The sequence below is a fragment of the Vidua chalybeata genome, chromosome 19, assembly GCF_026979565.1.
Source record: "Vidua chalybeata isolate OUT-0048 chromosome 19, bVidCha1 merged haplotype, whole genome shotgun sequence".
Lineage (NCBI taxonomy): Eukaryota > Metazoa > Chordata > Aves > Passeriformes > Viduidae > Vidua > Vidua chalybeata.
In genome coordinates, this window is record NC_071548.1 from 4,400,667 (window position 1) to 4,532,110 (window position 131,444).

Below are 131,444 nucleotides of genomic sequence, written 5' to 3' on the forward strand. Positions count from 1 at the left end.
CAGAGGGGTTGGAGCGCTCACCTGCACCCGAGCGCGGAGCCCTCAGCCCGGCGGACGGAGCCCGGCTGCAGCCCCGGGGCTCCGAGCGGAGCTGCTGCCCCTGGGGAGCCACGGGCCGGTGCCACCCTCTCCCCCCGCCAGAGCAGAGCCGCCGGGAGGCGACAGCCCACGAGGTGGCACCAGAGCCCCGCCGCAGCCCGGCACCGGCACCGAGAGGACACCGCGGGACCCCGTGAGCACCTGCCGGCCTCGGGCACCCTCCGGGCATCCCCCGTGGACATCCCAGCACCCAGCGGTCATTCCAGTCCCTGTGGGCATCCCAGAGCCTGGCAGACATCCCCAACACCCAGCAGACATCCTGGTACCCTGCTGGCATCCTTGGCGCCTGCCACGCCTCCTTGCATCCTGTGGGGATCTCCAGCACCTGGCAGCCCCCCTCAGCAGCCTCTGGGCACCCCAGCACCTGCCCCTTAAACCCTGAGCAAAGAGGCCCTGAGAGAACCAAGGAGGAAGGACAGGGCTTGCTTTTCACCAGTATCTCTACAGGGAGATAAAGGGTATCCCGGGTGTCCCAGCACCTGCTGGGCATCTTGGCACCCTCTGGGCATTCTGGCACCCTCCGGGCATTCTGACACGCCCTCTGGGCAGCAGTATCTCAGCAGGGAGACGCTGGTGATCTAACCTAAGTGCCATAAGGTGGTTAGATCACAGGGACAGCTCGGTTCCAGGGAGGATGTTCTCCTGCGGAGTAAAGGCCGTCCCTTCCCAAAACAGCCTTACCAGCAAGAATTGTCCCCAAACTGGGCAGGGAGGCTGCTTGGCATGTGCCACTTTGCACAAGTCCTGCGTGTTTTGCTGGGTGGTGTGGACTTGCAGAGGTGACTCAGTAGACATCTGAATAGTGACTTAAATAGGAGAGGCTCATTTTGACATCCAGGCACTGTAATATCTGCAGGCCGTCAATATTGTGACAGCCAAGGCCCTGGGCTGTTGTGTCCTAAAAAAGCAATCAGTCCTCCTTCAGTGCCACTTCCTGATGGAAGCATATCAGAGCTCCAGCAGGGATCAGAGTGCAAAAACACACCCAGCTCAACTCCTGCTAACGAGCAAACAGCCCTGACTTGTCCCCATTATAATCCCCCTGCCGTGAGCCTGGTCAGGGGTATAATGTGATTGTTTTCATGGCTATTTGTGGCTACCTGAAACCCCATCACTGCTCTTCAGCACATAATAGCCCTGAAGAGGGACAGTTTCTATCTCCACATATGATTGTGCCCATTACTGTATCTATATTTTATTAGTGGTTGTTGCAATGTACATTAAGGAGATGTACATTTATCACTGCGCTGCATAAAGCTCTGCTTTGAAACCCCGAGAAGACATGGCATCAGATTAAAAGAAGTCAAAGGGCACCTTCTGCCTTTCTCAAAGGCCTGATTCTACTTCCACAAAGGCACAATTCTCCCTGGCTACAGAGAGAGAGGGGTTGGTACCTTGTCCACAGCTCCAGGTGGGCTGGAGGAACGCCCTGGGGAGATGTGTCATACTCCCCCCTCCAGCACAGCAATGGTCAGAGGGTGAAATCCTCATGGTCTATAAGTTCTGAATGCTGCCTATCAACTCTACAGCTTGTCCACAGAGGTCAGGGCATGTGGATGCAGGTCTGAATTCCCAGGAGCACATCCCTAGAAACAGCTATAAATACACAGTGGCACTGACTGGGTATTTAAACTGCTTTTCCCTGTGGAGCATGCTGCTATTTAGCCACCCAATGGTCCCTTTCAGCTCTATTCTGTTTCTTATCCCTGGGGTTGAAGCCAACAATGCTCCAGCAAGGAATCACATTAAAACACTGCCTTTCTGATTAGCGGGATGCTGTGGGGAGAGATTGGGGTGGAGGCTGGCTTGGCCTGGGAGCAGACAGGGGCTAAAGGGCTTCACTGCCTGCAGCTCCCTGATTTGGAGACAGGACAGGGATAGTTTGCATTTCTTTATCCCTCCGAGCATCCTGCTGCCCTGCCACCCACACCCAGGGGTAGTGAGGAGATGGGCAGAGCTCCCAGTGCACCCATCACCCACACACTGCCTGCCCCACATCTTCTCAGCTGCTTCCCAGGGCTTTAGGGCAATTTGCAAGATTGGAAAATCCCAATCTTGAGGAGCGGGTTCCAGAATGTAGGAGGCGAGCACAGGCAGACCTTTATCCTGGTTGCTTTTCCTAAAAGGAGAAACCTTGGAAGGTGGACTGAAAGCCAGTTGGTTGATCCAGCCAAGGCAGAGCAGTCTGGGAGGGAGAGGACAAGAGGGAAAACACTGCTCTGCTGCTCCTGGGGTCTTTTCTGCAAGAGAACAAATTAGGCTGAGGATTTCAGGCATTTTCTTGATATTCAAGCCAGTGCTGCACAGGCAGGAAGGTCTAGGGAGAGAAGAGGCAGAATGTGTTGTGGTAAAAGATAGGCAGTGAAGGCTATTTTGGATTCCTTTAGTCCTTTGCCTGCCAGAGCAGCAGGACTTGCTCAAAAAAACTTTTCTGTTTACAAAATCTCTGCAGACAGAGGGGAAAAATCCTTAGAGTCAATGAAGCCAAATATTCTGCTCATTTGCACACCCTAATGAGGGCTTCTAGGAGCCATGAAAAGCAAGACCAGGCTTTGATGTCAGCTGGAGAGCAGCTCCCAGCATGGAGCAGTGCCCAGTGCCAGGATGGACCCCCACCCGTGCCCAGGCAGAGGGGTCTCTAAACAGCACAGCCCCCATCACTGGGGAGCGGGAGGTGCTGCAGGGCAGCCCTCAGTGACTGAGAACTGGGGGAGGATGCAGTGCAGTGTCCCCCCGTCACTGGGGCTCGGGGACAACGCAGTGCAGCCCCCCCATCTCCGGGGACCAGGGGATGATGCAGCGCAGGATCCTCCATCCCTGGGGACGATGCAATGCAGCCTCCCCTCCCAATCCCTGGAGCTCGTGGGATGATGCAGTGTAGCCCCCCCATCCTCAGGGATCAGAGAACGATGCAGTGCAGCCCCCCATCCCTGGGGATGATGATGCAGCTCCCCCCCCATCCTTGGGGATGATGCAGAGCAGCCCCACGCCCCTGAGGGTCAGAGGAGGATGCAGCCCCCCGATCCCTGGGGGCGATGATGCAATCCCCCCGTTCCCGGGATCAGCAGACGAAGCAGCCCCCCCGCCCCAGCGGTAACGCAGCGCAGCCCGGCCCGCCCCGGCCCCGCCCTCCCATCCCGCCCCCGTGGGCGTGGCCTGTGGCCGCTGTGGGCGTGTCCCCTCTGGCCCCGCCCCTGGGCCGTTACTTGCCGCCCCTCCCCTGCCCTCCCCCTCCTGCCGGCCGCGCGCTCCCGCTCACCGGCGCCATGGCGGACCAGCCCGAGGAGGGGGCACCGGCACCGCCGGCACCGGCACCCCCGGCTCCCCCCGCCGCGCTGCCCCTCTCCGCCCCGCCGGGCGGCTCTCAGCGCCTCCTATTCTCCCACGACCTGGTGTCGGGCCGCTACCGCGGCTCCGTGCGCTTCGGCCTGGTGCGCCTCATCCACGGCGAGGACTCGGAGGAGGACTCTGAGGAGGGCGGGCGCGGGACCACGGCCGGCGGCGCCGCCAGCTCGGGCGGCTCCGAGTCGGGAGGCCCCGGGGCCGGCGGCGGGGAGGAGGGCCGCGCCAGCCCGCTGCGGCGGGGCTACGTGCGGGTGCAGTGGTACCCGGAGGGCATCAAGCAGCACGTCAAGGAGACCAAGGTAACCGGGGCGGGGGGCGGCCCGCGGCCTGCACGGGCCCGGTCCCTCCCCGGGGGGCTGGCGTCGGTTGCAAGACCGGGGCGCCGCCTTGGAGGCCTCCCGGGGCAGGGCCTGCACGGCCTGCGGGGCTGCGGGGTCGGGTGCGTTGGAGGCTCCCGAGCGGGAGGTTGCTGCTCCGTTTCCCCCGTGGCGCCCGTCCTTGCCCGCCCGTGCGGCGAGCAGCCGGAGCGGGGAAGGGGGACGGTGTTCTCCAGAGTGTGAAATCCCCTTCCCTCCCTTCATCACGCTCCCTCTGGCAGCCCAGCATGGATGCTGCTGCTGCCTTGCGCTGATGGCAGAGCGCGACTGCTCTGCTGAGGCAGTGGGGCTTGCTGGCGTAAGGAGAAGCGGGCCTGTGAAGGTGATTTGAGCGAACTTCCAGACAGCTCTTACTTGCTGGAGTTGTAGGCCAGTGTCTCAGCCTTTATTGAACGGTGTCGTCACCGCCTGTACTAGGGGAGTCAGCAGTCGAGCAGGGAAACCACCCCTGGATAAAGATTTCAGCAGGAAGCAAACACGGTTTGGATCTGCCCTTGTTTACGTGAGCATTTACCCCTTGCTAATGAGTTGCACGTAAGTCTGTGGCATCTTAATTATATCTGACGAGCCACATGGTGTAGGTCTGCCTTGGAATATTCCCACTTCCCAAAGTTGGTCTGGCCTGGGGTTTTCGCCCAGGCTGACTGACAGTTCAGAGACAAAAGCAGGCGAGGGGGGCACTGTAATAGAGCACAAAGGGGCTGCCAGGGATGGGCGTTGCACTGAGCAGAACGGGTGGCTGCACTGTCCCTGCAGGCTCCCCCTGCTCCTCTGGGCTGGCAGTGGAAAGCAGGAGGCTTCTGGAGAACCGTCTGCTTTGCTGTTCCAGAAACAGCCCCACACGCTGCAGGAGAGAGGGGAGACTGAGAGGAAGAAAGGTGTGTTGTAGTCTTAAAGGCATCGCTAGGATTGCCAGCGCTACAGAATGAGCTAAATTTAGGTGGTAGTGTCATTAGACACGTGACTGCTTGGAGATAAGGAAAATGAAAACAGGTATTCTGAAAAGATACTGCCACATGATGTATTTCTACCTCAAAAAAAAAAAAAAACCCCACACCTATTTTCTCTAGAAAAACTCCATAATTCAATCACTGCAGCCTTCCAGTAAAATCTTCATGTGTTGTTGCAGCAAAAATGTGTCCCAAGTTGAGTTTGGTTTTCAGCATTTACACAAAGCCACCTCCATTTGGGTGAGTAACCATGGATTTAGTTGGTGCTGTTGGGTTCCTAAATCCAGAAGTGTTAGCTCTGACTTCAGTCACTTGGTAACTGCACCAACTGCAGTGTTAGAAAAAGGTGGACTGAGGAGGATCAGAAATCAAAGACACTTATGTAAATAAACAGTCTGTCTGTTTTCCCTTTTAGTGCTGCTGCCCTGGCGTAGGTGCCTTTACCACTCGGGTAATGGACCCTGGGGAGAAGTTTCCTGAGTGCTAGAGAAATTTAGGTGTACTTCTATTGATTTTTTTTTTTTTTTGGAAAGCTGCCCACTAACCAAATTGAGAGGCATTGTGTACAGTCTGCACTGCAGTTTGGGGTTGCTGAAAACAAACTTGATGCCACTGGAAACATGCAGTGGGACTGATCATGGTTTTGTGGTTATAATTGGGGTTTTTAGCTGTTTGCTGACCCAGTCTCTTTTGGGTTCCACTGATGTGTGAGAACCAGCCTGGTAAGCCTGACAAGCTTGTCATTGTCCATGCTGGTACAAACCATTACATGGTTTTCCTGGGTCTAAAGTTTGTTGGCTTTTTGGTGCTGTTGTCTACAGGTTCATCTTTTAGCTGTGCCTGACTCTCTAGCATTTTTGGCTGTGAGAGTCTTATTTGATGTTCTTAAAGCATTAACCTGTCCTGGTGACAGCTCAACCCTGGACTCCAGAGGATGCTTGTTGCACTCTTTTATTTCCCTTAAATCTGGAATGGGCAGAGGGTGAAGGTACTCTTGGGGTCAGGGCTTTCATGTGTCTATTTAGAGTATCAGATCCTGATTCCACACAAAAGGCTGGCTGCCTGCCTACCTCCTGTTTGTCAGGTGCTTCAGGATCTGGGAATCATGGTGTGTATATTAGAACAAGTGCTGTAACTGAGGGAGAAATAAAGTTGTTGGAAATTTTGAGCCAGTGAAACAGCACCTTTGGCTTCCAGTGCAAAGGTCAAAAGCAGCTTTCTGTACCCAATTAATCCTTCAGCTTTCCTGTCTTTTCTTCGACAGTTTGGGGTTTTTTTTGATGTAGGTTGTCCAGTAATTTTTGCTGTTGGTTCTGGTTCAACACTTGCTGTTGCTTTTTCCTGTTGGGAATAGTAGGCAGAATTCCACTTAAACCCAGGCACACAATTACTGATATTAGTCAGTAATAGAAACTTTCTCTTGAGATAGAGCTTAGCAGTTGGTGCAAAGCCCCACCAGCTCCTCCAAGAATTGTATATGTGAGCACATTCCTGCCTTTGGTTGCCCTCTTGATAGTCATTAGCAGCATAACAATGATGAGAATAAAAAGAGACAGGATTTCTTTCTCTCTGGCTTCAAGTGCTCCTTTCCTGCTTTCCATGGCCATATCACCCATTTAAGACACTGGGAAATCACTGTTGCTGAGTATTGTAAAACCAAAGCAGACCTGGAAGGAGAAAGCTTCCCTTTCCAAATATATTTGCCATCCATGTCTTGTCTGACCCAACAAATCTGCAGAGCAGTTCCTCTGGCTGGCTAAAGCCATATCTCTGGAGGTAATTTGGAAGGCAGGTTTGGAAGTACTATGAACTGCTGTGAAAACCTGATGCTTTTTTAAAATAAATTATCAGGAATTCTTGGGACCCAGCTGAATTTTAATTTCAGGATCTCTCTGCTGTACTTCAGCATTCCTACTGCACACTTGAGCTGCCTTTGGGAAGTTTATGGGAATGCTTGAAAATACTAGGTATTAGTCAGGCTCTGAGGACTTGAGAATGCTGCTGCCCTTCCTCCTGCCTCTCCCCTGAAAGCCTCAGAGCTCCCTGCAACCTTTCATTTTCACAAAGCCGGGGCAAGGCAGATAGGCCTCTTGTGCAGCTGGGGGAAATGGAAAGTGCAGGTGTTGTGTTTCAGCACCTTATCTGAAGGCCTTCAGCCAGCCAGGCCTCCTGAGTTCCCTGTGCCTGCCTCTGGGAGTGAGGGCTTGGCATGATGCTGTGATACACAGCCAAGTCTGGCTGATGTATATGTAGGGGCCATTGCAGGAGCCCAGGTTTGCTCTAAGAGTCCAGGTACAATTTTTAAAAAAGTTTTTCGCAGCCTATTTTGTAAGGTCTGAATATGATTTAGTTTGGATGACTCTGTTACCTCATCCAACTTTGCTTTGGAAACAGATTCAAACTATCGGGACTTCTCAGGCATAAGCTGGTGGCTGATAAACTCATTACCTGGAAATTATCTGATGTTATCTCCAAAAGGCTCTCCGTGAATTCATCTCTGCTTCATCCCACACAGACCTTGTGCTCTTTTCCACCCTTCACTCCTGACCTCAGATTTCCTGACCTCAGATATTGGGTGATGGATCTAATACAAGGTCACAGGAGGACTTCCTGAAGAAACTCAAGGTCTGTGTTTTCCCTCTGTCCATTCACAGCCACTCTGAGCCCTCACTGCTGGGATCCCAGCCCACCAGCATGTCCCCTTCAGATGTTAATCCTAGCTAGTGACTCTGCAACTTATTTACAACTAAGGCATGAAAACAGCCTTAAAAATCTTCCATCTTCAAACCTGGTGAGATGTTGGCCATCTGGAAGCGCAGTGTGGGCACATTTGGCAAGTGAAGAGGGATAGCAGGATCCTTTTTGGGGCTGTGAGGAAATGCTGGCCATAGAGCCAAACTCTGGTTCTGTTGCAGCATACAAATCCCATGCCCATAAACTATTAATAGTGGGTTTTACTGCGTGAGGAAGCTGTATCTAACCCTCTTCTTGCATCTGACATTTCAGTTAGTTTCCCAGGGGGCTTCTTTGAAACCACCTGATGTTTGTAGCTGTTAGAGACAGAAGAGAAAAGGCTTACTGGAATTTTTGCAGTTCTGCATAATATAGAACCAATTAATGTGTGACCTTTCCATCCTGTGGGTATCCATTGCAAGGTTAGGTACCCTTGGGTCAATTCCCCATTTTACTTTGATTTGTTTGGCTCTTGTGATATAGACTTGGGGATCATCATTAATATTTTACTGTAAAAGTGGAATCCAGCGCAATTCACAGTGTGGAAGTCTCAGGAGTACTAAGTATTGTACACTGTTACTGCTTTGTGTACTGTGTGCAGAGTGAATTGGTAATTCAGGAGTTGAAAGTGGCCATCTGGGCTAAGCCATTTATTATAATTATTCCAAATGGAGACAGGAGTGTTATTTCTAAAATGAATGAAGCCTGTCCTCAAGCAAGCAGTGTTTGTGATGTGCTCTTTTCCAAGGTGTGCTCCCTTTCAGTGTGCTGCTGTAGCTTAAAAAAACCCCAAACTAAATTAGTAATGCTTTTAGGACTAGTAAACAAACTAATGTGCACTAAAAGCTTTAGAGGGAATCAATCGATGCCCGTGACAGGCTCTGAAATACCTGTGTGGGTGAGACATTTTGCTGCAGCTTTCTCATACAAATTGATTTGCTGATGCGATGCAGCTCCAGTGCAGACTTTGGCAAAAAAAAGGACTTTAGACAATTTTATGAAGTTTCTTTTTTGGCTGAAGGTTCTTTATTGAAGTTAAATAGCAGCAGCTTTGACAAATGCTGTTTGGGACAAGGTCTTGATTGCCTATGGCAGCTGTCCTCAGCTCCTCTCCTCTCTTCAGAGGAAAGACATTTTTAATGTTCAGCATCTGTGTTGGTGTGGGAAATAATTGGTGTTTGGAAAGCTAAAAGCCTCTTCTCCTTTGACTGTTTAATTGCTTGGGGGATTTCAAAGGCTCAGAGGTGATGACACCTTCCTAAATGCTACTTAGGAAAACCCTGCCTCATTTTTTCCATTCTGCTATTACCTCCCACCATGTGCAGGGTCTTTGCCCAAAGGGACCTGTGTTTAGGTCATCCCAAGTAGAGGAGCTGATCATTTGAGCTGAAATCCTTGTGCTTCCTTTTGAGGTTGGCAGTCCTGACTTTCCTGGAACTGAGATGTGAGATGATGGCTCAGCTTCTGCGTTTTACATAGTTCTCCAGATTACTTGACCTGTAACTCAGCTCAGGCTCCACCTTGTGTAGCTGGTGTGTCCCATTCCTGAGACCTTTAAACCTGTGGCAAGGTATGAGAATGCTAACTCCTAGGGGAAAAAAAACTGAAGGGAGGCTCCATGGTAATGTTTGGGCTTTCTTCCATTTGCTTTTAGGCTGCTAAATAGAAAGGTGCATGTTTATGTCTGAATCAAAAATATTCTGCTAACTTGAATTTATGAAGTTAAGCAAAATTGAGTTGCTATTAATGACAATATCCTGGGGCTGGGATAGGGTTTTTTTCTTTCTGAATGTTAAATGTTTCTGTGAAGGGAGCAGGAAACTTTGAGGGGTAATGATTGTTAGGGGTGATTAAATACTATGAACAGCATACAGTTTTGACAGCAAAGATGCTAGGGATTGCTGATTACTGTAATAGCTGCAGCACTTTCAGACGTGCCTGAGTTTCAAGTTGACAGGTGTCTTTTTAGCTTTAGTGCTGTCTGTGGTCTGTGCTGACTGAATTTCAGAAGATCTGTGCCTGTGGTGGTACAGAGTACACACAGCCCAGCTTGGTGCAGTTGGAGACTTACAGACTTGGATGCAATTCTGGATAGAAAGCATCTCTTCGTGGGTGTTTCAGGGTTATTGTGTTTGACTGCACACCTGGCCAAAAGAAAGGGATGGAGTCATGTGTCTGCTGTGCTTTCTGCCCCGTGTTTGGGAGCACTTGGACCAGGCCTTGGAAGAGACACAAATGGAAATTGTGAACATTTACTGGGCTCAGATCTTCACGTGTGGTGTAGATGGAAACAAATATGGTGGTGCTGGATGTGGATTTGATAACTGTGTTGGATATGTGCGTGTGCAGGAGAGGTAAGGGGAAGGACAGGTGATGTTATCTTTGTTTTCTGCCCTTAATTGCATTAGGGTTTAGAGCACCTTAATGGAGAGACAGATCCAATAAGTACCTGCAGATGGAATTTCTTCCCCTCCCAGAATGGCCTGTAGATCAAGGGCAAAACCACGGGTTGGGAGTGGGCAGATTAGAAGACTAAGAAATCTGTACCTCTGTACATTTTTTTTTTTTGATTGCTTTTTAAAGAAATGGCATCACTTTTATGCTTTCTTCAGCCTTTTCCATCAGTCAGGTGCAGGTTGTACCAGAGAAGCTCTGACTGCAGGGAGCTGCAGTTCAGTTCAGGTTACTGGGAAGACTTAAGCTAAATAGCATTGATGCTTCTATGCTGTTAGATAAGAGTGTGCACCATGGACCTGCTGGTCTAAAATTTAACAAATGAAAAGTTAATGTGTAGAAGTGATGTCTTAGACCAGTATCTTGGTGAACCTCTGTAGTTTTGGTGAGTTTTTTGATTTGCTTGCTGTGTTAGCTGCTGGCATGGTATATGAGGTTGCTTGGATATACAAAGTGGAAGCCAAGATACAAAATGCTTTTTATGCACATATGCTGAGGTCTTGAAAGTGGGACACATCAAGCTACACCATAAATAATCTGTCCAGTTTTTCAAAGGGTTTGAACAACCAGCTCCCTTATGATATATGTTGGATGCTCTAGCTAGGTAGACTTCTTTGTGATTGCAGAGCTGGGTTTTTTTCCATGCTTTTGCCATTGTGTTTAAAATCATGACTGCTGTTTTTTTCCTCAACAGCTGGTGCTGCTGCTCTCTGTGTGAAAGAATGGGCAGTGTGGAGGCTGTTGGCAGGAGGTGAGACCAAGGACTGGCAGCAGGGCAAGCCAGGAGAGGACAGGAGCACTTGGTGTCTTACTGTAGCTTCCAGGCCAGGAAAAATTAAATTCACAGGAGTACATTAGGAACAAGGAAACCATGCTCAGCTTGCATTTGCAGTGGTATCACTTCACAGCCTCTGGTTACAGCCTCTTGAGTTGAAGAGAAACTGCACAGCCATACCCTTGGTCCATTAAGCAGGATTGGTTTTGTACAATGAAACTGCAGCAGTGGTACCGTGTGGTTCTGTATTCAGCACACATCAGACACAGTCTCAGTGGTTTGCTCTTACTGCTGCCTGTAAAACCTTTAGCTTTTCTGCTTGTGAGGGAAGGGTTTGGAGACAGACAAGTGAAGAGGGCTATTTAATCACAATCTGAAAAGATGAGAGGCTTAAGGTTTTTAACTATTTTTCTTAGCCTGGAGCTGGGAGTTCTGGTATCTTATTCCTGTGGAAGTGACTGGGTACAGTTGTCATTTGTCAGTGGATGATGAATCTTCTGCTCAGTAAAATACACTAATACAGTGAGCTGGAATTAGTTCCATCATGACTGATTTATTTTTTACCTACTTTTGAAAGAATATAACTTCTTTGAGAATAAAAGAACTTTATGTATTAATAATTTGGGTGTAAGAAACAGTGCTGCTTTTCTGCTGATAAAGGATACTTAGCAAATAAGTAGCACTTTTCATCTTCAAAGCATTTCCTGGGCTCTGATGTGTCAGTGGGTGTTGGAAAGGTGACAAAAACTCTCCCCTCAGGTGACTCTGGGAAAGACAGCCAGCATTAGTGCTGCCAGGTGGTGTTTTCCTGGTGTGTGCTTAGTGTTTTCTCTATTTGACCATTTCCAGGGATCAAGAGCATGAGCTGGCTGCTCAGTGGAAAAATGTTTTGACATTCCTCAGTGCAGTTACAGCTAGAGATTTGTTTGGGAAAATTACTCTCAGGCAGAGCCACAATACATTGGTTATTTGGTGTATGTGTGAAATGGGATGCTTGGGAACTCACCATTTAGCATTGAGTAACTCAAGTTTGATTTGCTTTCACTTATGTGAAGAGCTACACTGAGTAACCCAGTGTTTTAAAAGTTAGTTTAGGTGTAAATCTACTGAGCTGGGGGTTTTGCAAGGCTGGATGAAAAGAGTAGTCAGTGAAGAACGGCTGAGATTAACTCTGAAGTTAGTTCCTAGTGGTGTTTCTAGAATCGAGTGGGTTTCATACTTCTTGGCTCAAGATCTGTTGTTAGAGAGCTGGTCCTAGATCTCAGTCCTCAGTGAAATTGTTGGCAGCAGCTATACAGAAACAGGTGGAGCTTGAGTAGCACTGATCACCAAGGAACCTTTGTATTTTCCTTTACCCTCATGGCACTAAAATGGCTATCCTGTTTTACCTGCTGCTGGACAGGGGTTGGAGGTGTCAGCAGTGTGAGGGGCTGCTGCCCATCCCAAGTGTTCAGTGCTGCCTCTGCTCTCTGCCCTCACATCTTTGCTTTTCAGTATTTGGCGTGAGTGTGCACGGAGCACTGCTTAATATTTTTGTTGAGAGATGATGGCATTTCCAGCAAGGCCCTGCTTGTCCTTTGCCCTTCTGCTGCTTTTGAAGATTAAAGTTGGGTTTTTTTTCCTCTTGGAAGGTGGGTTATGTATCTAATCCAAATTAATAAATCTCATGAGTATTGCAAGTAATATTTATGCTTCTGTTCAGCCTCTGTGTCCAAGTTCCTTGAAACAACTTTAGTCTTGAGACAAAATAGCCACATTTTCTAAACTTAGAGTTACTACACAGTTGGATAACTGACTGGAAATGATACATCATAAGCCTCCTCTTCAGATTTGTTTTGTCCTTAGCATATGTGACTTCTGTCAGAAGTCTTTTCTCTGTCCTTGTGCTGCAGGTTGTTGGAAGTTTTTTTTGATTTCCCAAGCTGTGGTACAGCTTTGTCTTAGTGAACTGTCCATGGGTTCAATTTAAAGCAGAAAGTGGGAGCAGGGAAGAAGGAGGAATCTCCATCCTTTGTTTAAAACTTGCTTTTGTGTTTTTTGTTTCTTAAAGTCTGCAGATGTGGATGATTCATTTGCTTCCTGTAAGGGATGGTCTGGCCAACATTTCAAGTGTATTCCAAAGAGCTTGGGAAGCTCTTCCTTGTTGTAGTAGTACATAATCACAGAACTTCCTCGACTGTGCATCTCTGTACATTCCTGAAATACAAGAAAGAAGAGAGCACCCTGTGGAATGCCCCAGCAGGGAAGGTGACACTGTACAGGAAACACCAGCATTCCTGGCTGCTTAGTTTAGGAAAAAACTTCACAATGGCTTTCTTAATTCATTAACTGATATTTTTGTCACCCTCATGTCATTGTTGTGAGATCTCACTTTGTGTTAAAATTGGACAAGCAGATCCAGAGTGTGTCATCGGCTCAGTAACTACTTTTTCACCCACAACATCTGACTTGCACAGCTGATTCGGCTTTTTGGTGCTTTTGACTCTGGGGCCAGAAACTTCCTCTGTTTTGTTTTCTGTGGTGGTGGGGATTGTGCTGGTGCGTGATGGAGAAAAATGCCATTTGGTTCACAAATGAAATCTGCCTTGTAATGATAAAGCAAAGTGCGGGGTGACTTTATTGTAACAAAATGTGTGCTGGCTCCCTGTTAGCACTCTGGGCTGGTGCTGCTGAGGGCATCACTGCAGGAGCAGCTTGCTCTGTCTCTCAGAAGTTCTGTTAAAGAGTTAACTCTTTGCTTCGATTCCTTGAATTAGGAACCTGTGTCAGTCTGGATGAGAAAAGCTGTAATTTCTAGCATAAACATGCAAACAGCTTACACCCATCTCCTCTAGTAAAAAGCAAATCTAACTCCTAAATAGCTGCCTGTCTTTATAAATGTGCTATTATGTGCTGAAGCACAATTATTTTCTCCCTTTTCACCCTCAGACTGTACATCACTGACTTCCTTTCTGGCGAGGCTTTTTCCCCACTATTCCTACAACCCTTGCCCACACTTACTCCAGTTCACACCGTGCTTTCTTCATCTGAGTTCGCTCTGGCTGCCCTGATCAGCCTCAAGTGCCTTGTTGAATGCTGTTAGTGTTTCTTTCCTGAGCCCGTGTTAGATGAAAACAGTTCCCATATCAGGCACTCTTTGTATTTCACAGGAATATTATGTGATCTGCTCTCGTGTTTCTTGTTCTGTTGTGGAGCTTAGAGAAAATTTAATTTATTGAAAATCAATATCACCAATATGGTAATTGCTCTGGTTACTTCAATGAATGTGTAAACTCTTTAGTCAGAAGAGTGTTTCTGTTTTTTTTTTCAGTGTTGACACTCTGAACTTTGGAAGAAATCCAGGCTGAATTCCTGGCTTCCTCTTAATAGTGCTGTGTTCTTTTTTCTATTCTCAGTAACATAATTTAGTACCAAATTGCCATGTGTAGGTATTAGTTACCATTTGAAATCTATCTACTTGTGTACAATGGTTAAAATAATTGTGATTTGAATTTCCTCTTATTTTAATGTGTGAATGCAGCCCGAGTGTGTTGCACTAATTCGTGTACTCTGCTGCTTAATTGGCACTGGGTGCAAACACAGCACGTGTGTTCACACCTCATGTCTCCCTCACAGGGATGCTTTGGTTTTTTGTGTTAGTGCCCCACGAAGTTGCTTTCTCTTGAGCTCCAGCAGTCTCTGATTAGCATATGTACAGCCATGCAGGGCAGCTCTGGAGGAAATGCTCTTATCTGAGAGCTCCTAAAGTGGAGCTGCAAAAGCAATTTTTTTCCCTTTTAGTGGTTGTGCCAGATTGGAAATTGGTAGTGCTGGAAACCCGGCCTGTTGGATTTAACAGTGTTTGACTTTGGCCATGGTCATTCGGGTAGAGAGGTCTCGTTACCCACATTACCTCTGATAGTAACCATTGAGTGCACTTTCCTGTCTTAGTGTCTGAAAGAACCTTAACTTTCTCTTGTGATAATCTCTTCTAATCTGGCAGTGATAAGTGCTTGCTGTCAGGAGAGTGTGATGAGAAATGAAAAGACTGAAAAATCAGCTTTGAAGGTGGTGTTTGTAGGGCAGATTCCTATCTCTGTGCTCCTGTGTCTCTGAGTGAATGTTGTGCTCTGGTACTGCTGAGAGGGCAGCAAACTCAGGGTGGAGAGTTCTTTTCCAGAACTGGGATCTTTGTGGCTGCTTGGTACTGTTTGGGATAGCCATTCTATAAAAGCATTTATGAGCAATCTTAGAACTCTGCTGTGTGTCTCCTTTCTGCTTCTTGGTGCTGGAGGAATTGTGATAGTGGCAGCAAACTGAACACCCCAGGAGCTGAGGAGTCCATGATACTTGTTTTGGAAAGCAGCCTAAGGAATCTTTATGAAGTGCCAGTTGTTCTTGTTAGTGCTGCTAACTTAGCCCAGCTTTAGCACAGTTCAGGTTGCCTGCCTCTCATCTGCCGTGCTGGCAATGCTTAAATAAAGCCTTGAATAAAGCCTAAAACAAAAGATCAAGGATTAGAGGCAAAATTATATTCAGAAGATCACTGTCCAACCTGTGTACTCAACTGAGCATGGTAGACAAGACACCAAATTGCAAACTGTTGCTAGGGATAATGGCAGGACAAAGCACCTAATCTAAAACACTTAAATAATTGTTAAGTTGGTCCCAATATTTCAACTATAAGCTTTGACATTTTTCTCTGAAGCAATAAACTCACACTAAGCAGAAGTAGGTAACACATGGAATTAGTAGCACATGAGAGATAGGATGGTGATTTAGAACAATGCATCATCAATTCTCTGAATATTATACCATCACACAGAGTCTGTAACAGCTAGCAAGCCTCCTTTCACAGTGAGGACCATTCCTGGGCAAGGTCTCCAAGTTCACTTCAAAAGGGTTCTTCAGTATTTGCTAGCTGGGCTCTTGGGTCAGCTGGTTCCTGCTGTGCTTGTAAGAGGATCAGGTACTGCTGCCGTACACAAAAGTTTGTTGTTGTAGCAGGTTGTTTTTTCATAACTCTTTCTTTGATTTTGATACCATTTGGCTGCTTCAGAGCTCCTGAAGCATTCTTCCTTTTGATTAGGTTTAGTTTTCTCTCCACACCTGGAGAGGCTCAAAGACCCTTTCTCTTCACATCTCTTATATTTGCTATTTTCATTGTTCTCTGAGAATTAAGTTATTCAGGGCAATAGCATGTTCATTGCTCTTGAGAGCAGTCCCTACCCTGCTCTGGACGGCTGGCAGGGCATCCATTTGCTCTCTTAATTTTCCAGTTTCATCAGAAGAAGATCTGTAGATAGTCTCAAAATGCTTAACTGGTAATTATGGCTTTCTAGCCTGGGAGTGTTGCGTCTGCACTGAGGAGTGATGTTGAGCTGAGCTTTTAGGTTTTCCTGCTAGTGAACAAGACACGTGAGCTAAAATAACATTTCCCCTTCCCACCCCCCCCCCCAATTGCTTTAGGGCGTATAAAATGAAACAGGATTATCTGTGTTCTGAAGAAGAATAAAACAAAGGCTGTTTCTTCTGTTCTCATGGAAATGAGGCTCTGGGAGGAACATTACAAGGTTAGTACGTGCTGTGTGATTACCTAGTGCAGCTACTTAAGCTTAGTCTCATCCAAACAGTGCCTTTGAGTTTATCTCCTGCTCTCAAGAAAACCAGGCACCTGCCACATTCAGCTACAGTGTGATTTAACAAAGTGGCAGATCTTCATTAGAGACCAGGAAGAGCTTTTAATCAGAAATGACAACATGCAGCCTGTGATTTACACCCAGGCCTCAAGTGATGGGAGAAATCACCCTTCTCAACACCCACCTTGCTATAAATAGCTGTTTTCACTGGGGGCAGGTGCTACTGAAATGTCACTTGGGTGAAATCTGAGTGACATGTTGAGTGTGTGTCTCAGAGCCAAGAGAGGCATTGTCTTTGTCGGATATATTGAAACGTGCAGTGTCTCTGCCAAGAGATGTTGTAATGGTGAGATAGATATCGATCAGAGCTTACTCTTGAAGTGTTTTGAAACTCTAATACTTCCTTGAATCATCTCAGTGCTCCATTCACAAAAGTTGCTGTTGTTAAAATGTTACACTGTTAGGTTTGTCTTGGTTTTATCCCACCATATTCCGCCACCATAAGGGATATTTTTTCAGGAAACTCTATATTTTTCAATTCCCTACTTCTGTGCACATCTCAAGGGGTTAATTTCTCCCCTTTTTGTTATGAAAAGAAGTGTTGTTTGAGTGCCCAGACAGTTGGTAACATCTGGCAGTCTGCTTTTTGGTGGAGTGTTAAGTATCTTCACAGTCCTGTTTTTATAATTGTCCTCTGAAAGAGTGAACCATGGTGACTCTCCCAATGGAATATTTATCCGTGACATGCTGTCTCTTCAGTGTTTTGTGGGACTGTACTTCTGACACTGATAGTTCCTGCAAGAGGAAAATTAGTTTATCTTGATCCATCCATTCAGCCCTGGAGTGTTTCTTGAACTTTGTGGAAGGGCCTGAGATGGGTACATATGATAGAAGAAACGTTGGATTCAATTGCAAATTGCCATTATTACAATCACTTTTCAAGATGAACTCTACCAATCATCACTTGCTCTTGAGATGAGATCAGCAGCTTCTTTTTAAACTTCATTGATGTCTTTTTTTAAAAGCTACTTTATGGAAAACATCTTTGCTAGATGAAATAGATTTGGGACTTTTGAATTACAGACTTTGATTTTAAGCAGACATCAGATCTTTGGGCTGTTCCAGTTCTAAAGGTGTGTGACACTTCAGTGCTTTAACACTGAGGCTTCTCAGCACCTGTCTGGAGAACTTGGACACCCAAAGCCCATGGAAGTTATCCCTGTGTTGCCCTGCTTTTGACTGTCAAGGAGGATTTTAGTGCAGAAGCCTGTGGGTATTGGCATTGTGATGTCAATGTAGTCCTGAAAGGATCTGGAGCACAGCTGTGGTGGCAGACTCAAGCACTGATGGGCAAGAGTGTACCACACCTCTGTATAAGTGATTCTTAGTAATTCCTATTTTTGTCTTACCATCTATCTCAGCCTGGTCTGCTGACCAGACTGAAAGCTATGAAGAGCTCTGAATCTGGGGCTGAAGCAGCATGTATGTTGTATAGAGTGAGGGTGCCTGCTTGCACACAGCTGGGTTTGGGAGATTTGTTTCATTTCTCCAAGGCTGGCACACAGGATGGAGAAGTTTGAGTAGATGAGATGCTGAACAGCACCAGGAACCTGAGACGTGCTGGTGCTGCAGTGAGGGGGTGGATGTCGTAGAAATGGTGTCTGTGGTGCTGAGTCCTGCTGCAGAGAGACTCAGGTTTGTCCTGCCTTAGGGAACCTGGATTTGGATGTGGTCTGGCTGCCAGACTTGCCTGACCACTGTCTTAGTGCAAAGTTCTTTTCACTGACATTTCCCAGCCAGGGTATCAGAAGAGCTGCCTGAAAAAAGGAAGGAGTTTATTCCATGAAAAAGGAGAGGATGTGCTTGTTTCCTTCCAATTACAGGGAACTTTAAGCCTGATCTCTCCTTAGTTTGTTCTGTTTGGAGTGATATGAACCAGAGGAAAAATCATGGGATTTTCTTCATCTGTGATTTTCTTACCCCGCCCCTGGTGATCTCATATCTGTTTAAATCTGAGACCTACTTCTGTGCAACATAATCCTTGTTGTTTTGTGACAGCTTATTGTATGCACATTCTATATGCATCTGCTGCTCTTAACTGCTAAGTGTGTAGCAAAGCAGGAGTTATTTTTACTGCTGTCAGTGGTGTTGAGCTTTGCAGCACTGGGCGTATCCTGTTCTGCATCCACAAAGCAAGCAGCCTTCAGAGGGATCAGGGACTTGTACTGCTGCTGGTGATGGAGAGAGCAGAAAATGATGAGGTTCAGCCTGTAAAAACTGTTGGGTTTCTGAATGTCTAAAATTGATATGGGATTGAAAATCATACCTGAACAAATTCCAATGGGGCGAATGCACTGCTCAAATGTGTGTTTTCCAAAGGCTGTGGTAGTGAGGTGTGTTATTCTGTCAGTGCTTTTTCTGCCTTTTCTCAGTTCCTATTGCATTCTGATGGCCTCAGTGTGAGTTGTTGTCCCTGATGCCCTGCTGACAGACTGTGTCCATGTCCCTGGTGTGCCATGGGGAAGCTCTGAGCAGCTCAGGCTGCAGCTCTGAGGGATGGGCCTGGCTTCCTGGATATGCTGCCCCAGAGCAGCTTTACACAAATTCTCTTTACACAAGTTCTCTTTTGAACTTTCTGTGTTTCATTTTTGGTTTCTTGGGGATTTTCTTAGGGTGAGTTGGGTGTGTGTGTTTTGAGGGGGTTGGGTTTTGCTAGCTCTTCATTAGTAGAGGCTGGATCTTGATAGCAGTTTGAATTTCCCAGAACTTTTTGAACACAAGAGTTAGGTATAATCCTTACATGTGAATTTCTGCACATTTGTTTGTTTGTTTTTGTTGTTGTTTTTTGTTTTTAATTTCCATGCAGCCCATGAGTCTGCTTGTCTTTCTTTGTTGCCTTCACTAATGGCTCACAGGCTCATTTTCTGTGGAGACAAGAGTTGAGCTTTCTGAGTGCCCCAAAGCCACCTCCTGAATTTGTCTTCCTACTCAAATCTGATCTTGACTGCAGTTTCTCCAGGGGATAAGCTCTTGTCCAACAAGGTAAAGCAGCTGGCCAGGCTCACTGAGGGCATGTGGAGGCTTTGGTGTTGATCCATCCCAATGGTCTCTGGAGCAGAGAGTGCCCATCAGGCCAGGTTGCAAGTACTGCCTGCCATTATTTGAACCTGGTGGCTTTTTTACCACTCTCTCGTGGAGCTTCTGTGAGCTGTGTTATCTGAAGAGACATAAGGCCATTCCATCCATCCCTGGTGAACCCTGAAAAAATGCTGAAGATGATTAAAGAGCACATTCCCTCTAGAAATGGGGCTCCTTTGAGCAAAAGAATGTAGGTTATGGTTAAGTATATAAAATGAAAAGCTACTCCATTGTAGTGGCAGCATTTCACCACAATAATCCAGTAAAGTCCTTGCACTAATAGAAAACCTGGTTTATATATATGCTATTTAATATGACTCATTAAGCAAGCCTAATTAAACAGCAGCTGCAGCCTTACTGAATGACATGGCACTTAAAATCCTTAAGGCTTTAGTGTTGGCATCCTGACCAGTCCATGCTCCTGTGTGCCATGTTTTCCCTGTCCAAATCATAGTTCTCTGGTGTCAGAGCCCAAGGCCAGGGTAGAGGGGAGCAGTGAGTTTTGAGACCCCGTTAAGTGTTGGATAGGATAAAGGTAACAGTGCATCTATGGCAGTCTGAGCCAGGCACTGAGCTCTGGGGTAATGAGAGATTAATCCAAATGCAGGAATTAAGTGGGATGGAAGCTGGCTGTGTGGGGAGAAGGAGGTACTCTGCTCACTGCTTGACTCTGTTGCAAAGGTATGTGTTGTAACATGCAGGGGACCACCTAATGCACACCTGGTAGGGGATGTATCACCCAAAACATTCTGACAGGAAGATGGTGAATGCCTGTCAGCAGCAAGCCTCAGGCTGGTGGTTGTTATGCAGATGTTCATGGTTGAAGACTTTTCAGTAAAGATTCTACTGCATCAGGTGCTTTCTGTATTTTGTGGGTCATTTCATATTCCTAGCAAAAATGTCCCTTTTGTGTTTTTTTTCTGTATACTTGACATACTTTTTAATCTTGACAGTATCTTGAGTACATGAGTGGATACTTGAGTATATGCCGAGTGTTCACCTTTGTGAGAAGTGCCATTTTCTTGGTGTGTTATTGTCCCCAGTGTAATGGTGCACCTGCTTTTTCGTAGGAACCATGTTCAACCCCAGTGCTGCTGCATTTCAGTAGCTGATGGCACGGTAGCCTGCTTACACCTGCAAAGCTGAGCAACCTTTTAAAAGTAAAAGTCACTGCTGTAAGCACAGGAGTGTCCTGGCAGTGCCTCATGTGACTTGGCTGGAGTTGCTGCTGGGGGTTACATCTCTGGTTCAGGAGCCTGCCACATCTGAGTAGTGTAGAGTGGCAATTAATGAGCAGGGGCAGTTTTAAGGAGGAACTTAGTTTATGTGTTCAATTAGGAATGACAGGCCATATAATGCAGCCTGAGGCTTATCAACCCGTGGATCCTTCCCAGAACATGGCTGGGGCTCAGCACCTCAGAGCAGTTCTGCTTACTGTTGTGCTAATGCTGTTCAGTTCATGCCATGTGACTCTTCAGCAACTCTGAAATCTGCTGTCCAGTCATTCCTTTCCTCGGTCACAGGCCTGCAGCTTTGTCCCTGTTTCAAGGCTTTTCAGAACAGTCCTCACTGTGGCATTTTGTCTGTGCTGGGTAAAGGCAGATTCAGTTAACCTCAATTTTTCAGAAGAGGAAGAGGCAGAGCACTCTTCCAGCTGTCAGGGGAGCAGAGCCCTCTCAGTCATCTTGCAAGGGTATTTTTATAGTGTTTGCAAATCTGCTCTACCTGTGTTTATGGCTCATTGTTTCACTGGGGTTGTGATGAGCTGAAATCCCTCTCTTACAGCTGAAGTCATTAAAGCAAAGAACATATTATGTATGTACAGTACATAACAGAATCTGGTGTTAAAGCAAAATACCCGCTTACCTGCTGTATATGTGCATAGCAATATATCCTCAAAAAAGGTAGATTTAGGAAGTAGGCATCAACTGAATCACAGTTCCAGGAAATATGGGGCTCTCTGTCAAGGATAACAGGCTTGGCTTAAGAAGGTAAAATTTATTTTGCAGAGGAGACTATTGATTAGTTGTTCACCAGACTGTTTTTATTGTTTGATGCGTAGATGCAAAGGCATCCAGATGTACAAAGCATGCACTTGGAGTCAAGCCACTGCCAGGACAGGGATCAGTGCCTTTGTAATGGATTAGCTTTATCATTTGTCCTTAGTATTTTTTCTTCTTGGTTAAGATATTTGCTGTTAGCACAGGTACAGTGCAAGACTCTGTATTGCATCTGTGCTAGGACCTGGTACCTCCCTGCTCTGAAAGATGCTCTGGATGCTCTTTTTAGAGGGGAAAAAACAGCCTCTCACTGCCTGGCCATGTGGCCATTTGGAGGCAGAACTGCTGACTTTGGGCAACAGGCTTTGACTGCTTTTTGCCTGTGCTGTCTGGAGTGAGCACTTATTCCTCTAAGGTCATCTCAGTAGAGCTGCTTACATCCAGTTAGGTTACACCTGAGAGAGTCCACAGAGGCACTGAAGGTGCTTTAGATGAAAGACCTTGGCTCATCTCAGACATTAGGCTGAGCTGTCACATCTGAAGGAGGGGTGGGAAAGGCAGGAGGGGAACAAATTCACTTTGTAAATATGAAACATTTGAGAGTTTCCAAGTCAAACATGACATCTCTCACTGCTATTTTAGCATCTTATCTAACCAGCTCTGCATTGAAATACCTTACAGGTGATGTTACTGTGTGGTGTTTGTGACATTGGGCCAAGAAGGCACTAAAGAAATTTTCCTGCTAGGAGCAGCTTCCTGATCTGTATGCAAGGTGAAAGATACAGCAAAGCATCCCTTAAAACAGTTTTAAACTCCAGTTTGGAAAATTCTGTGCCTTTAGTCTTTGACGTTTATGGGGAAATAGTCAGCTCTGAGGTGGGTTCTGCTAACAATCAATCTCACCTTGCTTGCCTGGAAGAGGTAAAATGTTTTTAGTGAAGGGGCAGTTCCAGGTCTCTTGGAAACGCTCCTCTTGTTAAAACTGGAATATTTCACAGCTTCCTGGCTGGTCTAGAAGTATGTTACTCTTCTGGGGACTCTTCACATGCTGGGTCTCCTAAACACTGTATGCCTTCCTTGAAAACTGGATTTGAGTATCCCGGGAGATACTTTTCCCCAGTAATTTGTGATTGCTCTATAGCTGTTGGGCTGTAGAGCCTGTGCAGAGCAGAGGAGCATAAAGATGTATTCCTACAGGAATTTTGTAGCTGTCTGTATGTTATGTCCAGAGGAAAACTACACTGGCAAGGATTAATGCACATAGAAAGGATTTTGTCTTAAAAGATGTGTAGAGGAGAACTTAATAATCTACCTTTGAGCAGGTTTAGAATGGGAACTGTGTGTACATTGTACAAAACCAGGGAACATCTGGCTTGATTACTCCTGTGCCATTGCTGTAAGTGTTTACTTACACCAGGGGCTGGGTGAGTTCTGTGAGCCATCTCTAGATGTGCTGCTTGGTTGCTTAGTTCCCAAGGAAGAGATGGGGAGAAAAGAAGATTCCCCAAGCTATAAGCTTGAATTATTGCCACATCAAATATGCTGCTGAATACCTGAACCTGCAGAGTAGTGTGGAGAGGAGAGTGGTATTTCCATGAGGATGTTATGCTGGGCAAATGCTCTGTTGTCTCAGGCTGCTGGCAGAATCTGGAGAGCTTACAGTAAATGGTTTAGAAGTCAGCCAAGAAAACACCCGAAGGCAAAATGATACAGGGGTGTTGTTATGATGACATTGATGAGTTTTAAATATGGTATTGAAAGCTTTGTGCTCTGGCTGAGATGGGAAGGAAGAAAAAGTCAGTCCAGTAGACTTACCTGTGTAAGAGGGGAGAAACAAGGCTTTGTTCCAGGGGTATTAAGTCAAACTCTGCAGGACTTTTATATTTCTGTCTCTATTGTATCATAACTGTTACCAGTTCTTGTTGAGATTTTTCTCAGATTTATTGAAAGAAATTGAATGTTGGTTGCTTTTGTATTATGAAGTGGATAAGCAGAAAGCAGTGAATTAAACCTGCTGTGGCTGGGAGATGTTTTAGTCTTCCCCCAGCCATTCTGCAGGTGGTGGATCCACCCCTCACAGAAATGGATGTCACAGTGCAGGGGTTGCAGAAATCCAGTTGTTAAATATCTGGGCTTCTGTACCTTGGTGTATATATTCAGTAGGGGCTGTTCCTCCTTTTTGTAATGGCCAATACAACATTTATGTATGTGGGGGATAACTGATACTCTTTCAGTGAATAGAAAATGCAGCTGAGGTTTTTTGGGCAATGATGCAATTGTGCTGCATTGTCCCAGTAGCATTCACATACTCTTCTGCAGTGTGAGCTGGGGGAGTGGCTTTGCTGTTTATCAGAAATAAATGCATGCACGGGGTACCCACACTGTCACTGAATTTGGGGTGGATTCTCTCTAACATTCCAGAGGTTGCTTCAGCTGAATGTAAAGGCATTGATTATTTTTTTAAAGGAATGTATGACTTAATTGTGGATACAGCTGGCTCAGAAGGAGTATTATTTAACAGGAAGCCTTTGCAGAACGCTTGCTCTGCCTTGGAGCAAGTATTGGCCATTTTACCTCTTAAAGCAGTGCCTTTACTCTGTGCCAGGAGGGAGTGAGGTGACCCAGACCTCTGCACTGGCTGTGTCCCCATAAGGGGACAGTACCACTGGTTTACTTGTCAGCTAAATTTGAGTGTCCCCAGAGTGCTCTTAATCACTAGCTGTGGGAACTGCCCCTAAGGCCAGCCTGAGCATCCTGTATTTCTTAGCTAAGCTAGCCAGGTCCTCATCTGCCTCTGGAATCCACTGCCTTCCCTCTTCTCCTGGGGCTGCAGGCAGCCTGTCTGTCCATGCAGGGTTCCTCCTATGTAACAGAGCACTGAGGCACTGCAGTGTGTTTGGGGAGTGTGTTCTGCATGTGAGATCAACCGGGAATATTTCTCCAGGGGGATGCTCTGATTCCAGAGCAGGCATGAACCTCAGAGAAGGTACAGGGGAAGCTGGGCAGCTTCATGCACTGGCTGCCTGGGATTGACTTGGGGATGTGGCATGACACAGCATTTGCTGTGCTTTCAGCTACAGCTATTTATACATTGCTTTTCAGGGTTATTTTGTCTCCTCTAGGAGATTCTGTACTTGATAAAATATTCTTGCTCAAGTTTATTAAATTTGCTGAAGTTACTAGACCTATTTGAGTATTTTGGCTCTGTGGCAGTGCTCTAGCTCTGGATCCAAACAGAGCTGAATGTGAGGGAATTTTTTCTTTAAGATAAGTCTGGATTCAGTCCCCTGAAGTAATTTGACCTGCAGACTGGACTTGCATTGGGTCTCATATGTGAACTAAAACAGGCACACTAGGGATTTAAGGATAACACACTATCTTCCCTCTTTCCTAGGAGAGAAGACTGCAGTAATTGTGGGGGGAAGGGACTCCTGTGAGGGTGGTAGTGGAGGCTCTGGGTGAAAGAAAGGGAAAGGAGAGTGGGCTGTATTACACTAACCATCCTGTGTCAACCTCCTACGTTTGGGTGTTGCATGGCTGACATCCTATCAAAGAGCTCTGGCTGTGTCCAGAATTTTAAGCAGCTTTATAAATAGTGTTGCTCAAACTGCCTGTGTGTGCAGAGACTGTGAACGACGGGGGTAGACCAAAATATTATTGGTTTAATTTTTGAACCAGTCCAAAAATGGGAGCAAGAAAGAGTAGAAACCTGGAGTGTAGGAACACCCATGGATTATCTCTTTCTGCAATGCCAAGGATACATCTGGGGGGTCTGTGAGAGAGGCAGCATTGCTGGAGATGGCAGGCTGTGAGACTTGCAAGGCATGAATATGTGAATCTTGTCAAGGCATCTGAAACCATTCTTTCTCTCCTACTAGCCTGACGTCTTCCTGCTTGCAGGTTATGCTGTGTCTGAATAATTGTGAACAATTAGAAGCTAATTTAAATGGCTGGTTTGTATTCACAGCAGCAGCAAATGAGCTAACCAGCTGGAAAGCAGACACGGTGATTTTCTGTTGGTATGTCTCCCTCTTGTTGTTCCCTGGCAGTTTTTGCAAGGTGGATTTTTTGCTTTGGGCTAATAAGGAGTTTCTCCTGCACACTGCTGACCTGATTGCAAAGGGGAAGGAGGATGCTTTGAGCTTTATCACAGAGTTACAACCAACCCAACAGAGTCCAGTTTAGCTCAGCAAAAGAGCCCATTCTGCTTTGCTCCAGGAATGTGGAGCAAAGGAATATTTTTCATGGATACACTCTTTACTTCTCTCAAAGATGTAGAAAGGTGAGGTACACTGTTGTGCCTCAGGAGTGAATTGGCCAGCAAGAGTCACACAGATTTCTTCACAGCATCCTTTTAATCCTCTGAAAGGCAGATGGAGATCTGAGCAGCCCCACTCTTTCCTCCAGAGCTGCCGTATGCCCCAAATGCAGCTCAGAGTGGCCAGTGACTAATTTCTGTGCTGCTGTTGCTGTCCAGATGGAATCCAAATCCATCCAGGTCCAGCAGGAACCTGGGAAACCTGTTGCATAACTGCCATCTCCTTCCCAAGGCAACAATTTGAAGAATTCTTTTGCTTCAGGTAAATGGAAGAGCTGCTGGACAGACTATTTTTGCACACAAGGAGGAACACAGCTTAACTGGCAAGTTAAAACAGTGGGCTGGTGGGAATCCTGGGAATCCAGACTGAAATGGGAATCTCTTCCTATGATACTGGATGGTGTCAGCATCCCTGTGAGCTCCTCAGGGGAGTTTCTTCTAGCAGTCAAATGCATCTCCCTTAGAGCTTATCAGATACTGCCAGAAGAGCTGCACAGCCATTGCTTTCACCTGTATGATCAGATGTTCACCAGGGTCTCTGCAGACATTCCTTAGGTCCTGCTGGAACCAGGCATCTCTTGACACACTGGGCTTGGGCTCTGTGGAGCTGCTGGGTTCCTCACAGCAGTTTCTTCCTGGGGATTGCTGCCTCTGATCTGTACTTTGGGTGAGGCTTTACTGCAGGAGGGTTGAGGCAGCCTGTGTGAGCAGTGTTGGCTGATGTAGAGGCAAAATGTTGTCCACTTTCCAGCTTACTGCTCTCAACCAGCTTCTCCCGTGCCTGTAACTCTGCTCTCCTGTGGTTTTCCTCAGGTAACAGTGCCATCTGGTGCTGGAGCACTGCTCTTGGTCAAGCTTTCCTCAAGTACTCAGGCAGAGGCGATAGGAGAGCAGTATTGCTTTTGCTCAGCCATCTTACTGTAAGAAGATGGGAGGAGGTGTCCTGTAATAACCTGTGCTTTGGGGACATTGCATCTGGAGATGATCCTTTTGTCTTTTCTGTTTAACAGTTGATGTTCCCAGAACTGCTGTACCAAGAAGACTGAGTACTTGAGGCAAGAACTGTAAACACTGAGAAGGGAGATAATTTTTTACTGTAAACTGCTGCTACGAACTAAAATCCAACATTTAGATTAAATCCTGTAGCTAGGGACATTTTTGAAAGATTCCCTGTAGGACTCTAAGTGACTTCCTAGTCACTAAATGTTCTCTTGAAAGATCTTTACATATTTTCTAGTCATAGCCATTTACTTTTAAACTTTACCCTTCTATATCTTTATGCTGAGCATTATTATGTTCAGGCTTTCTGAATTATTTTTATTTTATTATTTTTATTTCCTCTAAAGTTTTGCAAACCTTTTTGCAGATACAGGGTTTGATTGTGTTCCCAGATGAAAGTCCTGGTTATTGGTTAATGGAAGTGAGTATGGGATGTACTGTTTGAACAAACAGCACTTGATGACAAGGTTGGCAAAATTCAAACTCTTCTGGTTTTTTTTTTGTTTTGTTTTGTTTTGTTTTGTTTTTTTTTTTTTTTGTTTTTTTTTTTGTTTTTTTTTTGGGGTTTTTTTTTGGGTTTTTTTTGTTTTTTTTTTTTTTCTTTAGATACCAGGTTGTCTTTGCTGCTTTACCCTTTTTTCAGGTATCCAACCCAGGCTGGCACATGGGGATGTGTGGTGATGTTGAGCATTTACACACCAGATAGAAAAGTGAGGCTGAGGATACTGAAAAGCTGAGAGTGGCTGTTGTTTATGCAGCTTTGCTTGTGTACTTCCAGGATCCTCCTCTCTCCCAACCACATTCTCTCTTCTGGGAAATGCTCCCAAACCTGCTTATTTTCCTTTAAATAATAACAACCCAGTAACCTTCCTGTTGTCTTATCTTCCTTCCCTTGAACTACTGCCTTGTACTTCTTTTTAAGAGTGGTGCATTCACTGGGCCGGGGAATCTTGTTGTAGTGTTTTCCAAAATTTCATGTGAATATGCAGAACCACAGAAGTGATTTGTTGTCAGTAAAATAAATGTACTTCTTGGACAAAGGAAATCCATGTAGAAGGTTTACTTTTGCTTAGCAAAAGATTTCTGTTAAAGCCAAATTTTTCTGCTCCAAGGCACAGCATTTACCCTCATTACAATCACAGTGAAATTTTGTTTCATCCAGTGACTTACTCAGACTTTTTAACTAAATTCTATCTCTTGGCAAAGGAAAGTAGAATATTTCAGTGTCTTTCTGCCAGGAGGCTCAAAGGTGATATTTGTTGGGAGGAGGGGAAGATCCTGCATTGTTTGGCTGTGACTGAAAGACCAGAACTTTTGCTGTGGAAAGAGTTTTATACTTTATTACCCAAAAATAAAAATAGGTGGTGTGGTCAGAAATATGATCAGGAACAAAAATAGCTACAAGTCCATTGCAGATCAATGTGAAAATAGGGGAGACTCAGGAAGCTTCAGCCTGCAGTTGGAAAGGACTCAGCTGAGTGGCTTCAGGTTTCTGTGTCTCCATAATATGTCATAAAGACAAATTACAGAGCTGTCACTTTGTCTTATGAGAGCTGCAGGTCCCCAGGGAGGCTTCACAGCGTTGGGAGATTATCAGAACTAATGACACAGCTGGATTTTGAAGCTGCTGTGTTACAAGGCTCCCTGCACCTCTGGCAGTGTCAAAAGGGAATAGTGATGTGGAGGCAGTGATCTGGTTCTCATTTTTCAGATTGCCTGGTCTCCTGTGGGTGTCAGAGACTTCTCTTTGCTGCCTGCCACGAACTCACTTGTTGTTTACTCAGTCACTCTGCATGATGGCAGGTGCTGCCTGGCCCTGGCAGCCCTGGATACAGTTTGTGTGTAATTAGATAAAAAATCATGTTCCCTTGGTGCAGGGGGCTTGGAGATTTGTAGACATTCAGGTGGTGACAGGCAAGTGTGTTTTAGAGCAGTGTGTACTGGCCTGGGGCTGGAAACTGCTGTGTTCATCCCTACCACTGATGGAATCTTCATGAGCTAATTAGGAAATTCTGCTTTAGGCCATGCCTTTTTCTTGTTTTCTGAAAAAAATGTTATGTTCAAACTGTACAATCAATCCACAGTAGTTTGCAGGTAACAGGCAGTACTTGGGGTTGGCTTAGTGGTGAATCTCAGCTTGTGCTGCTGTGGATGTGCTGAATGTTGGGTGATTGGCAGATTCAGAGCTGCTGGTTGCATGAACAAAAGAATTGTAATCTGTGATCAGGTGACTGCCTGCAGGTAGAGCTGCTGCGATGCAAAGCTGTCTTGGTTTCATCTTAGCCTTTGTGAAGTGTTCTAAAACATCTATTTCAGATCAGGGGAGCATTTTAGCACCCCTGCTGCCTACCCCTGTGCTGTCCTTCTGTACCTGAAGTTAATCATCAACCTGACCTTCCACAGAGGGATGTTTTGCACTGCCCAAAGCAGCCTCATGAACAAGCTTTTGGACTCTTGTACAGAATACAGGAAACAAAGATCCTGCTCACTGTCCTTCCCCTGCTTTGACCAAACCAAATGGAACTGTGTGTTCCTGAGTCACTCAAGGCTCTTCAGAGTTAGTTCAGTTGTTCATATTTGAAGAAATTTTTAATGTCCTGATGCAATTCCTAAGTAACTTAAATATTTTCTCCTTTTGTTATTCTTTGAGTGCTTTCAGATGACAAACAATATCATGATATTATGAAAATGCAGAGTGATGTTAAAGTAAAATGGGTGAAAATCTCCACTTGTCTACAGGTTGCCCAGAGAAGCTGTGGCTGCCCCATCTCTGGAAGTGTTTATGGCCAGGCTGGACGGGGCTTGGAGCACCCTGGGATAGTGGAAAGTGTCCCTGCCCATGGCAGGGGGTGGAACAAGATGGTTTTAAAGTCCCTTCCAGCCCAAACTATCCTGTGAATTAAAGGTATGAGTTCTATGGCAGAGCAGTGACCAGCTCAATTCTGTGCTGGTGTAGGAAGCCACATACTACTCTGACATTTAATACTTGTGCAGGTGAAAGTTTAGACCTTGCCCCAGAAGGGTATAGTTCTTCTGTAAGTAATGCAGGAGTCTCCACAGCCTCCTGAGACTTTGAATTTTTTGTCTGGAAGAGCCACAGACTACTTGTGCTTGCCATGTAGGAGTAGCCAGGAGGTGTCATAGGCAGAACTTTTGTACCAATCAGTGCAAAAGATGTATTTTCCTATTTTTGCAGCTGCATCCCTGAAGGGTTGTTTCTAAAACCTTCTGTTTTGTGTAGCTCATTGTTCAGCTGCTCTGGGTAGTAGAATTTTAGTTCTCAGGAGTCTTAAGTTTCTAGTAGCCTGTCTTCTGTCCCATTTGCCCATCTTTCTTTCCCATAAAAACCCAGCGTGGCTGGAAAACTCCAGTTAAAAGTGAAGCAACATGTGCCACTTTAAATGTCACACTGTGAGTCAACTCTGAGCTTCCAGGGGATTCTCTGCTGTTGCTTTTTCTTCTCTCCTTGCTTTTTACAACTGCTCATGTGCAATGCAATCTGATCAATGTAACACAAGTCTTTCACGGGAGGTGAACTTTGGATATGGAACATATTTTTCCAAGAGTAGTATGTGATACCATTGGTAACGTGTTGATACTGAAAAGATATTAAAATATCTTGGCTTCAGATCTTCTGGGTTATTGAATTTCTGAACTTTTGTCATCTAACTTGGTGTATCCATGCTATATTTGGACAGCTGACTTTTTTAGACACCTCATCTAGATTTAAAATAAAAACAGCTTGTGTTGAGTTGATTGCTACACTGCTGTTTTAGCTGAGGTGAATTTGAGTGTATAATCAGACCTTAGAGTTATAAAAATAAGATCTAGGGGATGCTGAGTTGAGTTGGCTGCTGCCAGTTGTGGTCCCTCCTGCCCATTTCCATGAGCACCCACCCCACAGCCCTTCCAGTGCCAAGGCAGCTCTGGAGCTGTTTTGTTTTCTCCTGGTGCCTGGGGCTGGGGATTGGTGGCCAGGGGCTGCTTCATGTAGTAAGGAGGCTTCCTCTTAACCTCCAGTAGGAGCCTGGAAGTGATCCCGGTCACAAACCATTGTTATCTGGTGGAGGTTTCCAAGCCACAGCTTCAGGACTGGAGGGGAAAAGGATTTATTTGCTTTTGGGTTTAGAAACCAGGCATGGGGACTGTGGTACATCATGTGCTGTTTCAGGTGCTGAGAGGCTGTCCAGGTCTTTCAAAATACCTCCAAGGAGCCTGCCTGTCAGCTCAGTGAAGCAAGGTTTTACCTTTTCCCAGCAAGGTTTTACAATTTTCCAGCTTTAACTGGTTATGGAGTGTGGTACTGAGGTTTGGAGAGGTCTGTCATGCCTTGTTACCTTTTGCTGCAGTAGTTGCTTTCCCTGTGGTTTGCTCTTAACCTGTGGGTTTTCTTCATCTTCTGAGCATTGATGTTACAAGTTTCCATGGTAACTTCCAAGCTCTCAAGTAGGTGCTGTCCATTCAAAACAGAATGCTAATGTGGGGTTTATAGGACAGTGACAGTCCTGGTGGCCCTGGAGGAATGTCCCAGGGAATGGATTAATTTTTAACTCCAGAACATTTCAGATATTGACTTGACAGGAGAACTCTCCAGTGCAGCTTAAAAAAACCTCCATCTGTGTGAGTCTAAAGTTCTACCTATTGATGTTGAACAGAAATCAAGTACCTAGTTCATATCTTCTTCATCACAATGTTTGTCCATTGTCACAAAAAGACAAGTGTGACATGTCTTATATGGATAAAACCTTGGCTTCACTAAAAAGGAGGCCAGAAAATTATAATACATCTAAAAAAGGCATTATTATTTTTCCCCTCACACTTTCTCTAGTCCCATTGAGAGAATTCAAAATAGGCTTCACAAAATTGCAAGTAATTTCTTCTTTTTTTACTATTTTTGTTTACAGTTGTAGGTGCAGAGCCTGGAAGCAGTTCTTGAATTAAATCAGTTACACAAAATGTGCAAGGGGAGGGTTGGGACCTGTGAGATGGGCAAGTAGCCCAGACTGAGTGGAAGTGACAGGTCTGTGCAAGTCACAGCCTGGCCTCTCTGCCCTTGTTGGTGGCCACTGCTGTCCAAGTCCTTGTTGAAGTCAAGAGGCAGAAGCATCTTACATAACAGATAATTCACTTCTGAGTCAGCTGGATAAATATCTCAACCATAATACATCAGTTCAGGTCAACTTACAGCGTTTCATATCCAGCATTGTGTTTTCCTCCTTTTTTTTTTGTGGTACCTTATATTCTCATTTTTATAAGCAGATACCCACGTGTGTGTGCTGCTTTTTCTCCTCCATCTGTACGAGCTTATTTCCAGAGCTCTTGTTTTGGAGGATGAAATTCAGAAAGTGATGTTGTCACCACAGTGATTGCGTTGGAGGTAGAGGCTGTGGGATCACGCTGTCACCCTTGAGCAAATCTAATTCTTTATTGGTCAGACACTGCAGTTCTTTAGGTTGGAAAAGACTTTTGAGTTCAACCATTAACTCAGCCCTGCCAAACCCACCACCAAATGATGTCCCCAAGAGTTACAGCTGCACATCTTCTAAATCCCTGCAGGGATGGTGACTCTGCCACTTCCCTGGGCAGCCTGTGCCAGTGCTTGACAGCCCTTTTGATGGAGACATTTTTCCTAATATCCAGTCTAAAGCTCACCTGGCACAATGTGAGGCTGCTTCCTCTTGTCTTGTTACTTGGGAGAAGAGGCTGACCCCCACTTGGCTACAGCTTCTATCAGGGAGTTGCAGAGAAGGAAAAGTTCCCCCTCGAGCCTGCTTTTCTCAAGGCTGAGCCTCCCCAGCTCCCTCAGCTGCTCCAGAATCTGCGACAGCACTGGCCAAGCATGAACTTCAACACAGGCAGCTGGCACTGGCAGGCATTATACTGCATCAGGTGCCCTCTCCCACAGCCAGGGTGCTCTCTGTTGCTGGGCAGCTGAGCAGAAATGCAGCTGTAAACTCAGGATTGATCGAGGTGGAAGGTGTGCTCCCACATCTGTGTGTAGCTGAGTGTTCAGTCACAGTGCCAGGGTCTCCTGTCCTTCCTGGTGTCCCAGTGTGGGATGAACCTGCATTGCAGCTCAGCAGTCAGCCCCTCTGAAGGAAGGTATGTCCTGGCATGTTTGAGACTGAGCAACCAAGGACTGTGTGTTGATGCATTCAGGTTCCTGTCTGTGTTTAAACTTGTCCCTAGCATCTCTTCTTGGGATGTTTGGAGCAGGGGACAGTTTTTTCATCCCTACCTCCTGTGTCAATATTGTTTACCTGGAGTGCAGTGTGGCAGTAGCAAACCAAAATGCTATTTGCAGGCAGAATTACCACCTTCTGTTTCTCCTAAAGTGAAATTCCAAGCCTCCTGCCCCATGCAGAAAAGAATCTGTATGGGAATAGGAAAGGAAGGGATGTGCTGGCAGTGTGAATGAGTTGTCCTTTCTCCTCTGTTGGATAAAACATTCTGAGGGAGGGTGACACTGGTAGTGGGAGTGGTTTTGTCCACTGTTGGGCACCAAGGATGTTACAAGCAAACCTAAATTGCTAATTAGTGAATTAAGCTCTGCCTAAGTTACGCAGAGAGACACCAGGGATTTATGGCACTACTGAGTATCTCCAATGCTCAGTTTGTTTGGATTCACACCACCCAGGGCTGCTTGTCCCTATATCAGTCCCAGCAACTCCCATATTATTTACCACTGAACTTCCGAAGTGATTGTTACTTATTTACCTGACACAGTATTTGGCATCTGTGGCTAGTCCAGATCATCAAAGTAAATTGTTCTGGTTTTGAGCTCTTGTCAGCAGGGAGTTGTTGGAGAGGCAAATTGGCACCATATCTTGCATTTGCTCAAGGGAGTTGAGAGATTAAACCCAGAGTTACAATGGGAGTTTAGCCCACCCCTGCCTGGGGATGTTTGCACCTCACTGCCAAATTGTTTGCTAAAGTGGGAATTCAGTTTTCTGTCAGACATCTCTCTCAACCTCTGCTGTTAGTTTAAACAAACAAAGCCCAAACCACAAAGATTTTGTTTCAAATAACAAGTTTGTAATAAAAAATTAGGCAAGTGGATGAAAGCAGAAAGCTCCCAAGGCTTAATAAGCTAATGCTCAGTGGAAGTGTCTGTCCTCTCCCAGTCTGCCCAGTTCCAGGTGTGAACCCTGATGGCTCCCTTATTTCATTTGAGGTGAGATGACTCAGCTGAGAAGGTGAATGTGATCCTGTTGGTGCTTGTTCTCTATGCAGAAAATCAGATTTTGTGTATTCCTCCTGCTGTGTGTGGTTTGAGAGCATCATCAGCCCTGCTAAAGTATCAGGTGTTCTCCAGATTGCAGCTGCTGCCTTTTGATGAGTAAATTTGCTGTGGAGCTCAGGCACTGATTCAGTGCTGAGCACCAAGAGAGCATCTGAATAGCAAAGGAAATAAATGGGGGCCAGAGCTGTTCTGCCACTTCTCTTTGCAGTTAAGGCCCTAAGGAACATAACTGACCCCAGGCTGGGTGTGTCATCGCTCTTCACCAGGGTAAAATGTGTGTATAGTGATGAGTGTCTTTGGTTTGCCTTATTTAACATTTGTAATAGTGAATTTATTTTTTAAAAAGCAACACAAACACATCTTGCATTTGAGGAGGGAGCTCAGCTTGGCATACAGGAGCATAGGATTCCTTAGAGCATCTCTGGGAAACTGCTGTTTCTCATTCTTGGGGCTATTACTGAGGCACGTGGCTAGAACAGAAACCCAGCTGTGTTAATACTGACTTTCTTAGAGGTAAATATAGCAACTGTGAGGACCTATTTTAAAAGTGCTTCTGCAACAGAATTCCCTCAGTGCTGGGGGAGGGAGGCTGTCCACTGGTTGATGATCACATTGCTCTGGGTGTGACAGAGGACAGGAGGAATCACTGAACTGTTGTGTTCATCAGCAGCCATTCCAGCTCACTCTGGTTGGGTTGCTCGTGGATTTTGAGTCTTTTTGACATGACAGACCTGTGAAGTATTTATTGTTGATGATGGCATTCTGCCTGCTCCTTGGCTTGCTTTTTCTTGCTGCTGAGACAGGTGGGTCTGGCACATGAAGCTGAAAATAGTGCTACCTTTAAAAGCCAAGAGAATTGAAAATAGGTTAAATATAGTCCCCCTGTAGAGGAAGTTTTATGCTTTGCTTTGGGAAGAATTGGTATGATTTATATTCCTGAGGAAGGATCACAAAATGGGAATGCTGCTGATTTACAGCTTCTGTGATTTACCAGCATTGACCTAACCCAAAGATATTGCTGCTGCTGGGTAACATAGAATCATCTTAATGATCTGAGTTCTTCAGAGGCTGCATCATAGGGAACAGTATGGCTGAGTTCTGTGTTGAAACATTATGCATCAATTTAAGCCCTAATGCATTTTGAAATGAAAGTATCCTCATACACTTGGAGCTATGCAGCAAGAATACTTCAGTTACAGTACCCAAACTGCTCCTCATGCTTGACTACTTACTGGAATGTAAATGTTGCAGCCTGATTCTGGATTTTAAAAGGCCGCCTATACAGTACTTACTTTAACAAATAATTTTAGAAAACTTTATAAAAATTGATATCTATCCATATACCACAGTGGGATGTGGGAGGCAGTGAAAGCAATTCTACAATCTGGAAATGTGCTGTGGGCTTCAGGTTTCCCACTCTGGTGTGGTTCTGACTCCAGAAGTTGGGTCTAAAAGCCTGCCTGGCTGGGTCTCTTCCTCTCTTACTGAAACACACAGTCAAGAAGATGATAAATACTCAGGTCCTTTGGTTTAATTCCAGATCTTGTCTTTGAATTATAGATTTGTCTAATTTAGTAAAGGAGGCTGTAAGCCAGGGAGTGCGTTAGGATGAAATGCTGACAGAGCACAGTGGAGTTCAGGCTGGGATGAACAAGGAAAAGCTGGGAATGCAGCAGCAGTGGCATGGCTGGTTCTGAAAGTGACATGTGAGAGATGCTCTGTCCCTGATGGTGCGTTCATGTGGCCATTCCCAGAGCACGGGGTGTGTAATGAGTGTGTTTGCAGGGCTCAGTGATTAACCAATGCAAATAACTTCTGGACCACTGAAATGCAGATGATGTTTCTCCCTGTTCAGCAGAGGGAGATTTTAGCTGAGTTACTGGGAGGCTGAGCAAGCCTGAAATTGGAGTTCAGTCTTGTGGCCTCTCAAAGGACATCATCCCTCGTGTAGCATTCCAGTGTATTCAATGGCAGCTGCATTTTGTAGTTTTAAGCTTGTTTAACACTTAATGAAATAGCCTGCAGGTAGTCTTGAGGTCACTGAAACAGCTGGATGAAGGGCCACTTTTGGAAGGACATCACTTGGTTAATCACTGAAGATTCATCAAGTGATGCATTCCCTTTCCAGTAGCACTCCTGGTGTTCACAGGTCTGTGTGAGCTGCTGTAGGGTGCATAAAGATGGTTTAACCACATCCTTTGTTGCCAGAACAAGCTCTTTGCCAGCAAGTGTTTTAGCAGGAGCTGGAGTAAGCAGTGCTTTGACTTTATCCATGGCCTTATTGATGTTTTGTTACCTGCGTGTACCTGAGAGCTTCTAAGTGCAGAAACAGCTATTTCTTTTCCTTTTTTTTTCAAGACAAGTGCTTGCTGCAGTGGATTTGTCAACTATTCCCCTGCCAGCCAAGACTTCTTACGGTACAGGACCTTGCTTTATGTGTCCCAAGCCAAACAGGCTTTCCACAGATATTTGGGAGTATCTTGGATAAAAAGTGTGCAGGATGAGACACAGAGCTGTGGTGTGATGTGCTGCTTCATGTGTCTTCTGTCTTCTCTACTACATAGACTGGATGTGGGTAGGAAATGATGCGTGGTGCAGGCAGAGGAAGAGGAGAGGGAGACTTGAGGGGATGAATGAGTCAATGTCTGCACCTTTTTTGATGTGTCTGCTGACTTAGAGCACAATCATGGATGGATCCCCAGATCTGTCAACTGGATTTTGCAAGTGTGCCAATGGGATTAACTCTGTGTATGGAAGTGCCTCAGCATCCTCCGCTGCAATCCTCCTCAGTCTGGAGGATTGGGATACTGTGCATTTGTATTTGTCATGTTATTTCTGACTGAGTATCATCTGGGGTCATCACTAAAGCCAATCTCTCTCTCTCTCTCTCTCCTTAGCTGAAGCTTGAAGATCGCTCAGTGGTCCCTCGAGATGTGGTCAGACACATGAGCTCCAGTGTAAGTGCTTTTTTTCCTTCGTCCCTTTTTTGATTGTGATACTGCTGCATAGGTTTCTAGGACTGGCCAAATTGCTTGAATGGAGCTGGACAGTAACGCTTTGAGGATGTTCTATTTTTCATGTGTTTGATAGTCTTAGCTGCCTCCAGTGAAAATGGAATTCTGCTAAGGCTGCCTCTCTGCAGTTGCATAGCTGCAAAGGTCTCCTGAGCAAGCAATCCTGGACATGGTCAGGGAAGGAGACAAGAAGCCTGTCTACCCTGCCATTCTTAGTTTTGCATTAATTCATTCTGAGATGTGGGGACTGTGGACCTATTCTCCCAGACCTAACAGGGAGGTTGGAGTGGGGGCAGATCCCAGTTCCCCCACTTGCCTTTGTCTCTTTGTGTTCTCTGGTAGAGAATTTGGAGGGAGTATTTTCAGACACACCTTTCAATCTACAGTAAGCAGCATCTTTTCCAGCTTTTCCCAGAAATTCAGCAAACCCAGCACTGCTGGAGCATCCAACACAGCTGGGTTGACAGAAAGAAGCTGGTTCTTAAACAGCAGCTGATAATTGTTCCCTTTGCTCTTTCTGGATGCTGTTCTATGTCCCAGCCCCTCTGTTCTAGTTGTATGGCACTTGTGCCTATCAGAGATGTATGAATTTGGGTTTTGTATAGGGAATACTGGGGAGACTGTTGAGTATTGATGATTAGATGGGATGTGCACTCCTTAGGAGCTCAGCAAGGTTGGCAGTTTCTTGCTGTGGCTCAGAGCTAACCTCTAACCCTGAGCCATATGGCCCTGCCATGTGCTTGCCTCTATCTTCTCTTGACTTGCTTCCAGCAATGTGGGTACCAAGGCTGTGATGAAGGAAGCAGCTGGCCACTAACTGCTGCAGTTGGACCACATGGTGTGCAGCCTGGTGCAGGGATAGAGAAGGCTATTCTCTGACCTGTCTGGCTTGTTTGGGTTTTTGTTATTTTTAAATAAAGCCTTTTTTTGTCAATTAATAAAAGTAAACCCACTCCCTTTTTCACAGCATATTACAAAGGAAAAAAAAAAGGAATGAGAAGCTTGAATAATAATTTAAAAATTGCTGAAGCAAAGTATTTCCTTAAGAAATTTAATGGTTGTTTGAAATGGAAATTTGAAGTCAACATATTTTTCTAAAACTGCAGCTTTATGAAAGAGTTCTCATCCAAAACAATGAACAGGTAGAAACTGGAATTATAGGCTGTTCACAATGTTGTACCTGGCACAGCTGGAGCTGTCAGAATGTTCTTTCCACTCAGGGGCATGCTTTGAGTCCTGTCCCTCAACTGTTTGTTATCCAGTGCTTCTTAAAGTAATTTTAAGCTTTCAGGACAGCAGGTTGTTCTCCTCTTGGCAAACATGGATGTGCTGCTTTTGTTTGCAATTTCCATTCTCATTTGAGCAGAAATTGGCTCCCCTGGCTTGCTGCACATGCTTTGGTAGATATGTACCCAGCAGTTGTCTTGCACATTCATTAGTGTTGGTTTACATGTTTAAATAATGGTATTTGCTTGACCCTTGTGCCCAGTAACTTCATTTTTTTAATTGATGGGATGGTGAGATTATAGCTTAATTTCTTCTCTATTAAAAAGCGTAACAAATCTGAGGATGACTTCCATGTCCTCACCCTCAAATATTTCTATGTGTTAGTGGGGGTGAATTAAACAATAAACCCCCTTTATCCCAAAGAAAACCTTCACTTGCTAACAGATATATTCCAAAAATTACAGGAGCATTTAAAATAGAAAACATGCAAGTGTCAGCCTGCCAAATTCAGGATGTGGGATGGTTGCCCTGCGCCAGTTGGCCTGGCAAATGGAGAATGTGGAACTTATTCTGTATTCCACACACTCTTAGGGCTTGTTTTTAACCTTGAGCCAGAAGAACTCGAAATCCTCTGTTCCTCAAGAGAGGAGAGCTGACTCAAAATCCATGTGCTTCTCATTGAGCACTGAGTGTGGGAAAAGACTGCTTCAGGGGGAAAGGCATAAAATGAAATTATTTTCACTGAATGCAGTTGGGCCTGAAAGTCTAATTCAGCTGGATGAGAAGCAAAAGTGGCAGAGGTAATTTTTCCAGATGATATGCTAATTTGGGGAAAAGGTAAGAAGTAGGTCTGTAATCTGTCAGACAACTGGATTTTGTTGTTTCAGAGGATTCTGGCTATGCTGTCCCTTTTAAACAAAGGAATAAAGGTGGTGTAAAGATCCTCTTATTAGAAAAGAGAATGCTGAGGGAAAGAGTAGAAGGATGGGAGGTGGAAGATATGGGATTGATGGCTGTGTTTCCAGGGCTGCTGCAGTCTTGGATAGGAGTTTGCTGGTCTGCCTTAAAGCCTTGTCTCTGAAGGGGAAGGAATCCATTCATTGCTTAAATACTCAGTATCTCCAGTGTGGTGCATGATGTCAGGGTACCTGAAGAAGCAGGAGCAAGATCTAGGGAGTGCACTCAATTGTGGAGTTGAGTGAGGCTTGAACCTCACTCAGTTCAGTCTCCTCCCTTTTCCAGTTCTGCTGTTGGAATTGATGGGAATGGATTTTTGTAACGGACCTGTGAAATATCAGCTCGTTTCATTTGGCCCCTCCTTTAATGGGATCAGCTAACGAAAGGATAGGTGTGTTTGAGCTGTGCTCAGCTGAGGACCTGCCCTGGAGATGAGACAAGTCGGCAATGTCTCTTTCTGGGACTGCACTGCTGAGCATTGCTATAAACTCAGTGATTCAGCAGAACCCCTCAGCCTGCAAATCTGCATTCTCTGTCGCAGGCTAACGTTTCATGTGACAGGGAAATAAGTAAACTCATAATAAAGGAGGGTTCGGGGCCAGGTGAGGGAGGAGAATTGTGATTTGACAGCCCTGTAAGTCCTGGGGCTGCTCACAACATTGATCTCTGCTTTCTTAACCACAGACAGGGCTCTGCACTTGCTCAAGCATTTTATAACTGGAAGGAGAAGCAGGCTGATCTAAACCTGTTGCTCTTGGCCATGACTAATAGGACCCAGCTGTGTTAGGTGGGAGGCACCTTTAGGATGGTGCAGGTACCTTCTCTTAGAGAACAGGCAGAAGGGTGCTGGAGCACATCAGTCACTGCAGTCCTGGTTTTATTGCTTGCTGTGCTTTCACCATCCATTAAATGGGTTTTAGACAAGGAGACAATATGATCCACAGAAATCACAGGTGTTGGATTGTATCATGTCTCAGAGCTGCTGTTGTGTTGGCTGCTGATAAAGGAAAAATTAATTTTGAAATGCAGAGTGTAGGACAAGGCACTTGTTTCTGGAGGGTTTTTTGGTTCTGACTAACAAAAAACAGTCTAAAACACAGGGCCTGAACTGCAAAGCACAGCCAGAGGATGGTATGGGTATACTTGTTTTAGCTGACTCTGGAGGAAAAGCAGGGCAGGTGGCTGTGCTGTAGCCTGCAGAAGCTGTGGGTTTGTTGAGCAGGTGCCACTTCTGAGCAGGCCTCGCTCATCCCACAGCTCGAATCGTGCTGGCAGCAGCTGTTGTGAAGCCAAAGTAGTTCTGGCCAACCATTTTCAGGTGAGAGTGATGGTACAGCTCTGCTAGGCTCTTTCCTGGCAGCCTGTGCAGGCAACAAGCTTAGCTGCAGTCTGTTGTAATGGAGCTGAAGCTGGGAAAGGCTCCCTTTGCTTCCCAGCCCTTCTGGAAAGGCATGGGAGTGATATGTGGAGCAGTGGCGGGAATGAGCCCCTGCTGCTTTGGGGTCTGCCAGCCTGGCTCTCCCAGCCCTCCTGGGCATGCTGGCACAGCTCTGCCTGGGGCAGGCCCCACTCTCCTGATCCCATTGCCTTGGGAGCCTCGGGGCTGCAGGGCACTGGGCTGGGGTGAGGAGAGAACTAGCAGCAGGCAGGCAGGTGGAAAGCAAGCCAGCCAAAAAGGCTGAGCAGTCTGTCCAGGAATTACCCTGGACTGTCTTTGCTCCAACTGCCAGTCCTCAAGATGAAACTGAATGAGTTGAGCACCAGCAAACTCCTGAACTCCCACAAGGGCTGCCCAGGGCTCTGAGTGAAAGCCTTGACTAAACATTTCCCGTGGTTGAAAGAACAGAACTGAGCAAACAAATCCACTCCTTGCAGGGTATAAGCCCTTTGAGTGTTGTGCTTGAGTCCTGCTGGAGCAGAGACCTTGATGTTTGAGATAAGGACAGCTCATACCAGGGCATTTGTGATGCTGGCCCTCAGTCAGCTTTGATAATGGACTTGTGGTCTTTAATAAATAAGACTATCGATTGTCCCAGCTGTCAGGAGGCCAGGGCAGCTGCTGCCTTTGACAGTATTTGGGTTAGCAGTCCTTCCTTGCAGGCCCCCACCATATGTGTGAGCAACGTGTACATTGTGTGCTCCCTGCCAAGCTGCCCCCAGAAGGCTCCTGACAGCATGTCTTCTTTTCTTGGGGACAAAAAAGATTAAAACTTTGTTAAAAAGTGAGGGAGATAATGACAGACCATCTTATAATTAGACCAACTGTGAATTATCTGGCTGCAAACCTTGATATTTGACCACAGGTGCCAGATTTTTTTTCAGTATGACACAAAATAGAGACTATTTATAATGTCCTTCAAAATTGTGTGTTAAAGTCACAACAGCTTTAAAGAATTTCTGTTTTGTTGCTGATCTGCCCCTGCCTTTGCTGACTCAAGGCAGTACCTGCACAGTGGTCCTGTGGAGCTGGGAGCCAGGCAATTTTAAAGCAAGTAAATCTCTTGCTTTAAAGCAAATAAATCATTTATCACCTCATACACTATGGTCTTATTTGACCAGGTGTAGGAGTCTCTGCTTTAGCAGCTATTTCAGATTCTAACTGTGAAGAAAACATTATAGGTCTTTAATAGTGATCTCACCTTCTGAGCTCTTAATAGTGTTGTATGAAATGCCCCTGCAGAACAAGGACCTGAAGGATAATAGGGGGTTTAGTCTTGAAGTTTGTCTCTGAACTTATGACTTGTACACAAAACACATACATTTGTGTGTAGGACCTTCCCTAGGTAACAAACCTTTTTTCCCTTTTGTGTTTTCAGGACAGTCAGTGTGGAACCGTAATTGACGTCAACATCGAGTGTGCTGTGAAGCTGGTGGGAACCAACTGCATCCTTTACCCTGTCAACAGCAAAGACCTGCAGCATATCTGGGTGAGAACACAGCCAAAATACACGTGGGAGCCAGGGCCTGGTGGTTTGGAGGGATGCTGCTGTACTTCAAGTCTTTCTTGAAGGCGAAGCATCCATGTTGTGCAAGATGCATCTGCGGTTTGGTTTTATTTTAAAAACCTCCCTAGCAGATGATGATGCAGCATCTCCTCATCTCCCCATCTGTTCTGTGTTTCTCATCACATTGCTGAGACCAAATTGTCTTGAAGAGCTAGACTGACATCAAATTATGTGAGAACTCCTGCACTGAGTGTGGAAAGCTGGTGTGGCAACCTGACCAGGGCAGCCCGTGGCCCAGAGCTGCTGAGCTGCGACACCACTGCTGCTTAAACAGGCTATAAAAATGCTGAGATGAGTCAAGCATGTTTCTGTTGAGCTGGAACAGTCTCAAACATATCTGTTTCTCTCTTTGAGTGGATAGTTGGTTTCCAGGGACCAGGTGGAAACCAACTGGTTGGTTTCATTGTTCTTTCATTGTTCTTTTTCCTCTGAGATAAAGATAATTTGGAAGTGAAGAGCAGGAATGTCATGATACATCCCAAGTCACAGCCTGCAGCAAGAGACAGTAGGATATGAGCTCCTCTGGGATGAAAAATTAGTCTTAGTGATAAAATTGGCTCCAGCTACAACAATTATTTTTAAAGTTTTGTTTCCTGTTTTCATCACAGCCTTTCATGTATGGTGACTACATAGCCTATGACTGCTGGCTGGGCAAGGTCTATGACTTGAAGAACCAGGTCATCCTCAAGCTCTCCAATGGAGCCAGGTACTTCTCTCCTTCGTGTAGAAAACTGTCCCCCCGGTTTTCACAATCCTGATCTGTTTTATAAGAACAAGAAACAGTTTGGGCTTCATTTACATAGTGATAAGTTATCTGCTTGCATGATCTTCTGATGTAGAGCAAGAGAATACTTCTTTCTCTGAAAACATTGAGATTCATTGACAACCCTCTGGAAAAGCTATAGTCTGAAAAGTGACAGTTTTTTCCAATCCCAGCAGATCAGTGCTCCAGAAATAAAGCATGTTGGTCTTTAAACTGTTTCTCCTCTGCAAAAGTAGCTGTTTAAGATGGGTGGTTGTTCCAGACTATTTCTCAGTAGGAGAGCATAACTTTACCGAGATTCAGGGAGAATTCTTACCTTAAAAAAGGGTCTGTGAAATGGTGGAAATTTGCAGGCTAGTGGTTTCTATCGAAGATGAAAAAGCTACCCAAGATAGAACAGCTTTCTTTTTCACTGAATTTTTTATAAATGAAAACACAATCCAAAGCCTAGAGAAAGATTTAACCAGAGATATTGAAAGAAAAATATGGGGAAATTTCTGCAAAACCAGCAGAAGGATCTGAATTCTGTTTCTCTTGCATATGAGACAGTGACTTGCATGCTAACCCTTACAGATTTACTATATTCTCTGTTACTGAGGCCTGTCTTATCCAACAAACTCTTGATGCAAGGCAAGGAAGGAACCAGTGGAGGGCCAAGAGGCGTATGGGCCTGGCAGCTGGGGAGTAGCCCATCTGTCTTGTAAATTGAGTGTTGACATTGATGTTTAAAACACAACAATCAAATCCCCAATCCTGCAGCCAGCTCTGAGTCTAAGAGAAGTGACTAATGTGGGAGCTGTAGCAGATGATTGGTGGATGCATCTGAGAGTTTGACTGTGTTACTGTGCAGTTAACCCAGGCTGGAAGGTTCTTAAAACTGCATTAAACTAGGAGAGAAAAATAGCCACACATCTATCTGTAATGCCTGCAGTTACTGGTGCAATTTAAAACGTTGCTTGGAATCTTGTACCGGCTCCTGCACAGCTGTGTAAAGTGAAGTACTGCTTGCAAAACCTCTTCCTAATGAATCATTTCAAATGCCACCAGAACTTACTCTGGAAATGAAGCTATCACTAAAGAAAATATGCCCAAATTGCCTTTAGGTCCCAGCATGGTGTGAGTAACAGATGGGACCTCTGCAGCCGACAGATCTTGTCCAGCACCCAGCCTGTTACTTAGCTTGGTTTTTCACATGTTGAATGGGACCTTTAGATACCTTTAATGCTTTTACAGCCTGTCTATAACCAGTGCCCATAAAAGCTCAGTGATACACTGCTGGGTGTATGGCCAGACCTGCTCAGGCAGTGTCAGTTCCTTGGGTGCTGTTTGCTTTTGGGGTGGATGGCTCTGGAAATGTGACCATGTGTCTCCTGTCTGTTTCCAGGTGTTCCATGAGCACAGAAGATGGAGCCAAGCTGTATGATGTTTGTCCCCACGTCAGTGACTCGGTGAGCTGCCGGCTCTCCTGAGAGTCCTTTGATCAACTTTGTCTTGGAAACTTTTTATGCAGGAGGGAGGGAGAAGGCAAAATTCATAGGCATTTATTAGTCCTGAAACTTTATCACTTACAGTAACAGTTTAAAGCTGAAGTTAGTCATGAGCAAGGTTTGAGGAGATATTACAATTGATACATCCAACTGGTTTCTTTGTAAACAACTTGTGTAACACTGTCAGCTGGCTGGTGTCAAGGCAGTTCACTCACTGCTCCTTCTATCTGCATGTGCTTCTAAAGGCTCTTACTCAATTTACTGCTTTTAAAAACTATTCCTCTTCTGGAAAAAGGTGTTTTGTTTAATAGGTGTTCTGCTAGAAGCAGGTTTTCAGGTCATGTAAGAGAATGTCTCTTGTTACTGCAGTCCGTGGAGTTTTTTGAACTGAGACATGCCACCATACTGGCATTTTCCAAATCATGTGGCAGGGAAGGTTTTGCTTGCTTTTGGGTAAAACAGTTTGCTGTGTGATGGGATCTAACCTCTCTCACCTTCAAAGGCTGATGACAGCTTGCTTGTTCTTCCTAAGGGCCTTGCTGCACTGCTGGCAGCAGTGATGGGAGATGGCAGAGGATGACGTGTGATTCTTAGGAACTAGCAAAGCACTGAGCTCTTATCCTTCCCAGCCTTCAAAGCAAAGGTCCCTTTGATCTAAAACTGCACTTCTGCTAAAACTTGATGCCAGCTTGTTGAAGAGTAAATGGAATATCAGTTCAATAGGATGTGCTGCTGTGGTTTTCTGGTTCTGTACAGAAAAGGAGTGGTCTGTCACTCGATATTCTCCAATACCTCAGTCTCTGCTACTTTGGGTTGTGCAGTGTGTTTTCTGCTCACTAAATGGATGTTGTAGCAACATTTAGCTTCTGGTTACCCAATTTAGAGATGGCTTGTTTTGAGTCAGGCTGCCTTTAAAGTGTACAGAGTCCTCTGGGGAATCGCAGTTTGGGCTGAATCACAGGCTGTCTCCAGTGTTACTCTTGATCCTGTGCTCAGAATTGCTGTGTGTTAGATGGTTACCTGACTTAGATCTTGTCACACTGCTCTTATCCCCTCTGACAAATTACAAGACTCAATGCAGTTTTATGCTCAGTATTTTATCTACCCTAAACTGCTCTGTCCGCCCCCACACTCTGAATCTCAGTATCAGTGGGAAGGAGCTCTAGGAAAGCAATTGTTGTGTTTACTGTCCTGTTTTTGTTTTCAAAGAACTGTCGTATTAACTAATCCACCTGAGACAAGAATAATACTTACACATTAAATTTGACAAGCAGAGGAGTGAAGGCACACATCCTTTGCCTCTGAAAGATACAGGTGCTTGAATTAGAGCATGGAAAAGAGAGAGATGTCCTTGCCCTGCTGACCTTGGCTACCTTGTTACTGAGAACCTCTGTGTGGAAATATGCATCTTTTGTTTCTTGCAAGTACCTTTGCTTCTCCTGCACCAAGTCCTGGTCCTGTTTGGATGTATGACAGAGCAGGTTGCTATAGGAACTGCTGGCTTGCCTTCAGGAGAGGACAAGATACAGGAGATGGGCATCTTGCAGACTTTACCTTTATAGTTAATTGTACAGATCACAAAAGGTGGAAGGGAAATGCTGGGATATTAAATCTTAGAGTCCTTTATGCTGTTTTTCTCCCCTCCATTACTCCCACAGGGTCTCTTCTTTGATGATTCATATGGCTTTTATCCTGGACAAGTCCTCATCGGGCCATCTAAAGTGTTCTCCAGCGTGCAGTGGCTCTCGGGTGTGAAGCCTGTTCTGAGCACAAAGAGCAAGTTCAGAGTGGTGGTGGAAGAGGTAAGGACTGATACCCTGACACATGGCCACCTTCTGCCTTGCATGGTCCCTGGCTGGCTGTTTGGAGCAGAGTCAGCTTGCCATGGTAACCTCCCAAGAGCAAATGTGCTGTGGCTGTGGTGTTCTGAGGTGACAAATTTCTCACTGGGGACTGGCAGGACTTTTTAGCATCCTAGCGAGGGTCCCTGCTGGCACCTTGTAAAGTAATCATGTGTCAGCACACTCAGAGGGCAGTACTGCTGATCATTAGGGCAATAGGAGCACATCTTCTATTGAAACTTAATGTTGCATGCTGTCCAAAAAGGGAGAAATATTGCTGATTCTTTGCTTAAAGAAGGAGCAGCTCCAAGTCCATTAGCATATCTCTTTGTGACATTGGACTGCTGATTTACATGTACCATAGCTTCCTTCCCAAGTCACTTGTCTTTCCTTGAAGATAAAAGCTGTAGAATCTGTTGTCAGGGGTCAGGCTATGGGGGCACTGTGATTGTCCTGGATGTGGTGAAACTTCACTTGCCCATATTAAATGATGAAAGCAGGTTTACACTTTCCTGTACATAAACTTTCAGATCTGAGACACTGGTCTGGGAAAGTCTCTGAAATGTGTAATTGCCTTTTCTGTCACTACATTGTAGGTACAGGTGGTAGAACTAAAGGTTACTTGGATCACTAAAAGCTTCTGTCCTGGAGGTACTGACAGTGTGAGCCCTCCTCCCTCAATAATCAGCCAGGAGAAGCTGTCCAGGTGAGATCCCTTGAAAACCTTTTTTCACTCCCAGCACTCAGGCCCTGGAGACTGTGGGTGACAGGCCTACCAAGTGAAGAGACACAATGCTGCTGTTTCCAGCGGGATTTTTTTTTCCACATTGCATGCCTGCATATCCCAGAGCTTCAAAAATATGAAAGAGCAACTTCCAAATTAGTTTAGCAGACACTTGAGTTACCAGCACGAGGACAAGCATCCTGCTAATGCCAAGTTCTCTCCAGCTGGTAGGTCAACAGAGAGGTGTCTGGCAGCAGCTTCCTTCTTCTCCTATCCTTCCACTCCTGCCTGGAGCAGGCTGCAGCTCCGTGTGTGTCAGGGGTGGGGCTCAGGGGTGCGGCTGCAGCCCGGGCTGGTGCTCAGGCAGTAACTGGTGCCCTCTGCAGGCTGCAGCTGCTGGAATGGGCTGGGAAAGCTCAAAAGACAAGTCAGATGAGCAGCAGCACTGTCAGTGTGGGTTCTGCCTGGAGCTCCTGCACTGGAGGGGAGCAACTCTCAAATTACAGCAAAAAACCCCAAATGTCTCTTGGCAGCTCTTTCTGGGGGGAAGGGGGGAGCTACAGGGAGAGGAGTGCTTTGTGTCCCACCCAAACCCTTTGTATCCCCACCCAGTCCCTGGTGAGATTCCCCCTTCTCCTTTAGAATTGTGTGCCTGGAAATGATTTGGTGTGGTGCTCTGCCACCCCTGCAGCAGCACTGTTGGTGTGAGGCCACGCCAGCCCTGTGAAGGCTCTGGGCACTGCTGGGTTCTGTTACTGTTCTGTGCTCACGGCTCTCCTGTTCTGCCAGGGTAAAGCGTCTGGGGTGCTTTGACCATGCCCAAAGGCAGCTTGGGGAAAGGTGCCTCTACGTGTTCCCCGACAAAGTGGAACCTGCAAAAATCACCTGTGAATGTCCAGAGAGGAACTGTGTCCTGGGTGAAGGATCAGTAGCCAAAAAGGTGAGTTGAGGGGTTGAGGGAGGCGTTGACTTCTCTAAGCTTTTGTGGTCACTGTTGCTTTTAAAGCAGAGATCTTCCTGGTAGTCATGTGGTCTGAAATGTGACACCTGAAGTGGTTGTGAAGAGTAATGGCTTGTTGTTGCCAGCAGGGAAGTCACCTTGTGGAGCAGTCTGACTGCTCCAGGTGAAGCATGCAGCTAACACCTTGAGAGAACATGAACAGGGCCTCAACACAGAAGTGTCACCTTGCAGGGGTCAAGTGTGCTGTGACAGCTGGGACTTAAAAACATGTTGTTTTCCTTAGCATTTTCATGGAGCTGAAATGTTCCGTTAAATCCTTGCTACAGTGAAACAGGGAAGTTGTTTTTGCTTCCTAGGCCAGTTGAGTCATGCTGTGGTCTCTACCTGCTGGCTGTAGAGCCATGATGTTCCTAGAATAACAGGATGTCATCGGTGTGTAGATGGTGACCTCTCTGCATGTCTTTGCATGTTACATGGACTTAATTGGGCAGCTTCTTGTGACCTTCCATAACAAAAAAGTTCAATACATGGTTAAAATAAGCTGAAGGAGCAAAGCTCACTTTACTTGGGCTAGTGCAGTGCTGCTCCTAAGCAGAGCACTGTGAGATGCTGGTTTGCAGAGTAGTCTGGTGCAGGTGAAATTTGCAGAGCCCCATAGGTGCTGTTTTTCCTGCACAAAGCTGAGCATTCCCCAGGCTGGCTGGCAGCCTGATGAGTGTCCAGGCACAGGTCTGACCCATGTCTGCTCTCTTCAGGTGAGACGGCTGCTGAAGAAGCAGATCGTGAAGATCATGTCCTGCTCCCCGGAGTCTCAGGGCACCAGTGAAGCCCCTGAAAAAGAGTCTGCTGCAGCTGCTGACCAAAAATCAGAAGAGCTTAAGCCTGAATCCAAGTGTGATCTGGATGACTCTTCCAACAGTGCACCAAGTCCTGGGGAGAGAAAGGAGGAGCAGCCTGAAGAAACAGGGAAGGAGAAAGGGGGAACAGCAGCACGGCAGCAGCAGCCTCCCTTTCTCCTGAAGGAGGAAGGGCTGCCTGACTACCGGCTGCAGTCCATGGAGCAGGATGCTGACGATGAGGCAGCTGATGACACTGATGACACCAGTTCTGTCACCTCTTCTGCTAGCTCCACTGCCTCGTCCCAGAGTGGCAGTGGCACCTGCCGCAAGAAGAGCATCCCTCTTTCCATCAAAAACTTGAAGCGGAAGCACAAGAAGAAGAAGACCAAGGTTTCACGAGAGTTTAAGCCGGGAGACAGGTGAGCTGGATTTCTACACCCCTGTGTAATTGCCAAAATCTCCCTTCCCAAGTGCTCAGCTGTAAAGCACCACCTGAACTCAGGTGCAGGATGATGGGGAGTTTGGGCACCAGTTGGTAGTAACTGACAGCAATTATCTTGTGATGACTGTGCAGTGGCCTGTGTGGAATCAGCCTGGTCTCAGTCCAGCCTCTGATGAAACTGGGGCCATGTGACCTGACACTGATGCTATTCCATTTCAGCTGTGCCTCGGGGCATCGACAGCATATCTGTGCTCTGCTAGACTCTGTGTGCAGGGAAAGAGGTGAATAAAGATCACACAGCTTAAACATGACACTAATTGGTTACCTTATTGGCAGCTTCTGCAGAAACCATGCTAGGAATGGACAGCTTATCCTAGAGAGCTGTCTCCAGAGCAGCATGGAGCTCTGAGCTGGCAGGTGGTAGTACTGCCATGGTCTCTCTTATCCTGGCCCTGCTCTGCAGAGATCTGCAATTTTTGCCAGCAGTATACTTCTTAATACTAGGATTTTTTAATTAATAAATTGCACTCACTCCTTGAGAGCCTTGGAGGAATTGATTTCAGTAGCTTGGGGGAGGGAGCACTGCATGTATCTGCCCATTTCTAGATAAAACTGGATCTCAGCAGTTTTGGCCTTTAACTTAGGAATGTTTAAACTGTTTTCATGGGATGCAAGGACATCTGACAAGTGGTCTGCCTGTCTTCAGGCTTCACTGAGCTGCTTAGTTGTGTACAGATTCTGCATCAATTGGTGCAAGAGAACATGAGAATTCTCCCAGGAAAGTGACATTATCAGAGATTATTCAGGAGATCCACTAGTTTGAGAATGTCATGAACTTCATTTGCATTTTTTGTAGGTATTTAGCCTTGCCTGTGAGTGATTCTTGTAGTCCTTGTAAGTTCTGGAGAAATTAGATTTGAAGGTCACAAAGCCCAGCAGAGCTCCAAGTGTGAGAAAAAATGGGAGTGTGTGATAGAGTTCCTGGGAGCGGATTCTCGGTTCACTCTTCATGTCTCACTCCCCCGCTGAGCGTCTCTGTTTTACTGAAGGTTTTGCTAAGGAGAGCTAGCTGGGGCACCTGGTGACTCCCTGTACCATACAGGCAGTGGGGAGAAATCCCTGTGCCAGCCCCAAGAAATTCCAGTGCTGGATCAGGGCAGCTCCATACAAGGAGATGCAGAGATAACCATGACACAGAGTAGGGGTTAGAGGCTTTTTCAGCACAGACTGAGAGCCCCCAGCTGATGCTGTGAAGGGTACTGTGGCAGCTGGGCACAGCTCAGTGTGAGGGGCCAGTGCTGTTGAATATTCCTCTGGGGTGCTGAGGAATCAGATGTTTCTCTGGTCATCAGAGATGTTCTGCCAGGCACTGCTGAGAAATGCCGAGTGCTTGGGCTGCCTGCACTTGGTCGCCACATGTGATGTGTCAGTTCCTGGGCAGCCTGGCTGCAGGGGCCAGCTCAGCATGTGGCTTTGCCATCAGTGAGTGACCTGCTGCAGCTCTCTGTGCAGCACACAGACCGCTGGATATCTTTTAGTGAGGGTATTACAGGGATTTTTATTAACATCAAGTTTTGATTTTTGTTTGAAGCCACTGCTGCAGACAAGAGAGCCTCATTTCTTTGCACGGCCTTTCCACTCCCATCCTCAGCAGCACATGTCCTATGTCCACCAGACATGTCCTATGTCCCCCAGAAACCATCTTGTTGTGGATCACGCACACACGTGGCCTGTTACAGACCCTTCTCTGATAATTTCTACTGTTGAGTGCTGGCCCTGCTAAAAACTTCATCTTGTTTCCATTTAAAAATATTTATCTGACATTAATAAAAACAGGGCTGGGGGCAAACAGCTGTATTTGCCTATTGTATCTTCTTTCTGATTTGGTTCTGAAACCAACATAAATCCAGCACTTCTGTTATTCTGGAAGGCCTGGCCAGCAAAGTAGAGGAAAGATTTAAAGCCAGTGTGGGATTTGGTTTGTTCTGTTCTGTAGGATTTGGTTTGTTATGTGCTGTAGGAGGGATGAAATTAGTGGAGGGCTCATTAGAAGAGTGTCCAGCTAGGCTGTCTCTCCTGCCCAAGCACTTTGCCTCCTCAAGCCCCACAGCAGAGAACCAGCATGTGGTCAATTGTGGCGTGTTTGGATTTAATTTCTGTGCTGCAGAGACACATATATGTTTGAACAGCTGGGAAGGACATTTTTCCCTTTTAGAAAAAATCCTTTTGCTTTACCCACATTCAGTGTGTAGCCTCTTTTCTTTTTATTTTGTTTTTTTTTCTCTCTGGAAGGGCTGTGATAATTTATCTTTCCAGTCATGTGTTCTTCTAATTTCAAAGACTCCTCAGAGCTGGAAGGTGCTCCAGTGGAGAAGATCTCAAGCTTCAAACTATTTGAAGCTCCTGTCATGCTTCTGTCAGGGGCAGAAAGTGGGTCCTAGTAGATGTTAATTTGCCTCCATAGGAATAAAAGTGAACTCAGCAGGAGCTCCCTGAAAAGTCAGTCCTCCTTCAGCAATGTAACACCTGCAGGGGTTGAGAACCCATCAAAACAAAGCCTGCTGTGTAGCTGTGTCCATGTGTTCTACACGGGGTTTCCTGACTTGCTTCCCAGCCTGCTGATCTGTGTACCTTTGTGGTGCTGAGGTCCATCTTGATCCCTGATGTTCCCTTTGGCAACTCATTGCCTTTGTGTGCTGCCAGGGTTGCTGTGGAAGTGGTGACCACGATGACTTCAGCTGACGTGATGTGGCAGGATGGCACCGTGGAGACAAACATCCGCTCCAATGAGCTGATCCCTGTCCATCACCTGGACAACAATGAGTTCTGCCCCGGCGATTTTGTGGTGGACAAAAGAGGTATTGGATGTCAGAACAATGCTCTTAATTGCACAGTATGGCTCAGTTTGGATTCCCCTAATTTGCCCTGTAGCTGTTAGTGCTCACTTGGGGTGGGCACCTGACAGGGACAGCAGTGATTCAGCTGTCTTGGTGGGAATGGCAGCAGAGAACCATTATTTACATAACAAAGGTGAAGTATGACAACAGGAAGGATGTGGAAAGAATAAATACCAAGGATCCAAACTAGGATTTTCAGTATTCCTGCTGAGCAGGAGTTGCCAACCTTGAAAGTGCCAACAGCTCTGAGCTCGGTCCCAGAGTGAGGGGAGAAACAAACAGCTTACCTCAGGCTGTTTTCTCTGTATGGTTGATTTACCATGACCCTCATGTTTTTTTCATTGAGAGTTTTGGGGTCCAGAGGCCTCTTCTTGAATCCCTTTTCTTCACCGAAACAATTGGTGATGCTAGTGAGGGCCACAGGACAAGTTCAAGGAGACTTACAGTTTTTTGGATATGAAATATTGATGATGCCATTTGGCTCTCAGCTCCTTTTCTAGCAAGGATAGACCCTCAGCAGTGGGGACCAGAAGACACTCAGGCTGGGAAGCAGGAAAGCTGGCTTAGCATAAAGAGAGGCTGTTTTATGTGGCCATTTCTGATGAGTAATGTCTGACTGGTCTTCTGGGTTACACGTAGTCTGTGGAAACTAAAGTTACCCGTCAGTTCCAGCTCTACCATTCTAGTTTGGCAACAATTCTCACTGTGTAGGAAGAAGTGTTTTTCCTCATGCCATTCACAAGTGGAAGGCTTTAGCCATGAGAGCCCAGGAGCTGACAGCCTCAGTCACTGAGCAAAGTCTGTGCTCCTTTGCCTGATTTGTCTGTTTTATTCCCTACCATTGTGACCAATAGCTCAGAGCTCCCAGGATCCTGGGTTGTATGGAGTGGTGCAGTCTGGGGACCACATCGGTCGTACCTGTGTGGTGAAGTGGTTCAAGCTGAAACCCAGTGGAGATGATGTGGAGGTAAGTGCAGGACCCAGTGCCTGCTGCAACCAGTGAAGAGAAAGCAGCCACAAAATAACACAAACCTCACAGATAAGCCTGGAAATCAGCTCCGCATTGATTGTGTGTCCTTGAGGAAGGGAGCAGTGCTTATGGGCATGGGAGACTTAGCTAGAGGTGATGTCACTTCATACTTGTAGATGCCTGTGAGGTGGCAAAGACCAGGTAGATAATTTACATCCTGTGGTATCATCAGGTTCTGGTATGGATAAATATTTTTGCTAAAGTAGTCACAGACAATTGATTATTGAGTTCACTATAAGAATTTTTCCTCCCCATGTCTTTGCATGGTTCATAGAAAGAGGATCAATCTATTGCACCTTGTTGTGCTTGCCTCTGCCAGGTACTATTGCCCGTAGTTACCCTAATGCCTTTTTCTTGGGATTTATAGGAATGCTCTATTTTCCAGAGTCTTGATAGACTGCAGTCTAGTTGGAGCTGAGAGGGGGCCTCGACACTGCTTTGTCTTAGCCTGCCAGGCCACATTGTCATAATTGAGCAGGGCCCTTCATATGCAGAAGCAGAACACGTGTCTGGCCTGGGGTTGTGCTTCACTTATTACTCATAATTCATGAGCTCCTAGCTCTCTTTCTCCAGGAGAAATCAAAGGAAATATGTTTCCCATTAAATGACAAGGTTTTTTGTCATATACTCCCTGTTGCATTGGATAATTTCAAAAGTAAGCTCTTGCCCTTTGGGCCCCAGTGAACTGCTTTGAGAAATCTGGGTGTTCAGAAGGGAATAAAACACTGTGGTTGCACATCTCCTCATCATGGTGACATGGACCCTGAGGTAAAAGTGAGGGTGAGCAGATGAGACAGAATATCTGCTTCCTTCTGTTGTGCCTTGATCCACATGTGACTGGATGAGGTGACAAAGAGGGACAGCAGCAGCCCCTTGCAGGCTGTTGGAGCAGCTGAAAAGGGATCAAATAAAACACAAAGTGCTTTGGAGGGCTGAAGGTGTGTTCTGGGGGTCAGTGCAGCCTCGTGGGGCTGACATGTTGCACTGTGTCTCCGTGCAGCTGATCGGGGAGGAGGAGGATGTGAGCGTGTACGACATTGCCGATCACCCCGACTTTCGCTTCCGCACCACCGACATCGTCATCCGCATCGGCAACTCGGACGGAGCCGCGGCCAAGGAGGACGAGGTGGGTCCTGGGCACGGTGACCACAGGCCCCACACGGGCATCCTAAATAAACTCCCTAGCTTCCTGGTTTTGTATTGGTGTCCCCTGCTGTCATGAGTAACACATCAGAGCTCTGTCTGGTGGAGATGCAACCTTGAAATCCTTTGACCTTGATGACAGTCTGCAGCAGAGCAAGAGTGAAGCTGAGACAAGAACTGAACATATGCCTGAGGGCTTTTCATAGAGCTCTTGCTTAGGATTTCAGAGTTACTTGTAATAAAAGGATATTCTGTGGGCTCCTGAGCAACCATGAGGTGGTTTTGTCATGAAACCGGTTTCACTTGGCAGCAGAAGACTGGAGTTCAGCTATGGCAACTGAGCTGTGTTCATGTTAATTTTGTTGAGCTGATTGATTTCCTTGAGGGAAGAAGGAACAACTTATATTGTAGAGGAAACACCCCTGGAGGTACCTCCAGCTTTTGAGCCTACTGCCCTAAAAAAGTGTTAAAAGGTGTAGTGTGGCTCTTACAGCATGAAACACATCCCAGCCTGCTCAGCTGACCTAAATAACCTGCTGCAGGGCAAGGTGCTCCTTGCCTGCACACCCTGCAAGACTGTGGCTTGTTTGTTCATGCCTATGCTCTCTGAGGAGCCCCTGGTGCTGGGTGTTGGGGGGGCTGAGGGCACCCCACTAGAGGGCACCCCCATTCCACAGAAGACCTGTCCCTTGCTGGCACTGAAAGGCCACTGCTCCTGTCAAAGATCAGGATCTCCTGCCAGACCAGCACCCCCACTCCTTGTGGAGAACAGTTCTCCCCACCTCCATGGCATGTGGTTTCTGTACGTAGGATGCAGGTGTTGCTCTAGGTGGTTCTCCAGCTGGGGAATATGTTTCTCAAATCCTTTCTGCTCTGCACTGAAGTGCCTGGGGAAGAAAAGGGACTGACAAACCACTCTTGTCTCCACAGCCTTCGGTCGGACAGGTGGCTCGTGTGGATGTCAGCAGCAAGGTGGAAGTGGTGTGGGCTGACAATTCCAAGACTATCATTCTGCCTCAGGTGAGGTCCTGTTCCAGCTCCCAATATCGCTGTAATTCTTAGCTGAGTGACAAGATGTGGGTTTAAATCCTGTGTGCAGAGAGATTCACTGGGTGAGGGACTCTTGCTCTGTTGATTGGTGCAGTCCCATATGGTAGGGTGGCTTTCCAGTTCTGTTACCACAGGCAAATCCTTTTGTCAGGAGGTCTGGGCAACTAGTTGGTCATAACTACTCTCTAATCTAGTGATTAGGAAAGCCTGGATAGGTTCTCTTTGCATTAACAAGTGTCTCCCAGCTCTGCCCACAGCCCTGCTCCTGGCCTGCAGCACCTGGTGCTTTGCAGAGCTCAGGGATCATCGGTTCTGTCTGGAGCCCGGGTTAGTGCATTGCCCAACCAGGGCACTGCCAAAAGATGATTGCATGTTCTGTCTCTCTTGTGAAATGCCACCATAGTGGGGTTTTTGCTAAAGAAGCTCCTCCAGAAGCTGGGCCAGATCCACAAATTGTCACCTTAGCTAACCTAGGGATCAGACTCAAATCTTATCCCAGGGCAGGGAGGGAAAGGGTTGAGTGCAAGCTGAAAAATACAGATGCAGCCACACTGCTAATCCACTGCACCCTGCCTGTTTGTCTGGGGTTCTTTTAAGGCTTTTGTTGTAATTTCTTGTACTCATGCTTGCTACTTCTCATAGAGTTTCATCCCATGTCTTCTCTCCTTGTTGCCTGGAATGAAGGCAGACAGCCTAAAGATACAAAACAACCTACAGCTGTAGAGTCCCATTCTGTCACTGACAGAGCAACCACTGCCTCCACTGCAGAGATGCCTTAGCAAGTACAATGTACTTGAGCAAGATTCCTTTTTAAACCAAGCAGCTCTGCATTAATTACAGTAGAATAGTCAATGCCTGCACTGTGGCAGTGGACTGGGGCGTACAAAGCAGGCTGCTGTCTCCCTTCCCCTTTGTCACATGTGCTTGGATCACAGGCACAATCAGAGGTCTGATGCGTGCTCCACAAAGGGCTGTTCTCACACTGCAGTGCCAGGGCTCTGCAGCAGCTCCTGCTGTGTCACGCCAGTCCCTTCGATTCTGCTCCTCTGCATAATTATGGGAGTTAGAGAAATGTCAGAAGCATGAATTATCAGTTGGTAAAACCATGATTTATCAATGCCTGACCATGTGCCCAGGGACGAGCTGTCTGGGTGCTTTTTCACAGCTCTAAAAATAAAGATGGCATAACAGGCTAATTAACTTTCCAACTCAGATTTGGATTAGCTTTGAGGGGAGTGAGTTTTGATGGCTTTTCATGCCTGCAGTCACTTGTGTTGAACCCAGCTAACCTCTGCTAGCTGCCTGTCTCAGGGTGGCACAGGACTGGCTCAACAGTGCTGGTTCACTTGAAGGCTTTGACAAGATGACTGAGGGTCCCAGTGCTTTAGCCTCTGGGGTCATATCTTGCAAGATTAAGAGGATTCTTGGGCTGTCACTCAAGTATCAGAAGCTTGTGGATACAATGCTCCCATCTTGTCACTGCAAACACAGCCCTGTAAAGGTGTTCTTGCTCCCCTGGTTCTGTGTTGGTGCTTAAAGCTGGAGGAGGTCTGTAAACCTCTGCAGAGGGACCTCCTGAGATGCAGCATGTGCAAAAGCAAGTTGTAGGAGGTGAGGCTGGATGGAGTGGGGATGTGTTCAGCCTCCAGTAGTGAGAGGGAAGAGAGCATTTTATGTAAGAGCTTATTCAGCAACTTGGGTGAGGCTCCATTGTCCCAGCTGAATTTTAAGCAGTAGCCACATATAACAGCTAAAGCAGCCTAGCAAGGCTCTGTTGGCAAGTAGTGCGTGCCACGGGAGAGGAGAGCTGCTATGGGAATGTGTTCCTGGTTCCAGCATTGTCTCTGTGGAAGGACAGAGTGTGGAGGCAGCCAAACCAGGGCTCTGTGCCAACACAGTTGCTGGTGCAGAAGCAGGACCAGAAATACCAATTCCTCACATGATACCAAATACCTTCTGAGCTCTGTGTTCTGAAACCCTGGGGCATCCAGATAGCTGTGGGGCACCTGCCTGCTCTCCAGGGCTGGATCCCAGGCACTGGAAGGACTGCAGCCCATCTAGAGATTGCCCTAGTTTTACCCCCAATGCCATAGTTGGAAAAGTGGAGGATGGGACTGTGTGGTTTCATAATCTGTGCCAGTATAGATGGAATGGGTTTAAACAGCCCAACCAATTCCAAATGGAAACTCCTTTTTCATTACTTACTTTTAAAAACAACTAAAACTGTGCTTCAGCCTAAGTCTCGTGTAATTCTGCTCTCCTTTAGCACTTGTACAATATTGAATCAGAAATTGAGGAGTCAGACTATGATTCTGTTGACGGCAGCACCAGCGGGGCATCCTCAGAGTGGGAGGATGAAAGTGACAGCTGGGAGACAGATAATGGCCTCATGGAAGATGACCACCCAAAAATTGAGGACTTTGAGCCTGAGGAACCAGCAGCAGAGGAGGTGAAAAAAGTAGAACAAGAAGTCCAGGGAGCTGTGGCTATGGCAGTTGCAGATCTTGCTACAGAGAAAGCTGGCAAGGATGGAGCCCCAAAGAGCTTCCGGGAACTAAAGGAGGCCATCAAGATCTTGGAAAGCCTGAAAAATATGACTGTGGAGCAGCTGCTGACTGGCTCTCCCACCTCCCCAACTGTGGAACTGGAAAAACCCACTCGAGAGAAGAAGTTCTTGGATGATATTAAAAAGCTGCAGGAAAATCTAAAGAAGACCTTGGATAATGTGGCTATTGCTGAGGAGGAAAAGATGGAAGCCATGGTAGAGACAGAGAAGAAGGAAGAAAAAGCAGAGGCACAGACACCAGTGAGGTCAGAGTGGCCCAGTGAGACACCAGTGCTCTGCCAGCAGAGTGGAGGGAAGCCTGGAGTCACCTTCACCAGTGCCAAGGGAGAAGTGTTCTCTGTGTTGGAGTATGCTCCAGGTGAGTGTGGGATACTCAGTCCTTCTCTGCTGTCCTGCAGTGTTTCTTTATCCAAAACCTATGCCTCAAACCTTTTGGATTCTGTGTTCTCTCTTCTTCTTAGTCCTTTTCATAGCTCATTAACTAGAGAAGAGAAATTAAGCCAACTTCTGTAGCACAGTGTGTTCTGGGACCTAAGCATGGCTTTTAGATAGCATCTCTAGGCACTCTTGCACCTTTCCAAGCCCCAAAAGCGTGCTTCCCTCTTTCCCAGGGTGGTGACTAACAGTGGAGGGCTGCAGACATCAGTTGCTTTCCACTGCAGACATTTCCTTGCAAGTTGCAGGGTTTGTTCAGGCTTTTTTTTTTTTTTTTTCAAGGCTGAATTGGTTGAGGAGCAGAGCAAAAACAGCTGGTGTCCTTGTTCTGGGTGTCCTCAGTGAGTGGGTTTCCTTATTCACTGTCACCAGTGTTAGTGGCCAGAGATAAAAAAGAGCATCTGGCTGTATGGAACATTGGTGACAGTAGAGCCCAAGGTGCTCCAACCAGGCCAGACCTGGGTGGGAAAGGTGGCCAGACTGTTGTGAAGCTGCGGGTGTGGGCAAGGGAAAGTGGGGAGCTGTGCTTAGGTTTGGCAGGGAAAGGGCCATTGCTCTGTGGGATTGTCCCAGCTGTGGGACAAGTTTCCTTGCTGGGCCACAGGGGACAGTGTTGTGTGAGACAGTGAGAACAGGAGATGCAGGTTGTGGTTGCTGTACTGTGTGGGAAATAATCTCTCCTGCCTCCTGGCTCAGCACCAAAGCAAGTTAACTCCTCTCTTGCACATGATTCATATTACACATGCGTAGATTTGCCTTCACGAGGAACCTGTGGCAGTTTTCAAAGGCAAGCTGTAATTCTGTTGTCTTCCTTGTCCCACAGATTCCCATGCCTTCAAGAAAATGGAGTTCCAGCCCCCAGAAGCCAAGAAGTTCTTTAGCACCGTGCGGAAGGAGATGGCTCTGCTAGCCACCTCCCTGCCCGATGGCATCATGGTGAAAACCTTCGAGGATCGAATGGCAAGTGCCTGCTCTCAGATGCCTCTGTGGTAGTGCTGGGCTCAGCATCCAGATCCCTGTCTTTGGAATTCCCTGCTTAGCCCTAATCCTTTGCATTAGAGCTGCAGGAATGTGTGCACCATGTGAAACAGGGCTGTAATTACCCAAAATGGCTGCTTTTGCTGCTTTTGCATTCCCTGAGTCAGGGTGGCAAAAAAGGAGCTGCTGATTGCAGGGAGCCTGTTCTGGGTGTTGAGTGGGAAGACAGGTGGGCAGCCAGGAAGGGGCTGTGTCAGCAGAGAGTAAATTTGGGATTTTTGGCCCTCCTCGAAGCCCTGTTCCAGTTGCAAAGGTTCACTTTGCTCTCAGGGTGCAACTTCTGGCGGGGGAAGGTGCCCTGAGATGTGTTGCTTGAGCTGACACTTGAAAGGGCCAAGTTAATCACATCCCCAGTCTCCCTGCGTGTAAATACAGCTCTGCCAGGGTAAGACGGTGTTTCCCAGTGCCTGACCTCCTGCCTCTCCCCACAGGATCTCTTCTCAGCACTTATCAAAGGGCCCACACGCACACCCTACGAAGATGGCCTCTTCCTCTTCGACATCCAGCTCCCCAACATCTACCCCGCTGTGCCACCTCTCTTCCGCTACCTCTCCCAGTGCAGTGGGAGACTGAATCCCAACCTGTACGACAATGGCAAAGTGTGTGTCAGCCTCCTGGGGACCTGGATAGGCAAGGTAATGCTGTCCTCCACCTGTCCCTGGGGAGCAGGGGTTGTGCTGGGCTGCTTTTGGAACAAGTCACTTCCTACCAGACCTGGGTGACTTCTCTCTTGGGTGGTGCTTGAGCTGGGGTGGCTTGGGCTTTGGGCACTGGTTGAGGTGTCTGGAGCAGATAACTGGTGTAGTTTGGCTTTTTCTGGGTCTGTATTTGGCTCAACTGTCTCTCCTCAATGAGAAGTCTGTGGTCAGTCCAGCCATAGCAGAGATGCCAACACCAGCATGGGGTGTGCTTATGGGTTAGGGCTCTGTCTTCCACACTGTGGACAAAGCATGTAGCATGGTACTAAGTCCAGCTGGAGACTTGGAATAAGCAGAGCCAGGGAAATAGGTTTTGAGCAGGACAGGGCAGCTGGGAAGGGCTTGAAATTGATGGCTGGTGTGTAAGGTTACACAGTTCCAGACAGAACTGGCCTGAGGGGATGTGGTGCGGGTAAAAAAATAACGGAGAGATGTGTTGTTGAGATGGGACACCAGCACATCACGTGCTCCTGGAGTCAGTTCCTTGTTCCTGCCGTGAGCCACAGGATGTCGGCAACAGGAATGCAGAACTGGGGCCTCACTTCATGTGACAATAGTCACAGAGCAAACTGATGGTGCTTCAGCCCTTTAACATATTTGTGTTTGCATTTCAGGGGACAGAAAGGTGGACCAGTAAATCCAGTCTCCTTCAAGTACTCATCTCCATCCAAGGTAAATGCTCCTGCCAAGCCTGTGGGGCAAGAAAAGGCAGAGGGAGGAAGGAATGCTGGTTTGTGGGGGGCACACAATTGGAATCTGCCACCCCAGTTGGATTAGTGCTGCCTTTTGTTCTCACCTTGCTGGACAAAGCAGTGTCCTTATCTCTCTGCTTGAGCAGTGGAAGCAGGTGCCAGCTTTTCTCATGCCCAGAGTTCTGGCTGCATCCCAGGGCTCTGACACAATGCTTTCCCTTCTTCTCACTGCAGCACAGAGTTGTCTGCTTGTTACTCTGAGCTGACAGAGGTGAACCACTGTGTCCTCAGCCTGTTACCAAAGTTAGTTGAAGTTGCTAAACTGGGCCTCATTTGCAGGACTTTTTTTTATCCCCACTGAGTCACCCGCCCATCCTACCTGGGACATGTTTTGCACATGATGCTGGTGTTTATGCTCCTACCAAAGCAGAGAATAATCAGGGGTGTGCCTAGATGAGCTCCAGGGCTTCCTGCCATGGGGCTTTGCTCTGCCCTATCCAGTTTGGGAGCAGACAGACTAAATCACATAACTTCCTCATGGGTGACTTTCTGTGCAGGGAGCTCACGCATGTGATGAGAAACCTTTGACACAGAGCAAAGGTTCCTGCTGACTGGAGGCAACTCCTGCTCCTCTGAGCTCCACAGTCCACCTGAATCCTCCTGTGGGGGAAGGACAGCACAATAAAAGCCTTTTCTCGTTTCCAAAGCCAAGGATCTGAATTTAGAAAATGAAATACTAAATGTTTTACTGGAGCGACTTGGTGTTAGGGGAAAATCTCCTCTCCTGCTGTCTGGGTTTTGAGAGACACATGATCTCCCCAGCTCTAATGCAACTTGTGGCAGGCTGCCAGCAGCCTGGCAGTGCTGGGGCTGTTGCTACATACCTGTAATTTCATTAGACCAGAAGTAAGCAGGAGAAATCTTGGTAAAGGTGACTTGTCAAAGTCTTCTGTGTCTCAGAACTGCACTGTCTGATGGGACTCTGCTGGATAGAGTGAGCAGAACTTTGAGCAGAACTTGGCTAGCTCAAAGCCTGTTGCTGCAGTCTGGCCTTTGTTCTGATTAAGAGGAGGAGGAAAATAAAAGCTTTTGTTGTGTTTGTGGGGTTTTTTGCAGGAGGGAAGTGAAAGGAGCTGTGAAACCTCTCCCTTCCTGCCCTTTTGACCTGCTCTGCTGTTGTGTGCCCTCTGCATTGTGCTGGCAGAGGGCCGTTCTTGCCAGCCAAGGAACGTGGATGCCACTTGCCGCAGAGTCTGAGGTCCCTACCATGTCACACTGTGCTCCCCTTGCAACCCCAGTCCTTTGCATCCTGCACCTTCTGGGGGTTCAGCCTGGCCTGTGCTTGCCCCTTGATCTTGACCCTCTTGCAGGAGTGGACTGGCAGGGGATGGCACTTCCTGGCGTTCCTGCCTTAACCCCTCGGTGTCCCGTTCTGCCGGCAGGTCTCATCCTGGTGAACGAGCCCTACTACAACGAGGCGGGCTTCGACAGCGACCGGGGGCTGCAGGAGGGCTACGAGAACAGCCGCTGCTACAACGAGATGACGCTGATCCGCGTGGTGCAGTCCATGATGCAGCTGCTGCGCCGGCCCGTGGAGGTCTTCGAGCACGAGATCCGGGAGCATTTCCGCTGCAACGGCTGGCGCCTGGTGTCCCGCATCGAGTCCTGGCTGGAGACCAACGAGCTGGTGGAGCGCAGCCACGAACAGGCCAACGGGGCGGATTCTGCCTCCCTCCTGTGCGCCGACGGCAGCCTGGCCGAGAGCCCCGGGGACACGGCGGGGGCGCTGGCAGAGTGCGGCTCGGAGCAGGGGCTGGCCGCCGAACTGTCCGACTCGGCGCTGGACGCGAAGGAGGAGCTGGACGAGTCGGAGTTCCCGACCACAACGCCCAACACCGGCGACCTCCAACAGTACTCAGACTCGGAGAGCACAGGCCAAGCCAGGGGGGACCTGGCCAGAGACCGAACGGACGAGGGGAAGGCTGCCCAGGACTCTGCCTCGCAGCCCAGCGTGAAACCAAAGAAAAGGAGAAAGAGCTACAGGAGTTTCCTGCCGGAGAAGAGCGGTTACCCTGATATTGGGTTTCCCCTCTTCCCTTTGTCCAAGGGGTTCATTAAAAGCATCCGCGGTGTCTTGCAGCAGTACCGGGCTGCCTTAGCAGGGGCCAACATCCCAGAGTGGACAGAGGACAAATAAACCATCAGGTTAGGGACAGGCAGGTGCAGGGGAGAAGGGAAAGCAGCAGAAAGTAAATTGGCAAATGCTGTTATCAGTCAACTGTCTTCTCCTTCCAGCTTTTCTTCCTCAGCTTGGTTTGTTCCAAAGAAGGTGGTAGGCCTGACTGCTCCTCTGAGGAAAGGTTGTTTAAGCATGAATAACTCTTTGCCCCCAACCCCTCTTCCTTCCCCCTGTCCCATGTACATGCTCTTCTTGCAAGTTTGACCCTGCAATGGTAAGATTTGAGACCTGCACAGAAGCAGTCTTGCAGCCACGTTCCCTCTGCACTTTCATCTTGGGGCACCTTTCCACACAAGGACTCTTCCCACCCAGCACTACACCCAGCAGTTTGTTCTGATGGGGTTCCAGCCAGGAGAAGGGATTGCTGTAGTTTCTGGAAATGAAGGGTGCAATGCCCTCCCAGTCTTTATTTTTCTCGGCGTTCCCATGGGTTCTATGAAGTCTACCCCAGCTTATCTGTACTTAGACATTGGATTGTGTTTGCATTGGAGTTGTCTATGCCATACGGAGTTGCTCTAGTCTTAGTTGTTCACCCATAGCTACAAGGCTCTTCCAGTTGGGATTGGTAGGCAGGGCCAGAGCTCTGCTCTGGCACTTGTGCTACCCTGGGAGTGCTGCAGACTTTCCATCCAGTTCTGCAACTTCCAGGTCAGTCTCCTGGAGGCAAGTCTAGCCATCCCCACTTGTTTTTCTCCAGAGTGAGGCAAACTTCCCTTTCCCCACCATGCATGCCTGTCTTCTAGAAGTACATGGGATTCAGGGTTCTTCCCTTGTTACTTGCTTAGGTATCCATATCTTTTGTTCCCAGCCATCCCGGCTGTCACACAGCACTACACCCACCCTGGATCCCTGCCTCACCCGGGCAGGCAGCAGCGAGTGATCCTGGGGCCTGTTGTGGATCTGGTTGAGCCTGGTGTGACTGCTGCTCCCTCATCCAGCTGTACACGGGTGTTCAGGAGCCGTGGGAGCCAGGGTCACCCCGGGGAAGCCGTGTCATGGCGAGGCCCTGTTGTGGCAGCACCAGTTTGTGCGGGTTCCTGTGCTGTTACAGCAGTGCTGTTTTGGGCTGTTTTCAGCTCCTTCCCTTGTCAGCTGTTTCCCACGGTGGCCTGGTTGTGGCCACCAGCACTGTGGGCACAGCACTTCCCATCCCTACTCCCTGCCATGGTGCTGCTGGACACTCTGGGAAAGGCCTGGTGAGGGCAGCCTGAGCTGGTGACCGTGAGCACTTTGAGGCAGTGACTTGCCAGAGTCCCCTGGTCAAGTCCCCCTTCCTGAGGCCTCTGGTCCTGTATGCACACACCTTCACTTGGAGCTGGGTGGTCACACTCCAGCCCTGCTGCCTTTGCCCAGTGCTCAGGCCCCAGAGAGGCACCCACTAGCATCCATGGGGAGCACAGTCTATTGGGGAGAGTCCTTCCAGCTGCACAGCGAGGCAGTGGTGCCAGGCTTCCCAGGGAGGAGTTGGGCTGAGCAGATGGCTCTGCCAGAGGTAAGGATGGAGCCAGAGCTCTCCTTTGCTCTTGCTCAGTGTGGCTGCAGTTATAAATGGAGAACAGTGGGAGAATCCCAGCACGTTGGTGCAATGCTTTTTGCTCCCAGAAACATTGAGGGCTGCACCCACCAGCACAAATCCACCCCCCCCTCCACCCCCACCCTCCCCAGCTCCCTGTTCTTTCCTACTGCCCCCATGATGCTCCTGAGCCAGGGGCTGGCTGCACAAAGCCCTTCTCATGTCGCCATCCACCATTGGGATTTTGGAAGACACGTCCTTCTCCTGGTGCTCCGGAGGATGCAGGGCTTGGCTGTGATGAAGACCTGGGCTGCAGAGGTCTCCAGACACTGCTCTGTGGGTGCATCATCTGCAGCAGCTCCAGCCCTGCTCCAGGAGCCCTCCCTGCCTGGCAGGTGGGAGGGAAGGCAGGCAGGTGCCGATTTGGGGTGCAGAGAGGTGCTGGGAGCCGTGGGCGGGGCAGGCTGGAGCTGTAAGCACAGCCACGTTCGGGAGTGAATGGATCCCTTTGAGTGGAGCGCGGGAGTGTCTGGGAGGGCTGGGGGCAAGAGGTGAGGCCACTGCTCCAGGGCAGGGGAAGAACAGGCAGAGGCTGATTCCAGGCACTGACACCCTCTGTCCCCAGAGCCAGGCTGTGGCTGCCCCATCACCCACAGGACCAGGGATGGAAGAAGGGAGAAACCCACTGGGGATGGAGGAGCTGTTGAGTTCCCCTTTTCCCCTCCTTTACTCTGCAGCTCTCATCTCACAGGGCAGGCACCACGTCCTTCCCTTTGCCCAGAAAGTCTCTGATCCTACACAAGAGCTTTTGCACAGGCTGGGCTCCCTCTGAGGAGGTGGATGTTGGCCTTCTGGAAGGGGACACTGCTCCCCCCAGCACTGCTTGCTCTCTGCAGCTGTCCCAAACCCAGCGTGCACAGAGGTTTACAAATTTTCTAAAGCTTTTGATAATGTGAAGCTCCTGGGTGATGAGGTTGGTGGTGAGCACACTGCAGCTATGTAATTTTTTGTGTATGTATGTAATATTTAAGGGTAACAAAATTTAAAAGGCTAAAACCATAAAAAAAAATTAAAAACACAAAAAAAGCCAAAGCATGATGCATATTGTTAGCCTTAAAACTGGCTACATGACTGTGTGATGTACAAATGAGAGCAGCCTGTAACTGTTTTAAGTGCTGGGGAGGGGGAAGAAACATTACAAAATCAGTTTGTAGCCTTGATTCTGTACAGTATTTAATGAATAAAAAAACAAACCTGACTATTGAGGCCATGCTTAGAGGTGTGTTGTTCACGTGCAGATGTGGATGCTTGGTTGCTTATGATATATGTATAAAGTGCTGTGTGACCATTAAAACCTTTTTTACCTGCAGATTTTTTTTTGTTTGGCTAACCAAGGTGTAGTAAAGGAGGGAAGATGACTTGCCATTAAATTTTGCCTCTGTGAGTAGATCTGTGAGTTGTCTCTTTCTTTTCCCCACCACCCCCACCCCTCTTCTGGCACTTGCTCCTCTCCAGTGCATCCCTGCGCCAGCCTCGGGGCTGCACAGGGTCCTGCTGGCTGAAGCTGAGGCCGGTGAGTCTAGAGGGATCCAGGCCGGCCTGGAAGGAGGGGCTGCCTCTGTGGCTCTCTGTGAACTCTTCCCCAGGACCCTGATGTACAGAGGGCTTCTGTCAGCCTGGGCTTTTTTGTTTTCTGTGCTCCTTGCTGGCACCTGGTGCTTGCAGGTGGCTCAGTGCGTGCCCCAGCACAGCTTCTAGTGGCCCCGGTGCTCGTGGCCAGACTCAGGCAAAAAAAAAAAAAACCTTTTGCAGCCCCCCAGCCTGGTAGGCCCCTGAGAGCTCTGCCCTGCCCCTCACCTCAGCACACAGGTAAGTGTGTGATGGATGGGGCTGCACGCAGCCGTGTCCGAGCTGCTGGAATCTGGAGCAGTGATGTGGAGTCGGGTGTCCTGACTTATGTTTTGTCCCCCTGGGGGCCCTCCCTGCTCGCCCTAAGCCTGCGGGAGCAGCTCGAGGTGCCAGTGCACGACAGGGGCAGTGTCTCGGTGTGCTGGAGTTGTTCGCAGCACCCTCTGCCCCCTCCCTCGGTCCGGGGAGCGAGGGGCTGTGCGGGAGAGGGCCGGGGGCTCCCACCAAGAGCCCGTTGCTGCCGTCCAGCAGGCTTTGGAAGCAGATGGGTGATGGCAGAGCTGTGCAGCGAAACCCAGGAAAGGGAGGGCAATGGCGATCCCGGCCAACCTGCTGCTGGGAGCCCACAGGATTCCGGGAGGAGCCTGCAGGGAGCCTTTCAGGCGCTGTGAGCCTGAACGGCTCCGCTCTGCTGCTGATCTGTGTGCGGTGACAGACAGCGAGAGCTCTGAGCGCATCCCCTGCCATGGGCTCTCCCTCCAGCAGCTCAGCAGGGTTAGAGAGTTATTGCTCAGCCTGTTTTTACACCTGGCCCGGTGCCACGGGGGAAATAACTTTATTTTGGGAGGTGGTTCCCAGCTGCTGCCTGCCCTGCTGGCTCAGGAACAGGGCTCCTCTCCATGAGCAAGTGAGGCCATGGGGGGAGGACAATCGTGCTCTTCTTTCCCGGATCTGCCATCCTAATTGCATAGTTTGCAGTTGAATAAATGCAAATAGCCACCACTGTTTACTCTTCTGCTTTGTACTTGAGCCCTGAAAATGAGGTTTAATTACTGCAATTTTATATCAAAGAGGCTGAGTAATCCCCTCCAGGCAAACCCCAGGGCAGGGACCTGTAGCAGGGCTCCAGCTGGCCCCGGGCAGCCCGAGAAAAGGGATGCAAGGGTCCCCTGAAAGTTCCCTGCTGCAGGCAGAAAGCCAAACCCCTCAGCTCCAACGACCCCTCCTTGAACCTCTTCCATGAATCCTTCCCTGCTGAAGGAAGAAATCCAGGCAGCGAACTTTCCCCATGATGTCCCCAAGTGTACTGCAGGGCTGAGCTCCCTGGATACGATCAGCCCCAGCATGAGGCTGAGCAGGGAGGCATCGCTGCACCCCAAAAATGGGAGTGGGTGGTGGCAGCGTTGCCCTGTGTCCTGCATCCTCAGCACCTCCCCTGGGAGCATCTCCAGGGCCCCTCACTCCACACAGGGCTGCGGTGCTGAGCTAAACCTGTCCCGCCGTCCGTGTGCCATGGGTGAGCCCAACCCCTGACAGCAGCCGTGAGCTCGGATTCAAAACCCAGAAAGGATTTTTTTGCAAACGCTAGATATTTATTTTGCGTTTCTCACAAGAATAAACTCCGCTTCTACAGGAAGCTTTGGGTAGAAACATTCTTTAAAAAGTCGGTTTATTGTATTAGATCTATTGGTCCTGACCCTCCCTGGGGCGGTGGCACTGGCTCCGGGGCGGGGACACAACAATGCCACCGTGTGCGTCTGAGCCGGGGAGGGGACGGGGCTGTGCCGGCGCAGCCGCCTGGGGCCGGGACCTCGTACCAGGATTAAACACGCTGGCATCTCGCCGGCACCGAGTACCTGATGGGGCTTGTGGCTCATTTTTGGAACAGCATTGGTGGCTGTCCCAAGGGGGTAAAGCTAAGCGTGGGGGCAAGCGAGGGGATGAGCCCCACGCCCCCCCAAGACCTATTGCTGTGGAAGGAGGGGGTTCCTGAGTGGGAGGAAGGCTCTGCCACCCTCGCGCCGGGCCGTGCCGGCAGCTCAGCGCTGCAGGGAGGGCAAACGGGGAGCTCAGGAGCCACTGAGGACGCGGCAGAGGCGGGCATGGACCTGGCCCTGCACGGGCTCGCAGGCCAGCGCCTCCCCATCCACTGTCATGATGCCCGCGGCCACCCGCGGCTCCAGGCGGAACGCCCGGACGGGGACGTAGGACAGGTGGGGACAGTTCAAGTCCAGGTGGGTCCCCCTGGACATGGCCAGGAAGAGCTTCAGCAGCGTCACACGGCTGATGCCGGCCTTCATGTAGAAGAGGTGGATGCAGCCGTCGTGCAGCCGGGCCGCCGGTGCCATCAGCAGGTTGGTGCCCAGGTGGGACTGGTAGATGGCGTAGACCAGGACAAACTCCTCCTCGGGGACCACGGTCCAGTGCGCCGGCACGGGCTGGCCCAGCGGCACCAGCAGCGAGTCGGGGGGCAGGGAGCCGGGCGCTTCGGTCCCCGCCGGCTGCGGGATGTGGCCGTTGGTGACGGGCGCGGGGGTGTCCCGGGGTGCCGGGGAGCTGCCCTGCTCCGCGGCCATGGGCAGGTAGGACAGGCGGCCCTGGTACACCCGGAGCTTGGCCAGGCACTGCAGCGTGCCCAGGGTGAAGCGGGCGCTGCCCAGCCAGCGGTACTTCTCGCTGTCGATGTCCACGTCCGAGATGAAGCCCCAGCCAAAGCCCAGGAAGGAGAAGAAGTGCTTGCCCGAGGCCGTGCTCAGCGACACCAGGTCCATCTGCGTGTACAGCCCCTTGCACAGGATGAAGGTGCAGTTCGTCAGCAGCTTTTTCTTGGCAACGTGGTCGTAGCTGTGAGGGATGGAGAGGGTGAGTTTGGAGCTCAGGAACTCTCCTGCTGCCCCAGCATCCACCTGCAGACCTCACCCTTGTGTCATGGTTGGGACATGTCCCTTCTGGGTCACAGTGTCCCTCAGGAACAGCTGCTGGGAGTAATTTTGCTGGGGATGGGAGGGATAAACCAGTTCCTGAAAGAGGGAACTGAGCCAGGGCAATCCTGGTCCCCCACACCTTGGGATTGGCTGTGCCTGGGATGGGTCCTTTGGGTTAAAGCTTTGCCAGTCTCTGAGCCCAGAGAAAGGTAGTGAGGGGAATAGGACACACAGGGATTAATCCCTTGCTCACAGCTGGGGCTTGCTGCACAAGCATGTGAGGAGTGAGGACCCTGCCAGGCATCCCTGGGCATCCCAGCCCCCCTCCCTGGGCTGCAGCCCCACACAGCCTTTCTCTTCCCTCATCCCTGCCTGGTTCCAGTGCAGCCCTGCAGGGGGGCAGTGGGTGCCCCACGGGGCTGGGACTCACCCTGCATAGTAGTTGATAGAGGCAGCCAGGGCATTCCCAGAGCCTCCTGGCAGGATGCACAGTGGCTTCTTCATGGCCTCCTTCCAGTCCGGACGCTCCATCAGCCCGTTCACCACCTGTGGGGATGAAGGAGCCTGTGGTACCCAAGGAACCCAGTGGCCCCTGCCCAGCCTGGGGGGAGCAGAGCCCACGGTGCCCCTGCCAGGGCAGGACAGAGGTGATGGCTGCTTTGCTCCAAGCTTGGTGCCATCTCTCCTTTGCCATTCCCCGCCTGACTTTGTGACTCAGAGCTTGGCTCCTGCCCCAGGCACCCCAGCTCTCTGCCCAGCCCCGAGGTGCTCCTCACCTCGAACAGCAGCCCGTCCCCAGACACGACCACCAACGTGTCCCACTGCGACAGGTCCTCATCTCGCACCTTCTCATGCGCATGGTGGGGTCTTTCTGTTGTGGAGAGTGGAGAGATTTGGAGCATCACCCTCCATCCCTCTGCCCTTCCTGCTGCCACCCCCCAGACAGTGACCCCAGCCCCAGATGGTGACCCCAGCCAGGCATGCAGGAGGCAAGGCAGTCGCTCCTCAAGTGCAACATCCTGTAGGACCCAGAGCAGTGCTGATGCAGAGAGTCAGAGGCCCTTGGAAGAACCTGTCCCCACGTGGCAGGGCCCAGGCAGGATCCCAGGGAAGGGAGAAGGAGGAGGAGGAGGAGGAGGAGGAGGAGGAGGAGGAAGATCTGCTCATGGACTCACCGGTGACGAAGACAGTGGTGGCAATGTCAGCCTCAGCCAGCATGGGCTGCACCACTGCCTGGAAGTCATCAAGGGCACGGCCAGAGCCGCTCTGTGGGTTCAGCAGCACCAGCGCGTGGCAGGGCCGGGGCAGCACCCCATAGCTGTCACCTGCAGGGGGACGGGGGGCTCAGGGTGCTGGGTCATGGCCCTGCCCTGGGAGGGCTTTGCCAGCCAGGGCAGCATTTGCCAAAACCAAAAGGGGAAGGGGAACTGGCCCTCCCCCATCCTCATGAGCTCCCTGGGCTGCATCCCTACCCAGAGGCAACAGGGATGAGCAGGGAGGGAGGGTCCCTGCTGGGAATGCTGGGGAGGTGGCAGAGACAGGACACAGGGGCCTGCAGGGACTCATTTGAGCTCCCCCGCAATCAGCAGAGATGTTCACACCCAGGATGGAGCCCTGCAGCACTCCAGCCATACCAGAGTGGGGGGATGAGAACTCCAGGTCCCAATTCCCCGCATCCACCCAGATGGAGCAGGGCCAGGACAGACAGTTGTGCTGGCAGACGGACGCTCCCGTTTCCCCTGCTCCCCACGGGGCTCAGGTTTCGCCTGTGAGGGCCTCAGCCAGGCTGTAATTACAAGCCTGGCAGGAGTCACATCCCTCTGTCTCCCCAGTTGCTTCCAGTATCTCCTTTCCCAAGCCCAGTGGTCCCCGTGCAGGGGAACAGGGGGAGGCCACTGAGCTGCCCTGTGAGGGAGGCACAGAGAGGTGGAGGAAGAGGAGGGCAGGAACCCCGGGTGCTTCTGGGCACCCGAAGCCCTGAAGTGAGGAAGGGCAGCAGCCTCAGGCTCCCCCAGCCCCTCTGGAGATCCCTGGCTCTGCAGAGAGGAGCCAGTTTGGGGATTGTTGCGGATGTCCCCACCAGCTCTGTGCCCCCTGAGCTGTGACCTGGGCCCGGGGGTGTGTGGGTGCCCACCCAGCACATGGGCCCAGCGTGAGGCTGCACCCGCTGACTCAGCAGGAAGAGCTGCTGAGTCAGGACAGCAGAGGCCTTTCCCAGCACCATCCTGGGCCTGGAATCCCCTCTCAGCCCCCGTGCACTGGGGGTGCCCCCAGCTCATCTGCACACGTGCAGTGATTTGAGCTGTTTGAACACACGAGCTGGGGTTCTACAGCTAAAGCCTCCTAGCACCCACAGTGGGGACAGTGGTGGGGAGAGGGGAGCATGGGGCCATGGAGGACACCACATGTGTCACCTCCCCTGGGTGACATGCAGCATCACACCAGTCGTGGCCATGAGCTCCACAAGCTGCCTGGAGGGAGGTGGGACTGGAGCATCCCATCTCCATGCCTGTCCCAGCCCTGGGAGCACAAAGAGCTCTGCTGACTTCATCACCACCAGGATTATTTCCTGGCCCCATGGATCACCCAGCAGCGCCATCACCCCCCAGGACACCTCGCCAGCTGCTTGGGACCTGCCACCAAGTCCCCAGCAAAGATCTGCCTGTGAGAGAGAGTCCCAGGGCTGAGCCTGGCCCTGGGCGCTGGCTCCAGGCGGGCCCTAGCTGCTTGCTCCAGGCACTGGCTCCAAGCTGGTTCTCCCCACTGCTGCCCAGGGCCAGTGGCTCCCCCCCACCACCGTCCCCAGCCCCTTATCAGTGGGTTCCAGACACAAAGGGACCAGCTGACCTCGTGGAAAGCAGTGAAGCACCCAGAGCAGTTAGGGTCAGGGATAACAAAAAGCAGCCCAGGGCTGGGCTGACCCTGCTCTGAGCCCTGCAGAGCTCCCCTGGTCCCCACAGGCACTAAATCCCCTGCAAGCAAACGCAGACAAGCGCCCACACAGGGTTGAACCCAAGCCCAGCTGCTTTCTCTCTGGGGGGCTTTTCTGTCTCTTTCCTCCCTAAAGCCCTGGATATTGAAAAGCAAAAGCCAAAGGCACTTCAAAAGCCTAAATGCAGTTTTTTAACCCTGCAGTGTTAACCAAGAACATAATTTCTCACACACACACGGAGCTGTAGCTGAGTCTTGCCTAAAAATCCTGCCTGGACCTGTGGGTGCTGCCCTGTGGCCTCCTCTGGGCACAAGTAAAAGGCTGGGACCCCGAGGATCAGCTCCTTGGCTGGAGGGGGAAAACAAACCCTGCTCAGGGCACAGAGGGATGTCACGACTCCCTCCCAAGGGACAGATTGTTGGTACCAGGCTGTGAGTAGTGACAGGAGTGATCCCAGTGTGGGGTCAGCAGCACCAGGCTCAGCCCTGTGGTGGAACTGGAGGGTGCTGGATCAGAGCTGGAGCTGGAGCACCATTGCTGGCAATGGTGATGTACAGGGAGACAGATTTCAGCAGCATCCTGACCCATCCAACCCTTCCTGTAGCACAACACCGGCCAGTCCCTGGCATCCCAGGAAGATTCCACTTCCCAGCACAGTGTGGTCGCTTTCAGCCTCAAATGCTGAGAATCTGAGTCAGCAGGAGGAAGGGGCTCCAGCTGCTGCCAGAAACTCTGCTCCACTCCCTCTGCCCACATCCTCCCATGTGATGTGTCCTGGCTGTGCTCAGGCTGGGACCACACTGCCACAGCTCTGCTGTCTGCACCCCAAGCCACTCCACTGCATCCCTGCATCCTTCTGGAAACTCTCTGGGCACAAGGAGCAAGCATGCCAGGTGGACTAAGGCTGGGGCTGAGCTTCCTGGGGCTGGATTTCTCTGTCAGAACACAAGCCTGGGGGCAGTTTGTTCCCTCCTGGATAGCTGCAGTTCGGGACACACTGCAGGCAGCCCCAGCTTTGGGGTTATCAGCTGCTGAGGAACTTTCTGTTTATCCCTTGAGGTGAAATGAGGAGGGGGAATCATCCCTGCATTCCGCAGGGCTTTTATCCCAGAGGATGTTGGAGCTGCGACAACGCCAGGATGGGATCGCTAGTGGCTCCCCAGGTCCCCTCCCCATGGGGACAGGGTGACAGGACTCTCTGCATGGACTCACCCACAGCTTCCCAGCACGGCCTTATCAGTCCTGCACAGGCCTCTCTGCCAGCACGTGCAAGCGCTGGGTGTGGACAAGGGGCATTTTTAGCTCTGTCCAAACTGAGGGAGGAGGATTGCAAATCCTGATGGCCTTCAGCGAGGAAAGTGACTGAAAAATTCTGCACTGCCTTCTCCCATCCTCCTTCCCCCCGCTGCCCCGAGGGCCCTGTGTACAATGAGCTGCTCCTGCCCCAGCACCCTCGCACCGCCTGCTCACAGGGCGAGGGTTGGAAAGCGTCTGGAGACTTCCAGCTGCAGAGTTCAGGCTGGAAATAGAGCTGGGGAACTGGTTCTGCCCTCACCCCATTCCACTGGATTTTTTTGTAATTCTTTAGGAAGAGAGACAGAAAGTTGTTTTGTAGCTGCAGGTCATGTAAAAAAAAGAGCTGCATTTAAAAATCCAAGCAAGGAAGAGCTGGGCTAAATGTGATTTGACAGGATCCCTCTAACCGCATGCCTCTTAATTTCCAAGTCTGATCAGAGCGACTGGACAGCCAAATAAATGAAGTAGTGCATATAATTGAATCTCTGCTCAGATGTTCAACTATCTGCCAGCATGCCCTGCCCTGCCTCTGGGAGGTGGGGGATGCAGCCCCCGAGCAGGACCCCTCCCCTTCCAGACACTGACAGTTCCCGAAGGGAGCAGGATCAGAAACACAGACCCTGCCAGACTGCCTTGAGATCCTGCTAGACCGCGGGGGTCCTGGGGGGATCTGCCTGTCCCCAAATCCCAAGTGATGGATGGGACCTGCTGGGGACAGTGCCTGGCTCCCGTCCTGCCTGCGTCAGCAATGATTACTTTTTTTCCTTGGATCATGCTGCCCTTTGGAGCTTTGGAGTTATTGAACGGGAGCAATGGGGATAGGGGGGTGCAAAGGGCCCCCATAGTGTGACCACGTCCCTGCTGCCCCTTCAAATTTAAAGATGAAAGGAGAGAGAAACAACCAACCCCTGCCTGGGGCTGCGAGCGGGGATGTCCCTGTGCCCCCAGACTCGGGGAAAGTGGGGGGAGGGGAGCGTCCGAGTGACCCCACGGTGGCGCGGGTCACCCCCGGTCTGTGTCCCCCCCGTGCCCCCGGAACGCGACACCGCGCAGCGCCCGCGGCTCGGGCACAGCCGTCCCGCGTGGGGCCCGCGGCGGAGCGACCCCGGCCGCGACCCCGACCCCGACCCCCGCACGGTCCCGGCGTAGCGAGCCCCTCGGAAAGCGGTGCCGGGCGGGCGCGGGGGGAGCTCGGCACTCACCGTCCTGCACGGGCACGGCGGGCACGGCGAGCTCGCGGATGCGGCGGCTCCAGGCCTGGGCGATGCGCAGGTTGCCCTCGGCGTCGGGACCCCGGGAGACGCGGAAGGTCCGCTCCAGGCGCTGGCGGGCGGGCGGCCCCCAGCGCGGCCCCCGCAGCGGGTAACACACCAGCGAGAAGCAGGCGGCGGCCGCGGCCGCGGGGAAAGCGGCCGAGCCCACGCAGTCGGCCAGGCGGAGCGCGGCGTCGGGACCGGCCGAGCCGCCCGGGCAGCCGCCGGCACGCCGCACCTGCAGCTCCCGGGCCGTCAGGGTCAGCGAGCAGGCGGCGGCACCGGGGGCCGGCCCCGCGCCGAAGATGCCTTGAAGTAGCACCGGGCCCCCGCCGGGCTCCGGGGGAGCGCGGCGGCCGGCGGCCATCGGCGGAGCGGGCGCGGAGCGGAGCGGGAGGCACCGGGGAGCGCCGCCCGCCGCCGCTCGCTGCTGACGCCCGGCGATGGCAGGCGGGGCGGCCCCATTCATAAAAATTTAACCCACCCACCCCCCCAGGCCACCTCTTCCCTCGCCGAGGGGGGCCCGTCCCGGGGCTGGTCCGGTACCCCCCACCCCCCCAGCCAGCTGCCTCAGTTTCCTCAGGCGCCGCCCCGTGCTCCGGGCAAGTGCTCCGCGGGGGAACCGGCTCTGCAGACGGGCGGGGGTTAAGGGACGCCGTGGGTTTGCCGCGGGTGGTTCTGTGCTGCTGGGGTGGGTGTCCGGCGTGGGTGCTCCCACGGTGCTGGGGATGGCAAAGAACAGACCCACGGTCACGCCGGGAGAGCGGAGGCAGAGCAGCCGGCAGCCACCCCCGGCCCAGTTCCTGCACATCATTCCCAGCAAGGCACGCATGGGCACTGGCAGGTGCCCCCGGAGCCCCCACGTTGGACTGAACAGCGTTTTAATACCATTTCTGCATCTCTCCAAGCACGAAAGGAGTGAGGTGGGGGCCTGGAGAAATGGAGGCACGGCGAGGGGTGAGGACAGTGGGCAAACGGCGGGGGAGGAGGATGGAGAGGGATGATGTCCTACCCATTACTGGTGGCTCACCATCAGGTATCCATGGGGGTTCCAGGTTGCCATGGGTATGAAGCCCCGTGGAGGGAGGTGGGCTGTGCTGTGAACCCCACCTTGGGGCACAGAGCTCTGGGGACAGAGCCCAGGGGATTTGTCTGGAGGGTGCCAGCAAGGCTGGAAGTTGCTTTGTGTTCACGGCAGCTGGCAAAAATCATTGACAGCAGTTCTTGCTGGCAACAGGACTGACCTCACCCTCCCAAGGGACTGCTGGGCTCCAAGGGGTCTGGCCCAGCCCAACAAGGATTTTTTTTTTTTTTTTTTTTTTTTTTTTTTTTTTTTCCCAACCAATTCCCCAGGGATGTAACTCTGTCCTAACCTTGAGCTTGCACCTCAGGGAGGCATCACTCCTCACACTTAGGGTAGTTTAATTAGCAGTGAACCCTCTGTTCCTGCTAAAACCTTCTGGAGCTGGCCAAGAAATTGCAGGGAAGGCAGGGAATGACCAGCTGGGTAGATAACATGGTTGAGTCTTGTTTTCCCAGAGCAGATCTATGAGGAGAGCTGAGATGCTGTGATTTGGAGCACTGTACTTTCCAGAAAGACTTCCCTGGGTGCTGTGGGTACAAAGGGATGCTCAGAGGGGCAAAACTTGCTCCCAGCCCTGATGCTTTTGGCTTGGGAACTGCAGCACTCGCAGCTGATTCTGGGTGAGATTCGGGCTCAGCCGCTTCCCTGGCCGCTGCCATGACACAGTCCAGCGTTTGTAAACAGCTCTGAGGTTCCTCAGCAAGGTGTCATGGGAGGAAATAGCTGGATGCCGGAGAGTGCAACGTCCTGACCTGCCCCTCACCCTTCTCGGTGACTAACCCGCTCCCAATTTCCGCTCAGGAAGGCATGAGTCGTGTTGGGAGGATGTGAGAGCAGCTGTCCCATTGCTCCTGGCAGGTGCCATGAGAGGATGAGGCTGCTTTGGGCTCTGTCCTCACCATGCTACATCCGTCCAAGGCCCTGTGCCCCTGTGCCACAGGGATCCCCCTTTGTCCTGCCAGCCTGTGCTTTAAATAGGAGTGGAATTCCTGTCCAGTCTCTGCTGGCCATGCCTGTGCTATGGAGAAAGGGGCTGAGAGTGGCTTCATGGCGAGGTGTCAGGGCTGGAGATGAGTGCAGGAAGGGTTGGGGAAGGGCTGCGCATGGTGGGGATGCCAAGGGCTGGGGGCTGCAGCCAGGTTTGTCTCAGATGGGGAATGGGACTGGCACAGGCTCAGCCTCTGTGATGGCAGGGGAGACACAGATGGGGTTTTTCCATCTCAGTTCTGGTCTGTGGGGACTTCCCAGAAGACAGCTGATGACCACCCTTGGATGCCCACTCCAGGTCATGACCAGCACGGTGGCCACCACCAGCCCCAGGCGGGTCCCTTTGCTCTCGGCAGCCACAGGCTGATTCAAGCCGGTCCCACACGGACACCACACATTTGCCTCCAGATGTGATGTCTTACGCGGAAGTGGGATCACTTCCTTCCCCGTGCTGATAACCAGTCGTTTGGGGCTATCTTAATTATGAGAGCTTTAACGAGGCCCCTCGACCCCAAGGGCAGCCCGAAGGATGCTCAGCAGCTCCCAGGCTGTGGGCAGGCGACTGCCAGTCGGGTTTGTCCTGATCAGCTCCATTCCCGCCCGCGTGGCGCTGCTCAGGCCGTGTGTGTGGGAGGGAAGTGCCGGGATGCGACGTGGGCATGTGGCATGGAGCTGGTGTGATGGGGGACAGCCCATGGAGGATACCCCCACTTCCCTCCTCACTGCAAAGGGGAACTCGGCCATGGAGCAGAGCGTCCAGTCCAGCCATGACCACCAGTCTCTCTTCAAGAGCAAACATCCCTCCATCTCCTGTCCCGGGAGGAGCCCTGCAGTATCCCAGACTCCGCAGACATCATGTGGCGGAGAAGGTTTGTACATTTGAAGCACCGTGCCCTGGGTTCGCTCGCAAGGTGATGTGTGCCCTGAGTGTGGGGAAACTGAGGCAGAAACAGCAGACACGGTTTGTCTTGAGTTGTGCAATCCACCAACAACCTCCCTCAGCTCCCTCCGGTCCCGGGCTTCTGCTCCTGCCCCCAACTGCTGGAGGAGTTGATCTGCACTGGGAGTTACCCTGGGGAAAGAAAAGCACAAAGCCTGGGGGCTTCCCACGCCTTCCATAACTCTTCGTGCCCCTGGGGGCTGCAGCAGAGACCTGGGGCTCTCGGTGCCAGGCCCCCCCCAGATTTCGGGGTCCCACTGCCACATCACAGCCCCGGAGGAAGCATGCAGAGGACGTGCCTCTGCTGCGAGACGAACTGCAGTGTTTCCCTTCGAGACACAGAGCTCCTCCACATCCCTGCCCGCTCTGCCGCATCCGCCGGCAGCCACCCGGGGACGGGAGCGGGAGGGGGATGCACTCCTCCCGAATCCATCTCTTTTAGCATCATTCCCACTGCTGAAGGTACATGTCTCAAGGTGGAGCCAGAAATAGCGCGGCTGGCGCTGCATCGGGGCTGGCAGGCCTGCAGGCTTGGCAGGGGGACAGGCACCGACTGCAGCAGTGGGAACTTTCCAGGCAGCTCCTGCGGGAGCGGCCGGTGCATAGATGGAGCCATTTCCATGCAGACCCAGCCCCAGGACTGCGGATCAGCCCCACTCACCGTGGGGTTGGGGCTGACACAGGCTCCAGCAGGAGGGGACAGAGCTAACAGAGATATCTCCTGGAGGAGAGTGACTGGGATCACATCCCACCTGAGTGAGGACACAAGTCTGGGCTCTGCCACTGATTTGCTGCAGAACTCGGGAAAGTGGCTGCATCTTCTACCTGCACCCATGACCCAGGGGTGGCAGGTTTTCCCCAAAATCCATCTTCTGTCAGCCTCTAAGGAGCTCAGTTCTTTTTTTTTTTTTTGTGGCAGCTCCTAAATCACAGCCAGGCTCTGCAACTTGTTGGGGGCTGCTCCCCTACACTGACTCTCCACTGAACTTCCCACAGCAGCCGGCACAGCCCAGGACCGCAGGGCTCACCGGGAGGCCCTGAACAATGCTGACGAGCTGAGCTCATTCCTCCCAGCTGATAATTTGCTTAAAAATATTTCTGAGCTCAGGCCTCCTCAGGGAAAACACTCCCAAATGCCAGGCAAAAAGCTGCTGAGTCTGGAGGAACCACACACCCACCACTCGCTCGCTGAGACGTCCCCCCGATGACAAGGCCTGGCGTCAGAGGGACTGAGGCCAAAGGCTGCCGTTTGATCTCCCCCTTTGCTGGGGGAAGCCGAATTTCAGGCTGTCCAGGGGTTTTACCACTTCCCGGTAGCGGTTTCCTGCAATGATGTGAGTGCAGAATTTTTGGGAGGTGAGTCAGAGGCTGCAATGAGAACCACCTGGCTGGGGCTAGGCTGGGAGGCTCGATCCCGATCCAGGGGTGATCCCTGCTGCGATGCTTGTTGCAGGCAGGCAGCATTCCCAGAGTGAAATGACTTGTGGGGGACTCAACATCCCATCACAGACCCCATTTCTGGCCTGGAAGAAGAAAGGGATTTGCTGCCTCAGTTCCCACGGCTCCTCCTTCCTTGCCAGGCTGGGATCAGTACATTCTGGCCACTCCACCCGGGCTCCAGGGAGAAACTTGGGTAAGAATAAAGAGCAAAACCTCGTCCAGCTCTGCAGGAAGCTGCCTGGAATGGCTGTCCCGCCCCAGCACCAGGTTGTTCTGAGAACAGAACTGCCCCAAAGCAGCGCCGAAGCTTAGTTTTCCCTGTGGAGCAATGCAGGAGTTGGCGGAACTGAGAAACTGCCCTCCCTAGTCTCTGAAATTCAACACATAAAATGAGTTCCTGCTAAAGGAACCTCCCAGGTTTTGCCTGCTGGGCTATTAAAGCTCCATGACCCCGTGCCCACTCTCTCCCCAGCATTACTCAAACCCCTCTGCGGAGAGAATGAGTGAGTTGAGTCCAGAGAGTGAGACTGAGCCGGGATAAGCCTTTGGAAAGGAGCTAAACCTGCTCAAAGCCGGCACTGTTCCCTGACCCGCCCTCCTAATCCTGCCTGGTTGATAATGGAATAATAAAGGCCTGTACAGCCTCGCTCTCTGCTGCTCTGTGGGGGAGGTTCCTGCTGCCTCGGTACATGCCAGGAGCTGGGATATTAATGACTCCCTAAGTAAACAGAATTGCTCCTTTCTTCTCCTTTGCGTGGCTGTAAAACCGAGTGTGACCTTCAGCCCGCAGAGAAATCAGAGTCGCTCCCCTTTCCAGGAGAAAGGCTGGTTGTGGCAGTGATAACACCATGATCTCTGCCCGCCACCCTTGCCAGGGCTGATCCCAACCCTGCAGCTTCAACAACAATCCCGGTGGGACTCGCAGGGCCACCCCCGCGAGGCTTTGGCCTCTCCCCGCAGGGATGAAGCCGGTGATTCACTGGGGGGGAATCTCAGGAGCACAGAACAGGGGTTTTGGGACACCCAGCCCTTCCAAGGTGTGCACACCTTGTCTGCTGTGCCGGGAGCTGCCCTGTAGCAGAACCTACAAACCTGTTGCATCTCAGCCTCAGCAGCTGGGAAAAGGGCAGGGAAGTGACAATGCCGATGAGATCCGTTCCCTGTGGCTGGGATGGCTCTGAGCACCTCACAGGACAGCAGGAATGGTGACAAGAGGAGGGCAAAGCAGAGGCTGAGGGCACTCAGATGCCACAGCATCATCCCTGAGCTGCTGTGCTGAGGCTGCTGAGCAAAGAGCCAGCTGGGAAGGGGATAAACAGTCCTTCCTTCTCCACATGCCTGATTCCAGGCAGGGAAGGGCTTTATAGAGGAGGGCAACAGCAGGTCTCTGAGAGGGACTTGGTGGGAGGCTGAGTGCTCTGCAGAGGGATGTGCCGTGGCTCCTGCAGTGGCAAGATTCCCTCCCCACCCTTTGAGCATGCCCCCCCTGCTTGGGTGTCCCTGCAGCAAGATTTCCCTGGCTCCTCTGGGAACTGCCATTTCTCTGGTGGGTGAAGGAGGGACCTCGGGAAGCAGCCACTTCCTATGTCACAAACAGTTTGGCTCCCATCAAATTTTTTGAAGTACAGAGGCAGCAACTTGTGAGGAGTGACCACCTGTACCGTGGGTGCTGTGACTGCTCTCAGCCTGGAGCTGGGGTGCCCAGGAGGGGTGTCCGGGCCCTCTGGCTGATGGATGTTGTGGATTCATCCCAGGACGATGCCAGCCTGGAGGGCTGATCAGAATCCCAGGCCTGGCTGTGCTGCCTCCTCAGAGTGAATTCGGGCAGCTGATGCTGTCAGCTCTTGCCTTGCCTTGGGGGGATGAGCTGGAATCTGGGAGTCGAGCTGGAATAGCCCCTGCTCTGACAAGGCACAAATTTAGGACCTGCAGGAGGCACAGCAGGAGGGAGATGTGGGGCTGGAACTGCAGGGACAGGTAAGGTGTCACCATAAGGTGTGGTGGAGGGAGACAAAACTCTCCCTCCCAGTCCTTGGGCAGTGCTGGCATGCAGAGGGGACAGGGCCAATTCTGTCTCGTTTGCATTGAGGATGTCTGAGAGACAACCTTTAATGAAGTGTCAGTGTAAGGGGGCTGATGGCAGCGCTGCAGCTCCCAGCTGAGGCTGTGACAGGGACTCACTGCTGGAGGCACCACGGCTGTCATGCACTGGAGCAGCTGGAAAGCCACTGGGTCATGGAGGGGAACCTTGTCCTTGTCCTGAACGAAACCCACCAGGCCTCCTCCTTCTCCCTCACTCGCAGCTGGGAGGACGCAGGCCAAGGGACGATGGTATTGCACAGCAACTTAGAGAACTGCCAGGGAAAACCTCTCCCTCCAGGGTGAACCAAGTGATGTGGGGTGATGCTGGTGATTAAATTAATGCAGCTTGCCTTCCCTGCAATACATAGTTTCTGTCATATACCCTAATTTCTGCTGCACTGTGGGGTGCTCTGATCCATCCTGACCACAGGGGATGGATCCTGACAGTGTTGTCACCTCCCATCATTTTCCTATCTGCCAAGGCTGAGATGTATATTGTACATATATTAAAAAATTTTAAACAAAATTTAAATACCTGTATATATATTATATATATTTGTTCAGCCAACTTTCACTTCCTCCTTATATATATTGAGATACATATATTCCATGCATATAACATACATGGCATATAATATATATTATATATAATTACTATACACATCATATGTACATATCATATATAATATGCATATTATATGTGATATGTACATATTATGTTATATATTATGTACTATATAATACATATATATTATGTTATATATTTAATATTTTACATACCCTATGTATTTTACCTATAAAAGTGTGCATTATTTATTATATATATATATATATATATGTTTAAAATATAGGTGTTATAGATGTTATATATAAGCACACTCTTAGTGCATGGAAAGGTCAGCCCAGCGCTCTGCCAGATGGGCTGGAGCTGACCTTTCCTGTTTAACTGCCTGTACCCGTGAGGATTCCAGAGCGGACAGCGCAGCGCCGGGCACGGAGCGTTCCCTCGGGAAAAGGGTGCGGGAGGCGCGGGCCGGGCGGACCCTCCCGCCTCCCCCGCCACAGAGCGGGGCCACAACGCCGCCGCCGCGCTTCCGTTTCCCCCGCCGCCATCTTCGGCACGGGCACTTCAGCCACCGCCTACACCCCGTGCCTCTCACCGCCGGGCAGAAGCGGGAGGCGGCCGCGCTGCGAGCCGCCCTCGGGCAGCGGGAGGTGTATTTATCCCCCGAGAAGGGACGTTTCTGCCGCTGTCCTCCCGAGGTACCGGCGCAGTTGGGGCAGGCGGTGAGGGGACGCCGTGACGGGGGGGCGCGGTGGGGTGGTGCCCTCACCTAAGATGGCGGCGAGGGCGGGCTTTTCCCGCCGAGAAGATGGCGGCGGAGGGAGCGGCGCTCTGGTCGGGTGGCGGAACGTGCTCGGCTGGGTGAGGGGAACGGGATGGAACCGTCCCCCACAAAGACCTCCCCCTTCACAGGGACTTCCTACCCCACCACGGAGACCTCGGACCAGCCCTCCCGCATCACAAAGAACCCCTCCCCAGCCTTCCTCCCTCAGCTCACCCGCACCTTCTCCAGCCACGGGAGCCCCTGTCCGCCCTGCTACCCGCCCTCATTGTGGGGGTCAGCCCTCCCCTGTTGCATGAGGGGCCACTGGGTGGGCGTGGGGTGGGGTTACCTGTTGCCTGTCTTCCCCTGTACTCCCTAAGGCAGCCGCTGCTCCCTTTTATTTTAATAATCATAATTTCCACCCTCCCGTTCATACTTTGCCGCAGGAATGGACCAGCAACTCCATAGGTAGCGGAAGGGTCCCCACCCTCCTCTTCCCCCTCCTCCTCCCCACCCCCCTCTTCCCCCTTCTCTTCCCCACCCCTTAAGGGGCGGTGATCGCAGCAGAGAGGAAAGAAAAGGATGCCACGGAAGCTGTTGTTGCCTTATAAATCTGTTTTTTCTCACTTTCGAGCTCCACGGGGGTTGCATGACTCTTTAGCGATGAACGCGGCCAGAAGTGGCTACCGGGTCTTCTCGGCCAACTCTACCGCAGCCTCCACCGAGCTGGCGAAGAAGATCACGGAGTAAGTTGCCTTCTCTTTCAAGTTTCTTTCTCCCCCATCGCTCTCCGGCGCAGGCATGAGCTCTCCCGAGCGGCTGGAGAAGCTTCTGGCATCCCCCCGCCTTCCCAAGGCGTCTCCTGCGAATACCTTTGTGGAGATTTTGCACTGGGAATCTTCACCAGCTCTGCCTGACCCAGCGATGGAAATGGCTTTCTCCCTTCTTTGACGTCCATTTCACTCCTGAAAAGGCTGGGCTGCAGCAAAAGCTGTTACTTTTGGGGAGGGAGGAGGTGAAACTTGGCTTGGACAAACCTCAGAAAAGCGTTTTTAGCAGGTTTGGGAGATGCTCAAAACTTTCTCCGACTCCTGACCTTGTTTTCGCAACAGCTTCGGTGCCTGGGGCAAGGGGAGTGTCCATGTGCACATCGGCGCGGCACCGTGCACTGACCAGAGTGGGTTGGGGGAGCTGGGCAGCCTGTGCTGTTCGGTTCGGGGTAAAAGTCTGCCCCGTTCTCTTCAGCCCATCAGTTTAGGCAGAGTTCGACCTTGTCTTGTCCGGGACGGATGCGCTGGGTCCTGCTGAGTGAAGGGTGTCACAGCTGCCTCCAAAACGGGGCTCTTGGTGCACAGAGCTCGGAGTTTCCCCCAGCACTTGAACTTTGGGGTTGAATGAGTTTAGTTCAAATTGGGCCAGTCCCAGTCAACATGACTATTCTGAGAAGGGCATCTATGTATTGGGCTGTCAACTTAGAACAGGATCTAGATTTTCTTTATGCAGTTTCTCAGCTACAGTTCATAGGCAGCTGATCCCAAAATCGAGGGGTCTCAGTGCTGCAGCTGACAGCTTCTCAATTATCCTTTCTAGGCATCTGCTGTCCCATTCCCATCTCCAAGGGTGTGCTTAAATTGGAAGTAGGACTTAAGTACAGGTGTGCTGCCACCTTAAACTATGAAAACACTTTGCTGTTCGTCCTGCTCGCTTAATAAACAGTGTTCAATGCTTAGCACAGATTATCTCCACGGAGCTGACTTGGCTGTTTGGCTGGGAGGTGTGTTGGATAATAGTGATGAACTTAAGTGTGAGGCTAAGAGGAAAATCCTTGTGTTGGGAGTGGAAAGCTTTTTTTTTTTTTTTTGCTCATGTAGTCTGCTATATTTGTCGGTTCTGTTCCACTTGCACTGAACTCTGTAACTAATGTATCTCTATAAAAGTTTGCTGCAGCAGATGGGACAGAGTTTTAGAGGGCTTGTTCTGTTGCATCAACACAGCACAGCAGAATTTCCCCTGGGGACGAGCTCCCAGTTCTCAGGACTGGAGGAGCAAATGGGCAATCCTTCTTCCTTGCGCTTTGTCTTAAAAATAACTCCCTTCTTTTTCAAGATGAAACGAGAAGAGACGTGGAGAGGCTTCCCCAGGCCATGGCACTGGCTGGGATGATGTGCTGATGTTATCCCAGGGATGCTCTGAGGGGGAAAGAAGCAGGATGCAGATGCAGAATGACCTCCTGGCTCCCTCCTTCATCTTTCACCAAGTAAATTTCTAATAGGAGCAGTGTGGGGTTTTTCCCTTGGCTCTGCCATCAGTGGGATCTTGGATGCTCTGGTGGTGGCACGAGCACAGCCCTGTGACACACAGCTGCTGCTTAACTGAGGCTTAAGGACATCTATCTTTGTTGTGGGTGCAAAATCTGAAACTGTTCACAGTACAGATTTGCCCACAGTAAAAATTCTCCCAAAATTAAAGGTGTTTTAAGCATCTAGTGCAGTGGTTTTGCACTGCCTTCCCTTAGGAGCTCGAGGGCTGTTTCAACTGATCTGTAACACATCCCTTGTTCTTTCAGGTTGCAAAAGATGCGTGGCTGCTGCTTTCCCCCTGTCTCACATCTCAGCCTGTTCTTTGCTGGGGAGGTCAGTTGCACCTTTAAATAGTGTTGGAGCAATCTTACAAGGGTGAGTCTGTCCTCTAATATTGTGCGTTCTTTTTAAAGTTTTTTTATGACCTTGAGTAAAAGTAGTAAAAGAACTTTAAAACAACACACAATATTAGGAGGGCCCCTTGAGACACCTGTCCATCTGGGCTCTGTTCTTTACCTGTAGATATGAGCTTAAGATCTCTACTTGAGTAGTTCTGATTTATCCTTTTTAAAATCTCAAGCCTGGAGAGGAGCAGTGTGACACTGACCAGCTTTCAGACACCTGATTTTTCTCCTCGCTTTGTTTACTGGTAAACTTCCAGAGCTACTTTCGTTTCAGGCTCTGAGCATCATGTTCTGGCACAGTTCTGATCTTCATCATTCCCCTTGAGCATTCTCTAGTTTTTTGACAGTGAGTAATGGTCAGTCTTACTTTAGGTTTTCAGAGCTTTAGTTGATGGTAGTGACTGCTAGGGAGAGGAGATGATGCTGGATTATGAGGACCTTGTGAAACTTGAAATAGTGAAGATGTTCCTTAGATTCACCACTGGAACATAAATAAACCCATATATTTACTTTTCTCTTATAAATTGAGAGTGATGATTATTTTATTTTAAATTCTTTCCATGATGGAAAGAAAACTCTTGCTGTACTTAGGACACTTGGGACCTGATTACAAACTGCATTTTCAGGGGAGAAAGATAATTTCTGTGACCTAATGGGTCCTAATTCTGGTCCCTAATGGGCCTGTGTGCTGCTGAGGGGAGGGAGATCTAGGAAGTCTTTTTGATCTTTAATCTAACAGATGCATTTGGATCTCCCTCTGACTGCAGTGCTTGGCTCAGCAGGTACAAATATTAGATTCTACTCACTGCTTATGTGTTTGGCTTGGAGGAGGATGGTGATTGAATCTTGCTAAGGCCTCCCCAGTGCTCCTGCAGCTCCGTGATGTGGGATGTGATACTGTCTCACTGCCAACTGTGGATGTGAGTATTCTAGAGATTCATTCAGTTTGCAGCATGGAAAATGCTGGTGATCTGAAGATAAAGCATTGCCATGAGCCTAAGCAACATGGAATTAGGAAAACATGGGGATTTGTATTTTGACCTCTGGCTGCAGGGAGCTGGGTCACAGCGCTAAACCCAGGGTGGTGTTTTCTGTGACTGGGTGGAAGGTGAGCCCTGCTTTGGAGTGAGACTTTCAGAGTATTTTGGAGTACATTCAGAGGACTTGCAGCAGCCTCCCTCAGCTGAAGGAGGATTTCTGGTAGGAAATATATTCTTTAGGTCATCTTGCCAGCACATGAGATGGTGGCAGAGGGGAGTCAGAGCATCTCTGTGCAGTTTAGGTCAAGCACAGAATGTGGATGAGCAGGCTGGGCTCATGTGGAGCTTTCTGTGCTGGCCAGGACAGCTTTAGTGGGAGTTCCTTCACCAGGAGTGGGCTGGCCTGGTATTTGCCAGTAGTTGGGCTGCATGGATTTGGCGTGGCTGGAACAAGTGATTCTAGTGGCAGATGAGCAGTAGGAACTTTTCTTCAGATATCCAGTCGTGCTGGGTGGATGGAGAGAGGCAAAGAAGAGCTCAGGTAGTTTTAAGGATATCTAAACAGATTGTATCCAGGAAGCTGCCATTCCCTTTCCTTTCCTAGTTGTTCTTATACTGGGGAATTAGGAAGTGCCCAGCAGAGCTGCCATTGTGCTGGCTGGACCATGACTGATCTTTATTTAAAGATTTGCTAAAGTTTGAAAAGCAATTCAGAGTCAGGCTGTGGTTTGATTTGGCCACAGTCAGGCACAGCACAGACCCTCTGTCCTCTGCCCCAGCTCCTTCTGAGTCTGCACCAATTCCTGGAGTCTGTAGATGTGGGGAGAGCTGGACCAGGGAAAGTGTTTATAATGAAGAGGATATTGCCAAAACAAAATATCATAATTAAGAGCTTTGTGTACAGATTTCTCTTCAAATTGAATGTTTGTGCTGTGAGATGGCCAGAAGCTCCCTATGGAGATAACCTGACAAATGTCTTGGATTCTGGTCACAGAGGGGGAGAAGGAAACACTTCTGAGGCACTTCAGTGGCACTGAAACAGGCTCTGATGGCACAAAATACTGTGAGTACATCTGCCCCTTGAAACTTGATTCAGCTGGAGTCTCTTTGGCTGCCCTTTGTCTCAAGAGCCTGATACAGAGGTTTTGACAGTCTTCAGTGGAGCATTTTAAACTACAATCTGATACAGCCACACAGTTTTCCCTCAAATACTGCAGTGTGTCACTTCCTCATTAAACTATAGGAGACTCCTGCACTGATTGCATTTAGATGTGAATTTGAGACAGGTTTTATAAACACTTTTGTATTCACAGCTTAATATCCTCTTGGCATGTTTTGAGACTGCGGAAAGTTAGATCATCCTTCCTGGGCAGTGTTTACAGAGAGATTCCAGATCAATAGGAATTTTTAGTGGCCAATTGCTCTGAGTAGGATTTTTAAAGCCATAAAGAGTTTTTTTTTTTTTTTTTTTTTCTCTCTTAGATGCTGTCATGCCCCAGAGGAGTTGGTTTAGGGATGGAGCTAGTGTGAGGATAGCTACTCATTTTGCTTGGAAATGTGATTTATCTGCAGGACCTAAAATGTTATTTTTCCCAGAAGCAGCTTTATCTCTGCTGGGTGTGTGGTCTGGGTTACCTGCGGTGGCACCTTCTCTGTCCTAGGGCAGGTCTGCCTGTGTCTGCAGATGAGTGATCAGTAACTATGGCAGCCCAGGTTCATGCTGTTAGTCCTGGAGATGGATGAAAACAGTTCTTGCTGTCAATTCCTCTATCCCCTAAAGCAACAACCAATTGGGAGCTTCAGGAGGGAGAGGATTTTGAGAGAAAAGAGTTGGGATGGAAGAGAAAACAAGGGAGAGGTTATAGGAAGGGGAAATTTATCTTTGAACTCTGGCTGTTGCCAGGCTGTGTGGTTGATAAGGTTGTGCCCTGCCCTTGACTGCCATGCAAATATCCCTTTTGATAAAAGTCCTCTGGAATTTGGTGCTTCACAGCAGGAGTTGCACCAACAGTCCCCTCTTTATTGTTCTTGACTCAGTCCGGGTTTATCAGACTCCTTCCCTGGCTGATACCTTGTCTAACCGAAGCCTCAAGGAAGGGATTTGGTGCAAAGTGTGCCCCTGGGGTGCACATACATCAGCTGCTCTGGACAAGCTGCCTCTGGATCCTGCTGTGCCTGTGGCTCCTCTGGAGTGCTGCAGGCAGGGCTGATCTGGGACTGTCATGGGCAGTTTAATCTCGTATCCACTGCTCTTGTTTACTTGCAGTCAACAATTGGAGCAGAGCTGGGATTTATTGTCTGACTAGAGCTGCTCATTCCTCTAAGTTGGCATGGGTCTTGTGTCTTCTGCTCCCTGCACCCAGGTTTGACAACTGAGCTGTTTTAGTGCCCCAAGCCAAGCTGTTTTAGTGTCCCTCTTTCCATGGGGGAGCAAACTTGTGCTTCTGATTTCTTGTTTCAGCAGCACACAAACTGCATTGCTGCTCTGTGGTGACTAGGAGAGCACTGGGCTCTGGTTTCTGCTGGCTACATCATGGAATCATGAAGTTGGAAAAGACCTTTAAGACCGAACACAGCTGTTAACCCAACTCTGCCAAAGCCACCACATCCCCAGGGGTCATTTCTACATGTCTTTCAAATCCCTCCAAGGATGGTGACTCCACCACTTCTCTGGGCAGTGTGTTCCAAGGCTTGACAACCCTTTCATGGATGAAGTGTTTACTAATATCCAATCTAAACTTCCCTTAGTACAACAAGAGAACATTTCCCCTTGAGCACCAAAATATGGTTTTGTTTGCTATCACTTAGCACTGAAATTGCCACCTTCCAAGGGGTGCTTTGCTGAGATGAATCTGGTTGGACTGGTTTTGAAGCTTTCCTTCCTGCCACGCGATTCAGGGCTGACTAAGAGCACTTGCACAGTCTTTCCAATGGATTTCTTTTCCCCAGTACTGAGGTAGGTTTGTGCTGTGTGCAGTGAAGTCAGGCACGTGCCTCCAAGGGGAGCTTGCAAGACTTGCCATGCAGTTGTGGAGGAACAAGTGTGAGTCATTAAACATTTCCCACCACACACTGCTCTGGTGTGTGTGTGTGTGTATGTTTCTGAGCTTGTTTGGACTCGGATGCCTTAGCAGCAATTAGAACTAAGCTTGGTGGTTGGAAATGCCAGACTATCCTCATCAGGACAGCAGGATCCCACCTGTAAAACTCACCTCTGGTGTCAGTCTATCCCTGAGGTGCCCAGGCTTGCTTATACTTGACCAGCTGCCAGCTCTTTTTGAAGATACTGAAGGTACTGAGGATGCCTTTGTATTGCAGCTGCAAGTTTTAACCCAGCTGAGCTGAGAGGAGCCCAGTTAGAGATCTGTGAGACTTGTCTGGCCTAGGCTGCAGGAGGATGCTGCAGTTGGTACCCGAGCAGGGCTGGTGACATTCTGGCACGTCCAGCTCTCAAGGTGGCAGTTTAGTCACCAGCCCAGCCATTGCAAAACGTGCTGCCAGACACTCGGTGGGGAGGGTGTGTGTGCCAGAGACGTGCTTTGGAGCCAGCTAAGCAAAAATATCCCATGGCATCCCAGTGTCTGTTATCTCAGCTGTCCCAGGCACACCCTCCAGGCCAGCTTCTAGCTGGGACCTCCAGCTTTGGTTCACAGCTGAGCCCAGCAGTTGCTGATGGGACAGAAGCATGCCAGGGTCAGGCTGTGTTGCTCTCTCACTTCTGAAAGCACAGATCTTTGTGACAATTGGAGTGCAAGGCCGAGTTAGTGGGTAAGGAGATGGAGTGAGACCAACTGCTGAAGGCTGTAGACCAGGAAAAAACCAGCAGAAGATACGGACTCTTGTATTTAGAGTTAGTCCTGATCTGCAGAATTTTGGCATATATCCAGGTAAATACAGTACAAGTGCAGGCAAGAAACTGCTGCCATAACCAGCATGGTGAACAAAGGTATTTTTCAGGCATAAACTGTTTCCTAATTCATTGTGTGACCATGGCCACAGAGCAGATCCTGGGAGAGGAGGGAATTGCCCCTCTCCATCTCACTTGGCTGAAGCATCTCCACTGCTGCAGGGTCTCTGAGGTTCTGGGTTAAAGCACAAAAGCCTTTAAGTGCTTACTAATGGATTACTTGTCAGTACAATTAAATACTGAAGTGTCACCTGAGGGAAAAGTCTGCATTTTGGAGCATTTTAAAGTGCTCTTCAAAGTGAGTCTTTGTTTTGTAAGAAAGAAATTAAAAAGGGAAGGAGGGTGACTAATCTTTGTTGCGATGAGTATTGTAGATCTAATATTTGAGAAAAGCAAGGAGTAATTTGAAGAAATAAAAAAATTGAAGTTAAAAATCTTATTAATTTGAGTTATTTCAGAAGGAAGGTTCAAGGAGAAAAAAAAGGAAAAGAGGTGGGAGTCAAAGAAAATGACTCAGGTGCCATTAATTGAGTCTGAGTAAATCATTCAACTCTAGTTGCACATCAGACCTGCCCAAGGGGGCATTGCACAGGCTGGCAATGTGTCCTTTGCCATCAGGAGTCACAGCCTGTGGTCAGTCGTACAGGCTTTGGGTATGTGACCTGCTGCAGAGTGGTGTGCCCCAGGGCCCTCTCAGGGACATCAGAAGGAAGGAGACCCCCAGAGAAGGGGAGGATGTAGTTCTGCAGGCAGGCTGGCTCACTTAGCTCCCTCTTGGGCAGTGCTGTGTTTTGGTGGTGTGTAACATGGTCCTGTCCTGCTTGGCAGCACAAACTGCTGGGTTCCTCCATCTCTAACATCCGTTTTTTCTTTCCAGGCGTCTCGGTGCTGAGCTGGGGAAATCTGTGGTATACCAGGAAACCAATGGAGGTAAGAGAAATCTCTGCTATTTGCAACTGTTTTGAGGTCATCTTAGAAATGCTGGGTTACTCCATTGGCCAGACCTGTCTAAGAAGTGCAGTTCAGCTGCTCCTGGCAGTGCTAAACCTCCATGGCTGACCTTGCACCAGGCAATTAAACATGTTCCTTGTTTTCCCTGGTTATCTTGTTTGTTTGCCTGTCTGCATACTCTCCTCTAGAGTCCTGCCACAGGTTTTAGTTGCTGCCAAATCTTTTATGCTCCTATGCTGAGCAAAACATCTCTAAGATTTAAAAGTAATTCATTGCTTTTTCAGTGTCTGCCTTGTGAGCTTTTAAATTATCCTTTCTTTCAGCCCTTCCCTGCCACACAGAATTTACAGCTGCCTTTGCTTTTAAAAGTGAAAATTGATGGCTGTGCTGGGGAAAATGTGTCTTGGAGGTTGCTTTTGTTTTTAAGGAGGTTAACACTCTTCAAGTGTCCATTTTCAGATGCTGGGCTAAAACATAAAGATATTGGCCAGCAGAGTTCTGTGGCCAAGAGTCGTTTACTGTTTCAAGACCTCTGTTACCTTGTTTGCAAGAGAGAGTAGGACCAGAGAGCTGCTACAGTCTAGAGGAAGGGGTGGAGGATTTGTGGCAGTGCTGCTGCTGTTGCAGCTAGAATGGGCCTCACAATGGGAGAGCTGCTGTGGTTATTGTTGGGCTGGCTGGTGCATTCCTGCCCAGGAGAGCTCGCTGCCCTTTGGGGTTGGTTTTAAATCAGGTTGCTTGCTCCAAGGTCTGAAGTCGTTTTTCATCACTGCACAGCAAATCAGTCTGCTCTCAGCAGAGTCCTGTAGGGTTACTGCCAGGGCAAGGCAATTAGATTTGGAATTCCATAGCTGAGGAGCTGTTTCTCTCCTTTTCCTTACCCCTGCCCTCTAGCTCATAACTGTGTGGGAAAGGCTAAGGCAGGCACTTTGGGAAACCTGGAGTCGTTGCTTTGGCTTTGCAGAGCTGCTTGAGGCTCAGCTTCTTCATTTGAGTCAGGGACTGTAGGAGTGGTGCTCAGCAGAGACCAGACTTCCAGCCTGTGTCAGTGTTGAAATGTCTTGACCTTGACAGTGAAACTGGGAAGTTCTTACTCTGAACTCGGTGCTGCTGGTGTTGCCTTGAGCTCTCCAGCCAGCATGGAGCTGATCCCATGGTAAGCTGTGAAAGAGCAAAGTGCAAAAAGTGCTGAGTTACCTTCTTGGAAGTACTGAAGGTTGTTCTGCCTTGGGTGGTTAATTGCTCAGTAATGAATGTGCTGTTGACAGCTCTCAGCACTCCATGGAAGCGTGAAAAGGATTTCTCGTTGAGAGTTAGGTAAATTGTCTTCTAAATTCTAAAATTCTAATGTTTAAATTCTAAAATTCTAAATTCTATAAAAAATAAACAGCCATTCAGCCTGCTTTTGCTTTGTAAATACAGCTAACTCACTGGTATGTCATGCCAGCTCTACCCGGGTCCAGCCTTTGGAAAATCCACTTGGCTCATCTGTGTATGTATGTGCACAAAGGGCAGAGGAGCGAGTCCTCATCTGCCCTTACTAGGGGACAAGGTTGCTGCTACAACATAGTGTGTTGTCGCTGTCAACCTGATGTTTGGAAACAAAACTGACTCTATTTTCCATCCTTTTCAGAAACAAGAGTTGAAATAAAAGAGTCTGTCCGTGGACAGGATATCTTCATCATACAGACAATCCCCAGGTGAGGCACTTGTGGCTCAGTTTTGCACTTGGGATGTGCTTTGAATACCTGGATCAGCAGATGGTTCAGTGGTTTGCTCACTGTAAACCAGCACAATAACCAGTGGAACTCATGCAGTGTTGTCATTGCTCTAACTTATATTAAGGCCTCACATAGTGTTAAGCTGTTAATCAATTCCCAGGGGATTGATTGCAGCACTGAGATGCTTCCCATCAAATAGCTCAAGTGTGTCACTTGAGGCAAGAACAGGAGTGACTGATGGTTTCCACTGAGACATCCCTGCCCTGTGTGTTGGTGGCCTTTCAGGCTTAGCTGTTGGGTGACTGGCGTTTCCATCCCAGCATGGGTGATTTCCTCTGCCTCCCAACCACCAAGCAACAGAGCCAGCATCAAACAGCAGCTGCTGCTTTCATTGCAGCCTGGATTACTCTTCTACTTTTGCTGTAGTGATGTGAAACTGACCTCAGGTGGAAGCCCACAGCCTCCCTCCTGTACTTTTACAGTTCTTCATGATGGTGGGCCTTTTTGGGTTTTCTTTTGGGCTGTTCTAAGCTTGGAGTAAAGAGAAGTGCTGCAAGTAAGCAGGGAGCTAGAAAACCATCTGTAACCCCAGGAACCTTGCTCCCTGCTGGCTCAGGAAGAGTAATGGGACAGCACTAGGGTGATGAGAAGGGAGCCTATAAATAAATGATAACTGCAAATTGATCTACTGTGAGTAGGGGCTGTGCTGTTTTCACAGATGAGGTATTGACATCAACAAAACAAGAATATTCCTGCTCTAATAGCTTTTTCCAAGTTCTGCTCAGATTTTGGAGATCACAAGAAGTAACAAGTTAGAAGAGTTCAATTGTAGCTCAAAAGTAGCAGGGAGCAGAATTGCCTGGATACAGGATTTTTCCTTGCTTGCCAAGGAAATAGAGCCCACTGAGAATTCAAGTTCATTTCCTCTGTGAAATGCTTGGCCTATTGTAAAGAAATCAGTAGGACTACTAGACCAGCTTACTCGCTTCTGGAATTCCTCTTGCAGGCAGAAACATGTTCCTAGGGCTCATCTCTCTCCAGAGAGATGCCCCAAGTGTTTCCTCCCTCAGGGAGCAGCTAAATCTCTTCAAGATGAAAATCCCCTGCTGTAGGATTATGTTTTGGGTGAATGGTGCCATTCTGTTGTCCCTTGTGAAGGAGTTCTCTGAAATAACTTGTAACTGAGAGCTGTTCAGAGAGCTAACTCGGAGCATTAGGGACAGGAACAGTTTTGGGAAGGGAAAACCTCCCCTTTGGTTTTAACCTGTTGATCCCCTTGTTTTTCCATTAATTGAATTCAGTGATTTGGGCCAAGAAATGGATCTTTTTTAGACAGAATGTTCAAGGCCCTATAGGTGAGGAGCCAGTGTTGTGCAGCCAAGTCATCTTTCTTTCCTAAACTGCAGCTGTGCTATGCTGCATTGCTAGAGAGGACAGGTTCAAGGACATGTCTATTTTGCAGTGGGTTTCAGGGAGCTTTTCAGGAGAGTCAAAACAACAACTATGTGGAATAATCTAAGAATAGGACTTCTACACTCAGTAGTGGTTTGAAAAGAAAATATTAGGACTTGTTGGTAGAGAGGGAAACAGTTTTGTTATGCTGCAGTGTAAATGCACAGTCTGCATCTTAAATGCTCAGAGAGAACAGAAAGACCTGAATATTTGATACAGGCTCTCTGTTGTAAAAGCTATAGCACAACCAAAAAAAAAGGTGACAAGGACAGTTACCATCCAAGACTGGTGTGTGGACTGGCATTTGTGTGAGGGAAAATCAAATAGCTCATTTAGGCAATATTAAAACGAAGTTTGTGATTTTGTGATACCCTAAAGGCAAAAGGAGCCTGTTGGTGCTGATTGTCCATGGAGAGTGTCACATAAGGTGTTTGCTCAGCCTCCAAAGCAGGGGTGGCCAGAGATGGCCCAGGCAGAAATAAGGAGCAGCAAGGGAGGCTCTGGTGTGGTAAACAGGGTGTGGAGGATAGCTGAGCTGTCTCTAAGTGTCCTGGTAATGAGCTGCCAGCCCCTGTGTGAGGTCTTGGCTCAGCCCTCCCAGCAGTAACTAACTGAGCAGGGCTTCAGAGCTGGAGATGGGGAGGGCAGCAAGGAGCCTGGGATGCTCTCTTGGGTACCTGTTTTGGAGATGCTGGGCTGGGCTTCCTCCACCAATGTCATTTTCCCCAGCTGGTGCCCTTGGTTGGGGTCAGTGCCTCTTGCAGAGGAGCAGATCAATGATGGCTCAGCATGAAGCCATCTCAGCCCACCCTGGGCCCTGCTGGAGGGACAGACACATCCACCTCTGCCTAGTGCCTGTGCCTGCTGGTCTGCAGGAGTTTCCCAGACTCCAGCTTGGGATCCTGCTTGACTACTGGGAGAAGTACCCTCCTTGAATAACTTCTCCATCAGTGTGGCTACTAGGATGTCCTGCAACAGCACCAGGACTGCTGGTGCCTTTTGAAGTCCCAGTCTTGTTCTCTACCTGCTTTCCATGTGAATATGTATGTATTTTCAAAGAGTAAGTTGAAAAATAATGATGAGAAATACTAAGTTTCTCAGATGAACTTTAGATAGGCTTCAGTTTGACCACTTTGTTTTTATATGACACTGAGAGTAGCATCTTTTTCTTCTCTCACAGCCCCACTGGCACAGCTAAATCACCAAAGGGAAGAAACAGTTCTTTGTTGTCCTGTGTGACAGGGGGCTGTGTTTTATGTAATTCTTGGCAGGGTGCTCCAGAGCCAACAAAGCTTTCTTGTGTGTAAATGGCATTTGTGCACAGGCTGCTGGGGCCAGCAGGACAGCAGAGACCCAGAGCCTCACAAAAGAAGAGGCACAAGTGGAGGTTAATTTCCAAAGGAAAGGAGAGCAGTGGAAAAATGGAAATGGTCAGAGGTCTGTCATGGGTCATGTCTCTGGGCATTTGGAGAAGCTGTCTCAGGAGGAAAACAGGGCCTGAGCAATGTCTGGGTAATGTCCAGAAAGCTCTGCAGAGCTTTAGGCTGCTCTGTTTACTCCTCTGCTGCTGTGTGGAAAGATGGCCCAGTCAGCCCCTGCCCTGTCACTGTGGGCTGCACAGCTGAGCCACTCCAGCAGTGCCCTCCTGACTGGGCTGGGGACCTGGTGTGTCACTGGGAGCTGTCCCTGCTGGAAGCCCCCAGGCAAGGAGGTCTGTGTTGCAGGAGTGCCTGTCCTACCATCTGAAGCACGTGCTCTTCAGTTCCCAAAAGTTCTTGAGTCAGTCTGTGGTGATGCAGACAGTGTCTCTTGGTGTCGTTCTTAAGAACTAAAGAGGAACTAAGGGCTTAGCTTCTTTCCCCATGTCAAAATTAATTAAAATGCAGATGAATACTGGGCCACTCCAGTCATTGTGGGGGATATTTCAGTCTCATGACCAGTGACAGGACTTGAGGAAACAGCATGAAGCTGAGTCAAGGGAGGTTTAGATTGATATCAGGAAAAGGTTTTTCACCCAGAGAGTTGTTGAGCACTGAAACAGGCTTCCCAGGGAAGTGGTCACAGCACCAAACCTATCTGAGCTCAAGAAGCATTTGGGCAACACTCTCAGGGACAGGGTGGGATTGTTGGGGTGTCCTGTGCAGCATTCGGAATTGTACTCATGATCCTGATGGGGCCCTTCAAACTCAGCTATGATTCCTTCGCCTATGTTACTTTTTAGTTTGGTTGTTTTTTTCTTTCAAGAAACAGTCCTTTAACATCTCCTGTGCTGTTGTTCCCTCCATCTCTAGATAAGCTAAAGAGTGTGGAGATGCTGATGTTCACCAAAGTGTGATGTCTGGAGCTTATACTGCTCCAATTGCAGTATTTCTTAAAGTAGGAAAAATAACCTGACTTAGACTGTTAAAGAGGAAAATACCCTAAGAAATCCAGTGTGGATGAAGTTATGTTGGCTGCATGTATACTGCTTCGTTAAAAGACTATTTTATTTCAAATTACACTGTATCAAGTGACGTTTGTTCCAAAGTGAATTCTATACAAAGCCTTTTTTGTCGGATTATGGAGGGAAGTCATCATACACCTTATGTTAGAATATAAAATCAAATTCCAGTCCACAGCTCTTGAGTGCTGGTGTTGTGTCCTGTACATGTAAGAGTTGGTTGTAATTTGTTGTGGCGTGGTGGAAGGAGCTGTATGGCTGCAATGTGGGTCTGGCATACATTAGCCTGAGATGTAGCATTATTTCCTTGGAATTTTGGTGAGGGGTGGTCTGGGTATAAATGGAAAAGGAGTTGCACTGGAAAAACACCTGCTAATATTTGGAATTGTGTTCAAATCTCCTAGAGATGTGAATACTGCTGTTATGGAGCTGCTGATCATGGCCTATGCACTGAAGACTTCCTGTGCCAGGAACATCATTGGGGTCATCCCCTACTTTCCCTACAGCAAACAGAGCAAAATGAGGAAGAGGGGCTCCATAGTCTGCAAGCTGCTGGCTTCAATGCTTGCCAAGGCAGGTGAGTGTCCCAGGGAGCAGCAGCACGGCAGGCTTGGTGCTGCTGGGAATCCCAGAGGTCATCTGTCCTTCTATTCTTCTGTTTCATGTGGGGATGTGTTGCTGAGATCTTGAGCCACATTGGGGGAATTAATTTTCTTCAGCTTTCTTTGTAACTTGCACCTGGGGAAGTGGCCTAGAAATGTTATAGTGAAATACAGTGTCAGCCCAGTGCTGTGGCATCACATGCCTGTTTCTCATTATGTCTGTGGAACTTTCTGTGTTAAACTGTTTATGATTATTTTATGACATGGCATAATAGTCTGAGTAATAGCTAAAACAGGCTGGAAAATGGAGGTGTTGAAGGAACTCCACATGGGAATATTATTAATAAATTGTTGTCTTTTTCCCCCTTAGGTTTAACACACATTATCACTATGGACCTTCATCAAAAGGAAATCCAAGGCTTCTTCAGCTTTCCAGTAGACAACCTGAGAGCATCCCCTTTTTTGCTTCAGTATATACAGGAAGAAGTGAGGTTACTCTAGTTCTATGTATATCAACTTGTCTGAACTCATTTTAGTGTGATGGCAGCATTGGGCCTCTGCTTAAGTAGAGGTGGTGGTGTCAGTCTAGGTCAATCCTTCTGTTAATTAATTATTTCTCAGGGGGTACCTATTGCATGTTTCATGGAAAGATGTTGCACTTCTCTGATTGGATGGAAACTGAACTGCAGCACAAGCAGGAGAGGAGCTTGCTCTCTGTGGAGTTAGTGCCATTTGAGAGATGCTACTTGTGCTCCCACCTCTAATCGCCTCTGAAATCCTGTTAAACTGCTCCCCTTCTCCCTTTGTGCTGTGCTGGATTTCTGACTGCTCTGAATTATTGATAGACTTTGTCTTGGGCTGAGTGTAGGAGTGCTGAGCGCAGCAGCGCTGGGAGCAGGGCACAGAGGTTTTATTCTCCATGTGCAAAAGATGATGATTTATTCCCACATGGTGAGAGCAAGGCTTCCCCATATGGGGAGGGTTAAACTTAGTCAACATTCCCACCTTTGCAGAATACACAAATACTGGTGTTGGAAGCAAGTGCAGTTGCCTCTCTAGTTTCTTGTCACAGAATGAAAATTTGGTTCTGGGGAGGAGGATGGGTGAAATTATTCAGCTGTGTATCAAGCCAGTTACTCCCTAGCAAGAAGGTCTTTTTTTAATTAATTAACTTTTTATCACATCCAGATTCCAGATTACAGAAATGCAGTTATTGTAGCCAAATCTCCTGGTGCTGCTAAAAGGTAAATGGATGCTTTGCTATCTGGTTAAAAGTTACTTGGAAAATACCTGAGCTGGTGGAAGATATACCAGGGAAAGTATGGGAGGGTGACAGATGGATTGACAATCTGGTCATAATTCTTTTCTGGCTGGAAATGGGATAGATGTGGTGCAGATAGACAGCTGAACTTTGTAGTCCCACCCCTATGGGCATAAACTCTGGCAGTCTCACTGAAATGGTTCACCTGGGGTCAGACTTGCTGCTGGAGTTTCAGCAGTACCTGACCATCTCAGAAAGCATTTCCAATGTGGAGGAACACAAGAGAGCCTGTGGTGGGCTTTGGGATATTAATGAGGAATGAAGAGTCACTTCCAGTGAGGTTTCTTGCAGACATACAGCCACAGAGGTGCAGTCTTTGCTTGCTGTTGGTGTGGGAGAGACTTGCTGTAGTGGGCTGTGAAGCTGCATCGGCCCAGCAGCTTCCTGAGAGGCTGTTTTTGTCTTGCAGGGCTCAGTCTTACGCTGAGAGGCTGCGGCTGGGGCTGGCAGTGATCCATGGAGAGGCTCAGTGCACGGAGCAGGACATGGATGACGGGCGTCACTCGCCTCCCATGCTCAAAAATGCAACTGTGCATCCTGGCTTGGAGCTGCCATGTAAGATCAAGCTTCTCTGCTTACCTTTGGGGGAAAAAAAGGAGAAAAGTTTGGTGGGAAATTTCTGTTGGTTTATCTGTGTGGGTGTAACCAACCTAAAGGCAGTTAGACCAGTGGAATTTTTTTCATGGAAAGGTTGATATCAGTGAGTTGTGGGAGAAGTCACAGGGGAAGGTTTTTATTTAACTCCTTCTGGCCATGCAGAGCATCAGTATTGTCTCCTTGGCCATGCCTGCTCCATAGTGTTAGACTGACAAACCTCTGATAAAGGTGGTGCATTTACAGTGTTCAGCAATAGAATTCATTGAGCTGATGAAACAAGGGAGATGTAAAAGTGTAAGTAATGGGATGACAAGCACTAAGACAGGCTGTTGGCTCCATTGGGTAGGGGAGGGCTGGTCTTTGTCTTCCCTTCTGTGCAGCCATAGTTACTGGTGGAAATTTTCTTCACCTTGGCACCTAGATGATCATATTCCAATGTCTGTTTGACCAGGTTTTGAGGTTTATGTGGCTGGGGTGATTAGGTTCTCCAAGAGCATTGTTGACCTGCTTCTGGAGCTCTTGCTATTGATTTGGGAGCAGAGAGCAAAAGAAAAAGAGAACTTGTATTCTGGGAAATGCCATCCTCAGAATTGCTTGTATTCCTGCAGCAGTCAAATAACAGTGCAATCAAAATCCAGCTCCCTTTTGGGAGGATTTTAGCTTTCTATGCAGGTGGTGGCAGGACAGAAATTGGGAGCAGGAAGGTGGCAGAGAAGTGCCCATGGGAAAGGCAGTGTGCTGCTGTGTGTGGCAACACCAGTAGTGGTTTGGGCTACTGATAATCATCTAATCTTTGGAAATTTAGGAAGAACATCCAACCAGTTTGTGGGCAGCTTGTGGAGGGGAGGCAAGTAAGACTGCAGGCATTTTATATCACCCCGGTTGTGTCTCACTGCAATACAATCAGTTAAACAGTGAAACTCCTCTTGGGCCTTGGGGGGCAGGTGAGGTTTGGCAATGAAGTTTGGGACGTTATTGTTCTCCTTCTGACAAGGGTTTTTTTTTTTCATGCCTGTCCAAGGAAGCAGGAATTTGTATGGTTATTCTTCACTTTCTCCTTCCCCTCCTATTCTGGAGGATGCTGTCCCCCAGAATATCAGTAGCTGACATTTGTCTGCTACAGAGGAATTATGTGACTGTGTTTTTATTTCCAGCCATGTCACTTCAGAGGAGCTCAGCTGTGGAAGGTTGTGCTGCTGGAGAACCCTGTAAATGGTTGTTCATATAGAAATATGCCCTTGTCCTGTTTAGTTATGAATCCAATGGAAAATTGTTTTCAGTCTTCAGCTATCCAAACACAGACTAATTTGATGTATATCACCACTTTCTTATTTTATCTCCTGCTGCACAAACTCAGCACTTGACCAATGACCTTATATCCCAGCATGCCTAAGGCACAGGGTAAAACAGTTGAGCTGTGTCTTGGCAGCTCTCTGTCATGGGGTGGACTGTGGGGCAAACTCTCAGTAGAAGTTGCTTTTCTCTGCAGTTTTCTAACCTGAGAGATACCTTATTTTGAGTGAGCTGGGTTCTGGAGGTGCGGAATTGAGGTTATCCCTATCTAAAAGCAGTCTGTACATTCTGGTTGTGTCACAGTCTCTTGCCAGACAGAGGTGAAAGTGCAGCTGGGATGGCAATGCTGTGTCTGTGCTGTGTCTCATTTCTTGTCCAATTCAGTCATTTGAAAAGCATCTTCCCACCTCAAATGTCACGTAATTCCAAACCCTCATTCAGCTCTCCCTTCCTGGCGGTGAAAGCTCTGAGGGCAGAGCGTAGCAGGGTTCAGCTGTGTGGTTGGTTGTGAAAGGTCAGACATGTGCTGCTGCTCAGAATTGGATATTCCTTACACCAAAACTGTCCCCAAACCCTCCAATTGTCAAAACGGAAGTGGTCTGTGAGTCTGCCTGGCTCAGCAAGCAAACCTGGGCCTGGCAGGTAGGAGGTTGGGGATGTTCCTGGGGAGTGGCTGAGACTTCTTATGGAGCATCCCACTCTGGGCTACAGCCAGATCAATGTGGAGCATCCCAGCCTTGGTAACTGAAGCTCCAGACAGTTGTGTTAGAGCCAGGAGAGAGGTGAAACCTGTGTTGGGGAGCAGCCCCAGAGCCATGGCTCGTGCTCTGTGCCATTCTCCATGGGCGTCCTGGTGAATTGGCCCGGCTCCTGTGTCCTGGCATGCACCTTCTCCCCCTGTTCTAGCAGGGATCATGTGCCTCTAATTAATGAGTGCTAGGCAGTGTAATGGCTTATTTATTGTCCTGTGAGTGTGGCCTAATGTGATATTCTGATTCGTAGGGAGCCACAACAGAAAAATGCCAGAGGTGCTTCTAATTGCTCTTAAAATGCTGCGCTCGAGTGGCAGCAAGAGTCCACAGCACTGCAGCCCCTGAAATCAGAGCATTGGAGACAGGATGTCACTCCAAGGTTATTCCCTTTGATTGTGTGCTTTTGTGTCTCAGAGCTTGCAGCTGGCTCGGGGCTGTGCCTTAACAAATGCATGGGGACTCTTTGCCTGTTTCCTGGAGAAAAAGAGTGGAGCACCATCTGTTAAATCATTTCAGTGGCTTTGGAATTCAGTACTTTGTACAGAGAGCTAATGGTCTACTTGAATCCCAGAGCCCAGCAAACTGCCACAAAGGGAGTTTGGGGGAGAAACTGGAGTGACCATGAGTCTGTTCCTACTTCCCTACCCCCATCTTGCCTGTGTTTAGGCTGGGCACAGGGGTGTTTTCTCTCCCTCCAAGGTTATCTCTACACAAAACAGTTAATTCTTGAGCAGCCTTCTGCTCCCAGGCTCTGTTGTAAATGCAGCATTATATTTCTTGGTGATTGTCACTTTAATTCGCACTGTCAGCTCCAAACAGGATTTATTTTAGTATTTCTTAACCCATTTTTGACCACTTAATTAAAGCAACATGTTTACACACCTGGGAATATTCTTTCTTAGTGCCAGTGATCCTGCTTTTAACATGTGGTACTTTGGTGTATATTATGCACATCTGAATGAAAGTGTTCTTTGATATTCTTGTTTTATAAAAACATAGTGGTTGGTCTAGTTTTTTTCTCTTTTATTTTTTGTCCTCAGAAGCTACAGATACCACAAGCATCTTTTCTTACTCTCCAGAAAAAGTCAGCAACTCTTTAAACCAAACTTGTACATGATCCAAGGGGTTACACCATGCAAAGTACCACCATGGCTTATTTCTGTTACCCTCTTCTGTCTACACACATAGAGGGTTTGTGTCTGGGAGGAAAATATTCTTTTATTATTTGAATAATTTTTCAAGGCACCTCCTCATAGCAGTTCTGACTTGCACATCTTGATATGTTCAAAGATTTTGAAGAAGAAGCTGGCTGCACTAACCCTTGTGTAGACTCTCATCACCTTGGAGCAGTTGAGATTTGATGTGGTTGTGGGTAGATCTTTGGCTTGCAATTTTTTTTTCTTTTTTTTGCAGAGAAAATTGAACAAGGAAAAGGGAGAACATCTCTTTAAGATCCGGGTAGGTCGACACGTTGCCTACCATTCTTTAAAAATAAACCAAAATTGAAATACAGCTTTTAAAAAACAGAGAGAGATGCAAAGCACTGCTAATGTTGCTGGTTGCCATGTTAGCCTTTAAGCATAGCAAGGAATGTGTCTGCTTCCTTCATGGAGTAGAAGGATGCTGACTTGCTGAAACTCCATATCTCTGTGAGTAAAATAGTGCTGAATTTCAACTCCCCAGGCCTGTTCACCGTTTGTGTAGAAAAGTTTCCCCTGACCTGGCTGTTGTAAACAGAGATGGCACTCATCAGTGGATACACACAGAGGCTGGGATGGCAGCCAGGTGGAATCCTTTTGATACTTCACAGCTCCCACCAGGAGCTCTATTGCTGTCCAGACTAGAGAGAAAACTCATAACTAATCTGAGCAGGTCTGTAGTGCCTGTAACTGAAATTTACGATCTGCTTATTTCTCGTGGTGCTTAATCTTCATTTATTACAAATAATCTTCCTTCTCATAAGAATATTTTTCCTTCAGGGTTTAGATGTGACTTTGCTTTTGATAGGAGACTCAGAAATAACCATGCAAGGGAGGCTGAGGAATCTGTGCCATGAAGAGCTGTTGATTAACTCTTCAGTCCAAGGTAGCTGTGACTTTAACTGCAAAAACATGGCAATGAGTGATGGGACTTTGGGCAAAACAGAATTACTGGACACCTTTTATACAATTTTGTTAGGTTTATGGAAAACCAGCCTGGAGTAGGTCATGGATGTGAAGAACAGCTCTACACAAGAATCTTCAAAATTGTGGTGCTTACAATTGCTTTCATCATATCCCTCAGTGTGAGTCATTCACCCAGCTATGCTTGCACTCTAAGCATTCCCAGGCACTGATGAGATATGGGAATAGTACTGGATCATCCTGCTGTGCAGGATGGGGAGTTTGATGTAAGACTTTTTTTTTGGTGAGGAGAGCAAAGATCAATATTTAGACAGGCTTTTTGGTGGGCAATGGCTTGTGTTCTCCTGCTGCTCAGGTATTACACTGAAGTGGATTATCCTAAAAGAGAAAAATCTTGCTTTGTCTGAACTCCTTGAGGCACTTGAGAGGCCTCTGTGGCCAGAATCCTGGCAAGACCTGAGCTTACAAAAGGAGGGGCACCGAGTGCCTTGGTAGGACACTTTGCACGCACTGTGGAGAGTATAAAATAGGGGTGTGGGGTGTGGAGGTGGGCCAGGTAAGTGTTACAAAATGCTGGAGGTGCCTCTTGGCTTTAGTGGTTAGATCAGCCCAGATTGTCACCTGTTGACCCACATTTGCCCACCACAGTGTCCTTTCCATGCTGGAGGTTTTTGTACCAGCATCCCATGGCAAGTGAGAGGTTTGGCAGATGGACAGCAAGTCCCTGGCCTGTACTGGAGGCTGGTTGCTGTTTGGTCTGAGGGCTGTGTTACATCTGAGCACTGTCAGTGCATCTTAGTTCAGATTTCTGGTATTTTTATGATGCTGCTGGAATTTTGGCAGGATGTGGTTTTGCATGAACCCTGTCAGTGCAAAAGTAGTGTCAGGAGGGATGGAACCTTATTTCCCAGTACATCTCTTCACTGTATGCCAGGTAGCACAGCTTGTCAGTGTATCCTTTGATCCAATTGCTGGTTGCACTGGGCTTGTTAAACTGAGTTTCAACTGGATTTTGTCCTACTCTTTCCATTAATCCACTTAAAAAATAATCAGCAAATTTGTTTCTGCAAACTTCCTTAAGCTGTCTTTGCCTGAGCAGGTGGTATTAAGGTTCTTACACCCTCTCAAAGACCCCTCTGTGTTTGGTGATGTGAGAAGGCAAATGAGCTGCAGTGCAAGTCTCTGGTCCTACAGATGATTTACTGAGTCCAAGAGGTAAAAAGTTGCACCTTGTAAAGCACCTGCCCTTTGAGATGTGCTGCTTGGAAAAGCCCATTTGTTGTTCCCAGTCATGGAATGAACCCTTTTTCAAGTCCTGTGCTGGAACACAGAGAAGGTCACTGATATTGCCCATAAACCAGGTGCTGCTTTATAACTCTCCTTGCACAGGGGTCTGTTAGAGAGTTGGAATTGCTTTCTGTTTCTGAGGTCAGTACAAAATCCCCACAGAAACAGAATTTCCTCTTTATGCAGCAGTGCTGTTCATTGGGGGAGAAAAATGATGATTAAATGAAAGTTTCTCACTTAAGTGGGTGTCAGGATCATGTAAAGCACACCTGTGTCTGCATCAATGTAAGATGTTTAATGGTTCAGCCTCTTGTCTAGTGGAACTGTTGGGGTTTGACTCAAGCCTGAGTCACCTGGACTCTTTTTTTCCCTTCTTCTTTAGTGATGATGGCCAAGGAGAAACCGCCAATAACTGTGGTTGGAGACGTTGGAGGAAGGATTGCCATCATTGTGGTATGAGTGTGAGGGGAGCAGGTGGGGGGTGGCTTCCTCACAGCATCTTTGCTTCAGCTGCTCTCTCCCTGAGGGTCAGAGGGATGGCTGGTATAGGAGTGGGAACATGGTTTTTAGACACTCTTTTCTCCAATAGTACTGGTGGCTTTGGTTATTTCAACTTTCTGTTGAAAACCATTTGCACTTCAGTTCTTTAAGCCCTCAAATGTCCTTGCTGCCTTGATTCTAAGTGTCAGATATCTGCAAGTAATGAATAAATCCTGGGCACACAGAGAACTCCTGAAGTGTTAAAAAACCCCAAACAAAAAACTTACCAAGCCTCTCTTATTTGCTATGCCATGCTGCAGTGTAAGTAATCAACATGCAGCTACTGCCCCATGGAAAAACAGGCCTTGCTGATGATAAACTGCAAGTGCATGTGCAGGGACTGATTTGTTTCCAAGACACAGCATTTGTTCTCCACACTAGCAAAAGGGTCATTAAACCAGGGAAATAGCATTCACTGATTAGTCATGCACGTGGCTGTCCTCATCAGCAGCTGAAGTAGACAGGGATTCTATTTTTCATCTGTGTGCATGGCCAAAGCTGCAGTAGCCTGCAGATCCACTCCTGCTCTGCAGGCTCTGTAAACTTCTGGCTTTGATGTTATTTCTGTTTCTGCTCAGGATGACATCATCGATGACGTGGAAAGCTTTGTAGCTGCTGCAGAGATCCTGAAAGAGCGTGGAGCCTACAAGATTTTTGTGATGGCTACTCATGGGCTCCTGTCAGCAGATGCCCCTCGTCTCATAGAGGAATCCTCCATTGATGAGGTGAGTCTGCTCTCCAGACTGCAGAGTGAGGGCTGGCAACAAAACTCACAAAGTGATGTCCTTCTCAAGGCACGTAGCTCATGTCTGCAATTACTCATTTAATCAGGTTCTTTCGGTTAGCTGGTTCTTCACTGGAACAACAACAACAAAAAAGTGTGTGTGATTAATACTTGCTCACATCAGATCTGCTTCCCTAGTGTATTTTCTCCCTAAAAAAAATATTAGTCATCCCTGCCTGGACACTTCCCTCCCTGCAGCTGGGGCTGTGTGGCTGCCACCTCACTGTGCAGCCTCTCTGCCCCAGCTGATCAGGGGCTGCTGGTACATGAAGAGAACAGGATTTCAAACCTTAGTAATAGATCCTGTGAACTGAGTGGACCCATCAGCCTGCTGGAGAAGTGCTGGTTATGCTGGTCCCCTCAACAGACTGTCACAGAGAGGAGACCATTTATTTTAATCTTTTTTCCTAATATGCAGGAGTTCTCCCCCTGAACTGTGAAACAGCAGTACACACCCCTCCTGGAGTCAGTCCAGGGTGGCTGCTCAGGGAGGGTGAACCTTCCAGCAGCACAACTTCCTTTCTTTTTTTGGCCCTCCCTAGGTGGTAGTGACCAACACTGTTCCTCACGAGGTGCAGAAGCTGCAGTGCCCCAAGATAAAGACTGTGGATATCAGTTTGATCCTCTCGGAAGCCATCCGGCGAATCCACAACGGCGAGTCCATGGCCTATCTCTTCCGCAACATCACTGTCGATGACTAGACCTGAGCCTGCCCCTGTCCTGGATTCCACAAGAGAAGGAAATCTGCATGGAAAGGCAATACCATAAAACATAGGCATAACACAGCTGTTTATTTTTGTAGGAGTGTTGAGGTTTTCAGGGTCTTGAGCCATGAGATCTAATAGAAAAAAATTAACCTGACCAGCACTTTACAAGTCAATAGAAGGGGCCACTGGCAGTGGGGGGAATTACACCTTAATTGAGAGAGATGGAGAAATGAGGTGGTGTTGAATTTTTAAGTTCCTTTATTGTTTTTTTTTGTTTTTTTTTTTTTAGTGTGTTTTCTCTTGCCCTGTAGGGGCAGAAAGAAAAGCTAAACAGAAGTAGCTGTCAGCTTGTGAGAAGGGAACAGGGACTGCTCATTGCTGTGTGGGCAGCCAGAGCAGCCTTTGGGGTTGTTTCTGCCTGTGTCTCACCCCAGAGCACGGAAGGGAATGTTCAGGGTGTGCTGCTGGCAGAGCTGAGCCAACAGCAGCTCTGTGCCAGCTCAGTGGCCTCTCCTCTCCTGCACAGCAGAGCAGGGACTTTCATCAAAACTAAGTTAGCGGAACATCCCAAAGGACAGCTTAGGGCAACCCATTGGCAGGGCTGCTCCCATCCCTGGGTCAGGGACCTGGGAATAGGCTCACGTGTGTGTCCCAGCAGAGCAGGGAATGCTAGTTAATGTGTTGGCCTTTTCATTTTGCGAGCTTTGGATCATTATTGCTCTTCAGTGATGAATCATGTGAGGGTCTTGGTCCTCACTGGAACAATTGTCTGCACTGCAAAACCAGGCGTGATTTTTGGAGTTGCCTGGGGCTGAGTTTGTGGCAGAGTCTTGTGGGGAAGGGAAGTTGGAACAATATCTGCTTCTAATGCAGCTGTGCTCTCCAAAACACTAACACTGAACCTGCAATAAAAAGTATAAGATTTTTCAGCTTTGGTGCTTCCTATGAATCCTGTGCCCTCTGAGGAGCTGCTGTGTCTATTCAGTGGGGCTGTTGCTGTAACAAGGCTCAGTTGGCAGCTTGTAGCCTTCTTCCACAGGGAAGTAGGACTGGCTGATCACTCTTTTCTTGAGTGATACTAATCTTTGGGTGGAAGGGACACTTGAGGAAGCAGCACAAGGTGCATGTGGAGGGCTTTGTCTCCAGGATGATATAAACTCCCAAACTGATCTTTCCCCTTGATGAGACAAACACACTCCAGAAAAGCCTACACCACTAGTCTGCTGATGTGAAAAACAAATAAAAGCTGCTGGAAGCAGTTGCTTCAACAGCACAGGAAATGTTTAGTTGTTTAGTTTTGGTTATCCTTATTCTACACTCTTCTATTCCACTCCAACGTATAAAATGTGCCAAGAGGCCAGCAATGACTGAGCAGGACAAGCCTTGCATACCAAGGGAAACAAACAGGCCTCGGCATGGAGTGCTTGGACCACCTTCAGTATCCAGCATGGTTAAGCCTCCACGCCAAATTCCATGAGGGATCTGCAGAACTGGATGAGGTATCAAAGCTGTTGATGGGTTTTCCTGCATTTTCAAAGTACCACAAACAAATCTCAGCTGTACTTTGTGACCACAGCCTGGCTCCTTGGCCTGGAGGAGTAAAATAACGCTGTACTGCAAGTACTGAACAGATCATCTGGATCTGTGGAGTCCTTGCAGATGTCTGTGGCCCTTTCTTCTGAGCCAGTGCTGCTCAATGTTCTTCATCCTGAAAGTCAGTGTTAAAAGTGTGAACAGTATTGCTGTTCTCTCCCATTCAAAGTGCTTGTCAGACCTGCCAGGAGCAAGGTTGGGGCTCATTGAGGGTTGTTGCCCCATTCAGGCTTGCTTTTGCTGGGCTGTGTTTGGGTAGGAATCATTGCACCACTGAGCAGAGAGTTGTGCCTGTGTGCCCTCATTGTCATGGGTGAATGCTTTATGGTTGCTTAAAGAATCACCAGCAAAGGTATCAGCAAAAGCAGGTTTAGTATAGAAGTGAAAGTTCCACAAAGTTGTTGGCAAGGTTCACTCTACTACTTACTATGTGGTAAAAGCAAACTAAAATCTAAAACCAATCAATCTAAACCCAAAATCAATCCAAAAATTATCTGCATTGCAGCTGGGGAGGGGGAAGGGGAAGGGTAGGAAAGGGCAAGGATAAAAAGGAAACACAAGATGAGTCACAAGGTTCAGAGTAGACCCCCTTGCAAAACTGAGCTCCAGACTTGACCAAGAGTTTAGTCCCAAAGGTTTAACAGCACTTAACAGCATAAGCTGTTAAGCTATTGCTTATGCTGAAGTTAAACAATTTAACAATTTCATATAGCATTTACTTAAAAATCTAAAGTACTTAAGGATCTAGGAGAGCAGCATCCATAGTATCTTTGCTGTAGTGCATTCCCACTCACACACTGACCTGAAGGAGCTTGTACAAGATACCTCTGAAAAATTCCCCTCGAGCTCCTGGAAATACATCAGATGTCTTTGCATCTTCTCAACCGGCAAAGAGTTGAGCCTTGAGGAATGGTTGTAATTCCTTTCCATCCTGGCCACAATTCAGGTCAGCAGCTTTCTTTGAAAGTTCGATAACAAAGACGTTTTTCTGCTTGGGTTGTTACTCAGGCAAGAAAAATAGTTTTCCAAGGGTGTTTGTTAAAAATCAGGAGCTTGTTAGACAGCACAAGTTCCTGGGATCTGACAGTGCTTCTGATAAGATTGAGAATTGCTCAGCCCAGGTGCTGTTCTCAAGGCCAAGGCCTGACAAGCATTTCTGAGATCATAGTGCAGCTCAAGAGCTGGGGGAAGGCACCACCAGAATCCACCCTGTGACTAAAGACAACTTGCCTTGTTCTACAGAGTGGCCATGTGGTCACCTCTTGCATCTGTGCCTATAAACAGGGATTTATTATGTCCAACTTAAAAATTGTGAGAAATTTTTGATCAGGTTAGCAAAATACTGTGATTTTTAAGACTGTTGAATGTGAGGGAACAATATTATATATGCAAGGACATCTGTGGCACAGTGCTATCTGTCTAGCTAATATAAACACTCTAACATATACAACGCTACAGTACATTAAGCATAAAATGACATAAATCAGCAAAATTACAACAGGATGCAACGTTAGATCTGGAATTCCTGTTGCAGTGGGTAACCATCCAAACGCAATCCCACCAGTGATGTTCTCCATTTCTCATCACATGATATATCCCTTCTGTATTTGATGAATAGTGATTAGAGCTGTGTCCATTGCTTCAGACACCTTCCAGCAGTCAACACAACTCTTCATGCTGCAGTAATTTTTCCACCAGTGCAAGGTTCATTCTAGTGGGGGTGAGCCAGAAATCTTGCTGGGATGTGTAGATAGATTGTAGCAATTCATGGGTTGTGACAGAACTGAATAGTTGAAGTCACATCCTCTAATTTTGGAGAAAACTACAAATCCAATTGTTTGAATGATGGCTTATTTCTATAGTGGTGTGGTCTTTATGGAATCACAAATTGTTCTTACTCTTCCCAATATATACAAGTATAGTTTCAAGCATTTCAGCAGGACGTATTTCAAAATGACAAGCATTTTGTTCAGTACCAACACAAATATCTTGGACATTAGTATTGGTGTTACTTTCACAAATATATGTGTTGTTCCTGTACAACAAACACATCAACAGTGATGGCTTGCCATTTGTTCCCATTTTGTTGGGCACATACTCTGTGTTGTATTGGAAATAATTCCAGGGTGATTTAACCCTAGTGCAGTGGTTGGATATATGGGGTTTACCAAAGCACTGTCTTAAAGCAAAAGCTGTGGCTTTACTATCGGTAGGGTCAGAAGTGAAGTTAACTAGATGCCACCAAGGTTGGAATTCTCATTAAAATTTGTTTCCATTATCCTTGATCACCTGTTAAATTTCAGTGGTCAGGGCACCTCTATAGTTTTCCCTTACAGTTGCTGCTGCAGTGAGTTGTGTCCACCACTGAGCTTGGATGCAGCTGTGGACAGGGAGACATGCAGGCTCCAGAATGAGGAGGAGAGCAAAGAGGAAGGAGCCTGCTGGCTGTGCCCATCTTGCCACCACCTCCCTCAGGTGGGATGCTTGGACACTTGCCTGTGGGATCTGCCTGCCCAGGAGAGCAGGGAACCACTGCAGGGAATTGAGAGGCCCCTGTGGTTCCCAGCCCATCAGGCATGGAGAAGATAAGGAAGAAAGTGGAAGCTAGTGAAAGAGACATCACCAAGGCAGAAGCTCTTCCCAGCCCCTCTGGGTGCTCCCCCTGAGCCACCCTCTCCTTTGGGGTCTGCATCCCTTGTGCTTTTGGGGAGTTGCTGCCCCTTCTTGGCTGCTGAGGATGTGCTGAAGGCCAAGCCCTGCCCACAGTGCCCTGTGCCAGCCTGGCCGGGCCCTGCACTGCCCCTGGCTCTGTGCAGACCATGGTGGGGGCAAATGAGCCAGGCCCCAGAGACCCTGCCCTGGGGCTCACCCTGCCATCCCCCTCTCCTAGGTCAGGAGATCCACAAGGAGATCAACAGCTTGAAGGTGGAGCACATGGCAGAGAACATCTGGACCATCCAGGAGTCCTTTGACTTGGTGAGCTGCCACTGGTGCCTCCTGGAGCTGCCCCTCGCTGTGCTGCTCTGCTGCCCTGCAGCCCTTGGAGGCTCCCAGTGTGAAGGGCACCAGGAAGGAAGAGTGGGAAGGGTGTCCCAAGAGTGGAATGTGGGAGCTCATCCCAACCCACCTGGAGCCCCCTACACTCCTTCTGCCAGGCTCTCTCCAGCCCCTGAGGAGGTGGCAGCATGGCTTGCTGGGACATGCTGCAGGATTTTCTCGTGGGCAGCAAAGCAGAAGGAGGAAGAGGAGGCCAAGGTCTGCCAGTGGAGCGGGACTGCAGCCCCCAGTACCTCCAGCCACCGCGTGCCCCAGGGTCTCTGCTCCTGCTCCCTGCACATCCCACCAGGAGGCACAACCTGGCACAGGCAGAGCCAGGGCACCTCCAGTGTGCTCTCTGTTTTATGCTCAGAAAAGAGTCATGCTCAGGGTGATGGGAGAAACAGCAGGAGCTGGTGACTGCCTGGGCCAGGCTGCATTGGATCCCACCACAGCTCCTCCTTGGTGCGTGTGGGCACCCAAAACCCTTGGCTGGGGAGGAACCTTTTCAAATTCAGCAAAGGCAAGTGCATGGTCCTATGCCCTGAGGCATTCATCCAGGATCCCCAGCACCCACACCTCCATCCCGTGGGTACAGCCAGCACGAAGCCACCCAGCAGCACAGACCCTCTGTCCAGCAGTGTGGCTGGGACTCACAGGTGTCATGGGGACAGTGATAGCTTTGGGGACATCTCTGGCCCTGTTCCCTCACAGCTCACAGCCAGGAGCTGTGTGATGTCCTGGCATCAGACCTATTTAGCCAGTGATGGAACTGTGGGGGTGCTGGTGATGTCCTCCCAATGGCAACAGGTTCCTGTCATTCAGGGAGGCACAAGGAGTGGGCAGCTCCAGGATGGAGCCCCTCTGAAAGAGCGGCTGCTCATGGCTGCCCAGGACACGCAGGGATGGGAGGTGGAGGGCTCAGGCTCCCACAGCTGCCATCCCAACCAGCCCTCACACCTGTGTCCTTGCTCGGTCAGCACTCTGGACACCCCTGTGCCCTGCCAGGAGCCCTCCCCTGGCTCTGGCAGCATGTGCCATGAGAGGGTGGTCCTGGACCTTCAGGATGCCCTGGGGCTGTATTAAGGCGAAACAGCACCAGAGTCAGTTAGAAAGTTGGAGTTTTTGGCAGCAAGGATTTAAACCTTATGATAGGTTGCACAGACTGTGGTGGCAACTATTTAAACACTTCTGGGATTAAATTTCTGTGGATTAAATTTCCCTGGACAACCTGTGGATTAAACTTCCCCGAGGAACAGCCCACAGATTAAGTTTATTTCAACAGTGTGTGGATTAAAATTCTCTGAACTACACGTGGCAACTTTTTTGAACAGCCCACAAATTAAACTTCCCTGATGAAAAGCCTGTGGATTGCACAACTACCCCAATGAACAGCTCATGAGTTAAATTTCCCTGAAATACATGTGGAAACAGCGATTTCTTAACAGCCCGTGGCAGCCACAATTTAAACTTTTAAGGAGAGGGAGAAGAGAAGGAGGAAAGGAAGGAAAACAGAGACAGAGGAAGAACTTGTGTCACCAGCCCAGGTTCCAGCACTGTCCCTGGTCCAGTCCCTTGGGATGGTGAATGTCCCCCCCCAGCCCTTGTTCATTGTGGAATTTATAGACTGGTCCTTGCACAGCCTCGTTTTGTTATTCTTGAACTTTTAGAACAGGATTGGGGGTTCTTGTGGAACCCATCCCCCATCAGATGCAAGTGAAATGCTGTCTCAAACTTGTTCTTTGAGATGGTTTCCCAAGATAGGAACTTGGTTCCAGAAAAGCGCTATCCTACCTCCAAAAACCCCCTTTTCCAACTGAACTTTCTCTCATTATTGTGGTAACATTCCTTTTCTCTTCTGCCTAGTCTTTGAGCATTAGCTCTTTGAGGTTTACACTAACTCTTTCAGGTTTTCAGTCTCTCACATTTCTCCCTTTGCCACATAGGCATTCCATTAACTTCCCACTGGTTCTGTTTCCAAAAGGAAAGCCGTTCAGTACATCCTTTAAATACAGCATGAGGTGCTGGAACTGCCATGCAAGTTCTGCATCTGACCCCAGAGAGCACCTGCCCACTTGTCAAGGGTCACTGGTCCTCTCTGTGTCCCTTGTCACCTCCCCAGGGAGCCAGGCTGTGTCCCTGGAGTCCCCTTGCTGCTCCTGAGCACAGGCTGTGTTCCCAAAGTCTTCAGCCCGAGCTCTGGGCTTGCCCGCTGTGGGGTAGCCATGTTCGAAAGCGGGGGCTTGGCAGGGGCAGCCTGGCCCCTGCTGCCCTCCTGGGAAGAGCAGGCAAAGGGTGACAGGTTGATGGGCAGAAGTGCAGCAGTAAGGGCAGATCTGGGGCCCCTCAGCCTGTCCCCCCTGTCTTCAAGCCCCTGGCTCATGGAGTGAAACTCAAGTACCCCCTGAGAACCCAAAGGCAAAAGCTGCTCAGCCCATGGAGACCCCCCCCCCCCCAGCTCCCACAGCACACCCAGATGCATTTTGGCCTTGCCACCAGCCCCACTTCCCATGGGACTGGGCTGCTGGGGATGCCCCAAAGGAATTCCCACATCAGTGGGTTTTGGGAGCTTCCCTCTGTGGATTCACCATTATCTAATACAAGCTGGAGCTTTCTCCCAGGTGGAAACTACCAACAGCCCATTTCCCCCATGGCACCTCCTTTATTTTGTAACCAGCCAGTGAGCTGGACTGTGCTGGAGTGGTGGTAGAGAAACCAGGCTCAGCACCCCACAATTCCCCTGAAAATGCTGGAACTCCCTGCAGTGCTGTGCCTGACCCGGGAGCCAGCATCCCCCCAGGAGCTCACCCAGCCCTCCTGTGCTCAAAGCTCCTGAGTTTTCCCAGAGCAGGGAAATGTCAGTCATCGCACTGCCTGGTGGTCAAACCTGCATGTTTAAAAGGGAATTTCTAGGCTTTTGTAAGGATTTGTCTGATGGATCACTCTGGTTCAAAGATTTTTCCCCGTGTTTGAGTCCTTTACTTGCTAGGCTTGTCTGGAGGCTTGTGTTTATCTGCTTTTCCCTGCTTGTATGGCTCTTTGCTTTGGAGCAAGGTGCTGAAAATCTGTGTATTGATGGAGTCAACAGCAGCTTTCCATCCTTCCCACATCTAAGGGAGAAGGGAAACTCTCATGCTTTTAAGACCTCAGAAATGAATGACTGGAAGTGCTTCCTCTCTGGGGCTGTCTCCTCCTGGAGTGTTCTGGAATGCTCCAGGCTGTGTGAGAACATGGATCACCTCTCCACAGGGCACAGCTCTCCTGGGCAGGCTCAACTCACCCTGCGAGTGGCTTCTGGGGCACCCACCTGCGCAACATGAGCTGTCCTTGGAGTCATTTTGGGGCTGAAAGTGGTAGAGGTTGGAGGTGTTGTGGCACAGTGTCCCTGCAGGTCCTGTTGGTTGCTGGAACCAGGACATCAGCAGCAGGAGGAGACAATGGGGACATTCCACATAGGGCTGAGCCATTGCTGTGTAACAATGGGCACTCTTTGCCAGGGCAGGGGGATACTGTAAAGAGGGACACAAGTGGCACAGGCTCCAGAACAAGGAGGAGACCGAAGAGGAAGGAGCCTGTTGGCTGTGTACCTCTTCCTTCTCCTCCTTCTAACATCTCCTACCACCTCCCACCTACCTGCTCCTCTCCAGAGCAATAGCACAAGAGGCTCCTGTTCCTGGCAGTTCTGTGCTTTTGGACAGATCAGCAGCAATGGCAATGCTCACTCTGGGCCAGATGCTGGATGCTGCCCTCGGGTCATCGAGAGCTGGAGTCATTGACTTTGAGCAACTGCACAACCTCCTGAATGGGATGCTTTTGCACCTGGGCCTGCGGGATCTGCTTGTCCAGGAGAGTGGGGAACCACTGGAGGGGGCCGAGGAAAGCCCTTTCTCTTTCCTTAAGGAGTTAAAGCAGAAAGTGGAAGCCAATGAAAAAGAAATTGCCGAGGTAGAGGCTCTTCCCAGCCCCAGGTGCTCCCCTCAAGCCACCCCCTCCTCTGGGGTCTGAACCCCCTCATGCTGCTGGGGAGCTGCTGCTGAGGATGTGCTGAAGGCCAAGCACTGCCCAGGCCAGGCCCTGAGCTGCCCCTGTCTCTGTGCAGCCCGTGGTGGGTGCAAAGGGACCCTGCCCTCGGGCTCACCCCACCATCCCCCTCTCCTAGGTCCGGGCTCTTTGCCAGGAGCTGCGTGAGGAGGTCAATGAGGTGAAGCTGGAGCAGTCCCACATGGCTGAGGACATGCAGTATATGCTACAGAATTTTGACATGGTGAGCTGCTGCTGGTGCCCTCGGGAGCTGCCCCTCACTGCGCTGCCCTGCTGCCCCTGCCCTGCAGCTCTTGGAGGCTCCCAGCATGAAGGGCACCAGGAGGGATGAGAGGAAAGGGTGTCCTGCAAGCAGAACGTGGGCGCTCATCCCAACCCACCTGCAGCCCCCCACTTTACTTCTGCCAGCACTGCCCTGGTGAGGGCAGAAGGGCACCACTGCCCGCAGGTCAAGCTGGTGGTAGAGGCCACTGCCTCCCTCAACAGGGCTCCTGAGGCATTTGTGAACTAAACAGCCATCAAAAAAAAGTAACCTGTGTCCAGGGAAGGTGAGGAGACAAAGGTGGAATACAGCCACAGCCACTTGGCATAGCCCTGTCCAGGATCTGGTGTCTGGTGTCCAAGTTAATTTGCAAATGTCCCTTTTAAATCCTGCTCCTGTGTTCTGAGTCCTGTCTCTGTCCTCACCCTACTCCAGGAAGGATTCCAGAACATGATGGATGACCTCCGTAACCAGCTATTGGACTCTCTCATGGTATGTCCTTGAGCATACACAGGGCCTGCTCCAGGGCAGGGTCTACAGAAGTTCTGGGGGGGAGGGAGGGGTCAACACTCCTCTGGATCCCATCATGCTCCCAGTTACACTGATGGCTCTGATGCCTTCCTTCCCAAAATAAAATCTGAAAAAGAGGCTGATGCTCTCCTCAGCCCCAGAGGAGATGAGAAACATGGTGTGCTGGGACGTGCTGGAGGACTTCCTGGTGGGCAGGAAAGCAGGAGAAGGAGGAGGAAGAGGAGACCGAGGTCTGGCAGGTGGAGCGGGATTGCAGCTCCCTGCACCTCCAGCCACTGTGCACCCCAGTGCCTCTACCGAGGTTGCTCAGGACTCCTCTTCCCACCAGGAGAAGGACCCGGCATAGGCTGAGCCAGGGCAGCTCCTCAGCTGGCCTAACATGTGGTCCCAGCTTGTTTTCTGCTCAGAAAAGGGCCATGTTCAGGGTGGTGGGAGAAACAGCAGGAGCTGGTGCCTCCCTGGGGCCAGGCTGCATTGGCATTGCACCACAGCCCCTCCTTGCTCAGCATCAGGCAGGACCATGGCTCCCTGCCCTCCAGGTCTCTCTGCAGTGGTGGCTAGGATTAGGGGACAGCAGAGGGATGTTATGGGGCAGGTCTGGGATACTGAGTCCCGTTGCTGGAGGCAAGAATGCCTTCCTGTTGTATTAGATGGCATCAGTCGGGTGTTTGCTGATCCCCTGGGCTGGCTGTGAAAACCACAGTCATGGTCATGGTCAAAGAGCTAAACTGCCCAGGGAGGAACATTTTGAAGTTCAGCACAGGCAAGCGCAGGGTCCTTCACCTGCGGAGAACAACCCAGGCACCAGCACGGGCCGGGGCTGACCGGCTGGAAAAGCAGCTCTGTGGGGAAGGAGCTGGGGGTCCTGGTGGACAAGGAGCTGTCCGTGAGCAGCGCCGTGCCCGAGGGCACGAGAAGGACGCCGGTGTCCCGGGGTGCGTCAGGAGAGCATTTCCAGCAGGTCGGGGGCGATGCTGCCCCTCTGCCCAGCCCTGGCCAGGCCTCCCCTGGAGCAGGGTCCAGCTCTGGGCTCCTCGGGATGAGGGACACGGCATTCCTGGAGCGGGTCCTGTGGAGGGCCACCAAGATGGTCTGGGGACTGCAGCATCTCTGTCCTGGGGAAAGGCTGAGGGTGCTGGGGCTGTTCATCCTCAAGAGACACTGAAAGGGAACCGAGGGAGGGTGATGTTGACATCCAGGGGGGATCTGTGCCTCAGTTTCCCCAGGAAGAGCTGGGCTGGGAGGCTGGCTTGGGGATCCTGACTGCAGCCCAGTGTGATAGCCCATCCTCTCCTTCCCAGTCTGCCATGAAGGACATGATGCAGGGCGGACAAGGCTCCCCAGACAAGCAGCAGCATGCTGGCCCCAAGCACCTAGACCCGTGGGATGACCCAGGGCTGATTGTCATCGGCAATGAAAGTACCTCTGGGCACAGCTGGGGAGGGACCCGGAGGGTGCGAGGGCACAGCGGGCCGGGCAGGGGGCCTGCAGACTGCTGAGTTGTCCCCCAGCCATGTTCCCCCTGGCTCCCCTGACCCTGGGCAGCTCCTCTGGTTTCTTCTTCCAGTTACCCTTGTGGAAAAGCCCAGGACACCAAGGCATGGGAACAGCCAGCCTGCCAGCCCTCTGCCCCCGGAAGCCAAGACACAGGGCAGAGGGAAGGAGGCGAATGCGAGCAGCGACCGGGTCTCCGTTGGGGAAAATGACATGGGACAGAACGTGGAAGAGAGTGACATGGGACAGAACAGGGGACGGAATGGCATGGGACAGAGGGGCATGGGATGGAGTATGGGACAGAATTACATGGGACGGAACATGGGACAGAGGGACATGAGGCGAAATGTGCAATGGAGCAACGCAGAACAGAATGACATGGGACAGGACATAGGACAGAATTACATGGGACGGAACATGGGACAGAGGGACATGAGGCGAAATGTGCAATGGAGCGACGCAGAACAGAATGACATGGGACAGGACATAGGACAGAAGGACATGGGACCGAATGTGGGACAGAGGGACATGAGACGAAATGTGCAATGGAGCAACACAGAACAGAAGGACATGGGACAGGACATAGGACAGAAGGACATGGGACCGAATGTGGGACAGAGGGACATGAGACGAAATGTGCAATGGAGCGACGCAGAACAGAATGACATGGGACAGGACATAGGACAGAAGGACATGGGACCAAACGTGGGACAGAGGGACATGAGACAAAATGTGCAATGGAGCAACACAGAACAGAAGGACATGGGACAGGACATAGAACAGAAGGACATGGGACTGAACGTGGGACAGAGGGACATGAGACGAAATGTGCAATGGAGCAACGCAGAACAGAATGACATGGGACAGGATGACATGGGACAGATCAAGGATGAAGAGATTGAGATACGCATCTCTAAGGCAGAGGCTCTTCCCAGCCCCCGGGTTAGTCCTCCTGAGATGACCAGTAAAGAAGAGATCAAGGAAGAAGACACCAAGATGAGCATCTCCAAGGTAGAGGCTCTTCCCAACCCTGTGGGTACTCCCCCTGAGACACCCCCTCCTCTGGGGTCTGCATCCCCCTCTTGCTGCCCTTAGACCAAGGTCTGGTTTAAGACCAAGCTCACAGTGGCACAGGGGGCTTCCTTGAGGGAAAGGGGTGCAGTTTTGGGGGCAAGAGCTGGGGCTGAAACACTGCTCTGCTTGCTCAGGCTCCTCCCCGCGTTCAGAAAAAGAGTTCGGATGGCAGTTTCACCACCTCAGGAACACATCCAAGAGCGCCTGGCACCCACGTCCCAGTCCAGCGGGTGCAGTCAGTACGAGGCCACCCAGGATCCCAGAGCCTCTGGATCCCAGCCGAGAGCGTGGCTGGGACTAGCAGGTGAGTGCCACAGGGACAGCACTGGCTTTGGGGACAGCACTGGCCCTGTTCCATCTGGCTGGCCCATGTGGTGCCCTGGCATTGGATCCATTTATCCACTGATGGAACCCTGGGGATGCTGATGATCATTTCCTCCCACTGGCAGTAGGCTCCCAACATCCAAGGAGGCACGTGGAAGAGGCAGCATCAGGATGGAGGCATTCCCAGCTGAAGCTGGACTGTAGGTGCAAAGGCTTTTGTGACAAGTGTGAGGGACAGTGGCTTGTCCCCTGGCAGGGCTGGGACATGCAGTGCCAGAGCCTGGTCATGACCTGCCCTCCTGGCAGGGCACAGGGGTGTCCAGAGTGCTGACCAAGAGAGGACACAGGTGTGAGGGCTGGTTGGGATGGCAGGTGTGGGAGCCTGAGCCCTCCACCTCCCATCCCTGTGTGTCCTGAGCAGCCATGAGCAGCCACCCTATTTTGGAGGCACCAGTGGGACAAGGTGAGCGTGTCCCAGGCTGGGAGCATCCCGCCCTAGCAAGGGGTACAGGAATCCCTTCCGTTGACCTAGCCACCAGCCCCAGTTCCCATGGGACTGAGTTGCCCCTGGGAGACATTCCCATAGCTGTGGGTTTTGGGAGCTTCCCTCTGTGGATTCACCATTGTCTAATATGAGCTGGAGCTTTGTCCCAGGCGGGACTCCACAAATAGCCCATTTCCCCCACCACACCCCTTTTGTTTTGTAACCAGCCAGTGGGCTGGACTGTGCCGTGGTGGTGATGGAGAACCCAGGCTCAGCACTCCACGATTCCCCTGAAAATGCCAGAACTCCCTGCAGTGCTGTGCCCAGCACTTGGCTCTGCCTGCACAGTCAGGGCTGTGTCCCCCAGGAGCCTGCCCAGCATTTTCTCCCTGCTTTAGGATTCTCCTCAAGGTGCCCTCTTCCGAGTACACACCTTGTGACCAGCTTGTGCAGTTGCCTGGCCGGTGAGTGGCACCAGCACTGGTGCATCGGGGGTGGGACAGGGGCAGATGGGTGCTGGCAGTGCCCTGCAGTGTCAGGGGTGGCTCGTCTGGCCCCTGTCACCCACCCGTGGCCCCTGTCACCCTCCCCAGACACTCTGAGGTCATCCCATCCACTCCACCGCCATCCCCCGGCTTCTCTGTGCGCCTGCCCCACGCTCGCAGGCAGCGCCAACCACAGGAGCACAGGTAGGGACTTGGGGACCCACCCTGGCCCTGGGGAGCTCATTCCAGCAAGGAGAGCTCTTCCCTGGGTGGGGTGGAAGGGGCTGGAGGTGCCCAGACAGAGAGGAGCTGCAGAGGGTTTTACAGCCCTCATGCTGTCCTGTCAAGCCCTGGAGCCACATGTGATGAGTTGTGTCTGGTGTCAGCCTCAGCTCAGGCTTGGTGGGGACTTGGTGCTTCCTGTGAAAGGAGTTCCCAAAATCAAGCCCTGGAGCTGGGACAGCCCTGCTGTCCCACAGGGGCTGTTTTGGGGCCTGGGACAGCCCTGCTCCTGCCTCCTGGCATCCCCTGCAAAGGGCACCAGGACCTGTCACAGCCATGGGCAGCCCTTAGGGCTGTGGGGAAAGGGCAGATCCTGCAGGGCTGGGTGGGCAGGGGTCTCCTGCAGCAGCTGGAGGAGGGGGAGCACCCCCTGAACCCCTCCCTAGCATCCCTGTGCCCTGTCCCACAGGGAGCAGGCAGCCGAGGGGTATCCCCGCAGATCACCGATGTACTCCGGGGGCAAACACACCAGTGTCTGCCCCGTGCAGCCCATGGAGCCCCTCCTTCCAGACCCCAACAAGGTAGGGATGGGAAAGGTGGGGACAGAGACAGGACACCGAGGCTGGGAGAGTGATGCTGAGTGTCTGAGGGAGCATCTATACCTCAGTTTCCCCAGGAAGAGCTGGGTGGGAAGGCTTGGGGATGCTGAATGCAGCCCAGTGTGGCAGAGCCAGCTCATCCCCTCCTTCCCAGCCTGGCACGTTCGACCTGATGGGCAGGGATGGAGTCGTGTACCGGGGCCGGACTCCCCCGGGGATGGACTGAGCACGCAACTCCAGCCTGCAGAAATAAAGGGTGACCAGCAGCCTGTGCCTCCTGAGCGGAGCAGGATCTTTCCTTCGTGCACAAGGAGGGGCCGGCAGCATCCCTCGTCCTGCAAAACAGCCCCTGTGACACGCCCTCCCAGGCTCTGTGTCAGCCCCCTGGTGTCGTGCACCCCCTGGCCCTCGCGAGCGCCACTTGTGCCCTGCCAGGGGACCCCAAAAGGGGTCTGGGACAGCAGCAGGAGGAGGAGGAGCTCATTTGCTGCTGGAGAAGGGGAAAATGCAGACTTCAATAAAAAGGACAGCAGCAGAACAGTTTGATGCCAAAAGCAAATCCCAGCCCAAGCCGCTGGTTTGCTGTCGCTTATCCCCGGATGAGCATCACGGAGCTGCCTTCCTCACCTCCGAGTAAGAAACCCCCTCTGCCACCCCCTCGTCCCTCTTGCAGCGCTGCCATTGATGGAAGGCACAAACCCCTCTGCTCCCCACCTCCAACCAACACACCACAACCCCAGGGGAGAGACACGTCCCCTCCTTCCCCTTGTGCCACCCCGAGGCTCGGGGCTGCTTCTCCCCAGCGCCCCCGTGCCACCCTCCCCTCCCCGTGGATGGGAGGAAGCCCCAGGGTGTGCTGAGATACCGGGAAGGGAAACCCCGATCCCTGGAGCAGCACGGGGGCACTGAGGGGTGTCACAGCCGGGGACAGGTGGCTGTGTGCACAGGGGGCTGGGGATGTCCCCTCTACACACAGGCAGTGACACTTCCTGGGTGGGACACAAAGGCGGTGGCACCTCTCGGGTGAGTGGGAGGGTGAGAAACCCTGAGGGGAACCCCACAGGAACCTCGGGGGGACTCAGAGCTTATGGGGGTCATCCCCTGGGGGCTGCCCTGTGGAAACCCTGCCCTCCTGGTGGGTGTCCCCAAACCTTCCCCCCAGAGGGACAGCCTCCATCCCTGTCAGCTCCACTGTACCCCATAGGCACCTTAGTCCCAGGGAGTTCCCCCTGGAACGTTCTCCCTGCTGGCTCTGGTTTTTCAGGGGAAAACCAGGTGCTCAAAACCTGTTCTGGGGGTACTGAGGTGGACACAGCCGGATCTGGGATCTCCCCAGTGCCACCTCCTGTAGGATAACTGGGAGCAAACCCCTGGGCACCAGAGCAGAGCCAAGAAAGAACCATCCTGCACTCCTGCCTGGCATTGAGGGGCTTAAACACCTTTGGGACCAATTGCATTTGCAGGACACGGCCCAGCTGGGGTCACCTCTTTGGTGCTCATCATCCTCCTGCCCCTTTTGCTGCCCCCAGGATCCAGGTGCACCCTATAAACACTTCCACCCCCTGCACCCCCTGCACACACCCCAGCCCCAACACCCCCAGCCTTGGGTGATCTTTGGAGCAGGTAAGTAACCGCAGATGGGGGAAATTTTTTGCCTTTTCTCCTTGGAGTTTGTGCCATCCTGGGGACCTCCCAATGCCTGCAGGAAGCTTTGGACTGTGCCCTGAGCCTCCCTGTCATTCCTGACATTTCCAGAGCTGCTGTGCTCCCATTTTGGGGGTTTTAGCCCAGTTGTGTGAACACAGTGGCCACAGGCCTGGTGAACTCCTGTGTCCCTTGGCTGGTGACCCTTCTGCAGAGGGGGACACTCAGAGGACATCATCCTCTCCCTGAGTGCCCCCACAGTGCTGAGGCCTGGGGGGGCTCATCCCTGGGTGGGTGATGGGGCTGGGGGGCCCCAGGTTGCTGGGGGGTTTTTGCAAGCTGTGAGATTTTGTGAGGGGATTTTGTGAGGGGTGTCAGCTGCAACCCCTGGCACATGGGGGCTCCTCACTGTGCTGGCACAGCACCCCCATGGCCCTGGCTCTTCCCTTCCCTCTGATCCCCCCTTTGGGGACAGCAGTGGTGGCTTGTGGAGGCAGAGCACAGACTCTGTCCCCACTGGGGACACTGCCTCACAGAGGGGTCGCTCTCATTTTCAGTGCCCTGCCAGGGACACCCTCCCAGCAGAGAGAAAAGGCAGGGACAGCTGGTGTTAAAAAAGTGATTTTTTTTTAAATTTTTATTATTTTTTAAATTAATAAAAAACCTTCAACCTGTTTTTTTGCTGGGTCTTTTTTATGGTTTTTTTTTTTTTTTTTTGGTTTGTTTTTCTGTTTGTTTTTTTTAAGCAACATTGATTTGAAAACTAAAAAACCCCCAGCTCCCCCCTGCCTGGGGAAGCACCACATAGGGCAGTCACAGGGACAGGGGGACATCACTTTGATAAACCCCCAGGCCCTGGGGGTGCTGAGGGAGGGAGGATGGGGTTGGGGGCAAGTCCAGGGGGAATCTGTGCAAGAAGCCGGGCTGAATTTCGGGAGCCAGAGAGCTGCTTTTGCTCTGAGCACTGCAACAAATGCCCAGGGAAGCCAGAGCTGGGGAGGGTGTCCAGTGGCTCAGTAATCTGAGGTGCCTACAGCCACCTCCATCCATTTATTTTTGTTATTCCTGTCCTCCCCTTCCCTCTCCTGCCCTGGGGATAGAGCCACAGGGAAAACCCCCAGACACCCAGCAGCTGCCTCCACGCTGCTGCTCCTTCTCTCTGGATTTATATACATTAGATATATTTATATATTATAGTTATATATTTTTTTTAAAAAAAAGGGGAGGGGAGTAGAGAGCAGCCAGAGGCTCTCATGGGTCAGTGCCCTCCCTGGCAGCATGTGCTCCCCCCCTAAAAATAATAATAAAACCTAGAAAATGATTCCAGTGCGTTTCTTGGCGAGCCCCTGCTCCCAACGCCCCGGCCCGGCCCCCCCTGACCCCCCCAACCCTCCGCCAGCCCCAGCCTTATCTCTGACCATCCATGGTGGCCACGGCTTTCTGTGGGGGGGCAGGGGGCGGGGGGGTGGGCGGCCAGGAGGGCTGCGGGTGGTGCAGGTGGTGGTGGAGGCCGTGGGTGGTGGGCGAGGACGGGGGCAGCCAGGCGGGCTGGTGGCTGGGGGGCGAGGAGGCCCAGAAGGGGCTGAAGCTGCCCGGGGGGGAGCAGGCCATGGAGGTGATGGGGCTGTTGCTGCTCTGCAGGCTCTCCGAGGTGCGCAGCTTGGAGAACATGGCCAGCGCGTCCGGGAAGTTGGGCGGCGTGGCCGGCGTGTTGCTGGGGGTGCACATCTGCAGGGCACAGGAGAACGGGGCTGTCAGCTCGCTCACGGCGGGTTTTGGGGGGTCCCCACCCGCCCACCACAGCCAGACCCATCGCTGGGGATCCTGCCTGTATCCCACACCTGGCAACGCCCCACATCCACACCCAAGGGTTTGCACGGTTCCCCAGAGGTGTGGGGTGCCCGGGGAGAGGCTCCAGCCAATCTGGGAAGGACATTTTGGACCATCCCAGATGCTCAAAGCCCACGGATGAGGTGGGTTTGGGGAGCAGCACAAACAGGGTGCTCATCAGGGTAGGGAGGGTGCTGGGGTCCTACCTGGCCCCACAGGACCCCCTTTCACCCAGTTTCCTCACCCTCTTCCCCTTCCACCCCATTATGGCAGAGAGCAAAAGGCAAGCAGGGGCCCCCCAGTTCCTGGTACAGGCCCTGCCTTCTTGGTACCCAGCTAAATTTAGCACCTGGACAGTGATGGATCCGTCCCTTTTTCCAGCAGAGGAAAAATCCACTAGGGAGGACCCAGCCCCGCTCCGAGGCTCAGGGGCTGGCACAGGGACCCCAAATCAGCAAAGAACTGGCTGAACTGAGGATTGGGGAGGTGCTAAAAGGGGGATAGGGGTGTGTGTGCAAATTCCCATCAGGCTGCACACACAGGGAGGGCCTGTGGGCAGGGGGATGCACGGGCAGGGGATGCCTGGACATGGGGGGTCCATGCACAGGGAGACTTCACCCCTCTGGTTAAATCCATCCCAAATCCCTGTTGCCCTCCTGGAGCCACAACTCCTGACAGATGCTTGTGGGGACTTCAAGCAGAGTTCAAGGGCTTGGTCAGTGTCTGCTGCCTTTAGCAATGGGGGAATTGAGATATTGCTGGTGGGGAATAGTTGCTTGAACTCCCCCTTCCTGGGGCTTATCCTAGGATTTGCCCCTGGCTGGTGCTCAGCTGCCCCTGCTGCTCCCCAGCACAGGCCAACACCTAAATCCCTCTTAGAGGTTCCTCCTCATCCCATCCCGGCCACCCTGAGTGATGCTGGGATCAAAGGAGCAAACCCTTGCTGGGGGGCCCAGACCCCTGAAGTTGGGGTGCTCCCCCAGCCTGAGGGGAGCAGCAGCTGGCTCCTCTCATCAGCCTGTGGAGCTGGAGCACCCCAAAAATGCAACCATGGCCTGGCTGGCACTGAACAGGTTTGTAGTTAACCGGGGATATTCCTCCACAGAATTCACTTCAGAGCTCAGCTTGAAGTGGTGCTAACCCAGCCTTTGCTTTTTAAATTAACCTAGACATTTGGCGGTATGTGAAAAGATACTTGTTGGAAAAAAAGCCCCAACAAATCAACAAACCCCAAAAACCTTAAATTTGCTCTGTTTTGAAAAAAAACCCACCACCACCAGAGCGAGCCCTGGAATAATGCTAGACACAGCTCTGAGCTTCTGGGGTGACATTTGCCAGATTCATTTGAAATATTAATTAAAAAAAAAAGAATTTCTATGTAATTATTGCCCTCCTCCTCCAACACATCTTAAGGAGAGCTGTCAGAGGGTCGGTCACTGACACCCCAAACAGCTCTGGCGAGTCTTGGCCCCACAGAATCTGCGGGGGCTTGGGGATGACAGAGTGGGGGTGACAGGGACGAGCCCCCACCCATCAAACCACAGCCACACTCACAGCTTTGTTCCCTGACGCTTGAAAAAGAAATAGAAACTGCCAGCACAAAACTCCTCATCTCACGCCTGCCTTGAGCCGTGTGGGGCATTGCAAACTGCTCAAATCAGGATGCTGGGGAGGGGGAGGGAAACGCCAAATAAATTCCCCAAAATAGGAGTATCTGAAGAGAAGGTAAAAGGTATTTTGACACCACGTGGAGCACACGGTGTTATGAAAACATTATTGGGGAGGGGGAGAACCGAGTGGCTCGGTTCTGGGGGGAACGGGGTGCCTGTTTTGGTTGGGGTGGGTGGTGGGTGATGGGGTGGGATGGGGTGCACCAGCCCTGCTTTGCATCCTGCCTGAGGCAGCCGCCCGGCAGGACCTGCCCCGGTGAGGCTTTGGGCTGGGAGCAGCAGGGCCTGGATCCGCTCCCGCTACTCCCCGGGCCCTCTCCCTCTGGAACGCGGCTTTTCCACCAAAGACCCTCCACAGCCTCCCCGGGGCAGCACGGAAACGTGCGGGCTGGGGAGGAATTGCAATAAAAGGGGTTTTAGTGGGAGCTGGCTGACAAAGCGACTTTCTCCGAGGGAAAGCGAGCGCTTGCTGCCGGCAACGCCGGGCCGGCTGGCGACTCCCGATGGAACAAGAAAAGGGGGAAAATTCGCCTTAACCCCGACCCGCTCCTTCCCCCACGCGCGGCACCGTTCAGTTCCCTCAACACCGGAGGATGGCGGGGGGGGGCGGGGGAGAGGGAAAACAAGAAAGAAAATCCTCCAAGAAACACAAAACAAAACACCCGGAGGGGAACAACTTCCTCCCTCCGGCCGAGGGGATGTGCCCTCGGCCAAGGTCAAGTGGCGTGGGGGGAAAGGGGGGTCCAGACGTGGCCCCCCGGCCCGGGGAGCCCAAGTTGCAGCGCGATGCTCGCCGAGACAAACTATTTCCTGGCAGACATTTTAGCTCGTGTTTACATTCTCCGGCTGCGTGCTCCTGCGGGCGCCCAGCAATATGGCTGGCAGGGAGCTGACAGCTCCGAGGGCTGGGGGCTGCACCCCCTCGGGGGGCCCGGGATGGGGGAGGCTCCTCTGGGGGGTCGTGGGGTGGGTGGTGCTGGTAGGGGTGCGGGGTATGGGGGGTTTGGTTGGTGCTGGGAAGGGTCTAAAGGTGTTTTTGGGGCCGGGGGCATTGGGGAGGGGATGGGGTGGTGCAGGGGTGAGGGAGGGGCCGGGGTCCCACTTACCATCTGGGGGGGGTGGTGGCTGCTGGGAATGTTGGTCTCCTGGAAGAAGGCGCTGAGGGCTGTCTGTGGGGACAAGCTGTCAGCTCCAGCCCACCCGAGACAAAGGGGGAGGGAAAACACGAGCCCCCCAAAGCTCACCCCGCAGCCCCCCCGCTCGCTCCCACCCCCGTGGGACCGCCCCGGGGGGCACCCAAGGGTGCCCCCAACCCCGCCAGGCCTAGGGGCTGCCCTTCACCCGACCCACCGGAGACGGTGTCCCCTACTTGCTCAGGGGCCCCCCACGCGAGGGGGACACCCCAAACCCCGTGTTTACAAACCCACCTCCCTCCCAGCAGCACCCCCATCCCCAGATCGGAGCGCGAGGGAGGGGCCGGGCCGCCGGGCCGCAGCTCGGGTTACGGCCCGGGTATAAATAGACCCGGCGGAGGCCGGGGCCGAATCGCCCCCCGCCCCGGCGTGGGTGCCTGGGGGGCGGGCAGGACCCCCCAAAACCCGGCCACGCGTGTCGGCGGCCCGGGGCCGCACAGGCCTGCCCCCACCCCCACCGCCTTCCGCCCCGCGGCTCCGCGGGCAGGCGGGCGGCGGATCGGGATCTGGGGCGTCCCGGTTCGCGTGCGGCTTATCCCGATCCGTGCCGCCGGCGGCCCGTCCCGTACCTCGAACTGCCAGTGTGCCGCCTGCAGCAGCTGCTTGGCCTGGTCGGCGGCGCAGCCCGCCGCCAGCACGAACTGGTTGATCATCACCTGGTGCCGCAGCTCTTCCATGTTCACGGACATGGCGGGGCGGCCCCGGCCCCGGCCCCGGCCCCGGCCCCGGCCCGCACCGCCCGGAGCGCCCCGCGCCCGCCGCGCCCGCCGCGCTTCACCGGGGGGACCGGGGGGCGCCGCCGGCCCCGCCCCCGCGCGCTGATTGGCCGCCGCCGCGCCCAGCGCCCCGCCCACCGCCGGCTTCGAACCTTCCAGCTGCCCCGGCGCCTCCCCATTGGCCACCGCCTGTGTTTTGGCTGCAGACGGCGTCGCGATTGGCTGGGAATGGCGGAGGCGGGGCCAGGCGGGACGGAGAAAGGGAGGACCGGCCGCTGCGCGGGGGTTTTATCGGGCGGCGTAGGTGACGTCACGTTCATTGAGGAGGTTCATTGAGGAGGGGCTCAGTTCGGGGGCGTTCGTTGCGAGGAGCTGTTCAGGGGGCTTTTGAGGGGGGTTCAGCTTGGGAGGTTCGTGGACAGGGGGGTTCATTGTTGGGGGGTCACAGAGAGGGGGGCTCCGCCCGTCCCTGGATACCCCGGCTGGGGGGCCACTCCCTCGGGGGCTGCACCTTATCCCCCTGCCTTGGCTCCCCCAGCCAGGCTCACCCCTCACTCCCTTAGCAAGGCTCCTCTCTTCCTTCAGCGAAGCTCTCCCAGCACCCCGTCTCCTCCTTCCTGGGGACCCTGTTGCCCAGTCCGGGGATTCCCCCTTAACCCCCTGTCTTGCCTCTCCCATCTGGGAACCGCTTACTCTGGGGATGGGACCCTAACCGGATGCCAGGGGCAGGAGCAGGGACCCATCCTCTTCATCCCCATGCCCCTCCCATGTACCCTGCGGGGTTCAGGGCAGCTCCCAGTTTGGAGGGGTGGGGGGGGTTGGGTTTTTTTTGTTAATGGTTAAAATCCTGATGACTCTGAGCTCCGGTCTCAGCCTGCAAGGATGAACTCTCCCCTGGTGTGCTTGCCCCACACCACGTTTGGGGATCTGAGTAGGACTTGTGCAATTAAGTGCCTTGAAGTGTTTTGATTAAAAAGGAAAATTGCCATTTAAACCCCAAACAAATAAAGAAGGGACTTTGCAAATGCATGGTGTGAAAATAGGTTGATCTGGGAAGAGCCACTGGAGGTTTGGATGTGGCAGTGGTGACCAGCTGGCCAGGGGAGAGGGAATGAGGAGGCAGAGCAATGAAAACTGCATCTGCAGCTGGTTGCCCCCAGCAGTGAGGGCCTCTGTGGGGCTTCTGCAAAGTCCTGGCGGTCCCATGAAGGTGAAGTGCAGCAATGCCAGTCTGTGCTTGCCCAGGCTGGAATCCTCCCGGCATATTCAGGGGGATTCCCATCACTGGGATTCAGCGATGGGTATGGAGGGTATTGCTTCCCCAGTAAGATTTTGGTAGCTTTGTCTTCTTGGAGCAAAACCAGCCTTGAGGCGGGTGGGGGTGTGAGAGGAGCGATTGCAGATGCAGGGATCCCAGCCCCACCTGCCTCTGCACGCAGCCCTGGCGAGCTCTCAGCCCCTCTGGTTTGCCAAAGCCACCCATGTGCACAGCACGGCTTCGAGCTGGGAGCAGCCAGCCTCATGTACTGCCTGCCTGGGAAACCCTGGGGAATGCAGCTCACGGGCCCTTGGCACCCAAAGCTGTGACAGAGTAGTGCTGGTGACACTTGGAGAAGTTAGCAGGACTGCGAGTTCTTCAAAATGAGCCCCGCTTGGGGGCAGGATTCGCTGTCACCTCTCCGTGCTGAGATGCTCCTCCAGATGTGCTGCCCTGACGCCCCGCTGGGACCCTGGGGGTCACCCCTGCAGGCAGGGGGGGCCCCCAGCACCTCCCCAGGCAGGAGCTGCAGCCACTGCGGGGCTGCACGGAGCAGAGCCAGCCCAGGAGGAGAGGGGCTGGTGGTTCCCCAGTTTGTGCTGGGGGAGCTGGGAATGGACTGGGTGTACAGACAAACCTTTTCTGCTATGGGTGGGCTGCACACGCTCCTGTTATAGCATTAACTGCTGTGTTCTACTGTGACTCAGTTTCCCTCTCAGTACGAGGAGGCAGGATCCTCTCTCTGTGTCACACACACATCCCAAATCCCACAGCAGGGCAGCACCAGCTTCAGACAGCCCAGCAGCACGTGCCTTTTGGGTTTAAATGTTGAATTTTCTCTGGACTGCCCCTCCGGGTCAGCCCTGCTGGGGTTTCTCCGGGCGTTATGTGCGCTGGGATGTGCAGCCGGGCAAAACTGGGAGGGACCCTGCCCTCGGAGGGAGCCGTATCGTCACCCAGCTCCTGCCACGCTCCCGCGCTCCACTGCGGCACTGTCCTACAAAATCCTCTGCTGCAGTAATCGCTGGGAAAAAAAAAACCACGAGCCGTGCATGCAGGCAGCAGCTCTGCGTGTAATGACTGCCGGGTTATGGATCTGCACGGGGATAACTTTGAATTATTATCTGCACTAAACCCCTGCAGTCTGCTGTGTGCCGGTAATGAAATGTGCTGGCTCCCTCTCCCAGTTTCCCGCTGTCGGTGCTGGCTGGAGCGAGGCAGGGGAGTGGGGCTGGCAGCTCAGCAACGCTGGGCTGTGCTAGAGTTTTAAATTATCCATGTATAGAACAGGATCCCCAAAAATGTGTGTTGGGTTGAGCAGGGATCAGTCGCTGGAGTCTCGAGGCTCCCAGCTGGACACCAGCACTCAAAGCTGGAGCAGGCTCCTGGTGTGGATGTCTCGGCTCCTCCGAGAACCATTTGGGTTGGAAAAGACCTTTAAGATCATGGGGTCTTAAATCCTCCTCTTCAGCCGGTGCTCCCGCTGGCACCCAGCCCAGGTGTGACATCCAGCAGCAGGGACATGGTGTCACTGCTGGGAATGCGGGTCCCGGTGTGGCAGTGACAGGCTAACAAGCAGGGTACAAAGCCACCCTGGGCTGCTCTTTGATTTGACTTTTCTCAGCTGCCTTTGGGGCTGTGTGGGTAGGAAGCAGTTGGGAGGGAGTTCCATGTGTCCCTCTGCAGGGAGGGGATAAAGGGGGGAGCCCCAGGGACGGCCTTTGCCCATCACCACTGAGTAGCCGAGGACATCAGGGCAGCTGATCCTCCTCCCTGCACATCTCCCGTTTGATATTTATAGCACTCGTGTTATCAACTCAAATCAAAATCATGTGACGCTCCACTAACTGGCGCTGCCGGACTAATTAATCACCGGCGGGTTTAAGTGAGCGGTCAAGGGGTCCATCCTTCCTCTTCGGCTCCCAGTGGAAAATGAGGAGGTGACCAGTAGTTTAACTCTGAGGGAACTGGGGGAATCTGTCGGGGTGCACTGGAGCCGACACGCAGCTCCTGCCTCCAGAGGCTGCGCCCGGCGGGTGCAGCTGCTCCGAGTGCGGAGCGGAGCCGGGAGGGCAGGATGGGGATGGTGAATGTGCCCTGCAGGGGGGCTCTAACCTGGCCCCTGCCCAGCGCTGCGCGCCCCTGGAGCGCTGCTGGAGGGGACCACTCCCTGTGCCAACAGCTGCACAAAATCCGTCCCCCTATAACCTGTCGGGAAAAGTGGGGGCTGGTCCTTCTCCCAGGGGACACGCGGGCCGCAGGGGGTACAGGGACAGAGGGACCTTGCCTCGTCTACCCTGAGCGTGGATTGCTGCTCGGTGC

General features: G+C 50.3%; 5 protein-coding genes across 14 annotated transcripts; 3 read left to right on the plus strand and 2 right to left on the minus strand.

The window, feature by feature from the left end:
• The first annotated feature begins 3,306 nt into the window (after positions 1 to 3,306).
• UBE2O (ubiquitin conjugating enzyme E2 O) lies at positions 3,307 to 66,057 on the plus strand. Its single transcript, XM_053960292.1, has 18 exons — positions 3,307 to 3,743; positions 36,947 to 37,006; positions 42,064 to 42,174; positions 42,861 to 42,958; positions 44,400 to 44,463; positions 46,161 to 46,304; positions 46,940 to 47,049; positions 47,857 to 48,007; positions 48,784 to 49,286; positions 52,013 to 52,167; positions 53,061 to 53,173; positions 54,237 to 54,362; positions 55,310 to 55,399; positions 57,696 to 58,353; positions 59,254 to 59,390; positions 59,900 to 60,103; positions 60,781 to 60,838; positions 62,301 to 66,057. Exons 1-18 carry the CDS (start codon positions 3,366 to 3,368, stop codon positions 63,053 to 63,055), a joined length of 3,915 nt encoding a protein of 1,304 aa, XP_053816267.1. The 5' UTR covers positions 3,307 to 3,365; the 3' UTR covers positions 63,056 to 66,057.
• A 1,820-nt stretch (positions 66,058 to 67,877) lies between these two features.
• SPHK1 (sphingosine kinase 1) lies at positions 67,878 to 75,064 on the minus strand. The gene is made up of 5 exons (XM_053960528.1): positions 74,594 to 75,064; positions 70,339 to 70,488; positions 69,940 to 70,034; positions 69,594 to 69,709; positions 67,878 to 69,083 (listed from the first exon to the last, which is right to left on the minus strand). Exons 1-5 carry the CDS (start codon positions 75,009 to 75,011, stop codon positions 68,309 to 68,311), a joined length of 1,554 nt encoding a protein of 517 aa, XP_053816503.1. The 5' UTR covers positions 75,012 to 75,064; the 3' UTR covers positions 67,878 to 68,308.
• Positions 75,065 to 75,259: 195 nt separating this feature from the next.
• PRPSAP1 (phosphoribosyl pyrophosphate synthetase associated protein 1) lies at positions 75,260 to 107,595 on the plus strand. Of its 9 annotated transcripts, none has more exons than XM_053960596.1 (11): positions 75,260 to 75,601; positions 83,140 to 83,251; positions 90,974 to 91,026; positions 92,681 to 92,747; positions 97,065 to 97,237; positions 97,633 to 97,748; positions 98,451 to 98,506; positions 98,993 to 99,138; positions 105,018 to 105,088; positions 105,754 to 105,900; positions 106,502 to 107,595. In XM_053960596.1, exons 1-11 carry the CDS (start codon positions 75,373 to 75,375, stop codon positions 106,658 to 106,660), a joined length of 1,329 nt encoding a protein of 442 aa, XP_053816571.1. In that variant the 5' UTR covers positions 75,260 to 75,372; the 3' UTR covers positions 106,661 to 107,595. The 9 variants fall into 9 exon arrangements, with proteins under 9 accessions (XP_053816571.1, XP_053816572.1, XP_053816573.1 ...); XM_053960597.1 differs by lacking the exon at positions 75,260 to 75,601 and adding an exon at positions 82,006 to 82,440; XM_053960598.1 differs by lacking the exon at positions 75,260 to 75,601 and adding an exon at positions 82,536 to 82,603.
• A 7,225-nt stretch (positions 107,596 to 114,820) lies between these two features.
• On the plus strand, positions 114,821 to 121,077 carry LOC128797749 (uncharacterized). 2 transcript variants are annotated; one of them, XM_053960595.1, is made up of 11 exons: positions 114,821 to 115,240; positions 115,455 to 115,559; positions 116,034 to 116,090; positions 117,431 to 117,548; positions 117,697 to 118,634; positions 118,832 to 119,001; positions 119,150 to 119,221; positions 119,904 to 119,969; positions 120,099 to 120,194; positions 120,682 to 120,793; positions 120,966 to 121,077. In XM_053960595.1, exons 1-11 carry the CDS (start codon positions 115,004 to 115,006, stop codon positions 121,035 to 121,037), a joined length of 2,043 nt encoding a protein of 680 aa, XP_053816570.1. In that variant the 5' UTR covers positions 114,821 to 115,003; the 3' UTR covers positions 121,038 to 121,077. The 2 variants fall into 2 exon arrangements, with proteins under 2 accessions (XP_053816570.1, XP_053816569.1); XM_053960594.1 differs by having other exon boundaries at positions 114,822 to 115,240; positions 119,147 to 119,221.
• Positions 121,078 to 123,063: 1,986 nt separating this feature from the next.
• UBALD2 (UBA like domain containing 2) lies at positions 123,064 to 127,891 on the minus strand. The gene is made up of 3 exons (XM_053960606.1): positions 127,718 to 127,891; positions 127,062 to 127,124; positions 123,064 to 124,183 (listed from the first exon to the last, which is right to left on the minus strand). The coding sequence occupies exons 1-3, from the start codon at positions 127,835 to 127,837 to the stop codon at positions 123,863 to 123,865; spliced, it is 504 nt and encodes a 167-aa protein (XP_053816581.1). The 5' UTR covers positions 127,838 to 127,891; the 3' UTR covers positions 123,064 to 123,862.
• Between the last annotated feature and the right edge of the window lie 3,553 nt (positions 127,892 to 131,444).

Excerpts from the sequence above, each read along its gene's own strand:
- LOC128797749 (XM_053960594.1), top strand. The coding sequence starts at position 115,004 with ATGGCAATGCTCACTCTGGGCCAGATGCTGGATGCTGCCCTCGGGTCA. Across the intron at positions 118,635-118,831 it reads CCAAGATGAGCATCTCCAAG|GCTCCTCCCCGCGTTCAGAA; the intron begins GTAGAGGCTCTT and ends CTGCTTGCTCAG. Across the intron at positions 119,970-120,098 it reads CTTGTGCAGTTGCCTGGCCG|ACACTCTGAGGTCATCCCAT; the intron begins GTGAGTGGCACC and ends CACCCTCCCCAG.
- UBALD2 (XM_053960606.1), bottom strand. The coding sequence starts at position 127,837 with ATGTCCGTGAACATGGAAGAGCTGCGGCACCAGGTGATGATCAACCAG. Across the intron at positions 127,125-127,717 it reads CGGCACACTGGCAGTTCGAG|ACAGCCCTCAGCGCCTTCTT; the intron begins GTACGGGACGGG and ends TTGTCCCCACAG. Across the intron at positions 124,184-127,061 it reads GCCACCACCCCCCCCAGATG|ATGTGCACCCCCAGCAACAC; the intron begins GTAAGTGGGACC and ends TGTGCCCTGCAG.
- SPHK1 (XM_053960528.1), bottom strand. The coding sequence starts at position 75,011 with ATGGCCGCCGGCCGCCGCGCTCCCCCGGAGCCCGGCGGGGGCCCGGTG. Across the intron at positions 70,489-74,593 it reads CGCCGTGCCCGTGCAGGACG|GTGACAGCTATGGGGTGCTG; the intron begins GTGAGTGCCGAG and ends GTCCCCCTGCAG. Across the intron at positions 69,710-69,939 it reads GGGACGGGCTGCTGTTCGAG|GTGGTGAACGGGCTGATGGA; the intron begins GTGAGGAGCACC and ends TCATCCCCACAG.
- PRPSAP1 (XM_053960596.1), top strand. The coding sequence starts at position 75,373 with ATGGCAAAGAACAGACCCACGGTCACGCCGGGAGAGCGGAGGCAGAGC. Across the intron at positions 92,748-97,064 it reads ATCATACAGACAATCCCCAG|AGATGTGAATACTGCTGTTA; the intron begins GTGAGGCACTTG and ends CAAATCTCCTAG. Across the intron at positions 98,507-98,992 it reads TCTCCTGGTGCTGCTAAAAG|GGCTCAGTCTTACGCTGAGA; the intron begins GTAAATGGATGC and ends TTTGTCTTGCAG.
- UBE2O (XM_053960292.1), top strand. The coding sequence starts at position 3,366 with ATGGCGGACCAGCCCGAGGAGGGGGCACCGGCACCGCCGGCACCGGCA. Across the intron at positions 46,305-46,939 it reads TCAGAGTGGTGGTGGAAGAG|GTACAGGTGGTAGAACTAAA; the intron begins GTAAGGACTGAT and ends ACTACATTGTAG. Across the intron at positions 47,050-47,856 it reads AGCCAGGAGAAGCTGTCCAG|GGTAAAGCGTCTGGGGTGCT; the intron begins GTGAGATCCCTT and ends CTGTTCTGCCAG.